The sequence below is a fragment of the Oryctolagus cuniculus genome, chromosome 19 (genome assembly GCF_964237555.1).
Source record: "Oryctolagus cuniculus chromosome 19, mOryCun1.1, whole genome shotgun sequence".
NCBI classification, from domain to species: domain Eukaryota; kingdom Metazoa; phylum Chordata; class Mammalia; order Lagomorpha; family Leporidae; genus Oryctolagus; species Oryctolagus cuniculus.
The window spans coordinates 6,787,437-6,925,153 of record NC_091450.1 but is presented as its reverse complement, the minus strand read 5'-3'; the positions used below and the strand labels follow the sequence as shown (position 1 = coordinate 6,925,153).

The 137,717-nt window shown below is 51.7% G+C and overlaps 9 protein-coding genes across 10 annotated transcripts; all 9 read right to left on the bottom strand.

Moving 5' to 3' along the window:
• Positions 1–8,764: 8,764 nt before the first annotated feature.
• Positions 8,765–10,099, bottom strand: LOC138847081 (zymogen granule membrane protein 16-like). The gene is made up of 3 exons (XM_070064765.1): positions 10,045–10,099; positions 9,770–9,902; positions 8,765–8,996 (listed from the first exon to the last, which is right to left on the bottom strand). Exons 1-3 carry the CDS (start codon positions 10,097–10,099, stop codon positions 8,765–8,767), a joined length of 420 nt encoding a protein of 139 aa, XP_069920866.1.
• A 10,309-nt stretch (positions 10,100–20,408) lies between these two features.
• LOC138847158 (zymogen granule membrane protein 16-like) lies at positions 20,409–21,905 on the bottom strand. The gene is made up of 3 exons (XM_070065020.1): positions 21,851–21,905; positions 21,579–21,711; positions 20,409–20,803 (listed from the first exon to the last, which is right to left on the bottom strand). The coding sequence occupies exons 1-3, from the start codon at positions 21,903–21,905 to the stop codon at positions 20,446–20,448; spliced, it is 546 nt and encodes a 181-aa protein (XP_069921121.1). The 3' UTR covers positions 20,409–20,445.
• Positions 21,906–36,458: 14,553 nt separating this feature from the next.
• LOC138847124 (zymogen granule membrane protein 16-like) lies at positions 36,459–37,973 on the bottom strand. The gene is made up of 3 exons (XM_070064875.1): positions 37,918–37,973; positions 37,644–37,776; positions 36,459–36,872 (listed from the first exon to the last, which is right to left on the bottom strand). Exons 1-3 carry the CDS (start codon positions 37,970–37,972, stop codon positions 36,641–36,643), a joined length of 420 nt encoding a protein of 139 aa, XP_069920976.1. The 5' UTR covers position 37,973; the 3' UTR covers positions 36,459–36,640.
• A 10,660-nt stretch (positions 37,974–48,633) lies between these two features.
• Positions 48,634–50,327, bottom strand: LOC100358738 (zymogen granule membrane protein 16-like). Its single transcript, XM_070064874.1, has 3 exons — positions 50,101–50,327; positions 49,821–49,953; positions 48,634–49,046 (listed from the first exon to the last, which is right to left on the bottom strand). Exons 1-3 carry the CDS (start codon positions 50,153–50,155, stop codon positions 48,689–48,691), a joined length of 546 nt encoding a protein of 181 aa, XP_069920975.1. The 5' UTR covers positions 50,156–50,327; the 3' UTR covers positions 48,634–48,688.
• A 9,566-nt stretch (positions 50,328–59,893) lies between these two features.
• On the bottom strand, positions 59,894–61,398 carry LOC100358997 (zymogen granule membrane protein 16-like). Its single transcript, XM_017337762.3, has 3 exons — positions 61,319–61,398; positions 61,045–61,177; positions 59,894–60,271 (listed from the first exon to the last, which is right to left on the bottom strand). The coding sequence occupies exons 1-3, from the start codon at positions 61,371–61,373 to the stop codon at positions 60,040–60,042; spliced, it is 420 nt and encodes a 139-aa protein (XP_017193251.3). The 5' UTR covers positions 61,374–61,398; the 3' UTR covers positions 59,894–60,039.
• Positions 61,399–76,227: 14,829 nt separating this feature from the next.
• LOC138847123 (zymogen granule membrane protein 16-like) lies at positions 76,228–92,561 on the bottom strand. Of its 2 annotated transcripts, none has more exons than XM_070064873.1 (3): positions 92,354–92,561; positions 77,416–77,548; positions 76,228–76,640 (listed from the first exon to the last, which is right to left on the bottom strand). In XM_070064873.1, exons 1-3 carry the CDS (start codon positions 92,406–92,408, stop codon positions 76,283–76,285), a joined length of 546 nt encoding a protein of 181 aa, XP_069920974.1. In that variant the 5' UTR covers positions 92,409–92,561; the 3' UTR covers positions 76,228–76,282. The 2 variants fall into 2 exon arrangements, with proteins under 2 accessions (XP_069920974.1, XP_069920973.1); XM_070064872.1 differs by lacking the exon at positions 92,354–92,561 and adding an exon at positions 77,690–77,906.
• A 10,098-nt stretch (positions 92,562–102,659) lies between these two features.
• Positions 102,660–104,329, bottom strand: LOC138847122 (zymogen granule membrane protein 16-like). Its single transcript, XM_070064871.1, has 3 exons — positions 104,121–104,329; positions 103,846–103,978; positions 102,660–103,072 (listed from the first exon to the last, which is right to left on the bottom strand). Exons 1-3 carry the CDS (start codon positions 104,314–104,316, stop codon positions 102,715–102,717), a joined length of 687 nt encoding a protein of 228 aa, XP_069920972.1. The 5' UTR covers positions 104,317–104,329; the 3' UTR covers positions 102,660–102,714.
• A 9,469-nt stretch (positions 104,330–113,798) lies between these two features.
• LOC138847080 (zymogen granule membrane protein 16-like) lies at positions 113,799–115,296 on the bottom strand. Its single transcript, XM_070064764.1, has 3 exons — positions 115,242–115,296; positions 114,968–115,100; positions 113,799–114,193 (listed from the first exon to the last, which is right to left on the bottom strand). Exons 1-3 carry the CDS (start codon positions 115,294–115,296, stop codon positions 113,836–113,838), a joined length of 546 nt encoding a protein of 181 aa, XP_069920865.1. The 3' UTR covers positions 113,799–113,835.
• A 9,942-nt stretch (positions 115,297–125,238) lies between these two features.
• On the bottom strand, positions 125,239–126,698 carry LOC138843153 (zymogen granule membrane protein 16-like). The gene is made up of 3 exons (XM_051839791.2): positions 126,644–126,698; positions 126,370–126,502; positions 125,239–125,596 (listed from the first exon to the last, which is right to left on the bottom strand). Exons 1-3 carry the CDS (start codon positions 126,696–126,698, stop codon positions 125,239–125,241), a joined length of 546 nt encoding a protein of 181 aa, XP_051695751.2.
• Positions 126,699–137,717: the final 11,019 nt, after the last annotated feature.

The following is a 137,717-nucleotide window of genomic DNA, read 5'->3' as shown; positions in this document are numbered from 1 at the left end:
GGCCTAAAGAGAAGCCATCTATGACCAGCATATGCTGCACCTCAAGTCATCCTGATGGTGTTTCAGGGGCAGCCCGGTATTCACATCCTGCCCTGCCTGACCCCTTCCACCTGATATCTCTCAGGTGCAGCCCAGTATCTGCATTTCAGATATCCTGCTCCAGATCCCAATCCTCTAGGGGGTCCTGCCCACCCTTCCTCCTGGCTGATAAAGTTTGTTTCAATAAAGTCCTTTGTTTCAGACCTTCAAGAGAAAACTCAGATAGAAGTTTTTCTATTTACATCCAAAAAGCCCTTTGTTCCAAGGGGAACAGAGGTGGGGAAGCAAGACCCATCTCCTTAAAAACCCCCGGCCTCAACCCGACTGCACGCTCAACCATCTGCCTCTCTGCTGAGTCGCCTGCCTGGTCTGGCCAGGCATATTCTCTGCACTCAACTATGTAACCTCGCTCCTTCTCCCCCCCCCCCCCGCCCCGAGTCCGAGCGACTGGGCACTCTCTCTCAGGTCCTGTCTGGAGAGGTGCCCATCCGTTCTTACGGATGTCCCTTCCCTAATAAACTTTGCTACTTTTACCTCCCACTACTCTGTCTCACGCCTGAATTCTTTCTTGCGCGAAGACAAGAACCCTGCAATTTCTCCGGTAACATTTTTGGCAACCAAGAAGGGATTTTGAGGACATCGGAGGTCAGTATTCCTTCCCTCAAGCGGGAACGGATCTGTGGAAGTGACCATTGAGTGTGCCGCACCCCACAGCTCTCCGAGAACGCGGAGTCCCCCCGGCCACGGCTTAGCTACGGCCGAAACTCCTGAAGGATTGTAAGAAATGGGAGGGAAATTAGGAAGGGCAGTTGGCTGAGAGCCTGGAGACCCCCTGAGCTCTCTTCAGCTTCCCGGCAGCCGGACTGTGACCCGAGGACCAGGTCTCTCTCTCGGAGGGACGCCTGGTCACGCTGCCTACTGCTACGCGAGCAGGGCTTAGCTTCGGTCGAGGCTAATATTGGCCCTCCAGGTAAACTCAGACAACTAGGTAGTGGGTAACCTTGAGCGATAGGAGATTTCGAACCCCACTCAGCCCCCAGACAGGAGGGCCTTTCCCTATGCTCTCCTCCAGCTGAGATTCACAGCAGAAGGTGAGGGCACGTCTTGTCCTCCATTGCTTTCTGCCTTCCTCCTCCCCCCGGGGCTCCCTCCCCCACTCTTTTGCTCTCCTCATCTCCATTCCTATACCACTGGCCAGGAGAAAGGGAGAGGGAAATTCCACTGGTCTCTCCACCTAAGGGAAAAGCTGTTACCTGTTAACCCTTCCCAACCTGGTAGAAAGTTTTCCATCTTTGCAGCTTATGGTAGCTCTGGTGTGTCTTAAAGTTTTTGTGAACTATTCCTGTTGCTAAGCTTTGATTGCCTGAGGACTAAATCTGGAAAAGAGCTAAAGTTTACTATCTGTTGTAATTGACTGAGTGTCTGCAGTAGTCCTAATTGATCTGGCTTTGGTTGAATTATAGGAGGTCCCCAGCACTCTTGGTGAAATGGCGCACCTACCCAACCCCACGGCTAGTCCTGCCAGGCCCCGGTGTGCGCAGTCTTCCCTGTAAATGGGGGACCACAGCCTTTCTCTGCACTTTATTCCAGTCCTCGTGGCCTGCCGCACCCAGGCAGGCACAGCCAGATATCTCTAGGGAGCGCGCCCCCAGGGCAGCTTTTTTCCTCCCCGGGAGGAAGTTCCAATTCAGTACCACTGCTGGCCTTACCTAAGGGAGCAAGACCCTTAATCCATCAACCTTTCCAACCTGATGGGTTTTTCTCTTTGCAGTTATGGACGCCTAAGCAATGGGCTCATACGCTGATGACGAGTTCTTTTCTGTGCTGCTGTCCCTGACTTATCTGAGAGCGTTCACCTGTCTTGAAGTTTTCGCGTTTTTATTGCCATTATGAGTCTTGATTGGGAAAACTGCAACGGGAAGTTGTTTACGTTAAACCGTTTGACTCTGACAGCTTAAATTCTAAACCAAAGGCTGGTGCCCTGGCTCACTAGGCTAATCCTCCGCCTTGGGCCTTGCAGCGCCGGCACACCGGGTGTCCCTGTTGCCCCTCTTCCAGGCCAGCTCTCTGCTGTGGCCCGGGAGTGCAGTGGAGGATGGCCCAAGTGCTTGGGCCCTGCACCCCATGGGAGACCAGGAGAAGCACCTGGCTCCTGCCATCGGATCAGCGCAGTGTGCTGGCCGCGGCGGCCATTGGAGGGTGAACCAACGGCAAAAGGAAGACCTTTCTCTCTGTCTCTCTCTCTCACTGTCCACTCTGCCTGTCAAAAAAAAAAAAAAAATTCTAAACCGAGTCTTCCAACTTTGGGCTTCCAGTCGGATCCCTGGAACTCTCAAAGGATGAGACTCTAAAATTTGTTAAAGTAACAGCTGCTTGAGTCAATTCAGGTTATGTGAAATGTATTAAAATGTTGTAAACGGTGTCAGACCTATGCTGTATTCATGTTTTTGCTTTCCAGCTAGAGTGGTCTTATGAAAATGAGAGTAAATTCTGTGTATACAGGCCTTTATGTTGTTAACTAAAGTAAGCCAGTACAGTTTGGTTCAGAGAATTGAGTTAATGCAAAAGCCCTTGGGTTTGCCTGGTGGCTCCCTTGCTCAGTTGTACATGTCCTTGATATGCTTTAAACTTGTTTCTTTTCAAAGTTGTAAACATGCACTAGTGTCCCTGTAGCTGCTCAGGTGTTACCCTCATGTTACTTAAAGGCATGGGAAATGGAGTTTTGACTTTAATTCAGATAATGGTGTGGTAGTCATTAATAACTCAGTGTTTTAAGTCATCTAGGCATCGGTGCTAAGTAAAACTTGGGAAAATGTATTATGTGTACTTTTAGCATCTCAAATTCGATAAGAGAGACTGAGTTTGTTAGCATGTATTCTCAAAGGTTGTCCATACATGACAATTCAAGACTATGTAAAAGTAACTACGGGTGTAAAGTTTCAGAAGGTGTGAGCAAGTCATGAAAAGTTTTCAAATGTTTACGATTTTAAAATATTGTTTACGAGTTTTCTTTAAGTTGAGTGCTAATGCCAAAATTACACTGACCTAAAGTTGAAGTCTGATCTTCTGTTATAACAATGGGGTTTTTAAAAAATGTGCACTAATGTTGGTAAATATCTGGAAATGGTCTCAATCGTAAATCTTAAATCTGTTTTTGCAAAAACTGTAATGTCTGTTTTTAACAATGTCTGCTTAATCGGTTGCTCTGCCATTTCTAAAGTTAGGTCGTGTAAGCTCTTTTTGACTCTGTTAAATAATTCTGAGTTATGTGATGACTTTGTGTGCTAACTCTTATGTTCAAGGTTTTTTTTATTTCTGGTTTATTCGACAACAAGAGACCTAGAATTCATGTTCTGCCAAAGTAATCTATTGTGTACTCTACCGTCTCTGTTAAGTTCAGATTGATGAAAAGCATTGTTACATATCATTATGATCAGGTCTGGTCTATAAGTGTTAAAATCACCCTGACTAATGAATGGCTGTCATTTCAGGAATTAAGGAATTCTATTTTGACCAGATACTCTAAGTTCTCTTGGCACCTTTAACAGACTTTCTGAAAATCAAAGTTCTAAATTCTCTGGACTTTTGGTATCTCCAGAGGGCTCCTGGAGATGTCAAAAGATAGATCTCTCATCTTGCAGAGATAATAACCAATCAGGCTGTTTAGATTAAAAGTGGTGCCAAGATGTGAAATGATGCTAAACTTCAGTTATAAATTGTGGGGAGCAACTCGGACTAGACTAAGTTACTGGAATTAAGACTTATTCTATGCATCTGCTCTCCCACAGTATGGCGCTGGGAGAGGAGTAAACAGCTTCTACACAGCTGCCTCCAGTTCGACCAATAACCTGCAGGAGCTGATCCTGCTCCTGATTGGAGGAGAGCAGCGTACTCGGCGTGTGGGTAGCAGAGTTGGGATTGGTGGAAGAGGACTATAAAGGAGGAGAGAGCCAACATGCACCAGGAACATCTGAGCAGCCCCCGAGCTGGCCTGCAGCCCCCGAGCTGGCCGGCGGTGTGCCGCTCCCCCGCGGAAGTGGGGAAAGTGGCAGGGGGGCCGCCCCTCAATGGAGGTAGAGGGACGGCAGCAAACCCGGGGAGGGCCGAGCAGACAAGAGAACAGCGCGGGGTCCTGTGTCGTTCCTCCGCAAAGAGGGGGAGTGACAATGAATGTGTTTCTTTCTAGCTGCTCCAGTCTCTGGCTCAGAAGCCAGATCCTTTAAAGAGGGACTGACATAGTCTCCGTCCAGCTAACGCTGAACAACCAGGCATTGCTAGTTCAAATGTGGATCAAACAGAGGTCTAGCCAAAAGGGAGAAAGTGTTCCAAAAGAAACTTAGAGCCAACAGGGGATGGTTATGCGGCAGATGCTAGAGCACTGGGTTCCAGGAGCCCAAGAAAACTCTAGTGTCCACAGCTACACGGTGAAAGCCCGGAAGCTCAAAACCTAAACTTATGGGTTACACGGTAAGACTAGTTAAACCCGGAAACCCAGGCCCATAGCCCACTGGCTACATGGTAAATATCCAGAAGCCAAGGGATGGCAGAGACCTCTGCCACAATTTCTCCTCTCTAAGTTAGGCTATGCAGTAAGCACTGGTCAAATGCCAGTTAAATCTGAAAGCCCAGGAAGTCAGGCTAGAGACCCGACTCGCTGCCTCACTTCTCCTCTTTTCTCTTCCAGAAGGGAAGTTACTACTGTTCTGCAGGACTCTCCACTGTGATGTACGGTTTGATCCCCAGACCTGATGTAAGAGATGACTGACCTTTTCTGTAATAATGCCTGGCCACAGTATAGGGCCCCAAACAGCATAGCCAGAAAAAGAGGTTAAACTATGAACTGATGTGACAGCTAGATCGATTTTTCGGTGTACGCGGTAAATGGGCAGGACTCCCCTTTTAAACCAAACTGAGGGATAGATAGGAAGTTGCACTGATGACCTCAAAGTATGCAAGCAGGTCAGCACAGTGGATCTTACCTAAAGGGTCATAGTTCTCCTCATGGGCGCGGTCTCAACTCGCAGGAAAATACTAAGTGTCAGAATTTGCCCATGACCACAGTTTTTTAGCTCACCCTGACATTAAAGAAATCTTCAAAAATCAGGGATGGGTTGAGCACCCCCTTGACTGACATCATAGAGGCTGCCTATTTGGTCTACTTTATTAGAGACCAGGAGAATGAGGAGCAAGCAAGCAGCAGAGGATGGGCAACAGGCCAATCCATGGCTGCTTTACACAGTGATCTGCCGTCAAGGAGACCCAGCAAGGCCAGTGCACCCCAAACAGCACCTGTTGCTGATATGAGGAGCCAGGGCATTGGACAAGCAGCTGTCATGACAGCAAATGCCTTCTGTCAGCGCTGCCAAGAGCAAGGCCACTGGACACGGAACTGCCCTGGGTGTCGAAGGACTCCTGGTTCAGAACCACAGACCCTGTGGCCCTGAGCTAAAAAGCCTTTGGCTCTGCCCAGCCTCCGCCCAGCTTCCAGCTCCAGCCATTGCTATTGGGGATGGCCTAGGGTCAGTGACAGGCAAGTTGCCTATTTCTATGAGCCTCCTATTCAGCTCTCCTCCTAGTCCAGCCATGTAATGCAAGTCAGCAGGGGGCCTCCCTTAAAGGGGATTTGCATCTCTTGCAATTCTCTTCCAGCACCCCATGGATAGGTCTGGGCCTCACACACCCAGCCAGGCCTTAAAAGTCTATCCAATAGCATTAAGCTTAGAAAGCCCTCCCTGCCAGTTCCTAAACACAGGGCTTTCAGTAACAGCTAACTCAGATAGTCCTGCACCTATTTGGACAGGTCCTCACTGAGGACTTAAAGGGCCTATCTCTTGAAGGGGGTGCACAATAGTCCATAATGTAGATGGTTAAATGTAAATGATTTGTTAGTCTGTCTCCTTTCCCAGCCTGAGACTCTAGTCTTGTACATTGGTTTAACTTCCTAGCAAAACTAGCTACTAGGTATCCAGAGGAAAACAAAGCATTGCTAGTCCATTAGAGTGTTAATTATTGAACCCTTATCCTCACCCCTGGGGAGAGAAAACCTGCCCCAGAGAGGATATGGGCCATGCAGCAAATTCCTACTCCTGCAAACTTCAGGCAGTCCCAGTGTTCTCTATCAGGTTCCCAGATACAGGAAAACAGCACAGTTCCTAAACCAGGCTCTCGACAGGCAGCCAAAGCAGAGACCCCTCCTTTGGGGGAAAGAGCAAACCACAGCCTTTGCTCAACTAAAGGATGCTATGACTAAAGCCCTGTGCTAGGACTGCCAAACCCAGAGAGACCCTCCCAGCTGCACATCACTGGGAGGCAGGGAGGCACCTTAGGAGGGTTAACTCAGGATCTGGGACCTGTTAAGCAACCTGTGGGCTACTTTTCTAAAACCTTAGACATGGTTGCACAAGGATAGCCTCACTGCCTAAAGACAATGGCAGCGGCTGCCTTGCTGACAGAGGAGGTATCTAGAATTACAGTGGGACAAGACATCGCCCTTTATACCCCACACCAAATAAATTCTCTATTAGAGCAAAAGGGCTCTCACTGGCTCACAGATCGCAGAATACTAAAATATCAGGTCCTCCTAAAAAACCCTCAGGTAAAAATAAGGCATTGCTCTACTCAAACCCAGGGGGAAAGTGGTCCCCTCCACTCCTCTGCTGAGACTATAGACTTGATCTATGCCAGCAGAAGGGACCTAAAAGACAGCCCCCTGACTAACACACATGAAGTTTGCTTCATAGATGGAAGCAGCTTTGTCAGACAGGACCTGCTTCTCCGGGTATGCAACAGTTACGGCATGGCACGTTACTGAAGCGTGCTCTGCCCCCAGGAACTTTTGCTCAGTTAGCAAACTGATTGCCTTAACCAGAGCTCTAGATCACAGAGGGGATTTGTAAGGCACCTTCACTCTGCATGGAGACCTCAGACTTCTGGTAAGGTAGAAAGAGCCAACCAGGCTCTATGGAAAACATCACAAGGATAAAAATGTGTGCTTGGTAAGTAAGGTTTAGAAGGAAAGAGTGTTCTTGGCAAGAAGGGTTAAAAAGGAAAGAGCTTTTTAAATAAGGAAAGGACATGGTTGTAAGAATCCTGATGGCTAGTTTACTCTAGACTGGAATGGAAATGATGGCATGTTTCAAGTAAGTTGAAGAGGGTGTGTGGAAGTCACAAAAGGTTATGAAAGAAAGAAATTGGACATGCTAAGTGCTGTTCTGGGGGGTGTCTGTGCCATGTTCTAGGAAGAATGTTGTCTCTGGGTCAATCAGACTGGACAGGTACAAATCCAAATTCGTACTTTTCCTGGACAAAGCCAAGCAGCTCCAGGACCAGGCCAAGCAGGGCTGGGATTTGTGGCCTGACATCTGGTCATGGAAATCCTGGCTATTTCTTCTCCTTGGCGCAATAACTTCTGTAATCTTGATGCTTCTCCTTGCACCGTGTTTTTTTTTTTTTTTTGTTTTGTTTGTTTGTTTGTTTTGTTTTGTCTTTTTTTTTTTGACAGGCAGAGTGGACAGTGAGGGAGAGAGACAGAGAGAAAGGTCTTCTTTTGCCATTGGTCACCCTCCAATTGCAGCCGAGGCCGGTGCACTGCGGTCGGCGCACCACACTGATCCGAAGGCAGGAGTCAGGTACTTCTCCTGGTCTCCCATGGGGTGCAGGGCCCAAGGTCTTGGGCCATCCTCTATTGTACTCCCTGGCCACAGCAGAGGGCTGGCCTGGAAGAGGGGCAACCGGTATAGAATCTGGCGCCCCAACCGGGACTAGAACTCGGTGTGCCGGCGCCATAAGCGGAGCATTAGCCTATGAGCCACGGCGCTGGCTCCGTTTTTATTTTCTGTTTGTTAGAGAGGTGGGAGTGGGGGCAGAAGCTGGAGGAGAACTCAACCGGCGCTCCGTGTGGGTGGCACTTGAACCATCCTGAACCGTCCCTGCTGCCTCCCAGCAGCCACGTCAGCAGGAAGGTGGAGTCAGGAATGAAACCCACTCGCTCTAATACGGGATATGGGTGTGTCTTAGCCACGGGCTTCTCATCTGCCTGAGCGCCAGTTCCGAGAGGGCTAAGCAAGAGCACCAGGTTAGGGGTAAAGACGAGGAAGAACTGGCCTGGGGAATGGGGTGGAGTCCTTAAGCACAAACTGGGGCGAAACTTCAGCAGGGAGATCGCATCTGGGACAGATGGGAGGACAGAGGTGCAGGCCACCCACCTGCAGCTGAGCTCCAGGGAGAGGGGACAGCCCTTGGTCAGAGAAGCCAGCCCCTTCTCAGGGGGGAGGGCGCCAGAGAGGCACACCTGGGGCTCGGCGGTGTGCCCCCGCTGAGCCTTCCCTTCAGAACTCCTGTTTGGACAGACATTCTCATGAGCTAACCCCGAAAAGAGTTGGTACAAACCAGCGTCTCCTCTCCTTGCGACGTACGGAAGAGCCCAGGATTCTCAACACCTGTCTCCCTCGTGCTCCCACTCTTAGCAGCAGGTAGCCAGAGCTGAGAGTCACACCGCCCTCCAAGAGTGGGTCCCGCCTGCACACACCCACATGCACACCAGCTTTAGCCATGTCCTTTTATTGAGCCATTTGTATGGGAATGGTGATCAGGGAGTTGTCACACCCCACCACGGGGCCCTGCCACGGAGGAGGCGGGCTCAGCAGTCGCTGAGGTAGTTTCTGGGGTGGTTGTCCCAGTGCAGGCCAATGGCGGTGACGAATAAGCCAGCTCGGCCAGTGATGAATCAGAGCACGGTGTTTTGGTCCAAGGGGACAGCATACAACATTATGCCTGTGTCTTTCCCAAAGGAAAGGAAGCGACCCTCGTCAGTCACAAAGTTCAGCGTCTTCAAGTAGTTGCTGTATGACCCAGACACCGGGATCACTGACTCCCCTGGGTGCAGAAAGATCTCCTCCAGGTCTCCCAGGTTGCCACCCACGTAGTCGCTCCACACCTGGCCATAGCGCACCTGGAGACTGGGACGGGTGGGAGGGCAGGAACGGGGACACTGATTAGGTCATCAGAGTTCAGGACCGTTTGGCCTGCACGTGGAGTCCTCCAAACTGGACGCTAGGATGAGCAGTCCCTGCTAGTTGCCCCAAAAGTGTAGGCCGGGTGAGCCCTGGAGGACCACACAAAGAACTTCAGCTCCTGGCCTGGCTGACAGCAGGTGCAGAGAAGGAAGGCAGCTTGCCCAGAGTCTCCCACATACCGCAAATGGCAGGCCTTGAATTTGGAGTCTAGCTTCCTACGATGCCCCACCCTATTCCCGCACTTGTGGAAGCAAAGGGATTTTCTAACAGCTGAGTGGCTCCCTTGTGGGAGAGGGAAGAGGCTTGTCCATGCTGTCCCAGGAGGCAGATCCAGGATCAGCGGACACACTTTGGCTCTGCACGTGATAGAATTTTCCAACTGGCAATGGAGTGGGGACTGCTCAAGAGAGGCGTTGAGCAAAGTTGCAGGGCACCCAGCAGGGATATTGGAAAGAAACTTTAAACCGCAGAAGGCGGGTGGGCAGGGCTGGTCGACTTCCAGGCCCCTGAGAGTTAGTGGTTATTAATGATTTGCCACCACCAGGCATATTCGGGGAGGGAGGAGTCCAAAGGGTACGGTTCTGGAAGCCGAGTCCTCTCACAGCTATCCCCATATCCTGCCACACTAGGGACCTGTTGGTTGAGGCACAGGTGGCCCAGAGTGAAAGAGCACTTCCTGAGTTCTAAGACCTTGGAGGAACACGGAAGAGCCTTACCCCACGATATTGAAGCTGTTGACCCGGACACGGATGGCTGTGATGGGCCCTTCCAGCTGGAGGCCGGAGTGGGAGAATGGCTCCCCTCCTCCACTTCCGTACTCGCCACTGTAGGAGGAGGACCTGGCCTGGACTGCAGTGGAAAGAAAGGGGGGCTTGGAGGCAAGGACCTCCCAGTTCCCACCGCTCAGGGGCGGCCCTGCAAGCCTTGGCCACCAGCCGAGCAGGGGCCCCTTCCCGCCACCCCGCCACCAGAGTCCCAGCGGCTCCCTTACTGGCACTGGCAGAGGCCGAGGCACAGAGAAGGCCCAGGAGCATGAAGGTCCACATCGTGAGGCTGCAGGGGGGAAGAATGAGGAGGGGGGAGGTTTCCCCCTTTCCCTCTGGCCTCCAGGTGGCCTGACCCTTCAGCTCCCACCTAGCCAGACCCAGGCTCAAGGTGCACAGCACTGTCCACAGCCTGCAGTGCATCCTCCAGACCTGATGTTCCAGGCGCCAACTGTCTCTGGCCCACCCTTGGTCTGGCTGTAGCCACGCCCTCCTTTTCCCCTCCAAGCAGAAGGTCAGCGCTCAGCCACGACGGGGACTTTCTGAAGAAGGACTGGAGGATAGGCCTCAGCCTGGAGACGGCTGAATTTCCTGAATCCAGCATCAGAGCCAACACCGACAAGCTGGCCGCTGGAGTACAGTAGGTGAGTCCTCCGCCCCTGGAGCCGCCATCCCATATGGGCACCGGTTCAAGTCCTGTCTGCTCCACTTCTGATCCAGCTCTCTGCTAGTGCCCTGGGAAGGCGGTGGAAGATGGCCCAAGCACTTGAGGCCCTGCACCCCCTTGGGAGACCTGGAAGAAGCTCAAGCTCCTGGCTTTGGATTGACCCATTTCTGGCCATTGTGGCCATGTGGGGGAGTGATCCAGCAGATGGGATCTTTGTCACGATTCTTTGTCCACCGACACACGCCTGGCCTTTCCCAGTCACCTGAGTGTCCCAGGTTCCTAGTCCTTCAACTGACAGCTGACACATCTCTGCACCAAGATAGATTCAACTCAGGTGCCCACTTCACTAACACTCCCTGCCACTCAATCCAGGCATCCCCTTCCCTAGACCAGATCAGATCTGAATCCCCACCGACCTCTCTTTATCTCTCTCTCTCTCTCTCTGCGTCTTCTCTGTCTTTGTAAGTCTGACCTTCAAATAAATAAATAAATCTTTATTTTTTTTATTTTTTTATTTTTTTTTATTTTTTGACAGGCAGAGTGGACAGTGAGAGAGAGACACAGAGAGAAAGGTCTTCCTTTGCCGTTGGTTCACCCTCCAACGGCGCTGATCCGATGGCAGGAGCCAGGAGCCAGGTGCTTTTCCTGGTCTCCCATGCGGGTGCAGGGCCCAAGCACCTGGGCCATCCTCCACTGCACTCCCTGGCCACAGCAGAGAGCTGGCCTGGAAGAGGGGCAACCGGGACAGAATCCGGCGCCCCGACCGGGACTAGAACCCAGTGTGCTGGCGCCGCAAGACGGAGGATTAGCCTAGTGAGCCGCAGCGCCGGACCAATAAATAAATCTTTAAAAAAGAATTTTCCCCCTCTTTCCTGATATTTTGATAGAAAAAGAAAAACAAACAAACAAAGAAAAAAAAACGAAGAACAAGCAGGCAGTAAAGTTTAAAGAATGGCATGGCAAACACCCGTACAACCATATACCACTTTATGGATTCTATCACATCATGGGGACTATCTTGTACATTAGCAAGTCTAGACAGCCAGCCAGCCTCAACCTGCCAGCCCCTTCTCAAACCATCTGTCTCTGAGATGGGTGACTTGGGCTGCAAGTTGCCCCCCTCCCAAGAGACGTCATTCCAGCGAGCATGAGGGAAGCTTAGGGGCTGAGGGGGTGCAGGTCCTCCTTGGGGCAGGGTGGGGCTGGGCCCCTGCCCCAGACTCTCAGACACCATGGCAGAAAGGTCCTGGAGCCCTCCCCCACCCTCGGGTCTGAGACTTCAGAGTGGGTGTCAGACTCGTTCTGCCCTGCAAGGGTGGATCTCTCCACCTCAAGCCCCGAGTCCTGATGTCTGGCGTCTCCAGGACTGGTTCTGTGACCCCTCTGAGTCAGCAGGTCTTCCAAGAAGACAGAAGCATGGAGGCCAGGGAGCGTCTGGAGTAAGTAGCATCACTTATCAGTGGCTCCTGACCCGTCGCTCAGGGCATCCCACTCCCTCCCCTCCAGCTGGCTCATCATCTGGGACTGGGGGCTCAGCCCAGATGGCAAAGGGAGTCCCGCCCTCCAGAGCAGGAAGTAGGGCAGCCCACTTCCGGGAGCACAGGTGCACCCAGGCCAGGAATGCCAAGGTGTCTCCTCTCTTCTCCTTGGCCTTCAGGTAACCTTTGACGGAACTTCCATCTCACCCAGCCACTCGGCTTAGCCTTGTCCCTTGTCCTCTGTCTGCCTTTCTCTGCTGATTCTCTCCCTTGATGCCTGCAGGAAACGCCCAGGACCCTTAAGACAGAGGCCCTGAAGCGGTCCAGGGCCCCGCCCGGTCCTTTCCAGGAGTCCACATTTGCCCATGTAGTGACTGAAGCACCAGCGCAGAGCGGGAAGGCGGTGGAACACCATGCTCCACCTGTCGATCTGTTCACACTAGAATTTGTAACACTATTTATTTAGGGGGCCGGTGTTGTGGCGTTGTGGGTAAAGCTGCTGGCGGCAATGCCAGCACCCCGTGTATGGGCACCAGTTTGTGTCCCGGCTGCTCCACTTCCAACCCAGCTCCCTACTAATGCGCCTGGGAAAGAGGCAGAGAATGGCCCAAGTGCCTGGACCCCAGCTCCCATGTGGGAGACCCGGATGAAGCTCCTGGATCCTGGCTTTGGCCTGGTCCAGCCCTGTCCGTTGTGGTCATCTGGGAAGTGAAGCCAGGAATGGAAGATCTTTCTCTTTCTCTCTTTTCTCTCTGCCACTCTTTCAAATAAGACATAAATATATTTTTTAATGGCCACCACATTGAGGATGGGACAGCCCAAAGCCAGGAGCCAGGCCTCTCTCTTAGGGTCTCAGACATGGTAACAGGGTCCCAAATATTTGTTCCCTTGTTGCTACCTTCCGAGGCGTGTTCGAGGGAATTAGATGGGAAGCAGGTAGCTAGGACTCGAACCAGCACTTCAACTTACAGGATGCACTGGAGAATCCAAAAGTTCTACTTTTGAAATTTATGTTTATTAAATAAAATCTTCCTCTAAAAAATAATAAAAGTAAAAATAAAATAAGTTATAGGATTCTGGTGTAGCAGGTAGGCAGTTTAACCCGCTGTGCCACAATGCCGGTCCTCTCTTTGGCAATTTTAAAACGTGTTTATCATTTTCTTCTCCTTGAAAGGTAGAGTGACTTGGAGAGAGAGAGAGATGGGGATCTTCCATCCACGGTTTCGCTCTCCACGTGCCCGCACAGCCAGGCCTAGGCCAGGCTGAAGCCACAAGCCAGGGACTCTATCTGGGGCTCCCACATGAGCAGCAGGGCCCAAGCACTTGTGCATCATATGCTGCCTCCCAGGATGCATTAGGGGAGCTGGAGTGGAAGTGGAGCAGCTGGGAGTCCAACCGGGAACTCTGATGTGGGATGCAGGCATCCCAAGCGGTGGCTTAATCCGTTGCCCCGAACCCCTGCCCCCTGTTTTCCATTTCACCCAGGGACCCGGCCTACTGCCCCTTAAAGTGTCAAGGAGTTGCCTTAAACTTCACCCAGCCCCAGTGCTACAGGCTATGGAAGTCCAAAGGTCTTTGTGTTTTCAGCTTTTTGCTTGGCAAAGCAGCTGTATGCAGGAGCCAGTGCCATGCTGGCCTGTTTCCAAGCTCCCCCAGTGAGAACTTGCCCAACCTGCATCTCCACACACCAGCTGTCTGCTGCGTCATCTATAAAATGCCCCCTGCACCCCCACACCATGGGGGAAGCAGCTTGGAACCCTCACATGCTCCTGCCTCCTTTGGGCCAATGACACAGCTCCTCTCTCAAAGGACCAGCAACACAGGTTGTGTTTTGACCAAGAGGGCAGTGGAGCTACCTAGCTCAGAGCAACCTGAACTTGTCACGTGTGACAAGGAGTTCCAGGGAGTTCTTCTCAGGACTTTGCAAAAGTGACAGCAGAACTGGGAGGCCATGGCTTCCATGTCACTGGGTCCTGCCTTATCCTCCCCTCCTGTGTGGCCTGAAAACGACAAAGCAGCCTTTGCCCTCTTTTCAAAGTCTTTGTGCATTCCAGACCCCATGGTGGGACTGAGCCTCCTTCACCTGTCAAAAGACAAAATACAACAAGTTTAATCAAAAAGATCCTAACTGGCTTTTGTCTGTGATTCTAGAATCAGGCTGAACACTTCTGTGTATAAAATAGGACAGGTGTTCCTGTGGACCCCCTCCTACGCCCCTTTCCAGGTCCTTGCCCTCGGTCTAAGTCCCCCCAGGTTAGGCAGGCACACACCACCCAGAAGCCTAACGCCGCTTCTCAGCTCCTCCTTTTACTGTCGGTTCGCCCGGCGAATTCACATAAGGACTGATCATGCCAGAATTCGGAAGCATGTCATTGTCCCTCACTCGAGAGAGGTGACGCTCCGGAGACACCGTGTGGGCATACGGCCTTGACCTAATGAATCAAGGAAGTCCCCCAGTAAGCACAGGAGAAATATAGTAAGTCTGTGAGTGATAAGAGCCTGTCACTCCAGGCTGCTGCCTCACAGGCAACAGCTGAAACTTAGGGAGAGAGAGCTCCAACAGTGAAAACGACAATGTAGCAAACAACGCAGCAATGCCTAGTCAGCCACCCCCAAATATCCATGGGATGAACTTAGACGATCTCCAAGCAGTAACCAACGCGAGGTCATCCCATCCGCACCCAGTGAGGATCCCCACGTTTGTGGCAGTCCCCAGGCACCCAGGCTCGCAGGACAGCTGCTAGACCCCATCCCACCCACATGTTTGCCGTTAATCTCGAAGTGAACACAGAATTCAGGCCCTGGATTCCAACGCCTGTAAAAAGGCTTCTGCTAACCAAGGGCCGAGGATATGCTTGTGTCTTCCCAGAGAATGCGGGACAGCCCATTTGGGTACCAGCCAGAAACATCAAGCCTACAACTCTCAGCCAACCAGAACCAGCTGAACAAGACTGAGAGTCTGCCTTGTTAGCGGATGCACCTGCCCTATCATCCTACCCTGAGAAGGTGCCCATAGCCACATCTGCTACTGCTTTATACCCCACTAGCTCTGGTCAGCCACTGAAACGGCCCACAGCCTGTGTGTCGCTCCCTTGCCCACAAAGGAACGATGTTGCTCGCAGCTTATCGGTCTTCAGTAGACTTTTATTTAAATAGGATAGAAAAAGAAACCCTTGAGCAAGGGGAGCTCCGAAAGAAAGGGGAAGCTCCCGTACCATGTCAGAAACGGCTTATATAGTGTATCATTGCAGAAGCATGTAAGCAAGCTTAGTCCATGCGGCGGTGCTCCAGTCGGGTGCCTGATCACGCACCCAACCATAAAGGTGATCACGCGCCTTCATCCAATCAAGCTCCTGGTCACTTAGCAGGCGACTCGGGTGCTAACAATAAGTTTCCACCTGGTGTTTTCTCAGCCTTGGTCAGTGGGAAAGAAGTATGGGAAGCCCCAAGGCCATAGTTGTTTGGACTCTAGCCTGGACTTATGAAACGGTCCCGATATCACAGCTCCACGGAAACCATAAGCATCCACACAACAGTAACTAATGCCAGTGGTCAGCAAGCGAAGCCTTAGCATGTGGGCCCATGGCCGGCTCATGGGTCTCCATACCTGTGTGCGGTCACGCCATTCCTGATTACCATTGTTCCTCATTCAATCCCTATCTGAGCAAGCACTCCTGTGGCCTCCCTTTTGGAGCACTGGTTAGTCAATGAAAGGGTAAGATCCCCTGGGAGACAACCTAAGACAGGAACAGCCATGTGCAGAGACCACATGGAAACGGGGTCTGGCCAAGAATCATGCCTCCTGTTGCTCAAAAATAAATGAAATGGAAGAAATGCGGTGGAAAGAGAAGGTCATGCCAAGATGGCCGCTAACAACGGAAACTGCCTAGCAACAGGCTGTGATTGGATGGCTTCAGGAACCACGTGGCAATGGAGCCTGCCTGGCAACAAGCTGTGATTGGATGGCTTTGGAAACTGCCTGGCAACAGGCTGTGATTGGTTAGGACATAGACCGCCCTTTGACCAGATTGAATGCCTTGGCTATTTAAGCTGCTCTACCAACTGAAGTAAACAAGTCTGTGGGCTGCTCACCTCTGGCTTGCTTTCACCTGACACCTGGGGTCTGTGTGGTGACTCCATGCCTCTTCCCCTACCACGCTCCTCCTCTCAGAATAAATCCACCGCAACATCACAGTCCCCAGCTATGACGACCAGCTTATTTTTGTCTTTCTGGAGACACAAACTTCTTGAAATAGCCCTCGCCTCTGGGAATCCTCACCTCCCATTCATTCCTTAGCAAATTGCAGCCTGCTTCAGCCGATTCCTGCAGGCCACTGAAGCTGTGCTTGTCAAGATAATGGATGACCTCCTCACAGCCACCATGGAAGAAACGGAGATCTTTCCTTTTCTCCATTATCGTGGCCTCAGCCACTGCTTGGAATTTCTCTCTTGCCTTCTCCTTGCCTCCCATACCACTCCATTCTCTAGTTCTTTTTTTCTTTATTTATTGATTTGAAATGCAGACAGAGAGAAGGAGAGATCTTCCGTCCATTGGTTCACTCCCCAGATGCCTACAACAGCTGGGGCTGGGCCTGCATAAAGCCAGGAGCCAGGAGCTCCATCCAAGATGGGTACCAGGAACTCAATCACTTGAGCCATTATCAGAGGCAGGGAGCTGGACCAGAAGGAGTGTAGCCAGGACTCCAACGGGCACTGCAGTATGGGATGCAGCATGGTGCCTTAACCTGCTGTGCCACAACATTAACCTCCCTTCTATAGTTCTGTAACTGCCTCCTCTTTGTACCAACCAACACTGGTGTTTCCCAGTTCGCTTCCTCCTGCCTTTCTCCTTTTCTATACCTGTTGCTTTCCTGAATGGCTTCTTCCACACCCAGCACATGAACTTCACTGTAGCACTTGAACTTCACTATTTATGTGCTGATGACCTCTGAGTCAGCTGTATTCCCAAACCCTGTCCTTTGTAACCCTAGGGGTGAACCTGAAGGGCATTATGCTAAGGGAAATCAGGCACAGAGAGACAAATACATACCACATCCCACTTACATGTAGAATCTAAGAAATACCAACTCAGAATTTGAGAGCAGGGTGGCCGTCAGCAGGGGCCAGAGTAATGACACAGTGGGCTAAGCGGCTTCCCGTATCAGAGGCTGATCTGAGTCCCAGCTGCTCCAGTTCTGATCCAGCTTCCTGCTGATGCACCTGGGGAAGCAGTGGAGGGTGGCCTAACTGCTTGGGTCCCTGCTACCCACATGGGAGGCCTAGATGAGATTCTAGGCTCCTGATTACAGCCTGGACCAGCCCCAGCAATTGCAGCTGTATGGGATGTAAATCAGTGGATGGGAGATCTCTCCCTGTCTCTGCCTCTCTCTGTCATTCTGCCTTTCAAATAAATAATCTTTACAAATAAAAGTGGTAGTCATGAGAGGCTTGGCAGAACACTGGATGGAGAGAGGTAAGATGTTGATCAGAGCATACAAAGTCATACAGGTGAAAGGAATAAGCAGCCTTTAGTGATCAATAGATCTCATGGAATGGTGACTTTGATCAGAATTGCTAAAAGTAGATCGTAAATGTTCTCACCACAAATGAGTATGTAAGGCAATGGCTTTGTTATCAGCCTGATTTAATTCTTCTTCAGGTTCACACATGAGAACATGACTCTGCTGGGCTCAAGGGAGGCTGGGGAGACAACTCATGGCCTCGGGTTTTTTGTTTTTTGTTTTGTTTTTTACTTAGGTATTCTGGAACTGGCGATGCTGGATGTACAAACCTTATAAATTTACTAAAAATCACTTGCACACTTGAAAAGGGTAAGATCTATGATATTGATAGCTCAAAAAGAATTCCAATGGCATAATATTCTGTGATGGAATTTGTGGTGGAATGAGAAGGCCATGCCAAGATGGCCGCAGGCAACAGAAACTGCCTGGCAACAGGCTGTGATTGGATGGCTTCAGGAATGACATGGCAACGGAGCCTGCCTGGCAACACGCTGTGATTGGATGGCTTTGGAAACTGCCTGGCAACAGGCTGTGATTGGTTAGAGCATAGACCACCCCTTGACCAGATTGGCTGCCTTGGCTCTATAAGCTGCTGTACCAACTGAAATAAATGAGTCTTCCAGCTGCTCGCCTCTGGCCTGCTCTCACCCACACCTGAGGTCTGTGTGGTGACTCCACGCCTCTTGACCCCACCACGATCCTCCTCTCAAAATGGATCCACAGCAACATCTGGCACCCACGGAATTGTTATGAAAACGTGCTAGTGGTGGGCTTCTTTTTATAGTGTTTGGGGTTTTTTTATTTTTATTTTTTACAAAATTACATGTCTGTAACTTCTCTTTGTCTAGTTGGGAAGAATTATGTCTTTGACATTCCCTATGACACAAAGAAATCTATGGGAAGCAATATGTTACTGCCCACCACTACCACCGAAACCAAAACTGCCAGTATTTTAGAGTCCTCGAAATTCTTCCCAAAGCCACTTCGTGTCCTCACTGACTCTATCCAGCCATCCTAATGATTCCCCTGAATTCTAACCAACCCCTTGTGCTTGGGGCAATCAAAGATGAAAATGTCTGTACTTTGGAATTTACTTTTGTAAAAACTTTATTTTCATACTCTATGAAAGGCAGGCAGAGATGTCCCATCCATTGGTTCACTCCCTAAATGCCCACGACAGGCAGGCTGGGCCAGACTGAAGCCAGGAGCCCAGAACTCAATGCAGGCCTCCCACATGGTTGGCATTAATAGGAAGCTGGAATCAAAGGTGGAGCCAGGCTGTGGAGTAGTGGGTAAAGCTGCCGCCTGCAGTGCTGGCATTCTGTATGGGCGCCGGTTCGAGTCCCAGGTGCTCCATTTGTGATCCAGCTCTCTGCTATGGCCTGGGAAAGCAGTAGAAGATGCTCCAAGTCCTTGTGTCCCTGTATCCACGTGGGAGACCCAGAAGAAGCTCCTGGCTCCTGGCTTCAGATCGGCCCAGCTCTGGCCGTTGTAGCCATCTGGGAGTGAACCAGCATTTGGAACACCTCTCTCTGTCTCTCTGTCTCTCTCTCTCTGCCTCTGCCTCTCTGTAACTCTCAAATAAATACATTTTTTAAAAAGTCTTAAAAACAAAAGTAGGGCCAGTCCTTGAACCCAGGCACTCAGATATGGGACGCAGCCCCTAGTGGCAACTTAACCACCATACTAAGTGCCTGCCCCAGAATTTCCACTTTGGCTGTGGTGTTGGCCAAGTTCACACTGTTGAAATGGTGGGTCCCTAAGGAAAGACTCTCCGTTGTTGGTGGTGGTGTTTTGTTTTTGTTGTAGTTGTTGTTGTTGTTTTGTTTTTCTGTTTTTGTTTTTGTTTTTGTTTTTTACAGTCAGAGTGGACAGTGAGAGAGAGAGACAGACAAAAAGGTCTTCCTTTGCCGTTGGTTCACCCTCCAAAGGCAGCCGAGGCCAGTGCACTGCGGCAGGCACAACACACTGATCCAAATCAGGAGCATGCTATTTCTCCGGATCTACGATGGGGTGCAGGGCCCAAGGTCTTGGGCCATCCTCCACTGCACTCCCTGGCCACAGCAGAGAGCTGGCCTGGAAGAGGGGCAACCGGGACAGAATCCGGCGCCCCAACCGGCACTAGAACTCCGTGTGCCAGCGCCGAAAGGCGGAGGATAAGCCTATTGAGCCACGGCGCCGGCTCCGTTTTTATTTTCTGTATGTTAGAGAGGTGGGAGTGGGGGCAGAAGCTGGAGGAGAACTCAACCGGCTCTCCCGTGTGGGTGGCACTTGAACCATCCTGAACTGTCCCTGCTGCCTCCCAGGAGCCACGTCAGCAGGAAGGTGGAGTCAGGAATGAAACCCACTCGCTCTAATACGGGACATGGGTGTGTCTCAGCCACGGGCTTCTCATCTGCCTGAGCGCCAGCTCCCAGAGGGCTAAGCAAGAGCACCAGGTTAGGGGTAAAGACGAGGAAGAACTGGCCTGGGGAATGGGGTGGAGTCCTTAAGCACAAACTGGGGCGAAACTTCAGCAGGGAGATCGCATCTGGGACAGATGGGAGGACAGAGGTACAGGCCACCCACCTGCAGCTGAGCTCCAGGGAGAGGGGACAGCCCTTGGTCAGAGAAGCCAGCCCCTTCTCAGGGGGGAGGGCGCCAGAGAGGCACACCTGGGGCTTGGCGGTGTGCCCCCGCTGAGCCTTCCCTTCAGAACTCCTGTTTGGACAGACATTCTCATGAGCTCACCCCGAAAAGAGTTGGTACAAACCAGCGTCACTCTCCTTGTGACGTTCGGAAGAGCCCAGGATTCTCAACACCTGTCTCCCTCGTGCTCTCACTCTTAGCAGCAGGTAGCCAGAGCTGAGAGTCACACCGCCCTCCAAGAGTGGGTCCCGCCTGCACACACCCACATGCACACCAGCTTTAGCCATGTCCTTTTATTGAGCCATTTGTATGGGAATGGTGATCAGGGAGTTGTCACACCCCACCACGGGGCCCTGCCACAGAGGAGGCGGGCTCAGCAGTTGCTGGGGCAGTTTCTGGGATGGTGTCCCAGTGCAGGCCAATGGCGGTGATGAATAAGCCAGCTCGGCCACTGATGAATCGGAGCACGGCGTCGATGTCCAAGGGTATAGCATAGAACATTATGCCTGTGTCTTTCCCAAAGGAAAGGAAGCGACCCTCGTCAGTCTGAAAGACCAGGGTCTTCAGATACTTTTTGTATGACCCAGACACCTGGATCACTGACTCCCCTGGGTGCAGAAAGATCTCCTCCAGGTCTCCCTGGTTGCCACCCACGTAGTCGCTCCACACCTGGCCATAGCGCACCTGGAGACTGGGGACGGGTGGGAGGGCAGGAACGGGGACACTGATTAGGTCATCAGAGTTCAGGACCGTTTGGCCTGCACGTGGAGTCCTCCAAACTGGACGCTAGGATGAGCAGTCTCTGCTAGTTCCCCCAAAAGTGTAGGCCGGGTGAGCCCTGGAGGACCACACAAAGAACTTCAGCTCCTGGCCTGGCTGACAGCAGGTGCAGAGAAGGAAGGCAGCTTGCCCTGAGTCGCCCACACACAGCACATGGCAGGCCTTGAATTTGGAGTCCAGCTTCCTACGATGCTCCTGCCCTATTCCCGCACTTGTGGAAGCAAAGGGATTTTCTAACAGCTGAGTGGCTCCCTTGTGGGAGAGGGAAGAGGCTTGTCCCTGCTGTCCCAGGAGGCAGATCCAGGATCAGGGGACACACTTTGGTTCTGCACATGATAGAATTTTCCGACTAGCAATGGAGTGGGGACTGCTCAAGAGAGGCGTTGAGCAAAGTTGCAGGGCACCCAGCAGGGATATTGGAAAGAAACTTTAAACCGCAGAAGGCGGGTCGGCAGGGCTGGTCGACTTCCAGGCCCCTGAGAGTTAGTGGTTATTAATGATTTGCCACCACCAGGTATATTTGGGGAGGGAGGAGTCCAAAGGGTACGGTTCTGGAAGCCGAGTCCTCTCACAGCTATCCCCATATCCTGCCTCACTAGGGACCTGTTGGTTGAGGCACAGGTGGCCCAGAGTGAAAGAGCACTTCCTGAGCTAGTAAGAGCTTGAGGAACGCGGAAGAGCCTTACCCCGCAATATAGCGGCTGTCAACCCGGACACGGATGGCTGTGATGGGCCCTTCCAGCTGGAGGCCGGAGTGGGAGAATGGCTCTCCTCCTCCCCTTCCGTACTCGCCACTGTAGGAGGAGGCCCTGGCCTGGACTGCAGTGGAAAGAAAGGGGGGCTTGGAGGCAAGGACCTCCCAGTTCCCACCGCTCAGGGGCGGCCCTGCAAGCCTTGGCCACCAGCCCAGCAGGGGCCCCTTCCCGCCACCCGCCCCCAGTCCCAGCGGCTCACTTACTGGCACTGGCAGAGGCCGAGGCACAGAGAAGGCCCAGGAGCATGAAGGTCCACATCGTGAGGCTGCAGGGGGAAGAAGAGAGCAGAGGGGGAGGTTTCCCCCTTTCCCTCTGGCCTCCGGGTGGCCTGACCCTTCAGCTCCCACCTAGCCAGACCCAGGCTCAAGGTGCACAGCACTGTCCACAGCCTGCAGTGCATCCTCCAGACCTGGTGTTCCTTGGTCTGCTCCAGCAAGGTCCAGCTCTCTGCTAGTGCCCTGGGAAGGCGGTGGAAGATGGCCCAAGCACTTGAGCCCCTGCACCCCCTTGGGAGACCTGGAAGAAGCTCCAGGCTCCTGGCTCAGATTGGCCCAGCTCTGGCCATTGCGGCCATGTGGGGGAGTGAACCAGCAGATGGGATCTTTGTCACGATTCTTTGTCCACCGACACACGCCTGGCCTTTCCCAGTCACCTGAGTGTCCCAGGTTCCTAGTCCTTCAACTGACAGCTGACACATCTGTGCACCAAGATAGCTTCAACCCAGGTGCCCACTTCACTAACACTCCCTGCCACTCAATCCAGGCATCCCCTTCCCCAGACCAGATCAGATCTGAATCCCCACCCCCTCAAAGGCAGACCCAGGAATCCCTAACACCTCTCACCTGGGAGCTTCAGGTGCAAGGTAACCCCTTAGAACCTTCCAGAACTTTTATACCAGCTCCTAGCACTCCCTCCTGCTCTTTTTTTTTTTTTTTTTTTTTTCGACAGGCAGAGTGGACAGTGAGAGAGAGACAGAGAGAAATGTTTCCTTTGCCGTTGGTTCACCCTCCAATGGCGCTGATCCCAAGGCACGAGCCAGGTGCTTCTCCTGGTCTCCCATGGGGTGCAGGGTCCAAGCACTTGGGCCTTCCTCCACTGCACTCCCTGGCCACAGCAGAGAGCTGGCCTGGAAGAGGGGCACCCGGGACAGAATCCGGCACCCTGACCAGAACTAGAATCCAGTGTGCCGGTGCCCCAAGGCGGAGGATTAGCCTAGTGAGCCGCAGTGCGGGCACTGTTTTTGTTTTTCTAACGTGAGGTGCAGAGAGAGAGAGAGAGAGAGAGAGAGAGAGAGAGAGAGAAACACTCTCATTCACTGGTTCACACACCCAAATGCTTGCAAAAGGATTTCGCCCTCTGCCCTCAGAGCGTAGTGAGTTCCCAGGGTTTGTGCTGCCGTGGCGTCCAGGCTGCTCACCCCAGGAGCAGGGGCTGGTTACCAGCCCTTCACCTGGTGGGACAGCTGGATGCAACCCACATGACTGACTCCACTGACCCCACTCCACACGGGCTGTGCACAGGGGCCGCGGTGCCCATCTGTCCTTCACAGCGTGGCCTCCAGGAACCATGCCTGCTGGAGCTAAACCCTCCAATTAGATCGCCCCACGGGAAACCTGCTTGGAGAATGCCCTGGCCCAATGACAGCTTTGGTCCTCTCTCTCTCTCTCTCTCTCTCTCTCTGCAGTCCCTCCCTGCTAACCTTCCCACTGGCCATACAAGTCATGTTACCTTCCCCCTCTGGAATCTTCAAGTATAATAATAAAAAAGCCCTTGTTTCTGTTATTTCATGCGTTTCCTTCAGCTGCCTCCTCCGTCTGACCCGACAGATGCCCCCTGGCCCCACGAACAGAAGCCTTGTCCTGCTTGAGGCTCTCCCGGGGAGTGGCTGTCTTGGCTGATGGCCACTCTCCAAAAACAGACTTCCAGACCACGATAGCGGGCGAAGCCGGTGGACATTCAAATCTGCCACCCACCCCAGGCCAGCCTGTTTCCTGTTAGTAAATACGGGACGACACCTGTGTCATGTTATTTTAGGGGATGAAATGACATACAATAATATGACTGGACAATTCTCGGAGACAATTGTGGAGGCATTCAGGGAGAAACCAGGAGACTTTTCACTGAGCTTCCTGTCCCTTGGGGACCATGTCCACTGGGCCTAGCCTCCTCTGGGCTTCTGGTTAGACAACATAGCCCAGAACCGTGACCTTGGGGGTTCCCATGCCCTCCATGAAGCTGTCCGACTAGAAAGGCCTGAGTCCACCCCCTCCCCCGTCCCCCCTCTCCCCACACCCATCAGGGAGACTTATTCTGGAAGCCTCCCCAAGAATTCCACACACAGAGAACACACGCTGAGAACAGCAGGGGCTTGGGCTGCGCGGGCTGCCGGCTCTCATTGCTGGTCTGTGAGGCTTGTTTGCTTGTCCGTCCTCCTTAAGTTAACTTCCTAAGAGCAGGCCCCATGAAGACTGCCGGTCGAGTCCTGGCGTACAGATACTCAGTAAATGTGGCTTGGAGTCATAGTTTCATTGGTAGCCAAAATGTCCTAAATTCACTTTAGCGCGGACAATGTATGTTTGTCTTGCCTTTTTTTTTTTTTTTAATTTTTAATGTGTTCTTTATTTGAGAGGCAGAAAGAAAGGGAGTGAGAGCTCCAATCTGCTGGTTTACTCCCTACCTTTGAAGAGTTAAAATTGTATATGTGCGGATGTAAAAAGTTAAGCTTAAGCTTACAGGTTTAAACCTTCCTGGTGCAGCTGTGAAAATAAGACAGAGTAAAGTAGCACCTTGACAGTAGGGACTCCATTTTGGAGCACTTGAGACTGCATTCTGGGAAAGCACCCCCCCCCACCGTGAGACTCTGGTCTGAAACTATGATCTCAAATAGTCGGACAATAGCAGTGCACTACATCACCCTTGGCAACGCACAAAAACCCCCTAGCATGATTGCTCAAGCTTAAAAGTAGAAAGGTTGCACCTGGGTTACCTGGGCTAATAATGAAGATGTGATTTGTCTATGTCTTAAAATCATAATTGCTGATTGTAAGATATTAGCAACCGCTTAGCAACTGTGTATTCTCCCTCCCTCTCCCGGTTTTGCGGTTTTTGCCTTTATAAACCCTAACCTTTGGTTATTCGGGGCTGCTCTGTTCATGATGATCAGACAGCCCCAGCATGCTGGATAATCAATAAAACTTCCCCGTGCTGTTTGCATAAGAGACGTGTCTCTTGGTGACATTTTTCGGGTGGTCGACTCTGACACCTTCTTGCAACAGCTGGGCTGGACCAGGCTGAAGCTGGGAGCCAGGAAGAGAGAAAGTTCTTCCATCCAATAGTTCCCTCCCCAAGTAACCAGAATGGCTGAAGCTGGGCTGAGCTGAAGCCAGGAGCCAGGAGCTTCTTCTGGGTCTCCCACATGGGTGCAGGTGCCCAGACACTTGGGCCATCTTCCACTGCTTTCCCAGGCCATTAGCAGGGAGCTGGATTGGAAGTGGAGCAGACGGGACTTGAACTGGTACCTATATGGGATGTCAGCACTGACTGCAGGCAGAGGCTTAACCTAGTGTGCAGGGTCTGAGTCCACCCAAACGCGGATGGACTGGGTCCCAGGAAAGGCAAGTGCGCCACTCACCCGTTCCCCAGCCTCCCGATCCCGGAGACAATCAGACGCAGTGGGAAGTCGAGTCAAGCAGGAACTCGTTTATTGCACGCGTAGTAAAACCTTTTAAAGCACAAAACTGCACGATTATTGGGTCAGAGCATAAGGACCAACCAATTGCTTAAAAGGTCATTTTATGGGGCGATTTTTACGGAACCAGCCATATGTCTGTAGACTTGTCATCAGTCGTCGTCATCTCTCCTGATGCTGCACGGCCAATTAGCTTTGGAGGTAAACAACCTCGGGTTCCACCCACCTTACTTCCTTTGGGCGCCATCTTTGGATTGCCTCGTGCGCCTAATATCGCTGCACTAGTAGGCCACAGTGCCGGCCCTGGAAGCTAGGAATTCAATCTGGGTCTCCTCCCATGGGGGGCAGGGGCTCGAGGACTTTAAATCATCATCTGCTGGGGCCAGCACACACAGATGTGGGAACACACACTTCCACACTCTGACCCCCACTGGCTTCTCTTCTTGAGAATCTCAGCTCGCCTTGAGCACGCTGAATCTGCCGGTGAGCTTGGCTTGGCTGTCGCGTCCAGAAATCTAGGCCAACCCATCCTGGGTATTGCCTGATCATTGTCCTTGAAACCCAGCCCAGAAGTGAAGTCATTCTTTGGGAATCGCTGGGTGAACACTGGGTGAAGAGACAGCATGGCTCCCCCCTGGGAGGTGTGCCTTCTGTACCCCCCCTCCTGAAACAATTCCATCTGTCCGTCTGCAGAGATCCCAGGTTTCCACGGGGATGATGCTTCAGCTGAGCCCTGTTGGAATAGTCAAAGTGAACCAGACAGAAGGTGTTCCAACGTCAAGGGCCAAGGCTGTGGATCCCAGCACCTGGTAGAGAGCCAAAGCACTGGATTCACAACATGGACTCTCCCAGCTGTTCTGCTTCCAATCCAGCCCCCTGCTAATGCACCTAGGAAGGCAGCAGAGGATGGCCCAAGTGCTCGGGCCCCTGTGGCCCACATGGGAGCCCCAGATGGAATTCCTGGCTCCTGGCTTCAGCCTGGCCCCAGGCCCAGCTGTTGCGGCCATGTAGGGGGATGAACCAGAGGATGGATGATCACTCTCTCTCTCTTCCTCCCTCTGGCCACTCTGCCTTTTAAATCAACACATCTTGCAAGAAAGTAATAAACAGACTCTCTTTGAGTACATATTTATGGGGCACTTTTTGGTGTTTCAATATATGTATGCACCGTATGTGGATCGAATGAGAGTGGTTAGCGTATCACCTCATAGATTTATTATCACTCCCTGGTGGAAGCACTCAAACCTTCTTCTAGCTGTAATATCCAACACCTTCTTGTTAACCAGGTCACCCTACCAGGCCACACCCCTCTTCTCTTAGTGTCACTTTGTAGCTGCTGGCATCCTCCCCCTCACCTCCCTCTTCCACCCCTCCCCCATCTCTCCCAACCACTGTTCTACAACTGACCACTATGATGTCAGCATTTTTGAGATTCCCCCATCTGAGTGAGGCCCTGGGTGTTTGTGCTTCTGTGTCTGGCCACACTGTCCTCCAGGTTTGTTCGTCCTGGATGTCTCGAGGGCCAGGACTTCCTTCTTTTCGTGGGTGAACGGGATCTCACTGTGTAGAAACACCATGTTTTTCTCTCTCCGTTCATCTGCCGATGGGCGTTCAGGTTGATTTAAAAGCTTGGTTATTGTGAATGACGCTGCAGCTAACACAGGGATGTAGTCACAGGACTCTGGACAGACAGATGGACGCACAGACAGGTGGCCCAGGACAGACAGACGGATGGACCAATGGACAGATGGATGGATGGGTGGATGGTCAGATGAATGGATAAATAAGTACATACATAGGTCAGTCAGGGAGCTATGGCTTTGTCTCATTGTGAGATTAGGGCACATGTAATAAAGTTAAGTCTGGAAAGTTGGGTTTTGGGGGCTGACACCATGACATGGTGGGTAAAGCTGCCATCTGAGGAGTGAACCAGCGAATGGAAGATCTCTCTGTCTACCTCTCTCTGTGACTCCTTCAAACAAACAAAATAAATCTTTGTTTTTTAAAGAATAGTTTAGCACAAGGTTGCCCATCAATGTGTATTGCATGAAGGATGAGGGGCAGTTCTCCCCTCCCCGACCCTGCAGCCCTGTCCCCTGTCTTGGCACCTGACCGGGCCCTGGTACACTGCAGGACACACCGTGTGCCACGCTCTGCCCTCCAGGATGGTGCCGGTCAAGGCTGAGCAAACCTCCCTGTGTTGCCATGCCCTTCCAACCGGGGGTACTCTGACTTACAGACATTTGGCCATGGTCCCACAGATGGCGGCTCAGCCAAGCCATCTGGCACTCCTAAAAGCTCCCGGGGGGCTCCCGATGCTGAGAACAGGGGGCCAGTGCCCTGCATTTCAGCTGAGTTGCCTGATGAGCTAAACGTTCCAACTCTGCAGGTCTTGGGGAGCCTGCGACTGCACTGCAGTGTGCTTCCAGGAGACACCAATGGGATGACCCTTGGACCGGAAGTGTTGTACAACAGATCCTTCTGGAATGGTGGCAATGTGGCTGTTAGGTAGGAAGTCAGTTATGAGCTTATGTGTGTGCGACATAAAGGCCTAAAGAGAAGACCTCTATGACCAGCATATGCTGCATCTCAAAGTCATCCTGATGGTGTTTCAGGGGCAGCCCGGTATTCACATCCTGCCCTGCCTGCCCCCTTCCACCTGATATCTCTCAGGTGCAGCCCAGTATCTGCATTTCAAACACCCTGCTCCAGATCCCAATCCTCTAGGGGGTCCTGCCCACCCTTCCTCCTGGCTGATAACATTTGCTTCCATGAAGTCCTTTGTTTCAGACCTTCAAGAGAAAACTCAGATAGAAGTTTTTCTATTTACATCCAAAAAGCCCTTTGTTCCAAGGGGAACAGAGGTGGGGAAGCAAGACCCATCTCCTTATAAACCCCTGTCCTCAACCCGACTGCACGCTCAGCCCTCTGCCTCTCTGCTGAGTCGCCTGCCTGGTCTGGCCAGGCATATTCTCTGCACTCAACTATGTAACCTCGCTCCTCCCCCCCCCCCCGCCCCGAGTCCGAGCGACTGGGCACTCTCTCTCAGGTCCTGTCTGGAGAGGTGCCCATCCGTTCTTACGGATGTCCCTTCCCTAATAAACTTTGCTACTTTTACCTCCCACTACTCTCTGTCTCACGCCTGAATTCTTTCTTGCGCGAAGACAAGAACCCTGCAATTTCTCCGGTAACATTTTTGGCAACCACGAAGGGATTTTGAGGACATCGGAGGTCAGTATTCCTTCCCTCAAGCGGGAACGGATCTGTGGAAGTGACCGTTAAGTGTCCGGCACCCCACAGCTCTCCGAGAACGCGGAGTCCCCCCGGCCACGGCTTAGCTACGGCCGAAACTCCAGAGGGATTGTAAGGAACGGGAGGGAAATTAGGAAGGGCAGTTGGCTGAGAGCCTGGAGACCCCCTGAGCTCTCTTCAGCTTCCCGGCAGCCGGACTGCGACCCGAGGACCAGGTCTCTCTCTCGGAGGGACGCCTGGTCACGCTGCCTACTGCTACGCGAGCAGGGCTTAGCTTCGGTCGAGGCTAATATTGGCCCTCCAGGTAAACTCAGACAACTAGGTAGTGGGTAACCTTGAGCGATAGGAGCTTTCGAACCCCACTCAGCCCCCAGACATGAGGGCCTTTCCCTATGCTCTCCTCCAGCTGAGATTCATAGCAGAAGGTGAGGGCACGTCTAGTCCTCCATTGCTTTCTGCCTTCCTCCTCCTCCCGGGGGCTCCCTCCCCCACTCTTTTGCTCTCCTCATCTCCATTCCTATACCACTGGCCAGGAGAAAGGGAGAGGGAAATTCCACTGGTCTCTCCACCTAAGGGAAAAGCTGTTACCTGTTAACCCTTCCCAACCTGGTAGAAAGTTTTCCATCTTTGCAGCTTATGGTAGCTCTGGTGCGTCTTAAAGTTTTTGTGAACTATTCCTGTTGCTAAGCTTTGATTGCCTGAGGACTAAATCTGGAAAAGAGCTAAAGTTTACTATCTGTTGTAATTGACTGAGTGTCTGCAGTAGTCCTAATTGATCTGGCTTTGGTTGAATTATAGGAGGTTCCCAGCACTCTTGGTGAAATGGCGCACCTACCCAACCCCACGGCTAGTCCTGCCAGGCCCCGGTGTGCGCAGTCTTCCCTGTAAATGGGGGACCACAGCCTTTCTCTGCACTTTATTCCAGTCCTCGTGGCTGCCGCACCCAGGCAGGCATAGCCAGATGTCTCTAGGGAGCGCGCCCCCAGGGCAGCTTTTTTCCTCCCCGGGAGGAAGTTCCAATTCAGTACCACTGCTGGCCTCACCTAAGGGAGCAAGACCCTTAATCCATCAACCTTTCCAACCTGATGGGTTTTTCTCTTTGCAGTTATGGACGCCTAAGCAATGGGCTCATACGCTGATGACGAGTTCTTTTCTGTGCTGCTGTCCCTGACTTATCTGAGAGCGTTCACCTGTCTTGAAGTTTTCGTGTTTTTATTGCCATTATGAGTCTTGATTGGGAAAACTGCAATGGGAAGTTGTTTACGTTGAACCGTTTGACTCTGACAGCTTAAATTCTAAACCGAAGGCTGGTGCCCTGGCTCACTAGGCTAATCCTCCGCCTTGCGCCTTGCAGCGCCGGCACACTGGGTGTCCCGGTTGCCCCTCTTCCAGGCCAGCTCTCTGCTGTGGCCCGGGAGTGCAGTGGAGGATGGCCCAAGTCCTTGGGCCCTGCACCCCATGGGAGACCAGGAGAAGTACCTGGCTCCTGCCATCGGATCAGCGCAGTGTGCCGGCCGCGGCGGCCATTGGAGGGTGAACCAACGGCAAAAGGAAGACCTTTCTCTCTGTCTCTCTCTCTCACTGTCCACTCTGCCTGTCAAAAAAAAAAAAAATTCTAAACCGAGTCTTCCAACTTTGGGCTTCCAGTCGGATCCCTGGAACTCTCAAAGGATGAGACTCTGAATTTGTTAAAGTAACAGCTGCTTGAGTCAATTCAGGTTATGTGAAATGTATTAAAATGTTGTAAACGGTGTCAGACCTATGCTGTATTCATGTTTTTGCTTTCCAGCTAGAGTGGTCTTATGAAAATGAGAGTAAATTCTGTGTATACAGGCCTTTATGTTGTTAACTAAAGTAAGCCAGTACAGTTTGGTTCAGAGAATTGAGTTAATGCACAAGCCCTTGGGTTTGCCCGGTGGCTCCCTTGCTCAGTTGTACATGTCCTTGATATGCTTTAAACTTGTTTCTTTTCAAAGTTGTAAACATGCACTAGTGTCCCTGTTGCTGCTCAGGTGTTACCCTCATGTTACTTAAAGGCATGGGGAATGGAGTTTTGACTTTAATTCAGATAATGGTGTGGTAGTCATTAATAACTCAGTGTTTTAAGTCATCTAGGCATCGGTGCTAAGTAAAACTTGGGAAAATGTATTACGTGTACTTTTAGCATCTCAAATTCGATAAGAGAGACTGAGTTTGTTAGCATGTATTCTCAAAGGTTGTCCATACATGACAATTCAAGACTATGTAAAAGTAACTACGGGTGTAAAGTTTCAGAAGGTGTGAGTGAGCAAGTCATGAAAAGTTTTCAAATGTTTACGATTTTAAAATACTGTTTACGAGTTTTCTTTAAGTTGAGTGCTAATGCCAAAATTACACTGACCTAAAGTTGAAGTCTGATCTTCTGTTATAACAATGGGGTTTTTAAAAAATGTGTACTAATGTTGGTAAATATCTGGAAATGGTCTCAATCGTAAATCTTAAATCTGTTTTTGCAAAAACTGTAACGTCTCTTTTTAACAATGTCTGCTTAATCGGTTGCTCTGCCATTTCTAAAGTTAGGTCGTGTAAGCTCTTTTTGACTCTGTTAAATAATTCTGAATTATGTGATGACTTTGTGTGCTAACTCTTATGTTCAAGGTTTTTTTTATTTCTGGTTTATTCGACAACAAGAGACCTAGAATTCATGTTCTGCCAAAGTAATCTATTGTGTACTCTACCGTCTCTGTTAAGTTCAGATTGATGAAAAGCATTGTTACATATCATTATGACAGATCTGGTCTAAAAGTGTTAAAATCACCCTGACTAATGAATGGCTGTCATTTCAGGAATTAAGGAATTCTATTTTGACCAGATATTCTAAGTTCTCTTGGCACCTTTAACAGACTTTCTGAAAATCAAAGTTCTAAATTCTCTGGACTTGTGGTATCTCCAGAGGGGCCCCTGGAGATGTCAAAAGATAGATCTCTCATCTTGCAGAGATAATAACCAATCAGGCTGTTTAGATTAAAAGTGGTGCCAAGATGTGAAATGATGCTAAACTTCAGTTATAAATTGTGGGGAGCAACTCGGACTAGACTAAGTTACTGGAATTAAGACTGATTCTATGCATCTGCTCTCCCACAATATGGCGCTGGGAGAGGAGTAAACAACTTTTACACAGCTGCCTCCAGTTCGACCAATAACCTGCAGGAGCTGATCCTGCTCCTGATTGGAGGAGAGCAGCGTACTCGGCGTGTGGGTAGCAGAGTTGGGATTGGTGGAAGAGGACTATAAAGGAGGAGAGAGCCAACATGCACCAGGAACACTTGAGGAACATCTGAGCAGCCCCTGAGCCAGCCGGCCGGCGGTGTGCCGCTCCCCCGCGGAAGTGGGGAAAGTGGCAGGGGGGCCTGCCCCTCAATGGAGGTGGGGAGGGCCGAGCAGACAAGAGAACAGCGCGGGATCCTGTGTCGTTCCTCTGCGAAAAGCGGGAGCGACAATGAATGTGTGTTTCTTTCTAGCTGCTCCAGTCTCTAGCTCAGAAGCCAAATCCTTTAAACAGGGGCTGACACAGTCTCCACCCAGCTAACGCTGAACAACCAGGCATTGCTAGTTCAAATGTGGATCAAACAGAGGTCTAGCCAAAAGGGAGAAAGTGTTCCAAAAGAGACTTAGAGCCAACAAGGGATGGTTATGCGGCAGATGCTAGAGCACTGGGTTCCAGGAGCCCAAGAAAACTCTAGTGTCCACAGCTACACGGTGAAAGCCCAGAAGCCCAAAACCTAAACTTATGGGTTACACGGTAAGACTAGTTAAACCCGGAAACCCAGGCCCATAGCCCACTGGCTACATGGTAAATATCCAGAAGCCAAGGGATGGCAGAGACCTCTGCCACAATTTCTCCTCTCTAAGTCAGGCTATGCAGTAAGCACTGGTCAAATGCCAGTTAAATCTGAAAGCCCAGGAAGTCAGGCTAGAGACCCGACTCGCTGCCTCACTTCTCCTCTTTTCTCTTCCAGAAGGGAAGTTACTACTGTTCTGCAGGACTCTCCACTGTGATGTACGGTTTGATCCCCAGACCTGATGTAAGAGATGACTGACCTTTTCTGTAATAATGCCTGGCCACAGTATAGGGCCCCCAAACAGCATAGCCAGAAAAAGAGGTTAAACTATGAACTGATGTGACAGCTAGATCGATTTTTCGGTGTACGCGGTAAATGGGCAGAACTCCCCTTTTAAACCAAACTGAGGGATAGATAGGAAGTTGCACTGATGACCTCAAAGTATGCAAGCAGGTCACCACAGTGGATCTTACCTAAAGGGTCATAGTTCTCCTCATGGGCGCGGTCTTAACTCGCAGGAAAATACTAAGTGTCAGAATTTGCCCATGACCATAGTTTTTTAGCTCACCCTGACATTAAAGAAATCTTCAAAAATCAGGGATGGGTTGAGCACCCCCTTGACTGACATCATAGAGGCTGCCTATTTGGTCTACTTTATTAGAGACCAGGAGAACGAGGAGCAAGCAAGCAGCAGAGGATGGGCAAGAGGCCAATCCATGGCTGCTTTACACAGTGATTTGCCGTCAAGGAGACCCAGCAAGGCCAGTGCACCCCAAACAGCACCTGTTGCTGATATGAGGAGCCAGGGCATTGGACAAGCAGGTGTCATGACAGCAAATGCCTTCTGTCAGCGCTGCCAAGAGCAAGGCCACTGGACACGGAACTGCCCTGGGTGTCGAAGGACTCCTGGTTCAGAACCACAGACCCTGTGGCCCTGAGCTAAAAAGCCTTTGGCTCTGCCCAGCCTCCGCCCAGCTTGCAGCTCCAGCCTCTGCTATTGAGGGGATGGCCTAGGGTCAGTGAAACACAAGTTGCCTATTTCTATGAGCCTCCTATTCAGCTCTCCTCCTAGTCCAGCCATGTAATGCAAGTCAGCAGGGGGCCTCCCTTAAAGGGGATTTGCATCTCTTGCAATCTCTTCCAGCACCCCATGGATAGGTCTGGGCCTCACACACCCAGCCAGGCCTTAAAAGTCTATCCAATAGCATTAAGCTTAGAAAGCCCTCCCTGCCAGTTCCTAAACACAGGGCTTTCAGTAACAGCTAACTCAGATAGTCCTGCACCTATTTGGACAGGTCCTCACTGAGGACTTAAAGGGCCTATCTCTTGAAGGGGGTGCACAGTAGTCCATAATGTAGATGGTTAAATGTAAATGATTTGTTAGTCTGTCTCCTTTCCCAGCCTGAGACTCTAGTCTTGTACATTGGTTTAACTTCCTAGCAAAACTGGCTACTGGGTATCCAGAGGAAAACAAAGCATTGCTAGTCCATTAGAGTGTTAATTATTTAACCCTTATCCTCACCCCTGGGGAGAGAAAACCTGCCCCAGAGAGGATATGGGACATGCAGCAATTTCCTACTCCTGCAAACTTCAGGCAGTCCCAGTTTTCTCTATCAGGTTCCCAGATACAGGAAAACAGCACAGTTCCTAAACCAGGCTCTCGACAGGCAGCCAAAGCAGAGCCCCCTCCTTTGGGGGAAAGAGCAAACCACAGCCTTTGCTCAACTAAAGGATGCTATGACTAAAGCCCTGTGCTAGGACTGCCAAATCCAGAGAGACCCTCCCAGCTGCACATCACTGGGAGGCAGGGAGGCAGCTTAGGAGGGTTAACTCAGGATCTGGGACCTGTTAAGCAACCTGTGGGCTACTTTTCTAAAACCTTAGACATGGTTGCACAAGGATAGCCTCACTGCCTAAAGACAATGGCAGCGGCTGCCTTGCTGACAGAGGAGGTATCTAGAATTACAGTGGGACAAGACATCGCCCTTTATACCCCACACCAAATAAATTCTCTATTAGAGCAAAAGGGCTCTCACTGGCTCACAGATCGCAGAATACTAAAATATCAGGTCCTCCTCCTAAAAAACCCTCAGGTAAAAATAAGGCATTGCTCTACTCTAACCCAGGGGGAAAGTGGTCCCCTCCACTCCTCTGCTGAGACTATAGACTTGATCTATGCCAGCAGAAGGGACCTAAAAGACAGCCCCCTGACTAACACACATGAAGTTTGGTTCAAGATGGAAGCAGCTTTGTCAGATGGGACCTGCTTCTCCTGGTATGCAATAGTTACGGCATGGCACGTTACTGAAGCGTGCTCTGCCCCCAGGAACTTTTGCTCAGTTAGCAAACTGATTGCCTTAACCAGAGCTCTAGATCACAGAGGGGATTTGTAAGGCACCTTCACTCTGCATGGAGACCTCAGACTTCTGGTAAGGTAGAAAGAGCCAACCAGGCTCTATGGAAAACATCACAAGGATAAAAATGTGTGCTTGGTAAGTAAGGTTTAGAAGGAAAGAGTGTTCTTGGCAAGAAGGGTTAAAAAGGAAAGAGCTTTTTAAATAAGGAAAGGACATGGTTGTAAGAATCCTGATGGCTAGTTTACTCTAGACTGGAATGGAAATGATGGTACGTTTCAAGTAAGTTGAAGAGGGTGTGTGGAAGTCACAAAAGGTTATAAAAGAAAGAAATTGGACATGCTAAGTGCTGTTCTGGGGGGTGTCTGTGCCATGTTCTAGGAAGAATGTTGTCTCTGGGTCAATCAGACTGGACAGGTACAAATCCAAATTCGTACTTTTCCTGGACAAAGCCAAGCAGCTCCAGGACCAGGCCAAGCAGGGCTGGGATTTCTGGCCTGACATCTGGTCATGGAAATCCTGGCTATTTCTTCTCCTTGGCGCAATAACTTCTGTAATCTTGATGCTTCTCCTTGCACCGTGTTTTTGGTTTTTTTTGTTTGTTTGTTTGTTTGTTTTGTTTTGGTTTGGTTTTTTTTGTCTTTTTTTTTGACAGGCAGAGTGGACAGATAGGGAGAGAGACAGAGAGAAAGGTCTTCTTTTGCCATTGGTTCACCCTCCAAAGGCAGCCGAGGCCGGTGCACTGCGGTCGGCGCACCACACTGATCCGAAGGCAGGAGTCAGGTACTTCTCCTGGTCTCCCATGGGGTGCAGGGCCCAAGGTCTTGGGCCATCCTCCACTGCACTCCCTGGCCACAGCAGAGAGCTGGCCTGGAAGAGGGGCACCCGGGACAGAATCCGGCGCCCCAACCGGGACTAGAACTCGGTGTGCCGGCGCCATAAGCGGAGCATTAGCCTATGAGCCACGGCGCCGGCTCCGTTTTTATTTTCTGTTTGTTAGAGAGGTGGGAGTGGGGGCAGAAGCTGGAGGAGAACTCAACCGGCGCTCCGTGTGGGTGGCACTTGAACCATCCTGAACCGTCCCTGCTGCCTCCCAGGAGCCACGTCAGCAGGAAGGTGGAGTCAGGAATGAAACCCACTCGCTCTAATACGGGACATGGGTGTGTCTTAGCCACGGGCTTCTCATCTGCCTGAGCGCCAGTTCCCAGAGGGCTAAGCAAGAGCACCAGGTTAGGGGTAAGACGAGGAAGAACTGGCCTGGGGAATGGGGTGGAGTCCTTAAGCACAAACTGGGGCGAAACTTCAGCAGGGAGATCGCATCTGGGACAGATGGGAGGACAGAGGTCAGACCACCCACCTGCAGCTGAGCTCCAGGGAGAGGGGACAGCCTTTGGTCAGAGAAGCCAGCCCCTTCTCAGGGGGGAGGGCGCCAGAGAGGCACACCTGGGGCTCGGCGGTGTGCCCCCGCTGAGCCTTCCCTTCAGAACTCCTGTTTGGACAGACATTCTCATGAGCTGACCCCGAAAAGAGTTGGTTCAAACCAGCGTCTCCTCTCCTTGCGACGTACGGAAGAGCCCAGGATTCTCAACACCTGTCTCCCTCGTGCTCCCACTCTTAGCAGCAGGTAGCCAGAGCTGAGAGTCACACCGCCCTCCAAGAGTGGGTCCCGCCTGCACACACCCACATGCACACCAGCTTTAGCCATGTCCTTTTATTGAGCCATTTGTATGGGAATGGTGATCAGGGAGTTGTCACACCCCACCACGGGGCCCTGCCACGGAGGAGGTGGGCTCAGCAGTCGCTGAGGTAGTTTCTGGGGTGGTTGTCCCAGTGCAGGCCAATAGCGGTGACGAATAAGCCAGCTCGGCCATTGATGAATCAGAGCACGGTGTTTCGGTCCAAGGGGACAGCATACAACATTATGCCTGTGTCTTTCCCAAAGGAAAGGAAGCGACCCTCGTCAGTCACAAAGTTCAGCGTCTTCAGGTAGTTGCTGTATGACCCAGACACTGGGATCACTGACTCCCCTGGGTGCAGAAAGATCTCCTCCAGGTCTCCCAGGTTGCCACCCACGTAGTCGCTCCACACCTGGCCATAGCGCACCTGGAGACTGGGACGGGTGGGAGGGCAGGAACGGGGACACTGATTAGGTCATCAGAGTTCAGGACCGTTTGGCCTGCACGTGGAGTCCTCCAAACTGGACACTAGCATGAGCAGTCCCTGCTAGTTGCCCCAAAAGTGTAGGCCGGGTGAGCCCTGGAGGACCACACAAAGAACTTCAGCTCCTGGCCTGGCTGACAGCAGGTGCAGAGAAGGAAGGCAGCTTGCCCAGAGTCGCCCACACACAACACATGGCAGGCCTTGAATTTGGAGTCTAGCTTCCTACGATGCCCCACCCTATTCCCGCACTTGTGGAAGCAAAGGGATTTTCTAACAGCTGAGTGGCTCCCTTGTGGGAGAGGGAAGAGGCTTGTGTGCTGTCCCAGGAGGCAGATCCAGCATTAGCGGACACACTTTGGCTCTGCACGTGATAGAATTTTCCGACTAGCAATGAAGTGGGGACTGCTCAAGAGAGGCATTGAGCAAAGTTGCAGGGCACCCAGCAGGGATATTGGAAAGAAAATTTAAACCACAGAAGGCGGGTGGGCTGGGCTGGTCGACTTCCAGGCCCCTGAGAGTTAGTGGTTATTAATGATTTGCCACCACCAGGCATATTTGGGGAGGGAGGAGTCCAAAGGGTGCGGTTCTGGAAGCCGAGTCCTCTCACAGCTATCCCCATATCCTGCCTCACTAGGGACCTGTTGGTTGAGGCACAGGTGGCCCAGAGTGAAAGAGCACTTCCTGAGTTCTAAGACCTTGGAGGAACACAGAAGAGCCTTACCCCACGATATTGAAGCTGTTGACCCGGACACGGATGGCTGTGATGGGGCCTTCCAGCTGGAGGCCGGAATGGGAGAATCGCTCTCCTCCTCCACTTCCGTACTCGCCACTGTAGGAGGAGGCCCTGGCCTGGACTGCAGTGGAAAGAAAGGGGGGCTTGGAGGCAAGGACCTCCCAGTTCCCACCGCTCAGGGGCCGCCCTGCAAGCCTTGGCCACCAGCCGAGCAGGGGCCCCTTCCCGCCACCTGCCACCAGAGTCCCAGCGGCTTACTTACTGGCACTGGCAGAGGCCGAGGCACAGAGAAGGCCCAGGAGCATGAAGGTCCACATCGTGAGGCTGCAGGGGGGAAGAAGAGAGGAGGGGGGAGGTTTCCCCCTTTCCCTCTGGCCTCCGGGTGGCCTGACCCTTCAGCTCCCACCTAGCCAGACCCAGGCTCAAGGTGCACAGCACTGTCCACAGCCTGCAGTGCATCCTCCAGACCTGATGTTCCAGGGTCCGACTGTCACTGGCCCGCCCTTGGTCTGGCTGTAGCCACGCCCTCCTTTTCCCCTCCAAGCAGAAGGTCAGCGCTCACTCTTGGTGTGCGCTGTGTCCTGACACAGCCAGGACGGGGACTTTCTGAAGTAGGATGGAGGATAGGCCTCAGCCTGGAGACGGCTGAATTTCCTGAACCCAGCATCAGAGCCAACACCGACAAGCTGGCCGCTGGAGTGCAGTAGGTGAGTCCTCCGCCCCTGGAGCCGCCATCCCATATGCGCACCGGTTCAAGTCCCGTCTGCTCCACTTCCGATCCAGCTCTCTGCTAGTGCCCTGGGAAGGCGGTGGAAGATGGCCCAAGCACTTGGGACTCTACACCCCCTTGGGAGACCTGGAAGAAGCTCCAGGCTCCTGGCTCAGATTGGCCCAGCTCTGGCCATTGCGGCCATGTGGGAGAGTGAACCAGCAGATGGGATCTTTGTCACGATTCTTTGTCCACCGACACACGCCTGGCCTTTCCCAGTCACCTGAGTGTCCCAGGTTCCTAGTCCTTCAACTGACAGCTGACACATCTCTGCACCAAGATAGCTTCAACCCAGGTGCTCACTTCACTAACACTCCCTGCCACTCAATCCAGGCATCCCCTTCCCCAGACCAGATCAGATCTGAATCCCCACCGACCTCTCTTTATCTCTCTCTCTCTCTGCGTCTTCTCTGTCTGTGTAACTCTGACCTTCAAATAAATAAATAAATCTTTATTTTTTTATTTTTTTATTATTTTTTTATTTTTTGACAGGCAGAGTGGACAGTGAGAGAGAGACACAGAGAGAAAGGTCTTCCTTTGCCTTTGGTTCACCCTCCAATGGCCGCTGTGGCCGGCGCGCTGCGGCCGGCGCACCGCGCTGATCTGATGGCAGGAGCCAGGAGCCAGGTGCTTTTCCTGGTCTCCCATGCGGGTGCAGGTCCCAAGCACCTGGGCCATCCTCCACTGCACTCCCTGGCCACAGCAGAGAGCTGGCTTGAAAGAGGGGCAACCGGGACAGAATCCGGCGCCCCGACCGGGACTAGAACCCAGTGTGCTGGCGCTGCAAGGTGGAGGATTAGCCTAGTGAGCCGCAGCGCCGGCCCAATAAATAAATCTTTAAAAAAAGAATTTTCCCCCTCTTTCCTGATATTTTGATACAAAAAGGAAAAAAAAAAAAAACAAAGAAAAAAAAAAAACGAAGAACAAGCAGGCAGTAAAGTTTAAAGAATGGCATGGCAAACACCTGTACAACCATATACCACTTTATGGATTCTATCACATCATGGGGACTATCTTGTACATTAGCAAGTCTAGCCAGCCAGCCAGCCTCAACCTGCCAGCCCCTTCTCAAACCATCTCTGTCTCTGAGAAGGGTAATTTGGGCTGCAAGTTGCCCCCCTCCCAAGAGACGTCATTCCAGGGAGCATGAGGGAAGCTGAGGCACTGAGGGGTGCAGGTCCTCCTTGCAGCAGGGTGGGGCTGGGCCCCTGTCCCAGACTCTCAGACACCATGGCAGAAAGGTCCTGGAGCCCTCCCCCACCCTCGGGTCTGAGACTTCAGAGTGGGTGTCAGACTCCTTCGGCCCCGCGAGGGTGGATCTCTCCACCTCAAGCCCCGAGTCCTGATGTCTGGCGTCTCCAGGACTGGTTCTGTGACCCCTCTGAGTCAGCAGGTCTTCCAAGAAGACAGAAGCATGGAGGCCATGGAGGGTCTGGAGTAACTAGCATCACTTATCAGTGGCTCCTGACCCGTCGCTCAGGGCATCCCACTCCCTCCCCTCCAGCTGACTCATCATCTGGGACTGGGGGCTCAGCCCAAATGGCAAAGGGAGTCCCGCCCTCCAGAACCGGAAGTAGGGTGGCGCACTTCCGGGAGCACAGGTGCACCCAGGCCAGGAATGCCAAGGTGTCTCCTCTCTTCTCCTTGGCCTTCAGGTACCCTTTGACGGAACTGTCACCTCACCCAGCCACTCGGCTTGACCTTGTCCCTTGTCCTCTGTCTGCCTTTCTCTGCTGATTCTCTCCCTTGATGCCTGCAGGAAACGCCCAGGACCCTTAAGACAGAGGCCCTGAAGGGGTCCCAGGGCCCGCGCGTCCTTTCCAAGAGTCCACATTTGCCCTAGGTAGTGACTGAAGCACCAGCGCAGAGCGGGAAGGCGGTGGAACACCAAGCTCCCACCTGTCCATCTGTTCACACTAGAATTTGTAACACTATTTATTTAGGGGGCCGGCGTTGTGGCGTTGTGGGTAAAGCTGCTGGCGGCAATGCCAGCACCCCGTGTATGGGCACCAGTTCGTGTCCCGGCTGCTCCATTTCCAACCCAGCTCCCTACTAATGCGCCTGGGAAAGAGGCAGAGGATGGCCCAAGTGCTTGGACCCCAGCTCCCATGTGGGAGACCTGGATGAAGCTCCTGGATCCTGGCTTTGGCCTGGTCCAGGCCTGTCCGTTGTGGTCATCCGGAAAGTGAGGCCAGGAATGGAAGATCTTTCTCTCTTTCTCTCTTTTCTCTCTTGTGGGGAGCCATTGCACTGCGCCCTAAAGATGGCACCGGCTCCTTTCTCCCGGAAGGACTGGCGAGAAACAAACAACTCCTAATAAGGAGATGGCTGAGCTCCCTTCTGGCTTCCGCATTGCTGTACCAATCAATCCTTGCCACTTGGCTGCTTTTGATTGGTGTGCTGATGGCTATAAGAGGGATGGGAGAGGGAAGGAGGCGGAAGAAGAAGCTTGTTCAAGGTTCCTGAATAAACTGCTTGAAGAAGAGTTCGGGTTGTGTCTTCCTTGCTGGTCGAGGGACGCGACACTCTCTGCCACTCTTTCAAATAAGACATAAATATATTTTTAATGGCCACCACATTGAGGATGGGACAGCCCAAAGCCAGGAGCCAGGCTTCTCTCTTAGGGTCTCGGACATGGGTGACAGGGTCCCAAATATTTGTTCCCTTGTCTGCCTCCTTCCGAGGCGTGTTCGAGGGAATTAGATGGGAAGCAGGTAGCTAGGACTCGAACCAGCACTTCAACTAACAGGATGCACTGCTAGAATCCAAAAGTTCTACTTTTGAAATTTATATTTATTAAATAAAATCTTCCTCTAAAAATAATAAAAGTAAAAAATTAAATAAAAAAATTTATAGGATGCTGGTGTAGCAGGTAGGCAGTTTAACCCGCTGTGCCACAATGCCGGTCCTCTCTTTGGCAATTTAAAAACGTGTTTATTTTCTTCTCCTTGAAAGGTAGAGTGACAGGGAGAGAGAGAGAGAGATGGGGATCTTCCATCCACGGTTTCGCTCTCCACGTGCCCGCACAGCCAGGCCTAGGCCAGGCTGAAGCCACAAGCCAGGGACTCTCTCTGGGCTCCCACATGAGCAGCAGGGCCCAAGCACTTGTGCATCATCTGTTCTCTCCCAGGATGCATTAGGGGAGCTGGAGTGGAAGTGGAGCAGCTGGGAGTCCAACCGGGAACTCTGATGTGGGATGCAGGCATCCCAAGCGGTGGCTTAATCCGTTGCCCCAAACCCCTGCCCCCTGTTTTCCATTTAACCCAGGGGCCCGGCCTACTGCCCCTGAAAATGTCAAGGACGTTGCCTTAAACTTCACCCAGCCCCAGTGCTACAGGCTATGAAAGTCCAAAGGTCTCTGTGTTTTCAGTGTTTTGCTTGGCAAAGCAGCTGTATGCAGGAGCCAGTGCCATGCTAGCCTGTTTCCAAGCTCCTCCAATGAGAACTTGCCCAACCTGCATCTCCACACACCAGCTGTCTGCTGCGTCATCTATAAAATGCCCCCTGCACCCCCACACCATGGGGGAAGCAGCTTGGAACCCTCACATGCTCCTGCCTCCTTTGAGCCAATGACACAGCTCCTCTCTCAAAGGACCAGCAACACAGGTTGTGTTTCGACCAAGAGGGCAGTGGAGCTACCTAGCTCAGTGCAACCTGAACTTGTCACGTGTGACAAGGAGTTCCAGGGAGTTCTTCTTAGGACTTTGCAAAAGTGACAGCAGAACTGGGAGGCCATGGCTTCCATGTCACTGGGTCCCTGCCTTATCCTCCCCTCCTGTGTGGCCCCGAAAACAACAAAGCAGCCTTTGCCCTCTTTTCGAGTCTTGGTGCAATCCAGACCCCATGGTGGGACTGAGCCTCCTTCACCTGTCAAAAGACAAAATACAACAAGTTTAATCGAAAAGATCCTAACTGGCTTTTGTCTGTGATTCTAGAATCAGGCTGAACACTTCTGTGTATAAAATAGGACAGGTGTTCCTGTGGACCCCCTCCTACGCCCCTTTCCTGGTCCTTGCCCTCGGTCTAAGTCCCCCCAGGTTAGGCAGGCACACACCACCCAGAAGCCTAATGCCGCTTCTCAGCTCCTCCTTTTACTGTCGGTTCGCCCGGCGAATTCACATAAGGACTGATCATGCCAGAATTCGGAAGCATGTCATTGTCCCTCACTCGAGAGAGGTGACGCTCCGGAGACACCATGTGGGCATACGGCCTTGACCTAATGAATCAAGGATGTCCCCCAGTAAGCACAGGAGAAATATAGTGAGTCTGTGAGTGATAAGAGCCTGTCACTTCAGGCTGCTGCCTCACAGGCAACAGTTGAAACTTAGGGAGAGAGAGCTCCAACAGTGAAAACGACAATGTAGCAAACAACGCAGCAATGCCTAGTCAGCCACCCCCAAATATCCATGGGATGAACTTAGACGATCTCCAGGCAGTAACCAATGCGAGGTCATCCCATCTGCACCCAGTGAGGATCCCCACGTTTTGGCAGTCCCCAGGCACCCAGGCTCTCAGGACAGCAGCTAGACCTCATCCCACCCGCTTGTCTGCCGTTAATCTCGAAGTGAACACAGAATTCAGTTCCTGGATTCCAACGCCTGTAAAAAGGCTTCTGCTAACCTAGGGCCGAGGATATGCTTGTGTCTTTCCAGAGAATGCGGGACAGCCCATTTGGGTACCAGCCAGAAACATCAAGCCTACAACTCTCAGCCAACCAGAACCAGCTGAACAAGACTGAGAGTCTGCCTTGTTAGCGGATGCACCTGCCCTATCATCCTACCCTGAGAAGGTGCCCATAGCCACATCTGCTACTGCTTTATAGCCCACTAGCTCTGGTCAGCCACTGAAACGGCCCACAGCCTGTGTTCGCTCCCTTGCCCACAAAGGAACGATGTTGCTCGCAGCTTATCGGTCTTCAGTAGACTTTTATTTAAACAGGATAGAAAAAGAAACCCTTGAGCAAGGGGAGCTCCGAAAGAAAGGGGAAGCTCCCGTACCATGTCAGAAATGGCTTATATAGTGTATCATTGCAGAAGCATGATTTGCAAGCTTAGTCCATGCGGCGGTGCTCCAATCGGGTGCCTGATCACGCACAGTCCATGCGCTCCTGGTCCAACCATAAAGGTGATCACGCGCCTTCATCCAATCAAGCTCCTGGTCACGTAGCAGGCAACTCGGGTGCTAACAACAAGCTTCCACCTGGTGTTTTCTCAGCCTTGTTCAGTGGGAAAAGAAGTACGGGAAGCCCCAAGGCCATAGTTGTTTTGACTCTAGCCTGGACTTATGAAACGGTCCCGATATCACAGCTCCACAGAAACCATAAGCATCCACACAGCAGTAACTAATGCCAATGGTCAGCAAGCGAAGCCTTAGCATGTGGGCCCATGGCCGGCTCATGGGTCTCCATACCTGTGTGCGGTCACGCCATTCCTGATTACCACTGTTCCTCATTCAATCCCTATCTGAGCAAGCACTCCTGTGGCCTCCCTTTTGGAGCACTGGTTAGTCAATGATGGGTAAGATCCGCTGGGAGACAACCTAAGACAGGAACAGCCATGTGCAGAGACCACATGGAAACGGGGTCTGGCCAAGAGTCATGCCTCCTGTTGCTCAAAAATAAATGAAATGGAAGAAATGTGGTGGAAAGAGAAGGTCATGCCAAGATGGCCGCTAACAACGGAAACTGCCTAGCAACAGGCTGTGATTGGATGGCTTCGGGAACCACATGGCAATGGAGCCTGCCTGGCAACAAGCTGTGATTGGATGGCTTTGGAAACTGCCTGGCAACAGGCTGTGATTGGTTAGGACATAGACCGCCCTTTGACCAGATTGAATGCCTTGGCTATTTAAGCTGCTCTACCAACTGAAGTAAACGAGTCTGTGGGCTGCTCACCTCTGGCTTGCTTTCACCTGACACCTGGGGTCTGTGTGGTGACTCCATGCCTCTTCCCCTACCACGCTCCTCCTCTCAGAATAAATCCACCGCAACATCACAGTCCCCAGCTATGACTACCAGCTTATTTTTGTCTTTCTGGAGACACACTTCTTGAAATAGCCCTCGCCTCTGGGAATCCTCACCTCCCATTCATTCCTTAGCAAATTGCAGTCTGCTTCAGCCGATTCCTGCAGGCCACTGAAGCTGTGCTTGTCAAGATAATGGATGACCTCCTCATGGCCACCATGGAAGAAACGGAGATCTTTCCTTTTCTCCATTATCGTGGCCTCAGCCACTGCTTGGAAATTCTCTCTTGCCTTCTCCTTGCCTCCCATACCACTCCATTCTCTAGTTCTTTTTTTCTTTATTTATTGATTTGAAATGCAGACAGAGAGAAGGAGAAATCTTCCGTCCATTGGTTCACTCCCCAGATGCCTACAACAGCTGGGGCTGGGCCAGCATAAAGCCACGAGCCAGGAGCTCCATCCAAGATGGGTAGCAGGAACTCAATCACTTGAGCCATTATCAGAGGCAGGGAGCTGGACCAGAAGGAGTGTAGCCAGGACTCCAACGGGCACTGCAGTATGGGATGCAGCATGGTGCCTTAACCTGCTGTGCCGCAACATTAACCTCCCTTCTATAGTTCTGTAACTGCCTCCTCTTTGTACCAACCACCACTGGTGTTTCCCAGTTCGCTTCCTCCTGCCTTTCTCCTTTTCTATACCTGTTGCTTTCCTGAATGGCTTCTTCCACACCCAGCACATGAACTTCACTGTAGCACTTGAACTTCACTATTTATGTGCTGATGACCTCTGAGTCAGCTGTATTCCCAAACCCTGTCCTTTGTAACCCTAGGGGTGAACCTGAAGGGCATTATGCTAAGGGAAATCAGGCACAGAGAGACAAATACATACCACATCCCACTTACGTGTAGAATCTAAGAAATACCAACTCAGAATTTGAGAGCAGGGTGGCCGTCAGCAGGGGCCAGAGTAATGACACAGTGGGCTAAGCGGCTTCCCGTATCAGAGGCTGATCTGAGTCCCAGCTGCTCCAGTTCTGATCCAGCTTCCTGCTGATGCACCTGGGGAAGCAGTGGAGGGTGGCCTAACTGCTTGGGTCCCTGCTACCCACGTGGGAGGCCTAGATGAGATTCTAGGCTCCTGATTACAGCCTGGACCAGCCCCAGCAATTGCAGCTGTATGGGATGTAAATCAGTGGATGGAAGATCTCTCCCTGTCTCTGCCTCTCTCTGTCATTCTGCCTTTCAAATAAATAATCTTAAAAAAAAAAAAAAAAAGCGGTAGTCATGAGAGGTTTGGTGGAACAATGGATGGAGAGAGGTAAGATGTTGATCAGAGCATACAAAGTCATACAGGTGAAAGGAAGAAGCAGCCTTTAGTGATCAATAGATCTCATGGAATGGTGACTTTGATCAGAATTGCTAAAAGTAGATCGTAAATGTTCTCACCACAAATGAGTATGTAAGGCAATGGCTTTGTTATCAGCCTGATTTAATTCTTCTTCAGGTTCACACATGAGAACATGACTCTGCTGGGCTCAAGGGAGGCTGGGGAGACAACTCATGGCCTCGGGTTTTTTGTTTTTTGTTTTGTTTTTTACTTAGGTATTCTGGAACTGGCGATGCTGGATGTACAAACCTTATAAATTTACTAAAAATCACTTGCACACTTGAAAAGGGTAAGATCTATGATATTTATAGCTCAAAAAGAATTCCAATGGCATAATATTCTGTGATGGAATTTGTGGTGGAATGAGAAGGCCATGCCAAGATGGCCGCAGGCAACGGAAACTGCCTGGCAACAGGCTGTGATTGGATGGCTTCAGGAACGACATGGCAACGGAGCCTGCCTGGCAACACGCTGTGATTGGATGGCTTTGGAAACTGCCTGGCAACAGGCTGTGATTGGTTAGAGCATAGACCACCCCTTGACCAGATTGGCTGCCTTGGCTCTATAAGCTGCTGTACCAACTGAAATAAATGAGTCTTCCAGCTGCTCGCCTCTGGCCTGCTCTCACCCACACCTGAGGTCTGTGTGGTGACTCCACGCCTCTTGCCCCCACCATGATCCTCCTCTCAGAATGGATCCACAGCAACATCTGGCACCCACGGAATTGTTATAAAAACATGCTAGTGGTGGGCTTCTTTTTATAGTGTTTGGGGTTTTTTTATTTTTATTTTTTACAAAATTACATGTCTGTAACTTCTCTTTGTCTAGTTGGGAAGAATTATGTCTTTGACATTCCCTATGACACAAAGAAATCTATGGGAAGCAATATGTTACTGCCCACCACTACCACCGAAACCAAAACTGCCAGTATTTTAGAGTCCTCGAAATTCTTCCCAAAGCCACTTCGTGTCCTCACTGACTCTATCCAGCCATCCTAATGATTCCCCTGAATTCTAACCATCCCCTTGCACTTGGGGCAATCAAAGATGAAAATGTCTCTACTTTGGAATTTACTTTTGTAAAAGCTTTATTTTCATGCTCTATGAAAGGCAGGCAGAGATGTCCCATCCATTGGTTCACTCCCTAAATGCCCACGACAGGCAGGCTGGGCCAGACTGAAGCCAGGAGCCCAGAACTCAATGCAGGCCTCCCACATGGTTGGCATTAATAGGAAGCTGGAATCAAATGTGGAGCCAGGCTGTGGAGTAGTGGGTAAAGCTGCCGCCTGCAGTGCTGGCATTCTGTATGGGCGCCGGTTCAAGTCCCAGCTGCTCCACTTGTGATCCAGCTCTCTGCTATGGCCTGGGAAAGCAGTAGAAGATGCTCCAAGTCCTTGTGTCCCTGTATCCATGTGGGAGACCCAGAAGAAGCTCCTGGCTCCTGGCTTCAGATCGGCCCAGCTCTGGCCGTTGTAGCCATCTGGGAATGAACCAGCATTTGGAACACCTCTCTCTGTCTCTCTGTCTCTCTCTCTCTGCCTCTGCCTCTCTGTAACTCTCAGATAAATACATTTTTTAAAAAGTCTTAAAAACAAAAGTAGGGCCAGTCCTTAAACCCAGGCAGTCAAATATGGGACTCAGCCCCTAGTGGCAACTTAACCTGCCTGCCCCAGAATTTCCACTTTGGCTGTGGTGTTGGCCAAGTTCACACTGTTGAAATGGTGGGTCCCTAAGGAACGACTCTCCGTTGTTGTTGGTGGTGTTTTGTTTTTGTTGTTGTTGTTGTTGTTTTTTTGTTTTTGTTTTTGTTTTTGTTTTTTACAGTCAGAGTGGACAGTGAGAGAGAGAGACAGACAAAAAGGTCTTCCTTTGCCGTTGGTTCACCCTCCAAAGGCAGCCGAGGCCAGTGCACTGCGGCCGGAACAACACACTGATCCAAATCAGGAGCATGCTGTTTCTCCGGATCTACGATGGGGTGCAGGGCCCAAGGTCTTGGGCCATCCTCCACTGCACTCCCTGGCCACAGCAGAGAGCTGGCCTGGAAGAGGGGAACCGGGACAGAATCCGGCGCCCCGACCGGGACTAGAACTCGGTGTGCCGGCGCCATAAGCGGAGCATTAGCCTATGAGCCACGGCGCTGGCTCCGTTTTTATTTTCTGTTTGTTAGAGAGGTGGGAGTGGGGGCAGAAGCTGGAGGAGAACTCAACCGGCTCTCCCGTGTGGGTGGCACTTGAACCATCCTGAACCGTCCCTGCTGCCTCCCAGGAGCCACGTCAGCAGGAAGGTGGAGTCAGGAATGAAACCCACTCGCTCTAATACGGGACATGGGTGTGTCTCAGCCACGGGCTTCTCATCTGCCTGAGCGCCAGTTCCCAGAGGGCTAAGCAAGAGCACCAGGTTAGGGGTAAGACGAGGAAGAACTGGCCTGGGGAATGGGGTGGAGTCCTTAAGCACAAACTGGGGCGAAACTTCAGCAGGGAGATCGCATCTGGGACAGATGGGAGGACAGAGGTCAGGACACCCACCTGCAGCTGAGCTCCAGGGAGAGGGGACAGCCCTTGGTCAGAGAAGCCAGCCCCTTCTCAGGGGGGAGGGCGCCAGAGAGGCACACCTGGGGCTCGGCGGTGTGCCCCCGCTGAGCCTTCCCTTCAGAACTCCTGTTTGGACAGACATTCTCAAGAGCTAACCCCGAAAAGAGTTGGTACAAACCAGCGTCACTCTCCTTGCGACGTACGGAAGAGCCCAGGATTCTCAACACCTGTCTCCCTCGTGCTCCCACTCTTAGCAGCAGGTAGCCAGAGCTGAGAGTCACACCGCCCTCCAAGAGTGGGTCCCGCCTGCACACACCCACATGCACACCAGCTTTAGCCATGTCCTTTTATTGAGCCATTTGTATGGAAATAGTGATCAGGGAGTTGTCACACCCCACCACGGGGCCCTGCCACGGAGGAGGCGGGCTCAGCAGTCGCTGGGGCAGTTTCTGGGATGGTGTCCCAGTGCAGGCCAATGGCGTTGACGAATAAGCCAGCTCGGCCACTGATGAATCGGAGCACGACATCCAGCTCCAAGGGGACAGCATAGAAGATTACGCCTGTGTCTCTCCCAAAGGAAAGGATGCGACCGTAGTTGGTGAAAAAGTCCAGGGTCTTCAGATAGTTACCGTATGACCCAGACACCTGGATCACCGACTCCCCTGGGTGCAGAAAGATCTCCTCCAGGTCTCCCAGGTTGCCACCCACGTAGTCGCTCCACACCTGGCCATAGCGCACCTGGAGACTGGGACGGGTGGGAGGGCAGGAACGGGGACACTGATTAGGTCATCAGAGTTCAGGACCGTTTGGCCTGCACGTGGAGTCCTCCAAACTGGACACTAGCATGAGCAGTCCCTGCTAGTTGCCCCAAAAGTGTAGGCCGGGTGAGCCCTGGAGGACCACACAAAGAACTTCAGCTCCTGGCCTGGCTGACAGCAGGTGCAGAGAAGGAAGGCAGCTTGCCCAGAGTCGCCCACACACAGTACATGGCAGGCCTTGAATTTGGAGTCCAGCCTCCTACGATGCCCCTCCCCCATTCTCGCACTTGTGGAAGCAAAGGGATTTTCTAACAGCTGAGTGGCTCCCTTGTGGGAGAGGGAAGAGGCTTGTCCCTGCTGTCCCAGGAGGCAGATCCAGGATAAGGGGACACACTTTGGCTCTGCACGTGATAGAATTTTCCGACTAGCAATGGAGTGGGGACTGCTCAAGAGAGGCGTTGAGCAAAGTTGCAGGGCACCCAGCAGGGATATTGGAAAGAAACTTTAAACCGCAGAAGGCGGGTGGGCTGGGCTGGTCGACTTCCAGGCCCCTGAGAGTTAGTGGTTATTAATGATTTGCCACCACCAGGCATATTCTGGGAGGGAGGAGTCCAAAGGGTACGGTTCTGGAAGCCGAGTCCTCTCACAGCTATCCCCATATCCCGCCTCACTAGGGACCTGTTGGTTGTGGCACAGGTGGCCCAGAGTGAAAGAGCACTTCCTGAGCTAGTAAGAGCTTGAGGAACGCGGAAGAGCCTTACCCCACAATATAGCGGCTGTCAACCCGGACACGGATGGCTGTGATGGGCCCTTCCAGCTGGAGGCCGGAGTGGGAGAATGGCTCCCCTCCTCCACTTCCGTACTCGCCACTGTAGGAGGAGGACCTGGCCTGGACTGCAGTGGAAAGAAAGGGGGGCTTGGAGGCAAGGACCTCCCAGTTCCCACCGCTCAGTGGCGGCCCTGCAAGCCTTGGCCACCAGCCGAGCAGGGGCCCCTTCCCGCCACCCGCCACCCGCCACCAGAGTCCAGCGGCTCACTTACTGGCACTGGCAGAGGCCGAGGCACAGAGAAGGCCCAGGAGCATGAAGGTCCACATCGTGAGGCTGCGGGGGGAAGAAGAGAGCAGAGGGGGAGGTTTCCCCCTTTCCCTCTGGCCTCCAGGTGGCCTTACCCTTCAGCTCCCACCTAGCCAGACCCAGGCTCAAGGTGCACAGCACTGTCCACAGCCTGCAGTGCATCCTCCAGACCTGATGTTCCAGGGTCCAACTGTCTCTGGCCCGCCCTTGGTCTGGCTGTAGCCACGCCCTCCTTTTCCCCTCCAAGCAGAAGGTCAGCACTCACTCTTGGCGAGCGCTGTCTCCTGACACAGCCAGGACGGGGACTTTCTGAATTAGGATGCAGGATAGGCCTCAGCCTGGAGATGGCTGAATTTCCTGAACCCAGCATCAGAGCCAACACCGACAAGCTGGCCACTGGAGTGCAGTAGGTGAGTCCTCCGCCCCTGGAGCCGCCATCCCATATGGGCACCGGTTCTAGTCCTGTCTGCTCCACTTCCGATCCAGCTCTCTGCTAGTGCCCTGGGAAGGCGGTGGAAGATGGCCCAAGCACTTGAGGCCCTGCACCCCCTTGGGAGACCTGGAAGAAGCTCAAGCTCCTGGCTTAGATTGACCCATTTCTGGCCATTGTGGCCATGTCGGGGAGTGATCCAGCAGATGGGATCTTTGTCACGATTCTTTGTCCACCGACACACGCCTGGCCTTTCCCAGTCACCTGAGTGTCCCAGGTTCCTAGTCCTTCAACTGACAGCTGACACATCTCTGCACCAAGATAGCTTCAACCCAGGTGCCCACTTCACTAACACTCCCTGCCACTCAATCCAGGCATCCCCTTCCCCAGACCAGATCAGATCTGAATCCCCACCGACCTCTCTTTATCTCTCTCTCTCTGCGTCTTCTCTGTATGTGTAACTCTGACCTCCAAATAAATAAATAAATCTTTATTTTTTTATTTTTTTATTTTTATTTTTATTTTTTGACAGGCAGAGTGGACAGTGAGAGAGAGAGACAGAGAGAAAGGTCTTCCTTTGCCGTTGGTTCACCCTCCAATGGCCGCCGCGACCGGCGCGCTGCGGCCGGCGCACCGCGCTGATCCGATGGCAGGAGCCAGGAGCCAGGTGCTTTTCCTGGTCTCCCATGCGGGTGCAGGGCCCAAGCACCTGGGCCATCCTCCACTGCACTCCCTGGCTACAGCAGAGAGCTGGCCTGGAAGAGGGGCAACCGGGACAGAATCCGCCGCCCCGACCGGGACTAGAACCCGGTGTGCCGGCGCCGCTAGGCGGAGGATTACCCTAGTGAGGCGCGGCGCCGGACCAATAAATAAATCTTTAAAAAAAGAATTTTCCCCCTCTTTCCTGATATTTTGATACAAAAAGAAAAACAAACAAACAAACAAAAAAAAAGGAAGAACAAGCAGGCAGTAAAGTTTAAAGAATGGCATGGCAAACACCCGTACAACCATATACCACTTTATGGATTCTATCACATCATGGGGACTATCTTGTACATTAGCAAGTCTAGCCAGCCAGCCAGCCTCAACCTGCCAGCCCCTTCTCAAACCATCTCTGTCTCTGAGAAGGGTGACTTGGGCTGCAAGTTGCCCCCCTCCCAAGAGATGTCCTTCCAGGGAGCATGAGGGAAGCTGAGGCGCTGAGGGGGTGCAGGTCCTCCTTGGGGCAGGGTGGGGCTGGGCCCCTACCCCAGACTCTCAGACACCATGGCAGAAAGGTCCTGGAGCCCTCCCCCACCCTCGGGTCTGAGACTTCAGAGTGGGTGTCAGACTCCTTCGGCCCCGCGAGGGTGGATCTCTCCACCTCAAGCCCCGAGTCCTGATGTCTGGCGACTCCAGGACTGGCCCCTGTGACCCCTCTGAGTCAGCAGGACTTCCAAGAAGACAGAAGCATGGAGGCCAGGGAGGGGCTGGAGTAAGTAGCATCGCTTATCAGTGGCTCTTGACCTGTTGCTCAGGGCATCCCACTCCCTCCCCTCCAGCTGGCTCATCATCTGGCACTGGGGGCTCAGCCCAAATGGCAAAGGGAGTCCCGCCCTCCAGAGCCGGAAGTAGGGCGGCGCACTTCCGGGAGCTCAGGTGCACCCAGGCCAGGAACGCCAAGGTGTCTCCTCTCTTCTCCTCGGCCTTCAGGTAACCTTTGACGGAACTGTCTCCTCACCCAGCCAATGGGCTTGGCCTTGTCCCTTGTCCTCTGTCTGCCTTTCTCTGCTGATTCTCTCCCTTGATGCCTGCAGGAAACTCCCAGGACCCTTAAGACAGAGGCCCTGAAGGGGTCCCAGGGCCCCGCCCGGTCCTTTCCAGGAGTCCACATTTGCCCTAGGTAGTGACTGAAGCACCAGCGCAGAGCGGGAAGGCGGTGGAACACCAAGCTCCCACCTGTCCATCTGTTCACACTAGAATTTGTAACACTATTTATTTAGGGGGCCGGTGTTGTGGCGTTGTGGGTAAAGCTGCTGGCGGCAATGCCAGCACCCCGTGTATGGGCACCAGTTCGTGTCCCGGCTGCTCCATTTCCAACCCAGCTCCCTACTAATGCGCCTGGGAAAGAGGCAGAGGATGGCCCAAGTGCCTGGACCCAGCTCCCATGTGGGAGACCCGGATGAAGCTCCTGGATCCTGGCTTTGGCCTGGTCCAGCCCTGTCCGTTGTGGTCGTCTGGGAAGTGAAGCCAGGAATGGAAGATCTTTCTCTCTTTTCTCTCTGCCACTCTTTCAAATAAGACATAAATATATTTTTAATGGCTACCACATTGAGGATGGGACAGCCCAAAGCCAGGAGCCAGGCTTCTCTCTTAGGGTCTCAGACATGGTGAAAGGGTCCCAAATATTTGTTCCCTTGTCTGCTACCTTCCGAGGCGTGTTCGAGGGAATTAGATGGGAAGCAGGTAGCTAGGACTCGAACCAGCACTTCAACTTACAGGATGCACTGCTAGAATCCAAAAGTTCTACTTTTGAAATTTATATTTATTAAATAAAAGCTTTCTCTAAAAAGTAATAAAAGTAAAAATAAAATAAATTATAGGATGCTGGTATAGCAGGTAGGCAGTTTAACCCGCTGTGCCACAATGCCAGTCCTCTCTTTGGCAATTTAAAAACGTGTTTATCATTTTCTTCTCCTTGAAAGGTAGAGAGAGAGATGGGGATCTTCCATCCACGGTTTCGCTCTCCACGTGCCCGCACAGCCAGGCCTAAGCCAGGCTGAAGCCACAAGCCAGGAACTCTCTCTGGACTCCCACATGAGCAGCAGGGCCCAAGCACTTGTGCATCATATGCTGCCTCCCAGGATGCATTAGGGGAGCTGGAGTGGAAGTGGAGCAGCTGGGAGTCCAACCGGGAACTCTGATGTGGGATGCAGGCATCCCAAGCGGTGGCTTAATCCGTTGCCCCGAACCCCTGCCCCCTGCTTTCCTTTTAACCCAGGGGCCCGGCCTACTGCCCCTGAAAATGTCAAGGACGTTGCCTTAAACTTCACCCAGCCCCAGTGCTACAGGCTATGAAAGTCCAAAGGTCTTTGTGTTTTCAGCGTTTTGCTTGGCAAAGCAGCTGTATGCAGGAGCCAGTGCCATGCTGGCTGTTTCCAAGCTCCTCCAATCAGAACTTGCCCAACCTGCATCTCCACACACCAGCTGTCTGCTGCGTCATCTATAAAATGCCCCCTGCACCCCCACACCATGGGGGAAGCAGCTTGGAACCGTCACATGCTCCTGCCTCCTTTGAACCAATGACACAGCTCCTCTCTCAAAGGACCAGCAACACAGGTTGTGTTTTGACCAAGAGGGCAGCGAGGCTACCTAGCTCAGAGCAACCTGATCTTGTCACGTGTGACAAGGAGTTCCAGGGAGTTCTTCTCAGGACTTTGCAAAAGTGACAGCAGAACTGGGAGGCCATGGCTAGCCATGTCACTGGGTCCTTGCTCTCTCCTCCCCTCCTGTGTGGCCTGCAAGCGACAAAGCAGCCTTTGCCCTCTTTTCGAGTCTTTGTGCAATCCAGACCCCATGGTGGGACTGAGCCTCCTTCACCTGTCAGACAAAATACAACAAGTTTAATCGAAAAGATCCTAACTGGCTTTTGTCTGTGATTCTAGAATCAGGCTGAACACTTGCGTGTATAAAATAGGACAGGTGTTCCTGTGGACCCGCTCCTACGCCCCTTTCCTGGTCCTTGCCCTCGGTCTAAGTCCCCCCAGGTTAGGCAGGCACACACCACCCAGAAGCCTAACGCCGCTTCTCGGCTCCTCCTTATACTGTCGGTTCTCCGGCGAATTCACATAAGGACTGATCATGCCAGAATTCGGAAGCATGTCATTGTCCCTCACTCGAGAGAGGTGACGCTGCGCAGACACCATGTGGGCATACGGCCTTGACCTAATGAATCAAGGATGTCCCCCACTAAGCACAGGAGAAATATAGTGAGTCTGTGAGTGATAAGAGCCTGTCACTCCAGGCTGCTGCCTCACAGGCAACAATTGGTGACTTAGGGAGAGAGAGCTCCAACAGTGAAAATGACAATGTAGCAAACAACCCAGCAATGCCTAGACAACCACCCCCAAATATCCATGGGATGAACTTAGACGATCTCCAAGCAATAACCCATGCGATGTCATCCCATCTGCACCCAGTGAGGATCCCCACGTTTTGGCAGTCCCCAGGCACCCAGGCTCTCAGGACAGCTTCTAGACCCCATCCCACCCACATGTTTGCCATTAATCTCGAAGTGAACACAGAATTCAGGCCCTGGATTCCAACGCCTGTAAAAAGGCTTCTGCTAACCAAGAGCCAAGGATATGCTTGTGTATTTCCAGAGAATGCGGGACAGCCCATTTGGGTACCAGCCAGAAACATCAAGCCTACAACTGTCAGCCAACCAGAACCAGCTGAACACGACTGAGAGTCTGCCTTGTTAGCGGATGCACCTGCCCTATCATCCTACCCTGAGAAGGTGCCCATAGCCACATCTGCTACTGCTTTATACCCCACTAGCTCTCGTCAGCCACTCAAACGGCCCACAGCCTGTGTGCAGTCATGCCATTCCTGATTTCCGTTGTTCCTCATTCCTTTCCCTATCTGAGTAAGCACTCCTGTGCCTCCCTTTGTGAGCACTGGTTAGTCAACGATGGATAAGATCCCCTGGGAGACATCCTAAAAGAAGCACAGCCACGTGCAGAGACCACATGGAAACGGGGTCAACAATGGTCTGGCCAAGAATCATGCCTCCTGTTGCTCAAAAATAAACGAAAAGGAAGAAATGTGGTGGAAAGAGAAGGTCATGCCAGGATGCCATCTGACAATGGAAACTGCCTGGCAACAGCCTGTGATTGGATGGCTTCGGAAACAACATGACAATGGAGCCAGACAGACAACAGGCTTTGATTGGATGGCTTGGTTTTAGAAACTGCCTGGCAGCAGGCTGTGATTGGTTAGAGCATAGACCACCCCTTGAGCAGATTGGCTGCCTTGGCTCTATAAGCTGCTGTGCCAACTGAAATAAATGAGTCTTCTAGCTGCTCACCTTTGGCCTGCTTTCACCCACACCTAGGGTCTGTGTGGTGACTCCATGCCTCTTGCCCCCACCACCATCCTCCTCTCAGAATGGATCCACAGCAACATCACAGTCCCCAGAGCTATGACTACCAGCTTATTTTTGTCTCTCTAGAGACAAACTTCTTGAAATAGCCCTCGCCTCTGTGAATCCTCACCTCCCATTCATTCCTTAGCAAATTGCAGCCTGCTTCAGCTGATTCCTGCAGGCCACTGAAGCTGTGCTTGTCAAGATAATGAATGACCTCCTCACGGCCACCATGGAGGAAACGGAGATCTTTCCTTTTCTCCAGTATCATGCCCTTAGCCACTTCTTGGAATTTCTCTCTTGCCTTCTCCTTGCCTCCCATACCACTCCATTCTCTAGTTCTTTTTTCCCTATTTATTGATTTGAGTGCAGAGAGAAGGAGAGAGATCTTTCGTCCATTGGTTCACTCCCCAGATGCCTACAACAGCTGGGGCTGGGCCAGCATAAAGCCAGGAGCCAGGAGCTCCATCCAAGATGGGTAGCAGGAACTCAATCACTTGAGCCATTATCAGAGGCAGGGAGCTGGACCAGAAGGAGTGTAGCCAGGACTCCAACGGACACTCCAGTATGGGATGCAGTGTGGTGCCTTAACCTGCTGTGCCACAACATTAACCCCCCTTCTATAGTTCTGTAACTGCCTCCTCTTTGTACCAACCAACACTGGTGTTTCCCAGTTCGCTTAGTCCTGCCTTTCTCCTTTTCTATACCTGTTGCTTTCCTGAATGGCTTCTTCCACACCCAGCACATGAACTTCACTGTAGCACTTGAACTTCACTATTTATGTGCTGATGACCTCTGAGTCAGCTGTATTCCCAAACCCTGTCCTTTGTAATACTAGGGGTGAACCTGAAGGGCACTATGCTAAGGGAAATCAGGCACAGAGAGACAAATACATACCACATCCCACTTACGTGTAGAATCGAAGAAATACCAACTCAGAATTTGAGAGCAGGGTGGCCGTCAGCAGGGGCCAGAGTAATGACACAGTGGGCTAAGCGGCTTCCTGTATCAGAGGCTGATCTGAGTCCCAGCTGCTCCAGTTCTGATCCAGCTTCCTGCTGATGCACCTGGGGAAGCAGTGGAGGGTGGCCTAACTGCTTGGGTCCCTGCTACCCACATGGGAGGCCTAGATGAGATTCTAGGCTCCTGATTACAGCCTGGACCAGCCCCAGCAATTGCAGCTGTATGGGATGTAAATCAGTGGATGGAAGATCTCTCCCTGTCTCTCTCTCTGTCATTCTGCCTTTCAAATAAATAATCTTTACAAAAAAAAAGTGTTAGTCATGAGAGGTTTGGTGGAACACTGGATGGAGAGAGGCAAGATGTTGATCAGAGCATACAAAGTTTCAGGTGAAAGGAAGAAGCAGCCTTTAGTGATCACTAGATCTCATGGAATGGTGACTTTCGTCAGAATTGCTAAAAGTAGATCGTAAATGTTTTCACCACAAATGAGTATGTAAGGCAATGGCTTTGTTATCAGCCTGACTTAATTCTTCCTCAGGTTCACACATGAGAACATGACTCTGCTGGGCTAAAGGGAGGCTGGGGAGACAACTCATGGCCTCGTGTTTTTTTTTGTTTGTTTTTTTTTTTTTTACTTAGATATTCTGGAATTGGCGATGAAGGCTTTACAAACCTTACAAATATACTAAAAATCACTTGCACATTTGAAAAGGGTAAGATCTATGATGTTTATAGCTCAAAAAGAATTCCAATGGCATAATATTCTGTGATGGAATTTGTGGTGGAATGAGAAGGCCATGCAAGGTGGCCACAGGCAACAGAAACTGCCTGGCAACACGCTGTGATTGGATGGCTTTGGAAACTGCCTGGCAACAGGCTTTGATTGGTTAGGGCATAGACCACCAATTGACCAGATTGGCTGCCTTGGCTCTATAAGCTGCTGTACCAACTGAAATAAATGAGTCTTCCAGCTGCTCGCCTCTGGCCTGCTTTCACCCACACCTGGGGTCTGTGTGGTGACTCCACACCTCTTGCCCCCACCACCATCCTCCTCTCAGAATGGATCCACAGCAACAACATCTGGCACCCACGGAATTGTTATAAAAACGTGCTAGTGGTGGGCTTCTTTTTATAGTGCTTGGGGTTTTTTAAAATTTTTTCTAACAAAATTACGTGTCTATAGATTCTCTTTGTCTAATAGGGAAGAAATATGTCTTTGACATTCCCTATGACACAAAGAAATCTATGGGAAGCAATATGTTACTGCCCACCACTACCACCGAAACCTAAAACTGCCAATATTTTAGAGTCCTCAAAATTCTTCCCAAAGCCACTTTGTGTCCTCACTGACTCTATCCAGCCATCCTAATGCTTCCCCTGAATTCTAACCAACCCCTTGTACTTGGGGCAATCAAAGATGAAAATGTCTCTACTTTGGAATTTACTTTTGTAAAAATTTATTTTCATGCTCTATGAAAGGCAGGCAGAGATGTCCCATCCATTGGTTCACTCCCTAAATGCCCACGACAGGCAGGCTGGGCCAGACTGAAGCCAGGAGCCCAGAACTCAATGCAGGCCTCCCACATGGTTGGCATTAATAGGAAGCTGGAATCAAAAGTGGAGCCCGGCTGTGGAGTAGTGGGTAAAGCTGCCGCCTGCAGTGCTGGCATTCTGTATGGGCGCTGGTTGGAGTCCCGGCTACTCCACTAGTGATCCAGTTCTCTGCTATGGCCTGGGAAAGCAGTAGAAGATGCTCCAAGTCCTTGGGTTCCTGTATCCACGTGGGAGACCCAGAAGAAGCTCCTGGATCCTGGATCCTGGCTTCAGATCGGCCCAGCTCTGGCCGTTGTAGCCATCTGGGAGTGAACCAGCAGATGGAAGACATCTTTCTTTCTCTCTCTGCCACTGGCTCTGCCTCTGCCTCTCTGTAACTCTCAAATAAATACATTTTTGAAAAAGTCTTAAAAAACGAAAGTGGAGCCAGGCCTTGAACCCAGGCACTCAGATATGGGACGCAGCCCCTAGTGGCAACTTAACCACCATACTAAGTGCCTGCCCCAGAATTTCCACTTTGGCTGTGGTGTTGGCCAAGTTCACACTGTTGAAATGGTGGGTCCCTAAGGAAAGACTCTCCGATTTTTTTTTTAATTCTATTTTTTATTTTTGACAGGCAGAGTGGACAGTGAGGGAGAGAGACAGAGAGAAAGGTCTTCCTTTGCCATTGGTTCACCCTCCAATGGCAGCCGAGGCCCCTGCACTGTGGCCAGCGCACCCCACTGATCCGAAGGCAGGAGTCAGGTGCTTCTCCTGGTCTCCCATGGGGTGCAGGGCCCAAGGACTTGGGCCATCCTCCACTGCACTCCCCGGCCACAGCAGAGAGCTGGCCTGGAAGAGGGGCAACCGGGACAGAATCCGGCGCCCCAACCGGGACTAGAACTCGGTGTGCCAGCGCCGCAAGGCGGAGGATTAGCCTAGTGAACCGCGGCGCAGGCTCTGTTTTTATTTTCTGTTTGTTAGAGAGGTGGGAGTGGGGGCAGAAGCTGGAGGAGAACTCAACCGGCTCTCCCGTGTGGGTGGCACTTGAACCATCCTGAACCGTCCCTGCTGCCTCCCAGGAGCCACGTCAGCAGGAAGGTGGAGTCAGGAATGAAACCCACTCGCTCTAATACGGGACATGGGTGTGTCTCAGCCACGGGCTTCTCATCTGCCTGAGCGCCAGTTCCCAGAGGGCTAAGCAAGAGCACCAGGTTAGGGGTAAAGACGAGGAAGAACTGGCCTGGGGAATGGGGTGGAGTCCTTAAGCACAAACTGGGGCGAAACTTCAGCAGGGAGATCGCATCTGGGACAGATGGGAGGACAGAGGTGCAGGCCACCCACCTGCAGCTGAGCTCCAGGGAGAGGGGACAGCCTTTGGTCAGAGAAGCCAGCCCCTTCTCAGGGGGGAGGGCGCCAGAGAGGCACACCTGGGGCTCGGCGGTGTGCCCCCGCTGAGCCTTCCCTTCAGAACTCCTGTTTGGACAGACATTCTCATGAGCTAACCCCGAAAAGAGTTGGTTCAAACCAGCGTCTCCTCTCCTTGCGACGTACGGAAGAGCCCAGGATTCTCAACACCTGTCTCCCTCGTGCTCCCACTCTTAGCAGCAGGTAGCCAGAGCTGAGATTCACACCGCCCTCCAAGAGTGGGTCCCGCCTGCACACACCCACATGCACACCAGCTTTAGCCATGTCCTTTTATTGAGCCATTTGTATGGGAATGGTGATCAGGGAGTTGTCACACCCCACCACGGGGCCCTGCCACGGAGGAGGTGGGCTCAGCAGTTTCTGGGGTAGTTGTCCCAGTGCAGGCCAATGGCGGTGACGAATAAGCCAGCTCGGCCATTGATGAATCAGAGCACGGTGTTTGGGTCCAAGGGGACAGCATACAACATTATGCCTGTGTCTTTCCCAAAGGAAAGGAAGCGACCCTTGTCAGTCACAAAGTTCAGCGTCTTCAGATAGTTACCGTATGACCCAGACACCCGGATCACTGACTCCCCTGGGTGCAGAAAGATCTCCTCCAGGTCTCCCAGCTTGCCACCCACGTAGTCGCTCCACACCTGGCCATAGCGTACCTGGAGACTGGGACGGGTGGGAGGGCAGGAACGGGGACACTGATTAGGTCATCAGAGTTCAGGACCTTTTGACCTGCACGTGGAGTCCTCCAAACTGGACGCTAGGATGAGCAGTCCCTGCTAGTTCCCCCAAAAGTGTAGGCCGGGTGAGCCCTGGAGGACCACACAAAGAACTTCAGCTCCTGGCCTGGCTGACAGCAGGTGCAGAGGAGGAAGGCAGCTTGCCCAGAGTCTCCCACATACCGCAAATGGCAGGCCTTGAATTTGGAGTCCAGCTTCCTACGATGCCCCAACCTATTCCAGCACTTGTGGAAGCAAAGGGATTTTCTAACAGCTGAGTGGCTCCCTTGTGGGAGAGGGAAGAGGCTTGTCCCTGCTGTCCCAGGAGGCAGATCCAGGATCAGCGGACACACTTTGGCTCTGCACGTGATAGAATTTTCCGACTAGCAATGGAGTGGGGACTGCTCAAGAGAGGCGTTGAGCAAAGTTGCAGGGCACCCAGCAGGGATATTGGAAAGAAACTTTAAACCGCAGAAGGCGGGTGGGCTGGGCTGGTCGACTTCCAGGCCCCTGAGAGTTAGTGGTTATTAATGATTTGCCACCACCAGGCATATTCTGGGAGGGAGGAGTCCAAAGGGTACGGTTCTGGAAGCCGAGTCCTTTCACAGCTATCCCCATATCCTGCCTCACTAGGGACCTGTTGGTTGAGGCACAGGTGGCCCAGAGTGAAAGAGCACTTCCTGAGTTCTAAGACCTTGGAGGAACACGGAAGAGCCTTACCCCACGATATTGAAGCTGTTGACCCGGACACGGATGGCTGTGATGGGGCCTTCCAGCTGGAGGCCGGAGTGGGAGAATGGCTCCCCTCTTCCACATCCGTACTCGCCACTGTAGGAGGAGGACCTGGCCTGGACTGCAGTGGAAAGAAAGGGGGGCTTGGAGGCAAGGACCTCCCAGTTCCCACCACTCAGGGGCGGCCCTGCAAGCCTTGGCCACCAGCTGAGCAGGGGCCCCTTCCCGCCACCCGCCACCAGAGTCCCAGCGGCTCACTTACTGGCACTGGCAGAGGCCGAGGCACAGAGAAGGCCCAGGAGCATGAAGGTCCACATCGCCAGGCTGCAGGGGGGAAGAAGAGAGGAGGGGGGAGGTTCCCCCTTTCCCACTGGTTTCCGGGTGGCCTGACCCTTCAGCTCCCACCTAGCCAGACCCAGGCTCAAGGTGCACAGCACTGTCCACAGCCTGCAGTGCCATCCTCCAGACCTGATGTTCCAGGGTCCAACTGTCTCTGGCCCGCCCTTGGTCTGGCTGTAGCCATGCCCTCCTTTTCCCCTCCAAGCAGAAGGTCAGCGCTCACTCTTGGCGAGCGCTGTGTCCTGACACAGCCAGGACGGGGACTTTCTGAATTAGGACTGGAGGATAGGCCTCAGCCTGGAGACGGCTGAATTTCCTGAACCCAGCATCAGAGCCAACACTGACAAGCTGGCCGCTGGAGTGCAGTAGGTGAGTCCTCCGCCCCTGGAGCCGCCATCCCATATGGGCACCGGTTCAAGTTCCGTCTGCTCCACTTCCGATCCAGCTCTCTGCTAGTGCCCTGGGAAGGCAGTGGAAGATGGCCCAAGCAGTTGAGGCCCTGCACCCCCTTGGGAGACCTGGAAGAAGCTCCAGGCTCCTGGCTTTGGATTGACCCATTTTTGGCCATTGTGACCATGTGGGGGAGTGAACCAGCAGATGGGATCTTTGTCACGATTCTTTGTCCACCGACACACGCCTGGCCTTTCCCAGTCACCTGAGTGTCCCAGGTTCCTAGTCCTTCAACTGACAGCTGACACATCTCTGCACCAAGATAGCTTCAACCCAGGTGCTCACTTCACTAACACTCCCTGCCACTCAATCCAGGCATCCCCTTCCCCAGACCAGATCAGATCTGAATCCCCACCAACCTCTCTTTATCTCTCTCTCTCTCTCTCTCTCTCTCTCTCTGCGTCTTCTCTGTCTGTGTAACTCTGACCTTCAAATAAATAAATAAATCTTTATTTTTTTATTTTTTTTTTATTTTTTGACAGGCAGAGTGGACAGTGAGAGAGAGACACAGAGAGAAAGGTCTTCCTTTGCCGTTGGTTCACCCTCCAATGGCCGCCGTGGCCGGCGCGCTGCGGCCGGCGTACCGCGCTGATCCGATGGCAGGAGCCAGGAGCCAGGTGCTTTTCCTGGTCTCCCATGCGGGTGCAGGGCCCAAGCACCTGGGCCATCCTCCACTGCACTCCCTGGCCACAGCAGAGAGCTGGCCTGGAAGAGGGGCAACCGGGACAGAATCCGGCGCCCCGACCGGGACTAGAACCCAGTGTGCTGGCGCTGCAAGACGGATGATTAGCCTAGTGAGCCGCAGCGCCGGCCCAATAAATAAATCTTTAAAAAAAGAATTTTCCCCCTCTTTCCTGATATTTTGATACAAAAAGGAAAAAAAAAAAAAACAAAGAAAAAAAAAAACGAAGAACAAGCAGGCAGTAAAGTTTAAAGAATGGCATGGCAAACGCCTGTACAACCATATACCACTTTATGGATTCTATCACATCATGGGGACTATCTTGTACATTAGCAAGTCTAGCCAGCCAGTCAGCCTCAACCTGCCAGCCCCTTCTCAAACCATCTCTGTCTCTGAGAAGGGTGACTTGGGCTGCAAGTTGCCCCCCTCCCAAGAGACATCATTCTAGCGAGCATGAGGGAAGCTGAGGCGCTGAGGGGGTGCAGGTGCTCCTTGGGGCAGGGTGGGGCTGGGCCCTGCCCCAGACTCTCAGACACCATGGCAGAAAGGTCCTGGAGCCCTCCCCCACCCTCGGGTCTGAGACTTCAGAGTGGGTGTCAGACTCCTTCGGCCCCGCGAGGGTGGATCTCTCCACCTCAAGCCCCGAGTCCTGATGTCTGGCGTCTCCAGGACTGGTTCTGTGTCCCCTCTGAGTCAGCAGGTCTTCCAAGAAGACAGAAGCATGGAGGCCAGGGAGGGTCTGGAGTAACTAGCATCGCTTATCAGTGGCTCCTGACCCGTCGCTCAGGGCATCCCACTCCCTCCTCTCCAGCTGGCTCATCATCTGGGACTGGGGGCTCAGCCCAAATGGCAAAGGGAGTCCCGCCCTCCAGAGCCGGAAGTAGGGCGGCGCACTTCCGGGAGCTCAGGTGCACCCAGGCCAGGAACGCCAAGGTGTCTCCTCTCTTCTCCTTGGCCTTCAGGTAACCTTTGACGGAACTGTCTCCTCACCCAGCCACTCGGCTTAGCCTTGTCCCTTGTCCTCTGTCTGCCTTTCTCTGCTGATTCTCTCCCTTGATGCCTGCAGGAAACGCCCAGGACCCTTAAGACAGAGGCCCTGAAGGGGTCCCAGGGCCCGCCCGTCCTTTCCAGGAGTCCACATTTGCCCATGTAGTGACTGAAGCACCAGCGCAGAGCGGGAAGGCGGTGGAACACCAAGCTCCCACCTGTCCATCTGTTCACACTAGAATTTGTAACACTATTTATTTAGGGGGCCGGCATTGTGGCGTTGTGGGTAAAGCTGCTGGCGGCAATGCCAGCACCCCGTGTATGGACACCAGTTCGTGTCCCGGCTGCTCCATTTCCAACCTAGCTCCCTACTAATGCGCCTGGGAAAGAGGCAGAGGATGGCCCAAGTGCTTGGACCCCAGCTCCCATGTGGGAGACCCGGATGAAGCTCCTGGATCCTGGCTTTGGCCTGGTCCAGGCCTGTCTGTTGTGGTCATCTGGAAAGTGAGGCCAGGAATGGAAGATCTTTCTCTCTTTCTCTCTTTTCTCTCTTGTGGGGAGCCATTGCACCGCGCCCTAAAGATGGCACCGGCTCCTTTCTCCCGGAAGGACTGGCGAGAAACAAAAAACTCCTAATAAGGAGATGGCTGAGCTCCCTTCTGGCTTCCGCATTGCTGTACCAATCAATCCTTGCCACTTGGCTGCTTTTGATTGGTGTGCTGATGGCTATAAGAGGGATGGGAGAGGGAAGGAGGCGGAAGAAGAAGCTTGTTCAAGGTTCCTGAATAAACTGCTTGAAGAAGAGTTCGGGTTGTGTCTTCCTTGCTGGTCGAGGGACGCGACAACTGGTGGCCCGTACGGGGAACCATCTCAAACGTGAACTCAGAACTTCCTGCAGTCAGGGCAGCTCTGGTAAGTCCCCCAGGAAAATAAGGTGGGGGTCCGCGATAAGAGTGGGCAGTCCTGCGACAATAGCGGGAGGATAGTTCTGTGACTAAAGCAGAGGAAGTTCTGCGACAAAAGCAGAAGGAGCTCTGACCCGTGGCCAGGGAAAGAGTACAATTTTTGACGATGGGTAATTCACAGTCCCATCCAATTTTTCTGGCGCTGAATGCGCTGCTTTGAGAAAACGGTTTGAAACTTAAGCCTAGTACATTGCATAGGTTTTTACGTAACTGCGATACCATTGCACCCTGGTATGGGGTTTCGGGAAGCCTTACTATCCCTTCATGGGACAAACTAGGCAGGGATTTGGATTTTGCATTCGAACAGGGTAATCTTGAAGGGGGAGTGAGACCAATATGGAAGTTAGTGCGAGCATGCCTCGAGGATGAGCGGTATAGTGAAACTATTCTGAGCGGTCAAGCAGCCTTGGAGGAGCTTCAGGAAGAGTGCTCCAAGAAAGCTGCCAGTGAAAAAGGGAAAACTTTGAAGGAGAGTCAGAAAAGAACTAGGAAAAAACTGTACCCCAATCTTTCCGAGTTGCGCAGCCCCTCCTTAGTAAGTAGTACTAGTGCAGAAAGTAGCTCAGAAAGCAGCAGTGAGTCTGAAGAGTGTGGCGATAACAAAGAGTCTGGTATAAAGCAAGTACGGGAATTGAATCGGCAAATGAGGATTTCCAAAAATTACAGCCGCTGAGCCATTACCAGGTGCTCCAAATATATTTACGGATGGGTCAAAAACAGGCTGTGGGGTTTATATGGTAGAGGGTAATGACCCGGTATTTCATCAGTTTCAGCCAGGCCCACCTCAAGTTGTGGAATTAAAAATAGTTATTGAAGTCCTCAAGCAGTGCTCTTTTGCCTTTAACTTGTTGTCAGATTCCTTATATGTGGTGAACGTATTAAAGATATTGGAAACCGCAGGACCGATTAAACCTTCTAGCCCAATTGCATCCCTAACGTCAGGTGATTGCTCATTGTCTGGATGCATGGGCCGCCTGGGGGAGACCCCAGGTGCTAAAAACTGATATACATCTCAAACCTTTACCACCTTTTGCCAAAAAATGGAGGTTCAACTTGTCCATGGATTGCCGTACAATCCTCAGGGTCAGGGCATAATTGAGTGAGCACACCGCACACTGAAAGAATATCTTTTAAAACAAAAAGGGGGATGCGACAGGCCAGGAGAAAGAGAGAGGAAAAATTCCACAGGTATCTTGACCTAGAGAAAAGTCTTAATTAGATAACCCTTTCCAACTTGATGGGTTTTTCTCTTTACAGTTAATAAAAACTTAAGCAATGGGCTCATACGCTGATAATCAATTCTTTTCTGTGCTGCTGTAGCTAACTTATCTAATGAGAGTTTTCATGTGTCTTGAAGGTTTCGCATTTTTCTATTGCCAGTATGAGTCTTGATTGGAAAAACTGCACCATGAAGCTGTTCACGTTATATCTCTAATGTTTGAGTGATTACCTAACTTTGATCATATCTAGTCCACAGCCTTGGTTAAACGTACTAATTTTTGACTAAAATGGTTTGACTCTCTGATAGTTTAAATTCTAAACCGAGTCTTTCAACTTTGGGGCTTCCAGTCGGATCCCTGGAACTCTCAAAGGATGGGACTCTAAATTTGTTAAAGTAACAGCTGTTTGAGTCAATTCAAATTATACAAAGTGTATGAAAATGTAGTAAATGATGTCAAATCTATGTTGTATTCATGTTTTTGCTTTTCAGCTAAAGTAGTCTTATAAAAATGAGAGTAAATTCTGTGTATACAAGCCTTTATGTTGTTAACTCAAGTAAGCCAATACAGATTGCTTCAGAAAATTGGGTTAATGCAAACGCCCTTTGGTTCACTTGCTCAGTTTTACATTTACATGTCTTTGATATGCTTTAAACTTGTTTCTCTTAAGGATGAAGATCTTTTCAAAGTTGTAAATATGCACTAGTGACTGTTGCTGCCCAAGTGGTGTTATCCTTATGTTACTTAAAAGCATGGAAATGTAATTTTGACTTTTAATTCAGATAATGGTGTGGTATTCATTAATAGCTCAGTGTTTTAAGTTATCCAGGCATCGGTGCTAAGTAAAATACGGAAAATGTATTATGTGTACTTTTAACATATTAAATTTGATAAGAGAGACTTTTAAGTTTGCCAGCATGTATTCTCATAGGTTGTCCATACATGATAATTCAAGACTGTAAAAGTAACTACAGGTATAAAGTTTCAGAAGGTGTGAGCAAGTCATGAAAAGTTGTAAAAAGTTTATGATTTTAAAACATTGTTTACAGAATTTTCTATAAGTTAAATGTTAATGCCAAAATTACACTAACCTAAAGTTGAAGTCTGATCTTCTGTTATAACAATGGGATTTTTTAAAATGTGTACTAATGTTAGTAATTATCCGGAAATGGTCTCAATTGTAAATCTTAAAATCTGTTGTTGCAAAAACTGTAACGTCTCTTTTTAACACTACTGTCTGTTAAGTTATGATTGATAAAAAGTATTAAGTCTTAAAAAGTTATGTTAAATATTATGATCAGATCTGGTCTAAAAGTGTTAAAATCGCCCTGACTAAATGTTAAGGAATTCTATTTTGACCAGATACTCTAAGTTCTCTTGGCACCTTTAACAGACTTTCTGAAAATCAAAGTTCTAAATTCTCTGGACTTTTGGTATCTCCAGAGGGCCCCTGGAGATGTCAAAAGATATGTCTCTCATCTTGCAGAGATAATAACCAATCAGGCTGTTTAGATTAAAAGTGGTGCCAAGATGTGAAATGATGCTAAACTTCAGTTATAAACGTGTTTCTTTCTAGCTGTTCCAGTCTCTGGCTCAGAAGCCAGATCCTTTAAAGAAAGACTGACAAAGTCTAAGAAGCATCCCATGGTCATGATTTGCATCACCTCAATGTCCAAACCTTAAGCTTTGGCAGATGGATGTTACCCATTTTTCTGAATTTGGTAAACTAAAATACATGCATGTCTCTTTAGATACATGTTCAGGTTTTGTTTTTGCCACCCCGCAATGCGGCGAGGCTGCCAAACATCTCTCATTGCCTTCAGGCCTTTGCTGTTCTAGGAACCCCTATACAGATAAAAACTAATAATGGCCCAGCGTATACTTCCAACTCTTTTAAGCACTTCTGTACTAACTTCCACATCTCTCATCACCGGGATTCCTTATAATCCCCAGGGACAAGGTATTGTGGAACGAGCACATGCCACATTAAAAAATTATTTACAAAAAATAAAAAAGGGGGAATACGGGACCATGGCATATTCCCCACAAAAATGGCTATCCCATGCTCTTTTCATTTTAAATTTCCTAATACTGGATAATCAAGGGAAAACTGCAGCTGATCGTCACTGGCATCCTGAAACCAAAAGACAACAAGTCTATGAAGTGGAAAGACCCTCTAACTGCTCAATGGTATGGACCTGACCCTGTTTTAATATGGGGACGTGGACATGTTTCTATATTCTCGATGGTTACCTGAGCGACTGGTGCGGCAAACAGACAATGTCACAAAGCAGCCCCTCGATCTTCATTATGATAACATTGCTGATTGGGATCGTTACTGCAGCCATTATAACTGCCATTTCCATTGCAGCTGTGGGCGCTACAACAGTTGCTATAGCGCTCACAGGGACAGTTCAAACTGCTAATACCCTGAATAATTTAACGGCCTCCGTGGCTGCTGCTTTGGATACTCAGACATCCTTAAATGCACAAATAAAGGGAGGCTTGATGATTGTTAATCAGCGTGTGGATTTGGTACAGGAGCAGGTGGATACTCTCTGGCAGCTTGCTCAGCTAGGATATGAGTGGAAATTTTCAGGGTTGTGTGTGACCTCTGCTCAGTACGATAACATGACTCAGGCAGCAAATTACTCTAAACAGTTGTCTCAGATGCTCTTGCAGAATTGGTCCGCAGAATTTGACTACACCTTGAAGCAACTGTGCCTTGCCATGGTCACCATCAACTCCACATGTGTGGATGTCTCCTTCGCATCTGGATTGTCATCCTGGATCTGCACAGCTGTCTCCAACCTGAAGGAGTGGGCGGGACTTGGAGTTTTGACGGGGTTGCTGTTACTTGTTGTGTTATTTTGCCTGTGGTGTTTGTGCAGGATGAGGACAGCTCATCGGCGGGAATTGGCCATGATAGCTCAAGCCTTTTATGCCCTTGAGGCTGGACAATCGCCGCAAGCATGGCTGGCCTTCCTTGAATGCTAGGCATGGGTGCAGGGTGCGAGGCAAAGCACTGCAGAGGGAACGAGCCATTACGTTCTCTGGAAGGCAAGTCTGTCTGCATGTGGGTTGGCATCCCAGATCCCACCCCCGCGAAAAGGATGCTGTTCCAGGTGGATGCCTGGCAGTGGGGGACAGACCCCTACCTTCTCCTGTAATCCTTAGATGCCTGGTTCTAAAACAAAAAGGGGGAACTGTGGGGAGCCATTGCACCATGCCCTGAAGATGGCGCCGGCTCCTTTCTCCCGGAAGGACTGGCGAGAAACAAACAACTCCTAATAAGGAGATGGCTGAGCTCCCTTCTGGCTTCCGCATTGCTGTACCAATCAATCCTTGCCACTTGGCTGCTTTTGATTGGTGTGCTGATGGCTATAAGAGGGATGGGAGAGACAAGGAGGCGGAAGAAGAAGCTTGTTCAAGGTTCCTGAATAAACTGCTTGAAGAAGAGTTCGGGTTGTGTCTTCCTTGCTGGTCGAGGGACGCGACACTCTCTGCCACTCTTTCAAATAATACATAAATATATTTTTAATGGCCACCACATTGAGGATGGGACAGCCCAAAGCCAGGAGCCAGGCTTCTCTCTTAGGGTCTCGGACATGGGTGACAGGGTCCCAAATATTTGTTCCCTTGTCTGCCTCCTTCCGAGGCGTGTTCGAGGGAATTAGATGGGAAGCAGGTAGCTAGGACTCGAACCAGCACTTCAACTTACAGGATGCACTGCTAGAATCCAAAAGTTCTACTTTTGAAATTTATATTTATTAAATAAAATCTTCCTCTAAAAATAATAAAAGTAAAAAATTAAATAAAAAAATTTATAGGATGCTGGTGTAGCAGGTAGGCAGTTTAACCCGCTGTGCCACAATGCCAGTCCTCTCTTTGGCAATTTTAAAACGTGTTTATTTTCTTCTCCTTGAAAGGTAGAGTGACAGGGAGAGAGAGAGAGAGATGGGGATCTTCCATCCACGGTTTCGCTCTCCACGTGCCCGCACAGCCAGGCCTAGGCCAGGCTGAAGCCACAAGCCAGGGACTCTATCTGGGCTCCCACATGAGCAGCAGGGCCCAAGCACTTGTGCCATCATATGCTGCCTCCCAGGATGCATTAGGGGAGCTGGAGTGGAAGTGGAGCAGCTGGGAGTCCAACCGGGAACTCTGATGTGGGATGCAGGCATCCCAAGCGGTGGCTTAATCCGTTGCCCCAAACCCCTGCCCCCTGTTTTCCATTTAACCCAAGGGCCCGGCCTACTGCCCCTGAAAATGTCAAGGACGTTGCCTTAAACTTCACCCAGCCCCAGTGCTACAGGCTATGGAAGCCCAAAGGTCTTTGTGTTTTCAGTGTTTTGCTTGGCAAAGCAGCTGTATGCAGGAGCCAGTGCCATGCTGGCTGTTTCCAAGCTCCTCCAATCAGAACTTGCCCAACCTGCATCTCCACACACCAGCTGTCTGCTGCATCATCTATAAAATGCCCCCTGCACCCCCACACCATGGGGGAAGCAGCTTGGAACCCTCACATGCTCCTGCCTCCTTTGAGCCAATGACACAGCTCCTCTCTCAAAGGACCAGCAACACAGGTTGTGTTTCAACAAAGACAGCAGCGGAGCTACCTAGCTCAGAGCAACCTGAACTTGTCACGTGTGACAAGGAGTTCCAGGGAGTTCTTCTCAGGACTTTGCAAAAGTGACAGCAGAACTGGGAGGCCATGGCTGGCCATGTCACTGGGTCCTTGCTCTCTCCTCCCCTCCTGTGTGGCCTGCAAGCGACAAAGCAGCCTTTGCCCTCTTTTCGAGTCTTGGTGCAATCCAGACCCCATGGTGGGACTGAGCCTCCTTCACCTGTCAAAGACTAAATACAACAAGTTTAATCGAAAAGATGCTAACTGGCTTTTGTCTGTGATTCTAGAATCAGGCTGAACACTTGCGTGTATAAAATAGGACAGGTGTTCCTGTGGACCCGCTCCTACGCCCCTTTCCTGGTCCTTGTCCTCGGTCTAAGTCACCCCAGGTTAGGCAGGCACACACCACCCAGAAGCCTAACGCCGCTTCTCAGCTCCTCCTTTTACTGTCGGTTCGCTCGGTGAATTCACATAAGGACTGATCATGCCAGAATTCGGACGCATGTCATTGTCCCTCACTCGAGAGAGGTGACGCTGCGCAGACACCGTGTGGGCATACGGCCTTGACCTAATGAATCAAGGATGTCCCCCAGTAAGCACAGGAGAAATATAGTGAGTCTGTGAGTGATAAGAGCCTGTCACTCCAGGCTGCTGCCTCACAGGCAACAGTTGAAACTTAGGGAGAGAGAGCTCCAACAGTGAAAATGACAATGTAGCAAACAACCCAGCAATGCCTCCTCGACCACCCCCAAATATCCATGGGATGAACTTAGACGATCTCCAAGCAATAACCCATGCGAGGTCATCCCATCCGCACCCAGTGAGGATCCCCACGTTTGTGGCAGTCCCCAGGCACCCAGGCTCTCAGGACAGCTGCTAGACCCCATCCCACCCACATGTTTGCCATTAATCTCGAAGTGAACACAGAATTCAGTTCCTGGATTCCAACGCCTGTAAAAGGCTTCTGCTAACCTAACGCCGAGGATATGCTTGTGTCTTTCCAGAGCATGCGGGACAGCCCATTTGGGTACCAGCCAGAAACATCAAGCCTGCAACTCTCAGCCAAAAAGAACCAGCTGAACACGACTGAGAGTCTGCCTTGTTAGCGGATGCACCTGCCCTATCATCCTACCCTGAGAAAGTGCCCATAGCCACATCTGCTACTGCTTTATACCCCACTAGCTCTGGTCAGCCACTCAAAGGCCCACAGCCTGTGCGAGGTCACTCCATTCCTGATTACCATTGTTCCTCATTCCTATCCCTATCTGAGCAAGCACTCCTGTGCCTCCCGTTTTGAGCACTGGTTAGTCAACGATGGATAAGATCCCCTGGAAGACAACCTAAGAGAAGCACAGCCACGTGCAGAGACCACATGGAAACGGGGTCAACAATGGTCTGGCCAAGAATCATGCCTCCTGTTGCTCAAAAATAAACGAAAAGGAAGAAATGTGGTGGAAAGAGAAGGTCATGCCAAGATGGCCGCAGGCAACGGAAACTGCCTGACAACAGGCTGTGATTTGGATGGCTTCGGAAACAACATGACAATGGAGCCTGACAGACAACAGGCTATGATTGGATGGCTTGGTTTTAGAAACTGCCTGGCAGCAGGCTGTGATTGGTTAGGGCATAGACCACCCCTTGACCAGATTGGCTGCCTTGGCTCTATAAGCTGCAGTACCAACTGATAAATGAGTCTTCTAGCTGCTCACCTTTGGCCTGCTTTCACCCACACCTGGGGTCTGTGTGGTGACTCCATGCCTCTTGCCCCCACCACCATCCTCCTCTCAGAATGGATCCACAGCAACATCACAGTCCCCAGAGCTATGATGACCAGCTTATTTTTGTCTCTCTAGACACAAACTTCTTGAAATAGCCCTCGCCTCTGTGAATCCTCACCTCCCATTCATTCCTTAGCAAATTGCAGCCTGATTCAGCTGATTCCTGCAGGCCACTGAAGCTGTGCTTGTCAAGATAATGAATGACCTCCTCACGGCCACCATGGAAGAAACGGAGATCTTTCTTTTTCTTATTATCATGGCATTAGCCACTGCTTGGAATTTCTCTCTTGCCTTCTCCTTGCCTCCCATACCACTCCATTCCCTAGTTCTTTTTTCCCTATTTATTGATTTGAAATGTAGACAGAGAAGGAGAGAGATCTTCCATCCATTGGTTCACTCCCCAGATGCCTACAACAGCTGGGGCTGGGCCAGCATAAAGCCAGGAGCCAGGAGCTCCATCCAAGATGGGTAGCAGGAACTCAATCACTTGAGCCATTATCAGAGGCAGGGAGCTGGACCAGAAGGAGTGTAGCCAGGACTCCAACGGACACTCCAGTATGGGATGCAGTGTGGTGCCTTAACCTGCTGTGCCGCAACATTAACCTCCCTTCTATAGTTCTGTAACTGCCTCCTCTTTGTACCAACCACCACTGGTGTTTCCCAGTTCGCTTCCTCCTGCCTTGCTCCTTTTCTATACCTGTTGCTTTCCTGAATGGCTTCTTCCACACCCAGCACATGAACTTCACTGTAGCACTTGAACTTCACTATTTATGTGCTGATGACCTCTGAGTCAGCTGTATTCCCAAACTCTGTCCTTTGTAACCCTAGGGGTGAACCTGAAGGGCATTATGCTAAGGGAAATCAGGCATAGAGAGACAAATACATACCACATCCCACTTAGGTGTAGAATCTAAGAAATACCAACTCAGAATTTGAGAGCAGGGTGGCCGTCAGCAGGGGCCAGAGTAATGACACAGTGGGCTAAGCGGCTTCCCGTATCAGAGGCTGATCTGAGTCCCAGCTGCTCCAGTTCTGATCCAGCTTCCTGCTGATGCACCTGGGGAAGCAGTAGAGGGTGGCCTAACTGCTTGGGTCCCTGCTACCTTCGTGGGAGGCCTAGATGAGATTCTAGGCTCCTGATTACAGCCTGGACCAGCCCCAGCAATTGTAGCTGTATGGGATGTAAATCAGTGGATGGAAGATCTCTCCCTGTCTCTCCCTCTCTCTGTCATTCTGCCTTTCAAATAAATAATCTTTACAAATAAAAGTGGTAGTCATGAGAGGTTTGGCAGAACACTGGATGGAGAGAGGCAAGATGTTGATCAGAGCATACAAAGTTTCAGGTGAAAGGAAGAAGCAGCCTTTAGTGATCAATAGATCTCATGGAATGGTGACTTTCGTCAGAATTGCTAAAAGTAGATCGTAAATGTTCTCACCACAAATGAGTATGTAAGGCAATGGCTTTGTTATCAGCCTGACTTAATTCTTCCTCAGGTTCACACATGAGAACATGACTCTGCTGGGCTAAAGGGAGGCTGGGGAGACAACTCACGTTTTTTGTTTTTTTGTTGTTGCTGTTGTTGTTTTCTTCAGTATTCTGGAACTGGCGATGCTGGATGTACAAACCTTATAAATTTACTAAAAATCACTTGCACACTTGAAAAGGGTAAGATCTATGATATTTATAGCTCAAAAAGAATTCCAATGGCATAATATTCTGTGATGGAATTTGTGGTGGAATGAGAAGGCCATGCCTAGATGGCCACAGGCAACGGAAACTGCCTGGCAACACGCTGTGATTGGTTAGAGCATAGACCACCCCTTGACCAGATTGGCTGCCTTGGCTCTATAAGCTGATGTACCAACTGAAATAAATGAGTCTTCCAGCTGCTCGCATCTGGCCTGCTTTCACCCACACCTGGGGTCTGTGTAGTGACTCCACGCCTCTTGCCCCCACCATGATCCTCCTCTCAGAATGGATCCACAGCAACATCTGGCACCCAAGGAATTGTTATAAAAACATGCTAGTGGTGGGCTTCTTTTTATAGTGCTTGGGGTTTTTTTTTTTTAAATTTTTTCTAACAAAATTACGTGTCTATAGCTTCTCTTTGTCTAATTGGGAAGAAATATGTCTTTGACATTCCCTATGACACAAAGAAATCTATGGGAAGCAATATGTTACTGCCCACCACTACCACCAAAACCAAAAACTGCCAGTATTTCAGAGTCCTCGAAATTCTTCCCAAAGCCACTTTACATCCAAATTGACTCTATCCAGCCATCCTAATGATTCCCCTGAATTCTATCCAACAACTTGTACTTGGGGCAATCAAAGATGAAAATGTCTCTACTTTGGAATTTACTTTTGTAAAAAATTTATTTTCATGCTCTATGAAAGGCAGACAGAGATGTCCCATCCATTGGTTCACTCCCTAAATGCCCACGACAGGCAGGCTGGGCCAGACTGAAGCCAGGAGTCCAGAACTCAATGCAGGCCTCCCACATGGTTGGCATTAACAGGAAGCTGGACTCAAAAGTGGAGCCAGGCTGTGGAGTAGTGGGTAAAGCTGCCGCCTGCAGTGCTGGCATTCTGTATGGGCGCTGGTTGGAGTCCCGGCTACTCCACTTATGATCCAGCTCTCTGCTATGCCCTGGGAAAGCAGTAGAAGATGCTCCAAGTCCTTGGGTTCCTGTATCCACGTGGGAGACCCAGAAGAAGCTCCTGGATCCTGGATCCTGGCTTCAGATCAGCCCAGCTCTGGCCGTTGTAGCCATCTGGGAGTGAACCAGCAGATGGAAGACATCTTTCTTTCTCTCTCTGCCACTGGCTCTGCCTCTGCCTCTCTGTAACTCTCAAATAAATACATTTTTGAAAAGTCTTAAAAAACGAAAGTGGAGCCAGGCCTTGAACCCAGGCACTCAGATATGGGACGCAGCCCCTAGTGGCAACTTATCCACCATACTAAGTGCCTGCCACAGAATTTCCACTTTGGCTGTGGTGTTGGCCAAGTTCACACTGTTGAAATGGTGGGTCCATAAGGAGAGACTCTCCGATTTTTTTTTTATTTCTATTTTTTATTTTTGACAGGCAGAGTGGACAGTGAGGGAGAGAGACAGAGAGAAAGGTCTTCCTTTGCCATTGGTTCACCCTCCAATGGCAGCCGAGGCCCCTGCACTGCGGCCAGCGCACCCCACTGATCCGAAGGCAGGAGTCAGGTGCTTCTCCTGGTCTCCCATGGAAAGCAGGGCCCAAGGACTGGGGCCATCCTCCACTGCACTCCTTGGCCACAGCAGAGAGCTGGCCTGGAAGAGGGGCAACCGGGACAGAATCCGCCGCCTGACCGAGACTAGAACTCGGTGTGCCAGTGCCGTAAGCCGAGCATTAGCCTATTGAGCCAAAGCGCCGGCTCTGTTTTTATTCTCTGTTTGTTAGAGAGGTGGGAGTGGGGGCAGAAGCTGGAGGAGAACTCATCCGGCTCTCCCGTGTGGGTGGCACTTGAACCATCCTGAACCGTCCCTGCTGTCTCCCAGCAGCCACGTCAGCAGGAAGGTGGAGTCAGGAATGAAACCCACTCGCTCTAATACGGGACATGGGTGTGTCTTAGCCACGGGCTTCTCATCTGCCTGAGCGCCAGTTCCCAGAGGGCTAAGCAAGAGCACCAGGTTAGGGGTAAGACGAGGAAGAACTGGCCTGGGGAATGGGGTGGAGTCCTTAAGCACAAACTGGGGCGAAACTTCAGCAGGGAGATCGCATCTGGGACAGATGGGAGGACAGAGGTGCAGACCACCCACCTGCAGCTGAGCTCCAGGGAGGGGGGACAGCCTTTGGTCAGAGAAGCCAGCCCCTTCTCAGGGGGGAGGGCGCCAGAGAGGCTCACCTGGGGCTCGGCGGTGTGCCCCCGCTGAGCCTTCCCTTCAGAACTCCTGTTTGGACAGACATTCTCATGAGCTGACCCCGAAAAGAGTTGGTACAAACCAGCGTCACTCTCCTTGGACGTACGGAAGAGCCCAGGATTCTCAACACCTGTCTCCCTCGTGCTCCCACTCTTAGCAGCAGGTAGCCAGAGCTGAGAGTCACACCGCCCTCCAAGAGTGGGTCCCGCCTGCACACACCCACATGCACACCAGCTTTAGCCATGTCCTTTTATTGAGCCATTTGTATGGGAATGGTGATCAGGGAGTTGTCACACCCCACCACGGGGCCCTGCCACGGAGGAGGCGGGCTCAGCAGTTGCTGGGGTAGTTTCTGGGATGGTGTCCCAGTGCAGGCCAATGGCGCTGACGAATAAGCCAGCTCGGCCACTGATGAATCGGAGCACGGCGTCCAGGTCCAAGGGGACAGCGTTGAAGCTCACGCCTATGCCTTTCCCAAAGGACAGGATGCGACCGTAGTTGGTGAAAAAGTCCAGGGTCTTCAGATAGTTACCGTATGACCCAAAAACCTCGATCACTGACTCCCCTGGGTGCAGAAAGATCTCCTCCAGGTCTCCCAGGTTGCCACCCACGTAGTCGCTCCACACCTGGCCATAGCGCACCTGGAGACTGGGACGGGTGGGAGGGCAGGAACGGGGACACTGATTAGGTCATCAGAGTTCAGGACCGTTTGGCCTGCACGTGGAGTCCTCCAAACTGGACACTAGCATGAGCAGTCCCTGCTAGTTGCCCCAAAAGTGTAGGCCGGGTGAGCCCTGGAGGACCACACAAAGAACTTCAGCTCCTGGCCTGGCTGACAGCAGGTGCAGAGAAGGAAGGCAGCTTGCCCAGAGTCGCCCACACACAACACATGGCAGGCCTTGAATTTGGAGTCCAGCCTCCTACGATGCCCCTCCCCCATTCCCGCACTTGTGGAAGCAAAGGGATTTTCTAACAGCTGAGTGGCTCCCTTGTGGGAGAGGGAAGAGGCTTGTCCCTGCTGTCCCAGGAGGCAGATCCAGGATCAGCGGACACACTTTGGCTCTGCACGTGATAGAATTTTCCGACTAGCAATGGAGTGGGGACTGCTCAAGAGAGGCGTTGGGCAAAGTTGCAGGGCACCCAGCAGGGATATTGGAAAGAAACTTTAAACCGCAGAAGGCGGGTGGGCAGGGCTGGTCGACTTCCAGGCCCCTGAGAGTTAGTGGTTATTAATGATTTGCCACCATCAGGCATATTCGGGGAGGGAGGAGTCCAAAGGGCACAGATCTAGAAAACGAGTCCTCTCACAGCTATCCCCATATCCTGCCACACTAGGGACCTGTTGGTTGAGGCACAGGTGGCCCAGAGTGAAAGAGCACTTCCTGAGTTAGTAAGACCTTGGAGGAACACGGAAGAGCCTTACCCCACGATATTGAAGCTGTCAGCCCGGACACGGATGGCTGTGATGGGCCCTTCCAGCTGGAGGTCGGAGTGGGAGAATGGCTCCCCTCTTCCACTTCCGTACTCGCCACTGTAGGAGGAGGACCTGGCCTGGACTGCAGTGGAAAGAAAGGGGGGCTTGGAGGCAAGGACCTCCCAGTTCCCACCGCTCAGGGTCAGCCCTGCAAGACTTGGCCACCAGCCAAGCAGGGGCCCCTTCCCGCTACCCGCCACCAGAGTCCCAGCGGCTCACTTACTGGCACTGGCAGAGGCCGAGGCACAGAGAAGGCCCAGGAGCATGAAGGTCCACATCGTGAGGCTGCAGGGGGGAAGAAGAGAGCAGAGGGGGAGGTTTCGCCCTTTCCCTCTGGCCTCCGGGTGGCCTGACCCTTCAGCTCCCACCTAGCCAGACCCAGGCTCAAGGTGCACAGCACTGTCCACAGCCTGCAGTGCATCCTCCAGACCTGATGTTCCAGGGTCCAACTGTCACTGGCCCGCCCTTGGTCTGGCTGTAGCCACGCCCTCCTTTTCCCCTCCAAGCAGAAGGTCAGCACTTACTCTTGGCGAGCGCTGTCTCCTGACACAGCCAGGACGGGGACTTTCTGAATTAGGACTGGAGGATAGGCCTCAGCCTGGAGACGGCTGAATTTCCTGAACCCAGCATCAGAGCCAACACTGACAAGCTGGCCGCTGGAGTGCAGTAGGTGAGTCCTCCGCCCCTGGAGCCGCCATCCCATATGGGCACCGGTTCAAGTCCCGTCTGCTCCACTTCCGATCCAGCTCTCTGCTAGTGCCCTGGGAAGGCGGTGGAAGATGGCCCAAGCACTTGAGCCCCTGCACCCCCTTGGGAGACCTGGAAGAAGCTCCAGGCTCCTGGCTCAGATTGGCCCAGCTCTGGCCATTGCGGCCATGTGGGGGAGTGAACCAGCAGATGGGATCTTTGTCACGATTCTTTGTCCACCGACACACGCCTGGCCTTTCCCAGTCACCTGAGTGTCCCAGGTTCCTAGTCCTTCAACTGACAGCTGACACATCTCTGCACCTAAGATAGCTTCAACCCAGGTGCCCACTTCACTAACACTCCCTGCCACTCAATCCAGGCATCCCCTTCCCCAGACCAGATCAGATCTGAATCCCCACCCCCGTCAAAGGCAGACCCAGGAATCCCTAACACCTCTCACCTGGGAGCTTCAGGTGCAAGGTAACCCCTTAGAACCTTCCAGAACTTTTATACCAGCTCCTAGCACTCCCTCCTGCTCTTTTTTTTTTTTTTTTTTTCGACAGGCAGAGTGGACAGTGAGAGAGAGACAGAGAGAAATGTTTCCTTTGCCGTTGGTTCACCCTCCAATGGCGCTGATCCGATGGCAGGAGCCAGGTGCTTCTCCTGGTCTCCCATGGGGTGCAGGGCCCAAGCACTTGGGCCTTCCTCCATTGCACTCCCTGGGCACAGCAGAGAGCTGGCCTGGAAGAGGGCAACCGGGACAGAATCCGGCACCCCGACCAGAACTAGAATCCAGTGTGCCGGTGCCCCAAGGCGGAGGATTAGCCTAGTGAGCCGCGGTGCCGGCACTGTTTTTGTTTTTCTAACGTGAGGTGCAGAGAGAGAGAGAGAGAGAGAGAGAGAGAGAGAGAGAGAGAAACACTCTCATTCACTGGTTCACACACCCAAATGCTTGTAAAAGGATTTCGCACTCTGCCCTCAGAGCGTAGTGAGTTCCCAGGGTTTGTGCTGCCGTGGCGTCCAGGCTGCTCACCCCAGGAGCAGGGGCCCGGTTACCAGCCCTTCACCTGGTGGGACAGCTGGATGCAACCCACATGACTGACTCCACTGACCCCACTCCACACGGGCTGTGCACAGGGGCCGCGGTGCCCATCTGTCCTTCACAGCGTGGCCTCCAGGAACCATGCCTGCTGGAGCTAAACCCTCCAATTAGATCGCCCCATGGGAAACCTGCTTGGAGAATGCCCTGGCCCAATGACAGCTTTGGTCCTCTCTCTCTCTCTCTCTCTCTCTCTAGTTCTGCAGTCCCTCCCTGCTAACCTTCCCACTGGCCATACAAGTCACGTTACCTTCCCCCTCTGGAATCTTCAAGTATAATAATAAAAAAGCCCTTGTTTCTGTTATTTCATGCGTTTTCTTCAGCTGCCTCCTCCGTCTGACCCGACAGATGCCCCCTGGCCCCACGAACAGAAGCCTTGTCCTGCTTGAGGCTCTCCCGGGGAGTGGCTGTCTTGGCTGATGGCCACTCTCCAAAAACAGACTTCCAGACTACAATAGCGGGCGAAGCTGGTGGACATTCAAATCTGCCACCCACCCCAGGCCAGCCTGTTTCCTGTTAGTAAATACGTGACAACACCTGTGTCGCGTTATTTTAGGGGATGAAATGACATACAATAATATGACTGGGCAATTCTCGGAGACAATTGTGGAGGCATTCAGGGAGAAACCAGGAGATTTTTCACTGAGCTTCCTGTCCCTTGGGGACCATGTCCACTGGGCCTAGCCTCCTCTGGGCCTCTGGTTAGACAACATAGCCCAGAACCGTGACCTTGGGGGTTCCCATGCCCTCCATGAAGCTGTCCGACTAGAAAGGCCTGAGTCCACCCCCTCCCCCGTCTCCCCTCTCCCCACACCCATCAGGGAGACTTATTCTGGAAGCCTCCCCAAGAATTCCACACACAGAGAACACACGCTGAGAACAGCAGGGGCTTGGGCTGCGCGGGCTGCCGGCTCTCATTGCTGGTCTGTGAGGCTTGTTTGCTTGTCCGTCCTCCTTAAGTTAACTTCCTAAGAGCAGGCCCCATGAAGACTGCCGGTCGAGTCCTGGCGTACAGATACTCAGTAAATGTGGCTTGGAGTTATAGTTTCATTGGTAGCCAAAATGTCCTAAATTCACTTTAGCGCAGACAATGTATGTTTGTCTTGACTTTTTTTTTTTTTAATTTTTAATGTGTTCTTTATTTGAGAGGCAGAAAGAAAGGGAGTGAGAGCTCCAATCTGCTGGTTTACTCCCTACCTTTGAAGAGTTAAAATTGTATATGTGCGGATGTAAAAAGTTAAGCTTAAGCTTACAGGTTTAAACCTTCCTGGTGCAGCTGTGAAAATAAGACAGAGTAAAGTAGCACCTTGACAGTAGGGACTCCATTTTGGAGCACTTGAGACTGCATTCTGGGAAAGCAACCCCCCCACCGTGAGACTCTGGTCTGAAACTATGATCTCAACTAGTCGGACAATAGCAGTGCACTACATCACCCTTGGCAACGCACAAAAACCCCCTAGCATGATTGCTCAAGCTTAAAAGTAGAAAGGTTGCACCTGGGTTACCTGGGCTAATAATGAAGATGTGATTTGTCTATGTCTTCAAATCATAATTGCTGATTGTAAGATATTAGCAACCGCTTAGCAACTGTGTATTCTCCCCCCCTCTCCTGGTTTTGCGGTTTTTGCCTTTATAAACCCTAACCTTTGGTTATTCGGGGCTGCTCTGTTCATGATGATCAGACAGCCCCAGCATGCTGGATAATCAATAAAACTTCCCCGTGCTGTTTGCATAAGAGACGTGTCTCTTGGTGACGTTTTTCGGGTGGTCGACTCTGACACCTTCTTGCAACAGCTGGGCTGGACCAGGCTGAAGCTGGGAGCCAGGAAGAGAGAAAGTTCTTCCATCCAATAGTTCCCTCCCCAAGTAACCAGAATGGCTGAAGCTGGGCTGAGCTGAAGCCAGGAGCCAGGAGCTTCTTCTGGGTCTCCCACATGGGTGCAGGTGCCCAGACACTTGGGCCATCTTCCACTGCTTTCCCAGGCCATTAGCAGGGAGCTGGATTGGAAGTGGAGCAGACGGGACTTGAACTGGTACCTATATGGGATGTCAGCACTGACTGCAGGCAGAGGCTTAACCTAGTGTGCAGGGTCTGAGTCCACCCAAACGCGGATGGACTGGGTCCCAGGAAAGGCAAGTGCGCCACTCACCCGTTCCCCAGCCTCCCGATCCCGGAGACAATCAGACGCAGCGGGAAGTCGAGTCAAGCAGGAACTCGTTTATTGCACGCGTAGTAAAACCTTTTAAAGCACAAAACTGCACGATTATTGGGTCAGAGCATAAGGACCAACCAATTGCTTAAAAGGTCATTTTATGGGGCGATTTTTTACGGAACCAGCCATATGTCTGTAGACTTGTCATCAGTCGTCGTCATCTCTCCTGATGCTGCACGGCCAATCAGCTTTGGTGGTAAACAACCTCGGGTTCCACCCACCTTACTTCCTTTGGGCGCCATCTTTGGATTGCCTCGTGCGCCTAATATCGCTGCACTAGTAGGCCACAGTGCCGGCCCTGGAAGCTAGTGAAGGGTTAAAAAGTTAAAAGCTGCTCCCCCCCAACCTCCTCTGGTGAACTTTCCTGACTTGTTAGACTTGCTCTGCATAGCCATTAGTCAGTAAATTACCCCAATGTGAGCGTAACCTCAGTTTCACCTAAGTGAGATAGAAGAAGTCACCATATATCTCTGCCTCCTGGACCCCTGACTCCACCAGGTGTCCCTTATCGCCATTCGGCTGCATTCCTAGGTATCATCAAGGCAGTTCCTGCAATCTTGTGTGGCCCTCCCTTTTGGCAATAGGAGGCTTTTTGATACTCCCTGTGTTCATAAATCAACTGATTGTAAAATCACTTAACTTGTGTCAATTGTTTACTCTATACCACGGTCTGCCCTACGCAATGATTGATTTTCTTTGTTTAAACGTGTATAAAAACCCCAACCCAAGACTATTCGAGGCCGCTCGCCTGTACTGGGACGGGGGCCCCGACATGTCGGAACATCAATAAACTTTACCCTTTGTTAATTACATGAGAGAAGGTCTCTTGGAGCGTTTTTGGGGTGGCAAGAGCAATTCAACTCTAATTCAACTGTAACATATGGAGGTTCCACCGAGATGGCTCTGCTGCCCACGGACGTCTCCAACGGACATCTCTCGGGGTAAGTAAAGGCGCCTAAAGGATAGGGACTCTGTGCACGTGCATTTCTGTTTCTGTATCTGGTTCAGGCCTGAAGCGGTTTCGGGCTGGCACGGTAGACGTTGGGCTGGCAGACGTGCCCGGAAGCCACAACGCTACAGCCTCGAGGGACGCCTCGGGAGGACCGGGAGACTGAGGACGCTCAGCGAAACTCCCATCTGGAATTCCCGCGGTCGGGAATTTGGTGCCAGCATCAGTATTCATCCTTTTCTTTCAGGTTTTACTTCTATTGCATAAACTGTTTTCAGACTCACATTTTGTATTGCCGGCATTGTCACAGGGCTCTGATGCGGTTCCAGAGTCTGTGTTTGTAGGTCTTTGTGTGTGGCATTGTCGCGAGACTCTGAAGTGGTCCCAGAGTCTGCATTTGTAGGTTCTGAAGTGGTTCCGGAACTTGCATTCGTATCTGTGTCTGTGTGTCAGTGTGGTTCTCGGACCCCATCTGGGACTCTGTAGGGGGGCAGGCTCCCCACCTCTGTAGGAACGAAGCGGGTCGCTCCGCAGGCGTGAGGCCGATGTTCCATTTTTGTCTTTTTTGTTTTGTTCAGTGCCTTTTTGTGAGTCTCTTTGGTGTTTGTTTTTGGCTATTTGTATTTGCCTTTCTGAAATTCAGACAATGGGACGGATTTAGACAACTCTTAGAAAGGGAGACTAACCACCCTTTGTTCTGCAGATTGGCCTACCTTTGAAGTAGGGTGGGCGCCTGAGGGCACCCTTGACATCCTGGTCTGGCAAGATCTGGTAAAAACTCCCTTTCCTGGTTAAAGCCTCTTTTACTCCCTCAGAAACAACCTTCAAAAAAAGATTTTAGTCGTCCAGGACCGTCCCAGCAAAGCAGATAAAACAAAGTAAGACTTCAGCCTCGGCGCCGCTCTATTCTGTTTTACAGGGCGACTCTGAAGATTTGATTTTCCCTCCTCCCTACCAGCCGCCCGGCCCTGGCTGTGGGGCCGGCAGCGGGGGCCACAGGAGAGGGTACGAGAAGCAGCTCCCCAGGGGCCAGCAGATCCCTCCACTCCCCCTTCACAGGCAGCAGGGAAACCCCTGCTGTGCCATTAGCAAGTGCTGAAACCCCCTGTGTGTTCAAACAAAGCTGGCCCTTTGAGCCTCAACCTGCAGGACTCAGCTGGGGCCCAGGAATGGCAGGCGGAGGATGGGAAGGCGGGCCTCCTGACTTATTCCTCAGGACCCTAACTCCCCGAGCCATACCCGTCCCCCCAGACTGACTTCCCATGGCCGACCAAATGGGGCAAATGGATGGATCTCCTGGACTTCAGGACCCGGTAAGTCACCCTGGGGCACTCAGTACTCAGGCCCGCCTTTGTGCGGAAGGGGGGCTTCTGTTGCCCCTCTACCAGGGACCTGCCTGGTGTCTGCAATGGAAAAGAGCGTGTGTGTGGTGTAAAAGTGTTTGTGGCTCCACGGCCCTGCAGCTACAGAGTCTAAATGGGCCGTAACCTGCAGCTCCATGTTCACCAGGCGGGCGAAGCAATCTCACTCCGGATCAGTGCCTGTTCCGGAGGTCTTTATCTCTTGTTTTGTACAACCAAGGGGGACACATTATGGGAAAATTCCATTCAGAACCAACTGTTCTAAACTATATAATAAAAACTTTAAAAATGTTGTCTTAATTTAAAAATTGTTAACAGGTTATTCCAAAATGTAAATGGGTTTTTATCAGCTCTTTTCTGTGCTGCTGTCCCTGACTTATCTGATGAGAGTGTTCACCTGTCTTGAAGGTTTCATGTTTTATTATTTGTAGTACTGAGACTACGTTGTTTATCTGTTTTTAATGTTTGAGTAATTACCCAACTGATCAAAAATGTACTAATTTTGGCTAAATGGTTTGACTCTGACAGCTTAAATTCTAAACCGAAGGCTGGCGCCCTTGCTCACTAGGCTAATCCTCTGCCTTGCACCTTGCAGCGCCAGCACACCGGGTGTCCCAGTTGCCCCTCTTCCAGGCCAGCTCTCTGCTGTGGCCAGGGAGTGCAGTGGAGGATGGCCCAAGTGCTTGGGCCCTGCACCCCATGGGAGACCAGGAGAAGCACCTGGCTCCTGCCATCGGATCAGCGCAGTGTGCCGGCCGCGGCGGCCATTGGAGGGTGAACCAACGGCAAAAGGAAGACCTTTCTCTCTGTCTCTCTCTCTCACTGTCCACTCTGCCTGTCAAAAAAAAAAAAAAAAAATTCTAAACCGAGTCTTCCAACTTTGGGCTTCCAGTCGGATCCCTGGAACTCTCAAAGGATGAGACTCTAATTTGTTAAAGTAACAGCTGCTTGAGTCAATTCAGGTTATGTGAAATGTATTAAAATGTTGTAAACGGTGTCAGACCTATGCTGTATTCATGTTTTTGCTTTCCAGCTAGAGTGGTCTTATGAAAATGAGAGTAAATTCTGTGTATACAGGCCTTTATGTTGTTAACTAAAGTAAGCCAGTACAGTTTGGTTCAGAGAATTGAGTTAATGCAAAAGCCCTTGGGTTTGCCCGGTGGCTCCCTTGCTCAGTTGTACATGTCCTTGATATGCTTTAAACTTGTTTCTTTTCAAAGTTGTAAACATGCACTAGTGTCCCTGTTGCTGCTCAGGTGTTACCCTCATGTTACTTAAAGGCATGGGAAATGGAGTTTTGACTTTAATTCAGATAATGGTGTGGTAGTCATTAATAACTCAGTGTTTTAAGTCATCTAGGCATCGGTGCTAAGTAAAACTTGGGAAAATGTATTACGTGTACTTTTAGCATCTCAAATTCGATAAGAGAGACTGAGTTTGTTAGCATGTATTCTCAAAGGTTGTCCATACATGACAATTCAAGACTATGTAAAAGTAACTACGGGTGTAAAGTTTCAGAAGGTGTGAGCAAGTCATGAAAAGTTTTCAAATGTTTACGATTTTAAAATATTGTTTACGAGTTTTCTTTAAGTTGAGTGCTAATGCCAAAATTACACTGACCTAAAGTTGAAGTCTGATCTTCTGTTATAACAATGGGGTTTTTAAAAAATGTGCACTAATGTTGGTAAATATCTGGAAATGGTCTCAATCGTAAATCTTAAATCTGTTTTTGCAAAAACTGTAACGTCTCTTTTTAACAATGTCTGCTTAATCGGTTGCTCTGCCATTTCTAAAGTTAGGTCGTGTAAGCTCTTTTTGACTCTGTTAAATAATTCTGAGTTATGTGATGACTTTGTGTGCTAACTCTTATGTTCAAGGTTTTTTTTATTTCTGGTTTATTCGACAACAAGAGACCTAGAATTCATGTTCTGCCAAAGTAATCTATTGTGTACTCTACTGTCTCTGTTAAGTTCAGACTGATGAAAAGCATTGTTACATATCATTATGATCAGGTCTGGTCTAAAAGTGTTAAAATCACCCTGACTAATGAATGGCTGTCATTTCAGGAATTAAGGAATTCTATTTTGACCAGATACTCTAAGTTCTCTTGGCACCTTTAACAGACTTTCTGAAAATCAAAGTTCTAAATTCTCTGGACTTTTGGTATCTCCAGAGGGCTCCTAGAGATGTCAAAAGATAGATCTCTCATCTTGCAGAGATAATAACCAATCAGGCTGTTTAGATTAAAAGTGGTACCAAGATGTGAAATGATGCTAAACTTCAGTTATAAATTGTGGGGAGCAACTTGGACTAGACTAAGTTACTGGAATTAAGACTTATTCTATGCATCTGCTCTCCCACAATATGGCGCTGGGAGAGGAGTAAACAACTTTTACACAGCTGCCTCCAGTTCGACCAATAACCTGCAGGAGCTGATCCTGCTCCTGATTGGAGGAGAGCGGCGTACTCGGCGTGTGGGTAGCAGAGTTGGGATTGGTGGAAGAGGACTATAAAGGAGGAGAGAGCCAACATGCACCAGGAATACTTGAGGAACATCTGAGCAGCCCCTGAGCCAGCCGGCCGGCGGTGTGCCGCTCCCCCGCGGAAGTGGGGAAAATGGCAGGGGGGCCCGCCCCTCAATGGAGGTGGAGGGACGGCAGCAAACCCGGGGAGGGCCAAGCAGACAAGAGAACAGAGCGGGGTCCTGTGTAGTTCCTCTGCGAAAAGCGGGAGCGACAATGAATGTCTTTCTTTCTAGCTGCTCCAGTCTCTGGCTCAGCAGCCAAATCCTTTAAACAGGGGCTGACACAGTCTCCGTCCAGCTAACGCTGAACAACCAGGCATTGCTAGTTCAAATGTGGATCAAACAGAGGTCTAGCCAAAAGGGAGAAAGTGTTCCAAAAGAGACTTAGAGCCAACAGGGGATGGTTATGCGGCAGATGCTAGAGCACTGGGTTCCAGGAGCCCAAGAAAACTCTAGTGTCCACAGCTACACGGTGAAAGCCCGGAAGCCCAAAACCTAAACTTATGGGTTACACGGTAAGACTAGTTAAACCCGGAAACCCAGACCCATAGCCCACTGGCTACATGGTAAATATCCAGAAGCCAAGGGATGGCAGAGACCTCTGCCACAATTTCTCCTCTCTAAGTCAGGCTATGCAGTAAGCACTGGTCAAATGCCAGTTAAATCTGAAAGCCCAGGAAGTCAGGCTAGAGACCCGACTCGCTGCCTCACTTCTCCTCTTTTCTCTTCCAGAAGGGAAGTTACTACTGTTCTGCAGGACTCTCCACTGTGATGTACGGTTTGATCCCCAGACCTGATGTAAGAGATGACTGACCTTTTCTGTAATAATGCCTGGCCACAGTATAGGGCCCCCAAACAGCATAGCCAGAAAAAGAGGTTAAACTATGAACTGATGTGACAGCTAGATCGATTTTTCGGTGTACGCGGTAAATGGGCAGAACTCCCCTTTTAAACCAAACTGAGGGATAGATAGGAAGTTGCACTGATGACCTCAAAGTATGCAAGCAGGTCACCACAGTTGATCTTACCTAAAGGGTCATAGTTCTCCTCATGGGCGCGGTCTTAACTCGCAGGAAAATACTAAGTGTCAGAATTTGCCCATGACCATAGTTTTTTAGCTCACCCTGATATTAAAGAAATCTCCAAAAATCAGGGTTGGGTTGAGCACCCCCTTGACTGACATCATAGAGGCTGCCTATTTGGTCTACTTTATTAGAGACCAGGAGAACGAGGAGCAAGCAAGCAGCAGAGGATGGGCAACAGGCCAATCCATGGCTGCTTTACACAGTGATCTGCCGTCAAGGAGACCCAGCAAGGCCAGTGCACCCCAAACAGCACCTGTTGCTGATATGAGGAGCCAGGGCATTGGGCAAGCAGGTGTCATGACAGCAAATGCCTTCTGTCAGCGCTGCCAAGAGCAAGGCCACTGGACACGGAACTGCCCTGGGTGTCGAAGGACTCCTGGTTCAGAACCACAGACCCTGTGGCCCTGAGCTAAAAAGCCTTTGGCTCTGCCCAGCCTCCGCCCAGCTTCCAGCTCCAGCCACTGCTATTGAGGGGATGGCCTAGGGTCAGTGAAACACAAGTTGCCTATTTCTATGAGCCTCCTATTCAGCTCTCCTCCTAGTCCAGCCATGTAATGCAAGTCAACAGGGGGCCTCCCTTAAAGGGGATTTGCATCTCTTGCAATTCTCTTCCAGCACCCCATGGATAGGTCTGGGCCTCACACACCCAGCCAGGCCTTAAAAGTCTATCCAATAGCATTAAGCTTAGAAAGCCCTCCCTGCCAGTTCCTAAACACAGGGCTTTCAGTAACAGCTAACTCAGATAGTCCTGCACCTATTTGGACAGGTCCTCACTGAGGACTTAAAGGGCCTATCTCTTAAGGGGGGTGCACAATAATCCATAATGTAGATGGTTAAATGTAAATGATTTGTTAGTCTGTCTCCTTTCCCAGCCTGAGACTCTAGTCTTGTACATTGGTTTAACTTCCTAGCAAAACTAGCTACTAGGTATCCAGAGGAAAACAAAGCATTGCTAGTCCATTAGAGTGTTAATTATTGAACCCTTATCCTCACCCCTGGGGAGAGAAAACCTGCCCCAGAGAGGATATGGGCCATGCAGCAAATTCCTACTCCTGCAAACTTCAGGCAGTCCCAGTTTTCTCTATCAGGTTCCCAGATACAGGAAAACAGCACAGTTCCTAAACCAGGCTCTCGATAGGCAGCCAAAGCAGAGCCCCCTCCTTTGGGGGAAAGAGCAAACCACAGCCTTTGCTCAACTAAAGGATGCTATGACTAAAGCCCTGTGCTAGGACTGCCAAACCCAGAGAGACCCTCCCAGCTGCACATCACTGGGAGGAAGGGAGGCACCTTAGGAGGGTTAACTCAGGATCTGGGACCTGTTAAGCAACCTGTGGGCTACTTTTCTAAAACCTTAGACATGGTTGCACAAGGATAGCCTCACTGCCTAAAGACAATGGCAGCGGCTGCCTTGCTGACAGAGGAGGTATCTAGAATTACAGTGGGACAAGACATCGCCCTTTATACCCCACACCAAATAAATTCTCTATTAGAGTAAAAGGGCTCTCACTGGCTCACAGATCGCAGAATACTAAAATATCAGGTTCTCCTTCTAAAAAACCCTCAGGTAAAAATAAGGCATTGCTCTACTCAAACCCAGGGGGAAAGTGGTCCCCTCCACTCCTCTGCTGAGACTATAGACTTGATCTATGCCAGCAGAAGGGACCTAAAAGACAGCCCCCTGACTAACACACATGAAGTTTGGTTCAAGATGGAAGCAGCTTTGTCAGACGGGACCTGCTTCTCTGGGTATGCAACAGTTACGGCATGGCACGTTATTGAAGCGTGCTCTGCCCCCAGGAACTTTTGCTCAGTTAGCAAACTGATTGCCTTAACCAGAGCTCTAGATCACACAGGGGATTTGTAAGGCACCTTCACTCTGCATGGAGACCTCAGACTTCTGGTAAGGTAGAAAGAGCCAACCAGGCTCTATGGAAAACATCACAAGGATAAAAATGTGTGCTTGGTAAGTAAGGTTTAGAAGGAAAGAGTGTTCTTGGCAAGAAGGGTTAAAAAGGAAAGAGCTTTTTAAATAAGGAAAGGACATGGTTGTAAGAATCCTGATGGCTAGTTTACTCTAGACTGGAATGGAAATGATGGCATGTTTCAAGTAAGTTGAAGAGGGTATGTGGAAGTCACAAAAGGTTATGAAAGAAAGAAATTGGACATGCTAAGTGCTGTTCTGGGGGGGTGTCTGTGCCATGTTCTAGGAAGAATGTTGTCTCTGGGTCAATCAGACTGGACAGGTACAAATCCAAATTCGTACTTTTCCTGGACAAAGCCAAGCAGCTCCAGGACCAGGCCAAGCAGGGCTGGGATTTGTGGCCTGACATCTGGTCATGGAAATCCTGGCTATTTCTTCTCCTTGGCGCAATAACTTCTGTAATCTTGATGCTTCTCCTTGCACCGTGTTTTTGGGTTTTTTTTGTTTTTGTTTGTTTGTTTGTTTTGTTTTGTCTTTTTTTTGACAGGGAGAGTGGACAGTGAGGGAGAGAGACAGAGAGAAAGGTCTTCTTTTGCCATTGGTTCACCCTCCAATTGCAGCCGAGGTCGGTGCACTGCGGTCGGCGCACCACACTGATCCGAAGGCAGGAGTCAGGTACTTCTCCTGGTCTCCCATGGGGTGCAGGGCCCAAGGTTTGGGCCATCCTCCACTGCACTCCCTGGCCACAGCAGTGAGCTGGCCTGGAAGAGGGGCAACCGGGACAGAATCCTGCGCCCCGACCGGGACTAGAACTCAGTGTGCCGGCGCCATAAGCGGAGCATTAGCCTATGAGCCACGGCGCCGGCTCCGTTTTTATTTTCTGTATGTTAGAGAGGTGGGAGTGGGGGCAGAAGCTGGAGGAGAACTCAACCGGCACTCCGTGTGGGTGGCACTTGAACCATCCTGAACCGTCCCTGCTGCCTCCCAGGAGCCACGTCAGCAGGAAGGTGGAGTCAGGAATGAAACCCACTCGCTCTAATACAGGACATGGGTGTGTCTCAGCCACGGGCTTCTCATCTGCCTGAGCGCCAGTTCCCAGAGGGCTAAGCAAGAGCACCAGGTTAGGGGTAAAGACGAGGAAGAACTGGCCTGGGGAATGGGGTGGAGTCCTTAAGCACAAACTGGGGCGAAACTTCAGCAGGGAGATCGCATCTGGGACAGATGGGAGGACAGAGGTGCAGGCCACCCACCTGCAGCTGAGCTCCAGGGAGAGGGGACAGCCTTTGGTCAGAGAAGCCAGCCCCTTCTCAGGGGGGAGGGCGCCAGAGAGGCTCACCTGGGGCTCGGCGGTGTGCCCCCGCTGAGCCTTCCCTTCAGAACTCCTGTTTGGACAGACATTCTCATGAGCTGACCCCGAAAAGAGTTGGTACAAACCAGCGTCACTCTCCTTGGACGTACGGAAGAGCCCAGGATTCTCAACACCTGTCTCCCTCGTGCTCCCACTCTTAGCAGCAGGTAGCCAGAGCTGAGAGTCACACCGCCCTCCAAGAGTGGGTCCCGCCTGCACACACCCACATGCACACCAGCTTTTGCCATGTCCTTTTATTGAGCCATTTGTATGGGAATGGTGATCAGGGAGTTCTCACACCCCACCACGGGGCCCTGCCACGGAGGAGGCGGGCTCAGCAGTCGCTGGGGCAGTTTCTGGGGTAGTTGTCCCAGTGTAGGCCACTGGCGGTGATGAATAAGCCAGCTGGGCCATTGATGAATCAGAGCACGGTGTTTGGGTCCAAGGGAACAGCATACAACATTATGCCTGTGTCTTTCCCAAAGGAAAGGAAGCGACCCTTGTCAGTCACAAAGTTCAGCGTCTTCAGATAGTTACCGTATGACCCAGACACCCGGATCACTGACTCCCCTGCGTGCAGAAAGATCTCCTCCAGGTCTCCCAGCTTGCCACCCACGTAGTCGCGCCACACCTGGCCATAGCGCACCTGGAGACTGGGGTGGGTGGGAGGGCAGGAACAAGGACACTGATTAGGTCATCAGAGTTCAGGACCTTTTGACCTGCACGTGGAGTCCTCCAAACTGGACGCTAGCATGAGCAGTCCCTGCTAGTTGCCCCAAAAGTGTAGGCCGGGTGAGCCCTGGAGGACCACACAAAGAACTTCAGCTCCTGGCCTGGCTGACAGCAGGTGCAGAGAAGGAAGGCAGCTTGCCCAGAGTTGCCCACATACCGCAAATGGCAGGCCTTGAATTTGGAGTCCAGCTTCCTACAATGCCCCACCCTATTCCCGCACTTGTGGAAGCAAAGGGATTTTCTAACAGCTGAGTGGCTCCCTTGTGGGAGAGGGAAGAGGCTTGTCCCTGCTGTCCCAGGAGGCAGATCCAGGATCAGGGGACACACTTTGGCTCTGCACGTGATAGAATTTTCCGACTAGCAATGGAGTGGGGACTGCTCAAGAGAGGCGTTGAGCAAAGTTGCAGGGCACCCAGCAGGGATATTGGAAAGAAACTTTAAACCGCAGAAGGCGGGTGGGCTGGGCTGGTCGACTTCCAGGCCCCTGAGAGTTAGTGGTTATTAATGATTTGCCACCACCAGGCATATTCGGGGAAGGAGGAGTCCAAAGGGTACGGTTCTGGAAGCCGAGTCCTTTCACAGCTATCCCCATATCCTGCCTCACTAGGGACCTGTTGGTTGAGTCACAGGTGGCCCAGAGTGAAAGAGCACTTCCTGAGTTCTAAGACCTTGGAGGAACACGGAAGAGCCTTACCCCACGATATTGAAGCTGTTGACCCGGACACGGATGGCTGTGATGGGCCCTTCCAGCTGGAGGCCGGAGTGGGAGAATGGCTCCCCTCCTCCACTTCCATACTCGCCACTGTAGGAGGAGGACCTGGCCTGGACTGCAGTGGAAAGAAAGGGGGGCTTGGAGGCAAGGACCTCCCAGATCCCACCGCTCAGGGGCCGCCCTGCAAGCCTTGGCCACCAGCTGAGCAGGGGCCCCTTCCCGCCACCCACCCCCAGAGTCCCAGCGGCTCACTTACTGGCACTGGAAGAGGCCGAGGCACAGAGAAGGCCCAGGAGCATGAAGGTCCACATCGCCAGGCTGCAGGGGGGAAGAAGAGACGAGGGGGGAGGTTCCTCCTTTCCCTCTGGCCTCCGGGTGGCCTGACCCTTCAGCTCCCACCTAGCCAGACCCAGGCTCAAGGTGCACAGCACTGTCCACAGCCTGCAGCCATCCTCCAGACCTGGTGTTCCAGGGTCCAACTGTCTCTGGCCCGCCCTTGGTCTGGCTGTAGCCACGCCCTCCTTTTCCCCTCCAAGCAGAAGGTCAGCGCTCACTCTGTGTCTCCTGACACAGCCAGGACGGGGACTTTCTGAATTAGGATGGAGGATAGGCCTCAGCCTGGAGACGGCTGAATTTCCTGAACCCAGCATCAGAGCCAACACCGACAAGCTGGCCGCTGGAGTGCAGTAGGTGAGTCCTCCGCCCCTGGAGCGGCCATCCCATATGGGCACTGGTTCAAGTCCCATCTGCTCCACTTCCGATCCAGCTCTCTGCTAGTGCCCTGGGAAGGCGGTGGAAGATGGCCCAAGCACTTGAGGCCCTGCACCCCCTTGGGAGACCTGGAAGAAGCTCCAGGCTCCTGGCTCAGATTGGCCCAGCTCTGGCCATTGCGGCCATGTGGGGGAGTGAACCAGCAGATGGGATCTTTGTCACGATTCTTTGTCCACCGACACACGCCTGGCCTTTCCCAGTCACCTGAGTGTCCCAGGTTCCTAGTCCTTCAACTGACAGCTGACACATCTCTGCACCAAGATAGCTTCAACCCAGGTGCCCACTTCACTAACACTCCCTGCCACTCAATCCAGGCATCCCCTTCCCCAGACCAGATCAGATCTGAATCCCCACCGACCTCTCTTTATCTCTCTCTCTCTCTCTGCGTATTCTCTGTCTGTGTAACTCTGACCTTCAAATAAATAAATAAATCTTTATTTATTTATTTATTTATTTTTTATTTTTTGACAGGCAGAGTGGACAGTGAGAGAGAGACACAGAGAGAAAGGTCTTCCTTTGCCGTTGGTTCAGCCTCCAATGGCCGCCGTGGCCGGCGCGCTGTGGCTGGCGCACCGCGCTGATCCGATGGCAGGAGCCAGGAGCCAGGTGCTTTTCCTGGTCTCCCATGCGGGTGCAGGGCCCAAGCACCTGTGCCTTCCTCCACTGCACTCCCTGGCCACAGCAGAGAGCTGGCTTGAAAGAGGGGCAACCGGGACAGAATCCGGCGCCCCGACCGGGACTAGAACCCAGTGTGCTGGCGCCACAAGGCGGAGGATTACCCTAGTGAGCCGCAGCGCCGGCCCAATAAATAAATCTTTAAAAAAAGAATTTTGCCCCTCTTTCCTGATATTTTGATACAAAAAGAAAAAAAAAAAAAACGAAGAACAAGCAGGCAGTAAAGTTTAAAGAATGGCATGGCAAACACCTGTACAACCATATACCACTTTATGGATTCTATCACATCATGGGGACTATCTTGTACATTAGCAAGTCTAGCCAGCCAGCCAGCCTCAACCTGCCAGCCGCTTCTCAAACCATCTCTGTCTCTGAGAAGGGTGATTTGGGCTGCAAGTTGCCCCCCTCCCAAGAGACGTCATTCCAGGGAGCATGAGGGAAGCTGAGGCACTGAGGGGGTGCAGGTCCTCCTTGGGGCAGGGTGGGGCTGGGCCCTGCCCCAGACTCTCAGCCACCATGGCAGAAAGGTCCTGGAGCCCTCCCCCACCCTCTGGTCTGAGACTTCAGAGTGGGTGTCAGACTCCTTCGGCCCCGCGAGGGTGGATCTCTCCACCTCAAGCCCCGAGTCCTGATGTCTGGCGTCTCCAGGACTGGTTCTGTGACCCCTCTGAGTCAGCAGGTCTTCCAAGAAGACAGAAGCATGGAGGCCAGGGAGGGTCTGGAGTAACTAGCATCGCTTATCAGTGGCTCCTGACCCGTCGCTCAGGGCATCCCACTCCCTCCCCTCCAGCTGGCTCATCATCTGGGACTGGGGGCTCAGCCCAAATGGCAAAGGGAGTCCTGCCCTCCAGAACCGGAAGTAGGGCGGCGCACTTCCGGGAGTGCAGGTGCACCCAGGCCAGGAATGCCAAGGTGTCTCCTCTCTTCTCCTTGGCCTTCAGGTAACCTTTGACGGAACTGTCACCTCACCCAGCCACTGGGCTTGACCTTGTCCCTTGTCCTCTGTCTGCCTTTCACTGCTGATTCTCTCCCTTGATGCCTGCAGGAAATGCCCAGGACCCTTAAGACAGAGGCCCTGAAGGGGTCCCAGGGCCCGCCCGTCCTTTAAAGAGTCCACATTTGCCCATGTAGTGACTGAAGCACCAGCGCAGAGCGGGAAGGCGGTGGAACACCAAGCTCCCACCTGTCCATCTGTTCACACTAGAATTTGTAACACTATTTATTTAGGGGGCCGGTGTTGTGGCGTTGTGGGTAAAGCTGCTGGCGGCAATGCCAGCACCCCGTGTATGGGCACCAGTTCGTGTCCCGGCTGCTCCATTTCCAACCCAGCTCCCTACTAATGCGCCTGGGAAAGAGGCAGAGGATGGCCCAAGTGCTTGGACCCCAGCTCCCATGTGGGAGACCCGGATGAAGCTCCTGGTTCCTGGCTTTGGCCTGGTCCAGGCCTGTCCGTTGTGGTCATCTGGGAAGTGAAGCCAGGAATGGAAGATCTTTCTCTCTTTCTCTCTTTTCTCTCTACCACTCTTTCAAATAAGACATAAATATATTTTTTAATGGCCACCACATTGAGGATGGGACAGCCCAAAGCCAGGAGCCAGGCTTCTCTCTTAGGGTCTCAGACATGGGTGACAGGGTCCCAAATATTTGTTCCCTTGTCTGCTACCTTCCGAGGCATGTTCAAGGGAATTAGATGGGAAGCAGGTAGCTAGGACTCGAACCAGCACTTCAACTTACAGGATGCACTGCTAGAATCCAAAAGTTCTGCTTTTGAAATTTATATTTATTAAATAAAATCTTCCTCTAAAAAATAATAAAAGTAAAAAATTAAATAAATTTATGGGATGCTGGTGTAGCAGGTAGGCAGTTTAACCCGCTGTGCCACAATGCCGGTCCTCTCTTTGGCAATTTTAAAACATGTTTATTTTCTTCTCCTTGAAAGGTAGAGTGACAGGGAGAGAGAGAGAGATGGGGATCTTCCATCCACGGTTTCGCTCTCCACGTGCCCGCACAGCCAGGCCTAGGCCAGGCTGAAGCCACAAGCCAGGGACTCTCTCTGGGCTCCCACATGAGCAGCAGGGCCCAAGCACTTGTGCATCATATGCTGCCTCCCAGGATGCATTAGGGGAGCTGGAGTGGAAGTGGAGCAGCTGGGAGTCCAACCGGGAACTCTGATGTGGGATGCAGGCATCCCAAGCGGTGGCTTAATCTGTTGCCCCGAACCCCTGCCCCCTGTTTTCCATTTAACCCAGGGGCCCGGCCTACTGCCCCTGAAAATGTCAAGGACGTTGCCTTAAACTTCACCCAGCCCCAGTGCTACAGGCTATGGAAGCCCAAAGGTCTTTGTGTTTTCAGCGTTTTGCTTGGCAAAGCAGCTGTATGCAGGAGCCAGTGCCATGCTGGCTGTTTCCAAGCTCCTCCAATGAGAACTTTCCCAACCTGCATCTCCACACACCAGCTGTCTGCTGTGTCATCTATAAAATGCCCCCTGCACCCCCACACCATGGGGGAAGCAGCTTGGAACCGTCACATGCTCCTGCCTCCTTTGAGCCAATGACACAGCTCCTCTCTCAAAGGACCAGCAACACAGGTTGTGTTTTGACCAAGAGGGCAGCGGAGCTACCTAGCTCAGAGCAACCTGATCTTGTCACGTGTGACAAGGAGTTCCAGGGAGTTCTTCTCAGGACTTCGCAAAAGTGACAGCAGAAAAGGGAGGCCATGGCTTCCATGTCACTGGGTCCCTGCCTTATCCTCCCCTCCTGTGTGGCCCCGAAAACAACAAAGCAGCCTTTGCCCTCTTTTCGAGTCTTGGTGCAATCCAGACCCCATGGTGGGACTGAGCCTCCTTCACCTGTCAAAAGACAAAATACAACAAGTTTAATCAAAAAGATCCTAACTGGCTTTTGTCTGTGATTCTAGAATCAGGCTGAACACTTCTGTGTATAAAATAGGACAGGTGTTCCTGTGGACCCCCTCCTACGCCCCTTTCCTGGTCCTTGTCCTCGGTCTAAGTCCCCCCAGGTTAGGCAGGCACACACCACCCAGAAGCCTAATGCCGCTTCTCAGCTCCTCCTTTTACTGCCGGTTCGCCCGGCGAATTCACATAAGGACTGATCATGCCAGAATTCGGAAGCATGTCATTGTCCCTCACTCGAGAGAGGTGACGCTGCGCAGACACCGTGTGGGCATACGGCCTTGACCTAATGAATCAAGTAAGTCCCCCAGTAAGCACAGGACAAATATAGTGAGTCTGTGAGTGATAAGAGCCTGTCACTTCAGGCTGCTGCCTCACAGGCAACAGTTGAAACTTAGGGAGAGAGAGCTCCAACAGTGAAAACGACAATGTAGCAAACAACGCAGCAATGCCTAGACAACCACCCCCAAATATCCATGGGATGAACTTAGACGATCTCCAGGCAGTAACCAATGCGAGGTCATCCCATCCGCACCCAGTGAGGATCCCCACGTTTGTGGCAGTCCCCAGGCACCCAGGCTCTCAGGACAGCAGCTAGACCTCATCCCACCCGCTTGTTTGCCGTTAATCTCGAAGTGAACACAGAATTCAGGCCCTGGATTCCAACGCCTGTAAAAGGCTTCTGCTAACCTAGCGGCGAGGATATGCTTGTGTCTTTCCAGAGAATGCGGGACAGCCCATTTGGGTACCAGCCAGAAACATCAAGCCTACAACTGTCAGCCAACCAGAACCAGCTGAACAAGACTGAGAGTCTGCCTTGTTAGCGGATGCACCTGCCCTATCATCCAACCCTGAGAAGGTGCCCATAGCCACATCTGCTACTGCTTTATACCCCACTAGCTCTGGTCAGCCACTGAAACGGCCCACAGCCTGTGTGTCGCTCCCTTGCCCACAAAGGAACGATGTTGCTCGCAGCTTATCGGTCTTCAGTAGACTTTTATTTAAACAGGATAGAAAAAGAAACCCTTGAGCAAGGGGAGCTCCGAAAGAAAGGGGAAGCTCCCGTACCAAGTCAGAAACGGCTTATATAGTGTATCATTGCAGAAGCATGTAAGCAAGCTTAGTCCATGCGGCGGTGCTCCAGTCGGGTGCCTGATCACGCACAGTCCATGCGCTCCTGGTCCAACCATAAAGGTGATCACGCGCCTTCATCCAATCAAGCTCCTGGTCACTTAGCAGGCAACTCGGGTGCTAACAGCAAGTTTCCACCTGGTGTTTTCTCAGCCTTGGTCAGTGGGAAAAGAAGTATGGGAAGCCCCAAGGCCACAGTTGTTTTGACTCTAGCCTGGACTTATGAAACGGTCCCGATATCACAGCTCCACGGAAACCATAAGCATCCACACGACAGTAACTAATGCCAATGGTCAGCAAGCGAAGCCTTAGCATGTGCGCCCATGGCCGGCTCGTGGGTCTCCATACCTGTGTGCGGTCACGCCATTCCTGATTACCATTGTTCCTCATTCAATCCCTATCTGAGCAAGCACTCCTGTGGCCTCCCTTTTGGAGCACTGGTTAGTCAATGATGGGTAAGATCCCCTGGGAGACAACCTAAGACAGGAACAGCCATGTGCAGAGACCACATGGAAACGGGGTCTGGCCAAGAATCATGCCTCCTGTTGCTCAAAAATAAATGAAATGGAAGAAATGCGGTGGAAAGAGAAGGTCATGCCAAGATGGCCGCTAACAACGGAAACTGCCTAGCAACAGGCTGTGATTGGATGGCTTCAGGAACCACATGGCAATGGAGCCTGCCTTGGCAACAAGCTGTGATTGGATGGCTTTGGAAACTGCCTGGCAACAGGCTGTGATTGGTTAGGACATAGACCGCCCTTTGACCAGATTGACTGCCTTGGCTATTTAAGCTGCTCTACCAAATAAGTAAACGAGTCTGTGGGCTGCTCACCTCTGGCTTGCTTTCACCTGACACCTGGGGTCTGTGTGGTGACTCCATGCCTCTTTCCCTTTCACGCTCCTACTCTCAGAATGAATCCACCGCAACATCACAGTCCCCAGAGCTATGACTACCAGCTTATTTTTGTCTTCCTAGAGACACACTTCTTGAAATAGCCCTCGCCTCTGGGAATCCTCACCTCCCATTCATTCCTTAGTAAATTGCAGCCTGCTTCAGCCGATTCCTGCAGGCCACTGAAGCTGTGCTTGTCAAGATAATGGATGACCTCCTCACGGCCACCATGGAAGAAACGGAGATCTTTCTTTTTCTCCATTTCTCCTGGCCTTAGCCACTTCTTGGAATTTCTCTCTTGCCTTCTCCTTGCCTCCCATGACACTCCATTCTCTAGTTCTTTTTTCCCTATTTATTGATTTGAAATGCAGACAGAGAGAAGGAGAGAGATCTTTCGTCCATTGGTTCACTCCCCAGATGCCTACAACAGCTGGGGCTGGGCCAGCATAAAGCCAGGAGCCAGGAGCTCCATCCAAGATGGGTAGCAGGAACTCAATCACTTGAGCCATTATCAGAGGCAGGGAGCTGGACCAGAAGGAGTGTAGCCAGGACTCCAACGGGCACTGCAGTATGGGATGCAGTGTGGTGTCTTAACCTGCTGTGCCACATTAACCCCCCTTCTATAGTTCTGTAACTGCCTCCTCTTTGTACCAACCACCACTGGTGTTTCCCAGTTTGCTTCCTCCTGCCTTTCTCCTTTTCTATACCTGTTGCTTTCCTGAATGGCTTCTTCCACACCCAGCACATGAACTTCACTGTAGCACTTGAACTTCACTATTTATGTGCTGATGACCTCTGAGTCAGCTGTATTCCCAAACCTTGTTCTTTGTAACCCCAGGGGTGAACCTGAAGGGCATTATGCTAAGGGAAATCAGGCACAGAGAGACAAATACATACCACATCCCACTTACGTGTAGAATCGAAGAAATACCAACTCAGAATTTGAGAGCAGGGTGGCCGTCAGCAGGGGCCAGAGTAATGACACAGTGGGCTAAGCGGCTTCCCGTATCAGAGGCTGATCTGAGTCCCAGCTGCTCCAGTTCTGATCCAGCTTCCTGCTGATGCACCTGGGGAAGCAGTGGAGGGTGGCCTAACTGCTTGGGTCCCTGCTACCCACGTGGGAGGCCTAGATGAGATTCTAGGCTCCTGATTACAGCCTGGACCAGCCCCAGCAATTGCAGCTGTATGGGATGTAAATCAGTGGATGGAAGATCTCTCCCTGTCTCTCCCTCTCTGTCATTCCGCCTTTCAAATAAATAATCTTTACCAAAAAAAAAAAGTGTTAGTCATGAGAGGCTTGGTGGAACGCTGGATGGAGAGAGGCAAGATGTTGATCAGAGCATACAAAGTTTCAGGTGAAAGGAAGAAGCAGCCTTTAGTGATCACTAGATCTCATGGAATGGTGACTTTCGTCAGAATTGCTAAAAGTAGATCGTAAATGTTCTCACCACAAATGAGTATGTAAGGCAATGGCTTTGTTATCAGCCTGACTTAATTCTTCCTCAGGTTCACACATGAGAACATGACTCTGCTGGGCTCAAGGGAGGCTGGGGAGACAACTCACGGCCTCGGATTTTTTTTTTTTTTTTTTTTTTTTTTACTTAGGTATTCTGGAATTGGCGATGAAGGCTTTACAAACCTTACAAATATACTAAAAATCACTTGCACACTTGAAAAGGGTAAGATCTATGATATTTATAGCTCAAAAACGATTACAATGGCATAATATTCTGTGATGGAATTTGTGGTGGAATGAGAAGGCCATGCAAGGTGGCCACAGGCAACGGAGCCTGCCTGGCAACATGCTGTGATTGGATGGCTTTGGAAACTGCCTGGCAACAGGCTGTGATTGGTTAGAGCATAGACCACCAATTGACCAGATTGGCTGCCTTGGCTCTATAAGATGCTGTACCAACTGAAATAAATGAGTCTTCCAGCTGCTCGCATCTGGCCTGCTTTCACCCACACCTGGGGTCTGTGTAGTGACTCCACGCCTCTTGCCCCCACCATGCTCCTCCTCTCAGAATGGATCCACAGCAACATCTGGTGCCCACGGAATTGTTTTAAAAACATGCTAGTGGTGGGCTTATTTTTATAGTGCTTGGGGTTTTTTATTTTTATTTTTATTTTTACAAAATTACATGTCTATAACTTCTCTTTGTCTAATTGGGAAGTAATATGACTTGACATTCCCTATGACACAAAGAAATCTATGGGAAGCAATATGTTACTGCCCACCACTACCACCAAAACCAAAACTGCCAGTATTTTAGAGTCCTCGAAATTCTTCCCAAAGCCACTTTGTGTCCTCACTGACTCTATCCAGCCATCCTAATGCTTCCCCTGAATTCTAACTAACCCCTTGTACTTGGGGCAATCAAAGATGAAAATGTCTCTACTTTGGAATTTACTTCTGTAAAAACTTTATTTTCATGCTCTATGAAAGGCAGACAGAGATGTCCCATCCATTGGTTCACTCCCTAAATGTCCACGACAGGCAGGCTGGGCCAGACTGAAGCCAGGAGCCCAGAACTCAATGCAGGCCTCCCACAAGGTTGGCATTAATAGGACGCTGGACTCAAAAGTGGAGCCAGGCTGTGGAGTAGTGGGTAAAGCTGCAACCTGCAGTGCTGGCATTCTGTATGGGCGCTGGTTGGAGTCCCGGCTACTCCACTTGTGATCCAGCACTCTGCTGTGGCCTGGGAAAGCAGTAGAAGATGCTCCAAGTCCTTGGGTCCTGTATCCACGTGGGAGACCCAGAAGAAGCTCCTGGCTTTAGATCAGCCCAGCTCCGGCCGTTGTAGCCATCTGGGAGTGAACCAGCAGATGTCAAGACCTCTCTCTCTCTCTGCCTCTACCTCTCTGTAACTCTCAAATAAATATATTTTTTGAAAAAGTCTTAAAAAACAAAAGTAGAGCCAGGCCTTGAACTCAGGCACTCAGATATGGGACTCAGCCCCTAGTGGCAACTTAACCACCATACTAAGTACCTGCCCCAGAATTTCCACTTTGGCTGTGGTGTTGGCCAAGTTCACACTGTTGAAATGGTGGGTCCCTAAGGAACGACTCTCCGTTGTTGGTGGTGGTGTTTTGTTGTTGTTGTTTTGTTTTTTTTTTGTTTTTGTTTTTGTTTTTTACAGTCAGAGTGGACAGTGAGAGAGAGAGACAGACAAAAAGGTCTTCCTTTGCCGTTGGTTCACCCTCCAAAGGCAGTCGAGGCCAGTGCACTGCGGCCGGCACAACACACTAATCCAAATCAGGAGCATGCTGTTTCTCCTGATCTACGATGGGGTGCAGGGCCCAAGGTCTTGGGCCATCCTCCACTGCACTCCCTGGCCACAGCAGTGAGCTGGCCTGGAAGAGGGGCAACCGGGACAGAATCCGGCGCCCCAACCGGGACTAGAACTCAGGGTGCCAGCGCCGCAAGGCGGAGGATTAGCCTATTGAGCCACGGCGCAGGCTCCATTTTTATTTTCTGTTTGTTAGAGAGGTGGGAGTGGGGGCAGAAGCTGGAGGAGAACTCAACCGGCGCTCCGTGTGGGTGGCACTTGAACCATCCTGAACCGTCCCTGCTGCCTCCCAGGAGCCACGTCAGCAGGAAGGTGGAGTCAGGAATGAAACCCACTCGCTCTAATACGGGACATGGGTGTGTCTTAGCCACGGGCTTCTCATCTGCCTGAGCGCCAGTTCCCAGAGGGCTAAGCAAGAGCACCAGGTTAGGGGTAAAGACGAGGAAGAACTGGCCTGGGGAATGGGGTGGAGTCCTTAAGCACAAACTGGGGCGAAACTTCAGCAGGGAGATCGCATCTGGGACAGATGGGAGGACAGAGGTGCAGGCCACCCACCTGCAGCTGAGCTCCAGGGAGAGGGGACAGCCTTTGGTCAGAGAAGCCAGCCCCTTCTCAGGGGGGAGGGCCCCAGAGGCACACCTGGGGCTCGGCGGTGTGCCCCCGCTGAGCCTTCCCTTCAGAACTCCTGTTTGGACAGACATTCTCAAGAGCTAACCCCGAAAAGAGTTGGTTCAAACCAGCGTCTCCTCTCCTTGCGACGTACGGAAGAGCCCAGGATTCTCAACACCTGTCTCCCTCGTGCTCCCACTCTTAGCAGCAGGTAGCCAGAGCTGAGAGTCACACCGCCCTCCAAGAGTGGGTCCCGCCTGCACACACCCACATGCACACCAGCTTTAGCCATGTCCTTTTATTGAGCCATTTGTATGGGAATGGTGATCAGGGAGTTCTCACACCCCACCACGGGGCCCTGCCACGGAGGAGGCGGGCTCAGCAGTCGCTGGGGCAGTTTCTGGGATGGTGTCCCAGTGCAGGCCAATGGCGTTGACGAATAAGCCAGCTCGGCCACTGATGAATCGGAGCACGGCGTCCAGGTGCAAAGGGACAGCATGGAAGATTACGCCTCTGCCATTCCCAAAGGACAGGATGCGACCGTAGTTGGTGAAAAAGGTCAGGGTCTTCAGATTGTCACCGTATGACCCAGACACCGCGATCACTGACTCCCCTGGGTGCAGAAAGATCTCCTCCAGGTCTCCCAGGTTGCCACCCACGTAGTCGCTCCACACCTGGCCATAGCGCACCTGGAGACTGGGACGGGTGGGAGGGCAGGAACGGGGACACTGATTAGGTCATCAGAGTTCAGGACCGTTTGGCCTGCACGTGGAGTCCTCCAAACTGGACACTAGCATGAGCAGTCCCTGCTAGTTGCCCCAAAAGTGTAGGCCGGGTGAGCCCTGGAGGACCACACAAAGAACTTCAGCTCCTGGCCTGGCTGACAGCAGGTGCAGAGAAGGAAGGCAGCTTGCCCAGAGTCGCCCACACACAGCACATGGCAGGCCTTGAATTTGGAGTCCAGCCTCCTACGATGCCCCTCCCCCATTCCCGCACTTGTGGAAGCAAAGGGATTTTCTAACAGCTGAGTGGCTCCCTTGTGGGAGAGGGAAGAGGCTTGTCCCTGCTGTCCCAGGAGGCAGATCCAGGATCAGGGGACACAGTTTGGCTCTGCACGTGATAGAATTTTCCGACTAGCAATGGAGTGGGGACTGCTCAAGAGAGGCATTGAGCAAAGTTGCAGGGCACCCAGCAGGGATATTGGAAAGAAACTTAAAACCGCAGAAGGCGGGTGGACTTGGCTGGTCGATTCCAGGCCCCTGAGAGTTAGTGGTTATTAATGATTTGCCACCACCAGGCATATTCGGGGAGGGAGGAGTCCAAAGGGTACGGTTCTGGAAGCCGAGTCCTCTCACAGCTATCCCCATATCCTGCCTCACTAGGGACCTGTTGGTTGAGGCACAGGTGGCCCAGAGTGAAAGAGCACTTCCTGAGTTAGTAAGAGCTTGAGGAATGCGGAGGAGCCTTACCCCTCGATATTGAAGCTGTCAACCCGGACACGGATGGCTGTGATGGGCCCTTCCAGCTGGAGGCTGGAGTGGGAGAATGGCTCCCCTCTTCCACATCCGTACTCGCCACTGTAGGAGGAGGACCTGGCCTGGACTGCAGTGGAAAGAAAGGGGGGCTTGGAGGCAAGGACCTCCCAGTTCCCACCGCTCAGGGGCAGCCCTGCAAGCCTTGGCCACCAGCCGAGCAGGGGCCCCTTCCTGCCACCCCGCCCCCAGAGTCCCAGCGGCTCACTTACTGGCACTGGCAGAGGCCGAGGCACAGAGAAGGCCCAGGAGCATGAAGGTCCACATCGTGAGGCTGCAGGGGGGAAGAAGAGAGGAGGTGGGAGGTTCCTCCTTTCCCTCTGGCCTCCGGGTGGCCTGACCCTTCAGCTCCCACCTAGCCAGACCCAGGCTCAAGGTGCACAGCACTGTCCACAGCCTGCAGTGCATCCTCCAGACCTGGTGTTCCTTGGTCTGCTCCAGCAAGGTCCAGCTCTCTGCTAGTGCCCTGGGAAGGCGGTGGAAGATGGCCCAAGCACTTGAGCCCCTGCACCCCCTTGGGAGACCTGGAAGAAGCTCCAGGCTCCTGGCTCAGATTGGCCCAGCTCTGGCCATTGCGGCCATGTGGGGGAGTGAACCAGCAGATGGGATCTTTGTCACGATTCTTTGTCCACCGACACACGCCTGGCCTTTCCCAGTCACCTGAGTGTCCCAGGTTCCTAGTCCTTCAACTGACAGCTGACACATCTCTGCACCCAAGATAGCTTCAACCCAGGTGCCCACTTCACTAACACTCCCTGCCACTCAATCCAGGCATCCCCTTCCCCAGACCAGATCAGATCTGAATCCCCACCCCCTCAAAGGCAGACCCAGGAATCCCTAACACCTCTCACCTGGGAGCTTCAGGTGCAAGGTAACCCCTTAGAACCTTCCAGAACTTTTATACCAGCTCCTAGCCCTCCCTCCTGCTCTTTATCAAGGGAAGCTCACCTCCTGAGCAAACAAGGTCAACCTCTTGGCATCAGGTGTTGGGCAGGGTCTGTCCCTCTCGTAAAGCTTAGGGATGACAAGGTGGGGTCCACTCGGCTGAGTGCCAGAGCCCAGGAGGGGCAGGACAAGCTTGAGACATGGTCACCACAGCTTTCGATTAACTCATTTTATTTATTAAGTGTGGGAAGGGAGAGAGAGAGAGAGAGCAAGGTCTTCATCCACTGGTCACTCCCCACATGGTTGCAATGGCCAGAACTGAGCCGATCCGATGGATCGCTATGGAAGTTCCCCCATCTGGGGAGAGAACCATCACATGGAAGACCTCTCTCTTTATCTCTCTCTCTCTTTCGCTCTCTGCGTCTTCTTCTCTGTCTGTGTAACACTGACTTTCAAATACATAAATAAATTTTTTAAAAAAAGAATTTTTCCCCCTCTTTCCTGATATTTTGATACAAAATTAAAAAAAAAAACGAAGAAAAAAAAAAAAACGAAAAACAAGCAGGCAGTAAAGGTTAACAATGGCATGGCAAACACCCGTACAACCATATACCACTTTATGAGTTCTATCACATCATGGGGACTATCTTATAAATTAGCAAGTCTAGCCAGCCAGCCAGCCTCAACCTGCCAGCGCCTTCTCAAACCATCTCTGTCTCTGAGAAGGCTGACTTGGGCTGCAAGTTGCCCCCCTCCCAAGAGATGTCATTCCAGGGAGCATGAGGGAAGCTGAGGCACTGAGGGGGTGCAGGTGCTCCTTGGGGCAGGGTGGGGCTGGGCCCCTGCCCCAGACTCTCAGCCACCATGGCAGAAAGGTCCTGGAGCCCTCCCCCACCCTCGGGTCTGAGACTTCAGATTGGGTGTCAGACTCCTTCGGCCCCGCGAGGGTTGATCTTTCGGCCACCTCAAGCCCCGAGTCCTGTTGTCCGGCGTCTCCAGGACTGGTCCCTGTGACCCCTCTGAGTCAGCAGGTCTTCCAAGAAGACAGAAGCATGGAGGCCAGGGAGGGTCTGGAGTAACTAGCATCGCTTATCAGTGGCTCCTGACCCGTCGCTCAGGGCATCCCACTCCCTCCCCTCCAGCTGGCTCACCATCTGGGACTGGGGGCTCAGCCCAGATGGCAAAGGGAGTCCTGCCCTCCAGAGCCGGAAGTAGGGCGGCACACTTCCGGGAGCACAGGTGCACCCAGGCCAGGAATGCCAAGGTGTCTCCTCTCTTCTCCTTGGCCTTCAGGTAACCTTTGACGGAACTGTCTCCTCACCCAGCCAATGGGCTTGGCCTTGTCCCTTGTCCTCTGTCTGCCTTTCTCTGCTGATTCTCTCCCTTGATGCCTGCAGGAAACTCCCAGGACCCTTAAGACAGAGGCCCTGAAGGGGTCCCAGGGCCCCGCCCGGTCCTTTCCAGGAGTCCACATTTGCCCATGTAGTGACTGAAGCACCAGCGCAGAGCGGGAAGGCGGTGGAACACCATGCTCCACCTGTCGATCTGTTCACACTAGAATTTGTAACACTATTTATTTAGGGGGCCGGTGTTGTGGCGTTGTGGGTAAAGCTGCTGGCGGCAATGCCAGCACCCCGTGTATGGGCACCAGTTCGTGTCCCGGCTGCTCCATTTCCAACCCAGCTCCCTACTAATGCGCCTGGGAAAGAGGCAGAGGATGGCCCAAGTGCTTGGACCCCAGCTCCCATGTGGGAGACCTGGATGAAGCTCCTGGATCCTGGCTTTGGCCTGGTCCAGGCCTGTCCGTTGTGGTCATCTGGGAAGTGAAGCCAGGAATGGAAGATCTTTCTCTCTTTCTCTCTTTTCTCTCTGCCACTCTTTCAAATAAGACATAAATATATTTTTAATGGCCACCACATTGAGGATGGGACAGCCCAAAGCCAGGAGCCAGGCTTCTCTCTTAGGGTCTCAGACATGGTAACAGGGTCCCAAATATTTGTTCCCTTGTCTGCTACCTTCCGAGGCGTGTTCGAGGGAATTAGATGGGAAGCAGGTAGCTAGGACTCGAACCAGCACTTCAACTTACAGGATGCACTGCTAGAATCCAAAAGTTCTACTTTTGAAATTTATGTTTATTAAAAAAGCTTTCTATAAAAAATAATAAAAAGTAAAAATAAAATAAGTTATAGGATTCTGGTGTAGCAGGTAGGCAGTTTAACCCGCTGTGCCACAATGCCGGTCCTCTCTTTGGCAATTTAAAAACGTGTTTATTCTCTCTTTGGCAATTTTAAAACGTGTTTATTTTCTTCTCCTTGAAAGGTAGAGTGACAGGGAGAGAGAGAGAGATGGGGATCTTCCATCCACGGTTTCGCTCTCCACGTGCCCGCACAGCCAGTCCTAGGCCAGGCTGAAGCCACTAGCCAGGGACTCTATCTGGGGCTCCCACATGAGCAGCAGGGCCCAAGCACTTGTGCATCATGTGCTGCCTCCCAGGATGCATTAGGGGAGCTGGAGTGGAAATGGAGCAGCTGGGAGTCCAACCGGGAACTCTGATGTGGGATGCAGGCATCCCAAGTGGTGGCTTAATCCGTTGCCCTGAACCCCTGCCCCCTGTTTTCCATTTAACCCAGGGGCCCGGCCTACTGCCCCTGAAAATGTCAAGGACGTTGCCTTAAACTTCACCCAGCCCCAGTGCTACAGGCTATGAAAGTCCAAAGGTCTTTGTGTTTTCAGTGTTTTGCTTGGCAAAGCAGCTGTATGCAGGAGCCAGTGCCATGCTGGCCTGTTTCCAAGCTCCTCCAATCAGAACTTTCCCAACCTGCATCTCCACACACCAGCTGTCTGCTACGTCATCTATAAAATGCCCCCTGCACCCCCACACCATGGGGGAAGCAGCTTGAACCCTCACATGCTCCTGCCTCCTTTGAGCCAATGACACAGCTCCTCTCTCAAAGGATCAGCAACACAGGTTGTGTTTCAACCAAGAGGGCAGCGGAGCTACCTAGCTCAGAGCAACCTCATCTTGTCATGTGTGACAAGGAGTTCCAGGGAGTTCTTCTCAGGACTTTGCAAAAGTGATAGCAGAAAAGGGAGGCCATGGCTTCCATGTCACTGGGTCCCTGCCTTATCCTCCCCTCCTGTGTGGCCTGCAAGCGACAAAGCAGCCTTTGCCCTCTTTTCGAGTCTTGGTGCAATCCAGACCCCATGGTGGGACTGAGCCTCCTTCACCTGTCAAAAGACAAAATACAACAAGTTTAATCGAAAAGATCCTAACTGGCTTTTGTCTGTGATTCTAGAATCAGGCTGAACACTTGCGTGTATAAAATAGGACAGGTGTTCCTGTGGACCCCCTCCTACGCCCCTTTCCTGGTCCTTGCCCTCGGTCTAAGTCCCCCCAGGTTAGGCAGGCACACACCACCCAGAAGCCTAACGCCGCTTCTCAGCTCCTCCTTTTACTGTCGGTTCGCCCGGCGAATTCACATAAGGACTGATCATGCCAGAATTCAGAAGCATGTCATTGTCCCTCACTCGAGAGAGGTGACGCTCCGGAGACACCGTGTGGGCATACGGCCTTGACCTAATGAATCAAGGAAGTCCCCCACTAAGCACAGGAGAAATATAGTGAGTCTGTGAGTGATAAGAGCCTGTCACTTCAGGCTGCTGCCTCACAGGCAACAGTTGAAACTTAGGGAGAGAGCTCCAACAGTGAAAATGACAACGTAGCAAACAACGCAGCAATGCCTAGTCAGCCACCCCCAAATATCCATGGTATGAACTTAGAAGATCTCCAGGCAGTAACCAATGAGAGGTCATCCCATCCGCACCCAGTGAGGATCCCCACATTTGTGGCAGTCCCCAGGCACCCAGGCTGGCAGGACAGCTGCTAGACCCCATCCCATCCACATGTTTGCCATTAATCTTGAAGTGAACACAGAATTCAGGCCCTGGATTCCAACGCCTGTAAAAAGGTTTCTGCTAACCTAGCGGCGAGGATATGCTTGTGTCTTTCCAGAGGATGCGGGACAGCCCATTTGGGTACCAGCCAGAAACATCAAGCCTGCAACTCTCAGCCAACCAGAACCAGCTGAACATGACTGAGAGTCTGCCTTGTTAGCGGATGCACCTGCCCTATCATCCTACCCTGAGAAACTGCTCATAGCCACATCCTTTACTGTTTTATACCCCACTAGCTCTGGTCAGCCACTCAAACGGCCCACAGCCTGTGTGCAGATACGCCATTCCTGATTACCATTGTTCCTCATTCCTATCCCTATCTGAGCAAGCACTCCTGTGCCTCCCGTTTTGAGCACTGGTTAGTCAACGATGGGTAAGATCCCCTGGGAGACAACCTAAGAGAAGCACAGCCACGTGCAGAGACCACATGGAAACAGGGTCAACAATGGTCTGGCCAAGAATCATGCCTCCTGTTGCTCAAAAATAAACGAAAAGGAAGAAATGTGGTGGAAAGAGAAGGTCATGCCAAGATGGCCGCAGGCAACGGAAACTGCCTGGCAACAGGCTGTGATTGGATGGCTTCAGAAACAACATGACAATGGAGCCTGACAGACAACAGGCTATGATTGGATGGCTTGGTTTTAGAAACTGCCTGGCAGCAGGCTGTGATTGGTTAGGGCATAGACCACCCCTTGACCAGATTGGCTGCCTTGGCTCTATAAGCTGCTGTTCCAACTGAAATAAATGAGTGTTATATCTGATCGCCTTTGGCCTGCTTTCACGTGACACCTGGGGTCTGTGTGGTGACTCCATGCCTCTTGCTCCTACCACGCTCCTACTCTCAGAATGAATCCACCGCAACATCACAGTCCCCAGAGCTATGACTACCAGCTTATTTTTGTCTTCCTAGAGACACACTTCTTGAAATAGCCCTCGCCTCTGGGAATCCTCACCTCCCATTCATTCCTTAGCAAATTGCAGCCTGCTTCAGCCGATTCCTGCAGGCCACTGAAGCTGTACTTGTCAAGATAATGAATGACCTCCTCACGGCCACCATGGAAGAAACGGAGATCTTTCCTTTTCTCCATTATCGTGGCCTTAGCCACTGCTTGGAATTTCTCTCTTGCCTTCTCCTTGCCTCCCAAACCACTCCATTCTCTAGTTCTTTTTTCCCTATTTGTTGATTTGAAATGCAGACAGAGAGAAGGAGAGAGATCTTTCGTCCATTGGTTCACTCCCCAGATGCCTACAACAGCTGGGGCTGGGCCAGCATAAAGCCAGGAGCCAGGAGCTCCATCCAAGATGGGTAGCAGGAACTCAATCACTTGAGCCATTATCAGAGGCAGGGAGCTGGACCAGAAGGAGTGTAGACAGGACTCCAACGGGCACTGCAGTATGGGATGTAGCTTGGTGCCTTAACCTGCTGTGCCACATTAACCTCCCTTCTATAGTTCTGTAACTGCCTCCTCCTTGTACCAACCAACACTGGTGTTTCCCAGTTCGCTTACTCCTGCCTTTCTCCTTTTCTATACCTGTTGCTTTCCTGAATGGCTCTTCCACACCCAGCACATGAACTTCACTGTAGCACTTGAACTTCACTATTTATGTGCTGATGACCTCTGAGTCAGCTGTATTCCCAAACCCTGTCCTTTGTAATCCTAGGGGTGAACCTGAAGGCACTATGCTAAGGGAAATCAGGCACAGAGAGACAAATACATACCACATCCCACTTAGGTGTAGAATCTAAGAAATACCAACTCAGAATTTGAGAGCAGGGTGGCCGTCAGCAGGGGCCAGAGTAATGACACAGTGGGCTAAGCGGCTTCCCGTATCAGAGGCTGATCTGAGTCCCAGCTGCTCCAGTTCTGATCCAGCTTCCTGCTGATGCACCTGGGGAAGCAGTGGAGGGTGGCCTAACTGCTTGGGTCCCTGCTACCCACGTGGGAGGCCTAGATGAGATTCTAGGCTCCTGATTACAGCCTGGACCAGCCCCAGCAATTGTAGCTGTATGGGATGTAAATCAGTGGATGGAAGATCTCTCCCTGTCTCTCCCTCTCTGTCATTCCGCCTTTCAAATAATCTTTACCAAAAAAAAAAAGTGTTAGTCATGAGAGGCTTGGTGGAACACTGGATGGAGAGAGGCAAGATGTTGATCAGAGCATACAAAGTTTCAGGTGAAAGGAAGAAGCAGCCTTTAGTGATCACTAGATCTCATGGAATGGTGACTTTCGTCAGAATTGCTAAAAGTAGATCGTAAATGTTTTCACCACAAATGAGTATGTAAGGCAATGGCTTTGTTATCAGCCTGACTTAATTCTTCCTCAGGTTCACACATGAGAACATGACTCTGCTGGGCTCAAGGGAGGCTGGGGAGACAACTCACGGCCTCGGGTTGTTTTTTTTTTTTTTTTTTTTACATAGATATTCTGGAATTGGCGATGAAGGCTTTACAAACCTTACAAATATACTAAAAATCACTTGCACACTTAAAAAGGGTAAGATCTATGATATTGATAGCTCAAAAAGAATTACAATGGCATAATATTCTGTGATGGAAATTGTGGTTGAATGAGAAGGCCATGCAAGATGGCCACAGGCAACAGAAACTGCCTGGCAACAGGCTGTGATTGGATGGCTTCAGGAATGACATAGCAATGGAGCCAGCCTGGCAACATGCTGTGATTGGATGGCTTTGGAAACTGCCTGGCAACAGGCTGTGATTGGTTAGGGCATAGACCACCCCTTGACCAGATTGGCTGCTTTGGCTCTATAAGCTGCTGTACCAACTGAAATAAATGAGTCTTCCAGCTGCTCGCATCTGGACTGCTTTCACCCACACCTGGGGTCTGTGTGGTGACTCCACACCTCTTGCCCCCACCACCATCCTCCTCTCAGAATGGATCCACAGGAACATCTGGTGCCCAAGGAATTGTTATAAAAACATGCTAGTGGTGGGCTTCTTTTTATAGTGCTTGGGTTTTTTAAAATTTTTTCTAACAAAATTACATGTCTATAGCTTCTCTTTGTCTAATTGGGAAGAAATATGTCTTTGACATTCCCTATGACACAAAGAAATCTATGGGAAGCAATATGTTACTGCCCACCACTACCACCAAAACCAAAAACTGCCAGTATTTCAGAGTCCTCGAAATTCTTCCCAAAGCCACTTTACATCCAAATTGACTCTATCCAGCCATCCTAATGATTCCCCTGAATTCTATCCAACAACTTGTACTTGGGGCAATCAAAGATGAAAATGTCTCTACTTTGGAATTTACTTTTGTAAAAAATTTATTTTCATGCTCTATGAAAGGCAGACAGAGATGTCCCATCCATTGGTTCACTCCCTAAATGCCCACGACAGGCAGGCTGGGCCAGACTGAAGCCAGGAGCCCAGAACTCAATGCAGGCCTCCCACATGGTTGGCATTAATAGGAAGCTGGAATCAAATGTGGAGCCAGCTTTGGAGTAGTGGGTAAAGCTGCCGCCTGCAGTGCTGGCATTCTGTATGGGCGCTGGTTGGAGTCCCGGCTACTCCACTTGTGATCCAGCTCTCTGCTATGGCCTGGGAAAGCAGTAGAAGATGCTCCAAGTCCTTGGGTTCCTGTATCCATGTGGGAGACCCAGAAGAAGCTCCTGGCTCCTGGCTTCAGATCGGCCCAGCTCTGGCCGTTGTAGCCATCTGGGAGTGAACCAGCAGATGGAAGACATCTTTCTTTCTCTCTCTGCCACTGGCTCTGCCTCTGCCTCTCTGTAACTCTCAAATAAATACATTTTTGAAAAGTCTTAAAAAACGACAGTGGAGCCAGGCCTTGAACCCAGGCACTCAGATATGGGACTCAGCCACTAGTGGCAACTTAACCACCATACTAAGTACCTGCCCCAGAATTTCCACTTTGGCTGTGGTGTTGGCCAAGTTCACACTGTTGAAATGGTGGGTCCCTAAGGAAAGACTCTCCGATTTTTTTTTTAATTCTATTTTTTATTTTTGACAGGCAGAGTGGACAGTGAGGGAGAGAGACAGAGAGAAAGGTCTTCCTTTGCCATTGGTTCACCCTCCAATGGCAGCCGAGGCCGGTGCACTGCGGCCGGCGCACCACACGGATGCAAATCAGGAGCCTGGTGTTTCTCCTGATCTACCCTGGGGTGCAGGGCCCAAGCACTTGTGACATCCCCCACTGCAGTCCCTGGCCACAGCAGAGAGCTGGCCTGGAGGAAGGGCAACCGGTACAGAATCCGGTGCACCGACTGGGACTAGAACCTGGTGTGCCGGCGCCGCAAGGTGGAGGATTAGCCTAGTGAGCCACGGCGCCAGCCCCGTTTTTATTTTCTGTTTGTTACAGAGGTGGGAGTGGGGGCAGAAGCTGGAGGAGAACTCAACCGGCGCTCCGTGTGGGTGGCACTTAAACTGTCTTGAACTGTCCCTGCTGCCTCCCAGGAGCCACGTCAGCAGGAAGGTGGAGTCAGGAATGAAACCCACTCGCTCTAATACGGGACCTGGATGTGTCTTAGCCACGGGCTTCTCATCTGCCTGAGCGCCAGTTCCGAGAGGGCTAAGCAAGAGCACCAGGTTAGGGGTAAAGACGAGGAAGAACTGGCCTGGGGAATGGGGTGGAGTCCTTAAGCACAAACTGGGGCGAAACTTCAGCAGGGAGATCGCATCTGGGACAGATGGGAGGACAGAGGTGCAGGCCACCCACCTGCAGCTGAGCTCCAGGGAGAGGGGACAGCCTTTGGTCAGAGAAGCCCCTTCTCAGGGGGGAGGGCCCCAGAGGCACACCTGGGGCTCGGCGGTGTGCCCCCGCTGAGCCTTCCCTTCAGAACTCCTGTTTGGACAGACATTCTCAAGAGCTAACCCCGAAAAGAGTTGGTTCAAACCAGCGTCTCCTCTCCTTGCGACGTACGGAAGAGCCCAGGATTCTCAACACCTGTCTCCCTCGTGCTCCCACTCTTAGCAGCAGGTAGCCAGAGCTGAGAGTCACACCGCCCTCCAAGAGTGGGTCCCGCCTGCACACACCCACATGCACACCAGCTTTAGCCATGTCCTTTTATTGAGCCATTTGTATGGGAATGGTGATCAGGGAGTTCTCACACCCCACCACGGGGCCCTGCCACGGAGGAGGCGGGCTCAGCAGTCGCTGGGGCAGTTTCTGGGATGGTGTCCCAGTGCAGGCCAATGGCGTTGACGAATAAGCCAGCTCGGCCACTGATGAATCGGAGCACGGCGTCCAGGTGCAAAGGGACAGCATGGAAGATTACGCCTCTGCCATTCCCAAAGGACAGGATGCGACCGTAGTTGGTGAAAAAGTTCAGGGACTTCAGATAGTTTCTGTATGTCCCAGACACCTCGATCACCGACTCCCCTGGATGCAGAAAGATCTCCTCCAGGTCTCCCAGGTTGCTGCCCACGTAGTCGCTCCACACCTGGCCATAGCGCACCTGGAGACTGGGACGGGTGGGAGGGCAGGAACGGGGACACTGATTAGGTCATCAGAGTTCAGGACCTTTTGGCCTGCACGTGGAGTCCTCCAAACTGGACACTAGCATGAGCAGTCCCTGCTAGTTGCCCCAAAAGTGTAGGCCGGGTGAGCCCTGGAGGACCACACAAAGAACTTCAGCTCCTGGCCTGGCTGACAGCAAGTGCAGAGAAGGAAGGCAGCTTGCCCAGAGTCGCCCACACACAGCACATGGCAGGCCTTGAATTTGGAGTCCAGCCTCCTACGATGCCCCTCCCCCATTCCCGCACTTGTGGAAGCAAAGGGATTTTCTAACAGCTGAGTGGCTCCCTTGTGGGAGAGGGAAGAGGCTTGTCCCTGCTGTCCCAGGAGGCAGATCCAGGATCAGGGGACACACTTTGGCTCTGCACATGATAGAATTTTCCAACTGGCAATGGAGTGGGGACTGCTCAAGAGAGGCGTTGAGCAAAGTTGCAGGGCACCCAGCAGGGATATTGGAAAGAAACTTTGAACTGCAGAAAGCGGGTGGGCTGGGCTGGTCGACTTCCAGGCCCCTGAGAGTTAGTGGTTATTAATGATTTGCCACCATCAGGCATATTCGGGGAGGGAGGAGTCCAAAGGGTATGGTTCTGGAAGCCGAGTCCTCTCACAGCTATCCCCATATCCCGCCTCACTAGGGACCTGTTGGTTGAGCCACAGGTGGCCCAGAGTGAAAGAGCACTTCCTGAGTTCTAAGACCTTGGAGGAACACGGAAGAGCCTTACCCCACAATATAGCGGCTGTCAACCCGGACACGGATGGCTGTGATGGGCCCTTCCAGCTGGAGGCCGGAGTGGGAGAATGGCTCTCCTCCTGGACTTCCGTACTCGCCACTGTAGGAGGAGGACCTGGCCTGGACTGCAGTGGAAAGAAAGGGGGGCTTGGAGGCAAGGACCTCCCAGTTCCCACCGCTCAGGGTCAGCCCTGCAAGCCTTGGCCACCAGCCGAGCAGGGGCCCCTTCCCGCCACCCGCCCCCAGAGTCCCAGCGGCTCACTTACTGGCACTGGCAGAGGCCGAGGCACAGAGAAGGCCCAGGAGCATGAAGGTCCACATCGTGAGGCTGCAGGGGGAAGAAGAGAGCAGAGGGGGAGGTTTCCCCCTTTCCCTCTGGCCTCCGGGTGGCCTGACCCTTCAGCTCCCACCTAGCCAGACCCAGGCTCAAGGTGCACAGCACTGTCCACAGGCTGCAATGCATCCTCCAGACCTGATGTTCCAGGGTCCAACTGTCACTGGCCCGCCCTTGGTCTGGCTGTAGCCACGCCCTCCTTTTCCCCTCCAAGCAGAAGGTCAGCGCTCACTCTTGGTGTGCGCTGTGTCCTGACACAGCCAGGACGGGGACTTTCTGAATTAGGACTGGAGGATAGGCCTCAGCCTGGAGACGGCTGAATTTCTTGAACCCAGCATCAGAGCCAACACCGACAAGCTGGCCGCTGGAGTGCAGTAGGTGAGTCCTCCGCCCCTGGAGCCGCCATCCCATATGGGCACCAGTTCAAGTCCCGTCTGCTCCACTTCCGATCCAGCTCTCTGCTAGTGCCCTGGGAAGTCGGTGGAAGATGGCCCAAGCACTTGGGACTCTACACCCCCTTGGGAGACCTGGAAGAAGCTCAAGGCTCCTGGCTTAGATTGGCCCAGCTCTGGCCATTGCGGCCATGTGGGGGAGTGAACCAGCAGATGGGATCTTTGTCACGATTCTTTGTCCACCGACACACGCCTGGCCTTTCCCAGTCACCTGAGTGTCCCAGGTTCCTAGTCCTTCAACTGACAGCTGACACATCTCTGCACCAAGATAGCTTCAACCCAGGTGCCCACTTCACTAACACTCCCTGCCACTCAATCCAGGCATCCCCTTCCCCAGACCAGATCAGATCTGAATCCCCACCCCCTCAAAGGCAGACCCAGGAATCCCTAACACCTCTCACCTGGGAGCTTCAGGTGCAAGGTAACCCCTTAGAACCTTCCAGAACTTTTCTACCAGCTCCAAGCCCTCCCTCCTGCTCTTTATCAAGGGAACCTCACCTCCTGAGCAAACAAGCTCAACCTCTTGGGATCAGGTGTTGGGCAGGGTCTGTCCCTCCCGGAAAGCTTAGGGATGACAAGGTGGGGTCCACTCGGCTGAGTGCCAGAGCCCAGGAGGGGCAGGACAAGCTTGAGACATGGTCACCACAGCTTTCGATTAACTTATTTTATTTATTAAGTGTGGGAAGGGAGAGAGAGAGAGAGAGCGAGGTCTTCATCCACTGCTTCACTCCCCACATGGTTGCAATGGCCAGAACTGAGCCGATCCGATGGATCGCTATGGAAGTTCCCTCATCTGGGGAGAGAACCATCACATGGAAGACCTCTGTCTTCATCTCTCTCTCTCTCTCTCTGTGTCTTCTTCTCTGTCTGTGTAACACTGACTTTCAAATAAATAAATAAATGTTTTAAAAAAGAATTTTTCCCCCTCTTTTCTGATATTTTGATACAAAATAAAAAAAAAAAGAAACGAAGGAAAAAAAAAAAAGCGAAAAACAAGCAGGCAGTAAAGTTTAAAGAATGGCATGGCAAACACCCGTACAACCATATACCACTTTATGAGTTCTATCACATCATGGGGACTATCTTGTACATTAGCAAGTCTAGCCAGCCATCCAGCCTCAACCTGCCAGCGCCTTCTCAAACCATCTGTCTCTGAGAAGGGTGACTTGGGCTGCAAGTTGCCCTCCTCCCAAGAGATGTCATTCCAGGGAGCATGAGGGAAGCTGAGGCGCTGAGGGGGTGCAGGTGCTCCTTGGGGCAGGGTGGGGCTGGGCCCCTGCCCCAGACTCTCAGACACCATGGCAGAAAGGTCCTGGAGCCCTCCCCCACCCTCGGGTCTGAGACTTCAGAGTGGGTGTCAGACTCCTTCGGCCCCGCGAGGGTGGATCTCTCCACCTCAAGCCCCGAGTCCTGTTGTCTGGCGACTCCAGGACTGGTTCTGTGACCCCTCTGAGTCAGCAGGTCTTCCAAGAAGACAGAAGCATGGAGGCCATGGAGGGTCTGGAGTAAGTAGCATCGCTTATCAGTGGCTCCTGACCCGTCGCTCAGGGCATCCCACTCCCTCCCCTCCAGCTGGCTCATCATCTGGGACTGGGGGCTCATCCCAGATGGCAAAGGGAGTCCCGCCCTCCAGAACCGGAAGTAGGGCGGCGCACTTCCGGGAGCGCAGGTGCACCCAGGCCAGGAATGCCAAGGTGTCTCCTCTCTTCTCCTTGGCCTTCAGGTAACCTTTGACGGAACTGTCACCTCACCCAGCCACTCGGCTTGACCTTGTCCCTTGTCCTCTGTCTGCCTTTCACTGCTGATTCTCTCCCTTGATGCCTGCAGGAAACTCCCAGGACCCTTAAGACAGAGGCCCTGAAGGGGTCCCAGGGCCCCGCCCATCCTTTCCAGGAGTCCACATTTGCCCATGTAGTGACTGAAGCACCAGCGCAGAGCGGGAAGGCGGTGGAACACCAAGCTCCCACCTGTCCATCTGTTCACACTAGAATTTGTAACACTATTTATTTAGGGGGCCGGTGTTGTGGCGTTGTGGGTAAAGCTGCTGGCGGCAATGCCAGCACCCCGTGTATGGGCACCAGTTCGTGTCCCGGCTGCTCCATTTCCAACCCAGCTCCCTACTAATGCGCCTGGGAAAGAGGCAGAGGATGGCCCAAGTGCTTGGACCCCAGCTCCCATGTGGGAGACCCGGATGAAGCTCCTGGTTCCTGGCTTTGGCCTGGTCCAGGCCTGTCCGTTGTGGTCATCTGGGAAGTGAAGCCAGGAATGGAAGATCTTTCTCTCTTTTCTCTCTGCCACTCTTTCAAATAAGACATAAATATATTTTTTAATGGCTACCACATTGAGGATGGGACAGCCCAAAGCCAGGAGCCAGGCTTCTCTCTTAGGGTCTCAGACATGGTGACAGGGTCCCAAATATTTGTTCCCTTGTCTGCTACCTTCCGAGGCATGTTCAAGGGAATTAGATGGGAAGCAGGTAGCTAGGACTCGAACCAGCACTTCAACTTACAGGATGCACTGCTAGAATCCAAAAGTTCTACTTTTGAAATTTATATTTATTAAATAAAATCTTCCTCTAAAAAATAATAAAAGTAAAAAATTAAATAAAAAAATTTATAGGATGCTGGTGTAGCAGGTAGGCAGTTTAACCCGCTGTGCCACAATGCTGGTCCTCTCTTTGGCAATTTAAAAACGTGTTTATTTTCTTCTCCTTGAAAGGTAGAGTGACAGGGAGAGAGAGAGAGATGGGGATCTTCCATCCACGGTTTCGCTCTCCACGTGCCCGCACAGCCAGGCCTAGGCCAGGCTGAAGCCACAAGCCAGGGACTCTATCTGGGCTCCCACATGAGCAGCAGGGCCAGGGCACTTGTGCATCATATGCTGCCTCCCAGGATGCATTAGGGGAGCTGGAGTGGAAGTGGAGCAGCTGGGAGTCCAACCGGGAACTCTGATGTGGGATGCAGGCATCCCAAGCGGTGGCTTAATCTGTTGCCCCGAACCCCTGCCCCCTGTTTTCCATTTAACCCAGGGGCCCGGCCTACTGCCCCTGAAAATGTCAAGGACGTTGCCTTAAACTTCACCAGCCCCAGTGCTACAGGCTATGGAAGTCCAAAGGTCTTCTGCCTTTTCAGCTTTTTGCTTGGCAAAGCAGCTGTATGCAGGAGCCAGTGCCATGCTGGCCTGTTTCCAAGCTCCTCCAATCAGAACTTGCCCAACCTGCATCTCCACACACCAGCTGTCTGCTACATCGTCTATAAAATGCCCCCTGCACCCCCACACCATGGGGGAAGCAGCTTGGAACTGTCACATGCTCCTGCCTCCTTTGAGCCAATGACACAGCTCCTCTCTCAAAGGACCAGCAACACAGGTTGTGTTTCGACCAAGAGGGCAGCGGAGCTACCTAGCTCAGAGCAACCTGAACTTGTCACGTGTGACAAGGAGTTCCAGGGAGTTCTTCTCAGGATTTTGCAAAAGTGACAGCAGAAAAGGGAGGCCATGGCTTCCATGTCACTGGGTCCTGCCTTATCCTCCCCTCCTGTGTGGCCCCGAAAACAACAAAGCAGCCTTTGCCCTCTTTTCGAGTCTTGGTGCAATCCAGACCCCATGGTGGGACTGAGCCTCCTTCACCTGTCAAAAGACAAAATACAACAAGTTTAATCGAAAAGATCCTAACTGGCTTTTGTCTGTGATTCTAGAATCAGGCTGAACACTTTCGTGTATAAAATAGGACAGGTGTTCCTGTGGACCCGCTCCTATGCCCCTTTCCTGGTCCTTGTCCTCGGTCTAAGTCACCCCAGGTTAGGCAGGCACACACCACCCAGAAGCCTAATGCCGCTTCTCAGCTCCTCCTTTTACTGTCGGTTCGCCCGGCGAATTCACATAAGGACTGATCATGCCAGAATTCGGAAGCATGTCATTGTCCCTCACTCGAGAGAGGTGACGCTGCGCAGACACCGTGTGGGCATGCGGCCTTGACCTAATGAATCAAGGATGTCCCCCAGTAAGCACAGGAGAAATATAGTGAGTCTGTGAGTGATAAGAGCCTGTCACTTCAGGCTGCTGCCTCACAGGCAACAGTTGAAACTTAGGGAGAGAGAGCTCCAACAGTGAAAACGACAATGTAGCAAACAACGCAGCAATGCCTAGTCAGCCACCCCCAAATATCCATGGGATGAACTTAGACGATCTCCAGGCAGTAACCAATGCGAGGTCATCCCATCCGCACCCAGTGAGGATCCCCACGTTTTGGCAGTCCCCAGGCACCCAGGCTCTCAGGACAGCAGCTAGACCTCATCCCACCCGCTTGTTTGCCGTTAATCTCGAAGTGAACACAGAATTCAGTTCCTGGATTCCAACGCCTGTAAAAAGGCTTCTGCTAACCAAGGGCCGAGGATATGCTTGTGTCTTTCCAGAGCATGCGGGACAGCCCATTTGGGTACCAGCCAGAAACATCAAGCCTACAACTGTCAGCCAACCAGAACCAGCTGAACACGACTGAGAGTCTGCCTTGTTAGCGGATGCATCTGCCCTATCATCCTACCCTGAGAAGGTGCCCATAGCCACATCTGCTACTGCTTTATACCCCACTAGCTCTGGTCAGCCACTCAAATGGCCCACAGCCTGTGCGCGGTCACTCCATTCCTGATTACCATTGTTCCTCATTCCTATCTCTATCTGAGCAAGCACTCCTGTGCCTCCCGTTTTGAGCACTGGTTAGTCAACGATGGGTAAGATCTTCTGGGAGACAACCCAAGAGAAGCACAGCCACATGCAGAGACCACATGGAAACGGGGTCAACAATGGTCTGGCCAAGAATCATGCCTCCTGTTGCTCAAAAATAAACGAAAAGTAAGAAATGTGGTGGAAAGAGAAGGTCATGCCAAGATGGCCGCAGGCAACGGAAACTGCCTGGCAACAGGCTGTGATTGGATGGCTTCGGAAACAACATGACAATGGAGCCTGACTGACAACAGGCTATGATTGGATGGCTTGGTTTTAGAAACTGCCTGGCAGCAGGCTGTGATTGGTTAGGGCATAGACCACCCCTTGACCAGATTGGCTGCCTTGGCTCTATAAGCTGCTGTGCCAACTGAAATAAATGAGTGTTCCATCTGCTCGCCTCTGGCTTGCTTTCACCTGACACCTGTGGTCTGTGTGGTGACTCCATGCCTCTTGCTCCTACCATGCTCCTACTCTCAGTATGAATCCACCGCAACATCACAGTCCCCAGAGCTATGACGACCAGCTTATTTTTGTCTTCCTAGAGACACACTTCTTGAAATAGCCCTCCCCTCTGGGAATCCTCACCTCCCATTCATTCCTTAGCAAATTGCAGCCTGCTTCAGCTGATTCCTGCAGGCCACTGAAGCTGTGCTTGTCAAGATAATGGATGACCTCCTCACAGCCACCATGGAAGAAACGGAGATCTTTCCTTTTCTCCATTATCATGGCCTCAGCCACTTCCTGGAATTTCTCTCTTGCCTTCTCCTTGCCTCCCATACCACTCCATTCTCTAGTTCTTTTTTCCCTATTTATTGATTTGAAATGCAGACAGAGAGATGCAGAGAGATCTTTCGTCCATTGGTTCACTCCCCAGATGCCTACAACAGCTGGGGCTGGGCCAGCATAAAGCCAGGAGCCAGGAGCTCCAGCCAGGTGGGTAGCAGGAACTCAATCACTTGAGCCATTATCAGAGGCACGGAGCTGGACCAGAAGGAGTGTAGCCAGGTCTCCAACGGGCACTGCAGTATGGGATGCAGTGTAGTGCCTTAACCTGCTGTGCCACAACATTAACCTCCCTTCTATAGTTCTGTAACTGCCTCCTCTTTGTACCAACCAACACTGGTGTTTCCTAGTTCGCTTAGTCCTGCCTTTCTCCTTTTCTATACCTGTTGCTTTCCTGAATGGCTTCTTCCACACCCAGCACATGAACTTTCCTGTAGCACTTGAACTTCACTATTTATGTGCTGATGACCTTTGAGTAAGCTGTCCTTTGTAATCCTAGGGGTGAACCTGAAGGGCACTATGCTAAGGGAAATCAGGCACAGAGAGACAAATACATACCACATCCCACTTATGTGTAGAATCGAAGAAATACCAACTCAGAATTTGAGAGCAGGGTGGCCGTCAGCAGGGGCCAGAGTAATGACACAGTGGGCTAAGCGGCTTCCCGTATCAGAGGCTGATCTGAGTCCCAGCTGCTCCAGTTCTGATCCAGCTTCCTGCTGATGCACCTGGGGAAGCAGTGGAGGGTGGCCTAACTGCTTGGGTCCCTGCTACCCACGTGGGAGGCCTAGATGAGATTCTAGGCTCCTGATTACAGCCTGGACCAGCCCCAGCAATTGTAGCTGTATGGGATGTAAATCAGTGGATGGAAGATCTCTCCCTGTCTCTCCCTCTCTCTGTCATTCTGCCTTTCAAATAAATAATCTTTACAAAAAAAAAGTGGTAGTCATGAGAGGCTTGGCAGAACAATGGATGGAGAGAGGCAAGATGTTGATCAGAGCATACAAAGTTTCAGGTGAAAGGAAGAAGCAGCCTTTAGTGATCAATAGATCTCATGGAAGGGTGACTTTCGTCAGAATTGCTAAAAGTAGATTGTAAATGTTCTCACCACAAATGAGTATGTAAGGCAATGGCTTTGTTATCAGCCTGATTTAATTCTTCCTCAGGTTCACACATGAGAACATGACTCTGCTGGGCTAAAGGGAGGCTGGGGAGACAAGTCATGGCCTCAGGTTTTGTTTTTTTGTTTGTTTTTGCCTTAGGTATTCTGGAATTGGCGATGCTGGATGTACAAACCTTACAAATATACTAAAAAGCACTTGCACACTTCAAAAGGGTAAGATCTATGATATTTATACCTCAAAAAGAATTACAATGGCATAATATTCTGTGATGGAATTTGTGGTGGAATGAGAAGGCCATGCCAAGATGGCCGCAGGCAATGGAAACTGCCTGGCAACACGCTGTGATTGGATGGCTTCAGGAACGACATGGCAACGGAGCCTGCCTGGCAACATGCTGTGATTGGATGGTTTTGGAAACTGCATGGAAAGAGGCTGTGATTGGTTAGAGCATAGACCACCCCTTGACCAGATTGGCTGCCTTGGGTCTATAAGATGCTGTACCAACTGAAATAAATGAGTCTTCCAGCTGCTCGCATCTGGCCTGCTTTCACCCACACCTGAGGTCTGTGTGGTGACTCCACACCTCTTGCCCCCACCATGCTCCTTGTCTCAGAATGGATCCACAGCAACAACATCTGGCACCCACGGAATTGTTATGAAAACATGCTAGTGGTGGGCTTCTTTTTATAGTGTTTGGGGTTTTTATTTTTATTTTTATTTTTACAAAATTACATGTCTGTAACTTCTCTTTGTCTAATTGGGAAGTAATATGACTTTGACATTCCCTATGACACAAAGAAATCTATGGGAAGCAATATGTTACTGCCCACCTCTACCACCAAAACCAAAACTGCCAGTATTTTAGAGTCCTCGAAATTCTTCCCAAAGCCACTTTGTGTCCTCACTGACTCTATCCAGCCATCCTAATGATTCCCCTGAATTCGATCCCAACCCTTGTACTTGGGGCAATCAAAGATGAAAATGTCTCTACTTTGGAATTTACTTTTGTAAAAACTTTATTTTCATACTCTATGAAAGGCAGACAGAGATGTCCCATCCATTGGTTCACTCCCTAAATGCCCACGACAGGCAGGCTGGGCCAGACTGAAGCCAGGAGCCCAGAACTCAATGCAGGCCTCCCACATGGTTGGCATTAACAGGAAGCTGGACTCAAAAGTGGAGCCAGGCTGTGGAGTAGTGGGTAAAGCTGCCGCCTGCAGTGCTGGCATTCTGTATGGGCGCTGGTTGGAGTCCCGGCTACTCCACTTGTGATCCAGCTCTCTGCGATGGCCTGGGAAAGCAGTAGAAGATGCTCCAAGTCCTTGTGTCCCTGTATCCACGTGGGAGACCCAGAAGAGGCTCCTGGCTTCAGATTGGCCCAGCTCCGGCCATTGTAGCCATCTGGGAGTGAACTGGCATTTGCAAGACCTCTCTCTGTCTGTCTGTCTGTCTGTCTCTCTCTCTCTCTCTCTCTCTCTCTGCCTCTGCCTCTCTGTAACTCTCAGATAAATACATTTTTTGAAAAAGTCTTAAAAAACGAAAGTAGAGCCAGGCCTTGAACCCAGGCACTCAGATATGGGACGCAGCCCCTAATGGCAACTTAACCACCATACTAAGTGCCTGCCCCAGAATTTCCACTTTGGCTGTGGTGTTGGCCAAGTTCACACTGTTGAAATGGTGGGTCCCTAAGGAAAGACTTTCCGTTGTTCGTGGTGGTGTTTTGTTTTGTTTTGTTTTGTTTTGTTTTCAGGCAGAGTGGACAGTGAGAGAGAGAGACAGAGAGAAAGGTCTTCCTTTGCCATTGGTTCACCCTCCAATGGCAGCCGAGGCCGGTGCACTGTGGCCGGACACCACACGGATCCAAATCAGGAGCCTGGTGTTTCTCCTGATCTACCCTGGGGTGCAGGGCCCAAGCACTTGTGACATCCCCCACTGCAGTCCCTAGCCACAGCAGAGAGCTGGCCTGGAGGAAGGGCAACCGGTACAGAATCCGGCGCACCGACTGGGACTAGAACCTGGTGTGCCGGCGCCACAAGGTGGAGGATTAGGCTAGTGAGCCACGGCGCCGGCCCCGTTTTTATTTTCTGTTTGTTACAGAGGTGGGAGTGGGGGCAGAAGCTGGAGGAGAACTCATCCGGCTCTCCCGTGTGGGTGGCACTTGAACCATCCTGAACCGTCCCTGCTGCCTCCCAGGAGCCACGTCAGCAGGAAGGTGGAGTCAGGAATGAAACCCACTCGCTCTAACACGGGACATGGGTGTGTCTTAGCCACGGGCTTCTCATCTGCCTGAGCGCCAGTTCCCAGAGGGCTAAGCAAGAGCACCAGGTTAGGGGTAAGACGAGGAAGAACTGGCCTGGGGAATGGGGTGGAGTCCTTAAGCACAAACTGGGGCGAAACTTCAGCAGGGAGATCGCATCTGGGACAGATGGGAGGACAGAGGTGCAGGCCACCCACCTGCAGCTGAGCTCCAGGGAGAGGGGACAGCCTTTGGTCAGAGAAGCCAGCCCCTTCTCAGGGGGGAGGGCGCCAGAGAGGCTCACCTGGGGCTCGGCGGTGTGCCCCCGCTGAGCCTTCCCTTCAGAACTCCTGTTTGGACAGACATTCTCAAGAGCTGACCCCAAAAAGAGTTGGTTCAAACCAGCGTCTCCTCTCCTTGCGACGTACGGAAGAGCCCAGGATTCTCAACACCTGTCTCCCTCGTGCTCCCACTCTTAGCAGCAGGTAGCCAGAGCTGAGAGTCACACCGCCCTCCAAGAGTGGGTCCCGCCTGCACACACCCACATGCACACCAGCTTTAGCCATGTCCTTTTATTGAGCCATTTGTATGGGAATGGTGATCAGGGAGTTCTCACACCCCACCACGGGGCCCTGCCACGGAGGAGGCGGGCTCAGCAGTTGCTGGGGTAGTTTCTGGGATGGTGTCCCAGTGCAGGCCAATGGCGGTGATGAATAAGCCAGCTTGGCCACTGATGAATCGGAGCACGGCGTCGATGTCCAAGGGGACAGCATAGAAGATTACGCCTGAGTCTTTCCCAAAGGACAGGTAGCGACCGTTGTTGGTGAAAAAGTTCAGGGACTTCAGATAGTTTCTGTATGTCCCAGACACCTCGATCACCGACTCCCCTGGATGCAGAAAGATCTCCTCCAGGTCTCCCAGGTTGCTGCCCACGTAGTCGCTCCACACCTGGCCATAGCGCACCTGGAGACTGGGACGGGTGGGAGGGCAGGAACGGGGACACTGATTAGGTCATCAGAGTTCAGGACCTTTTGGCCTGCACGTGGAGTCCTCCAAACTGGACACTAGCATGAGCAGTCCCTGCTAGTTGCCCCAAAAGTGTAGGCCGGGTGAGCCCTGGAGGACCACACAAAGAACTTCAGCTCCTGGCCTGGCTGACAGCAGGTGCAGAGAAGGAAGGCAGCTTGCCCAGAGTCGCCCACACACAGCACATGGCAGGCCTTGAATTTGGAGTCCAGCCTCCTACGATGCCCCTCCCCCATTCCCGCACTTGTGGAAGCAAAGGGATTTTCTAACAGCTGAGTGGCTCCCTTGTGGGAGAGGGAAGAGGCTTGTCCCTGCTGTCCCAGGAGGCAGATCCAGGATCAGCGGACACACTTTGGCTCTGCACGTGATAGAATTTTCCGACTAGCATGGAGTGGGGACTGCTCAAGAGAGGCGTTGAGCAAAGTTGCAGGGCACCCAGCAGGGATATTGGAAAGAAACTTTAAACCGCAGAAGGCGGGTGGGCTGGGCTGACAACTTCCAGGGCCCCTGAGAGTTAGTGGTTATTAATGATTTGCCACCATCAGGCATATTCTGGGAGGGAGGAGTCCAAAGGGTACGGTTCTGGAAGCCGAGTCCTCTCACAGCTATCCCCATATCCTGCCTCACTAGGGACCTGTTGGTTGAGGCACAGGTGGCCCAGAGTGAAAGAGCACTTCCTGAGCTAGTAAGAACTTGAGGAACGTGGAAGAGCCTTACCCCGCGATATTGAAGCTGTAGACCCGGACACGGATGGCTGTGATGGGCCCTTCCAGCTGGAGGCCGGAGTGGGAGAATCGCTCTCCTCCTCCACTTCCGTACTCGCGACTGTAGGAGGAGGACCTGGCCTGGACTGCAGTGGAAAGAAAGGGGGGCTTGGAGGCAAGGACCTCCCAGTTCCCACCGCTCAGGGTCAGCCCTGCAAGCCTTGGCCACCAGCCGAGCAGGGGCCCCTTCCCGCCACCCGCCCCCAGAGTCCCAGCGGCTCACTTACTGGCACTGGCAGAGGCCGAGGCACAGAGAAGGCCCAGGAGCATGAAGGTCCACATCGTGAGGCTGCAGGGGGAAAGAAGAGAGGAGGGGGGAGGTTCCTCCTTTCCCTCTGGCCTCCGGGTGGCCTGACCCTTCAGCTCCCACCTAGCCAGACCCAGGCTCAAGGTGCACAGCACTGTCCACAGCCTGCAGTGCATCCTCCAGACCTGGTGTTCCTTGGTCTGCTCCAGCAAGGTCCAGCTCTCTGCTAGTGCCCTGGGAAGGCGGTGGAAGATGGCCCAAGCACTTGGGACTCTACACCCCCTTGGGAGACCTGGAGGAAGCTCCAGGCTCCTGGCTCAGATTGGCCCAGCTCTGGCCATTGCGGCCATGTGGGGGAGTGAACCAGCAGATGGGATCTTTGTCACGATTCTTTGTCCACCGACACACGCCTGGCCTTTCCCAGTCACCTGAGTGTCCCAGGTTCCTAGTCCTTCAACTGACAGCTGACACATCTCTGCACCAAGATAGCTTCAACCCAGGTGCCCACTTCACTAACACTCCCTGCCACTCAATCCAGGCATCCCCTTCCCCAGACCAGATCAGATCTGAATCCCCACCCCCTCAAAGGCAGACCCAGGAATCCCTAACACCTCTCACCTGGGAGCTTCAGGTGCAAGGTAACCCCTTAGAACCTTCCAGAACTTTTATACCAGCTCCTAGCACTCCCTCCTGCTCTCTCTCTCTCTCTTTTTTTTTTTTTTTTCCCGACAGGCAGAGTGGACAGTGAGAGAGAGACAGAGAGAAATGTTTCCTTTGCCGTTGGTTCACCCTCCAATGGCGCTGATCCCAAGGCAGGAGCCAGGTACTTCTCCTGGTCTCCCATGGGGTGCAGGGCCCAAGCACCTGGGCTATCCTCCACTGCACTCCCTGGCCACAGCAGAGAGCTGGCCTGGAAGAGGGCAACCGGGACAGAATCCGGCACCCCGACCAGAACTAGAATCCAGTGTGCCAGTTGCCCAAGGCGGAGGATTAGCCTAGTGAGCCGCGGTGCAGGCACTGTTTTTGTTTTTCTAACGGGAGGTGCAGAGAGAGAGAGAGAGAGAGAGAGAGAGAGAGAGAGAGAGAGAGAAACACTCTCATTCACTGGTTCACACACCCAAATGCTTGTAAAAGGATTTCGCACTCTGCCCTCAGAGCGTAGTGAGTTCCCAGGGTTTGTGCTGCCGTGGCGTCCAGGCTGCTCACCCCAGGAGCAGGGGCCCGGTTACCAGCCCTTCACCTGGTGGGACAGCTGGATGCAACCCACATGACTGACTCCACTGACCCCACTCCACACGGGCTGTGCACAGGGGCCGCGGTGCCCATCTGTCCTTCACAGCGTGGCCTCCAGGAACCATGCCTGCTGGAGCTAAACCCTCCAATTAGATCGCCCCACGGGAAACCTACTTGGAGAATGCCCTGGCCCAATGACAGCTTTGGTCCTCTCTCTCTCTCTCTCTCTCTCTCTCTGCAGTCCCTCCCTGCTAACCTTCCCACTGGCCATACAAGTCATGTTACCTTCCCCCTCTGGAATCTTCAAGTATAATAATAAAAAAGCCCTTGTTTCTGTTATTTCATGCGTTTCCTTCAGCTGCCTCCTCCGTCTGACCCGACAGATGCCCCCTGGCCCCACGAACAGAAGCCTTGTCCTGCTTGAGGCTCTCCCGGGGAGTGGCTGTCTTGGCTGATGGCCACTCTCCAAAAACAGACTTCCAGACCACGATAGCGGGCGAAGCTGGTGGACATTCAAATCTGCCACCCACCCCAGGCCAGCCTGTTTCCTGTTAGTAAATACGGGACGACACCTGTGTCGCGTTATTTTAGGGGATGAAATGATATACAATAATATGACTGGGCAATTCTCGGAGACAATTGTGGAGGCATTCAGGGAGAAACCAGGAGACTTTTCACTGAGCTTCCTGTCCCTTGGGGACCATGTCCACTGGGCCTAGCCTCCTCTGGGCCTCTGGTTAGACAACATAGCCCAGAACCGTGACCTTGGGGGTTCCCATGCCCTCCATGAAGCTGTCCGACTAGAAAGGCCTGAGTCCACCCCCTCCCCCGTCTCCCCTCTCCCCACACCCATCAGGGAGACTTATTCTGGAAGCCTCCCCAAGAATTCCACACACAGAGAACACACGCTGAGAACAGCAGGGGCTTGGGCTGCGCGGGCTGCCCGGCTCTCATTGCTGGTCTGTGAGGCTTGTTTGCTTGTCCGTCCTCCTTAAGTTAACTTCCTAAGAGCAGGCCCCATGAAGACTGCCGGTCGAGTCCTGGCATACAGATACTCAGTAAATGTGGCTTGGAGTTATTTCATTGGTAGCCAAAATGTCCTAAATTCACTTTAGCGCGGACAATGTATGTTTGTCTTGCCTTTTTTTTTTTTTTAATTTTTAATGTGTTCTTTATTTGAGAGGCAGAAAGAAAGGGAGTGAGAGCTCCAATCTGCTGGTTTACTCCCTACCTTTGAAGAGTTAAAATTGTATATGTGCGGATGTAAAAAGTTAAGCTTAAGCTTACAGGTTTAAACCTTCCTGGTGCAGCTGTGAAAATAAGACAAAGTAAAATAGCACCTTGACAGTAGGGACTCCATTTTGGAGCACTTGAGACTCCATTCTGGGAAAGCAACCCCCCCACCGTGAGACTCTGGTCTGAAACTATGATCTCAAATAGTCGGACAATAGCAGTGCACTACATCACCCTTGGCAACGCACAAAAACCCCCTAGCATGATTGCTCAAGCTTAAAAGTAGAAAGGTTGCACCTGGGTTACCTGGGCTAATAATGAAGATGTGATTTGTCTATGTCTTAAAATCATAATTGCTGATTGTAAGATATTAGCAACCGCTTAGCAACTGTGTATTCTCCCTCCCTCTCCCGGTTTTGCGGTTTTTGCCTTTATAAACCCTAACCTTTGGTTATTCAGGGCTGCTCTGTTCATGATGATCAGACAGCCCCAGCATGCTGGATAATCAATAAAACTTCCCCGTGCTGTTTGCATAAGAGACGTGTCTCTTGGTGACGTTTTTCGGGTGGTCGACTCTGACACCTTCTTGCAACAGCTGGGCTGGACCAGGCTGAAGCTGGGAGCCAGGAAGAGAGAAAGTTCTTCCATCCAATAGTTCCCTCCCCAAGTAACCAGACTGGCTGAAGCTGGGCTGAGCTGAAGCCAGGAGCCAGGAGCTTCTTCTGGGTCTCCCACATGGGTGCAGGTGCCCAGACACTTGGGCCATCTTCCACTGCTTTCCCAGGCCATTAGCAGGGAGCTGGATTGGAAGGGGAGCAGACGGGACTTGAACTGGTACCTATATGGGATGTCAGCACTGACTGCAGGCAGAGGCTTAACCTAGTGTGCAGGGTCTGAGTCCACCCAAACGCGGATGGACTGGGTCCCAGGAAAGGCAAGTGCGCCACTCACCCGTTCCCCAGCCTCCCGATCCCGGAGACAATCAGACGCAGCGGGAAGTCGAGTCAAGCAGGAACTCATTTATTGCACGCGTAGTAAAACCTTTTAAAGCACCAAACTGCACGATTATTGGGTCAGAGCATAAGGACCAACCAATTGCTTAAAAGGTCATTTTATGGGGCGATTTTTTACGGAACCAGCCATATGTCTGTAGACTTGTCATCAGTCATCGTCATCTCTCCTGATGCTGCACGGCCAATTAGCTTTGGTGGTAAACAACCTCAGGTTCCACCCACCTTACTTCCTTTGGGCGCCATCTTTGGATTGCCTCGTGCGCCTAATATCGCTGCACTAGTAGGCCACAGTGCCGGCCCTGGAAGCTAGGAATTCAATCTGGGTCTCCCCCCACGGGGGGCAGGGGCTCGAGGACTTTTAATCATCATCTGCTGGGGCCAGCACACACAGATGTGGGAACACACACTTCCACACTCTGACCCCCACTGGCTTCTCTTCTTGAGAATTTCAGCTCGCCTTGAGCACGCTGAATCTGCCGGTGAGCTTGGCTTGGCTGTCGCGTCCAGAAATCTAGGCCAACCCATCCTGGGTATTGCCTGATCATTGTCCTTGAAACCCAGCCCAGAAGTGAAGTCATTCTTTGGGAATCGCTGGGTGAACACTGGGTGAAGAGACAGCATGGCTCCCCCCTGGGAGGTGTGCCTTCTGTACCCCCCCTCCTGAAACAATTCCATCTGTCCGTCTGCAGAGATCCCAGGTTTCCACGGGGATGATGCTTCAGCTGAGCCCTGTTGGAATAGTCAAAGTGAACCAGACAGAAGGTGTTCCAACGTCAAGGGCCAAGGCTGTGGATCCCAGCACCTGGTAGAGAGCCAAAGCACTGGATTCACAACATGGACTCTCCCAGCTGTTCTGCTTCCAATCCAGCCCCCTGCTAATGCACCTAGGAAGGCAGCAGAGGATGGCCCAAGTGCTCGGGCCCCTGTGGCCCACATGGGAGCCCCAGATGGAATTCCTGGCTCCTGGCTTCAGCCTGGCCCCAGGCCCAGCTGTTGCGGCCATGTAGGGGGATGAACCAGAGGATGGATGATCACTCTCTCTCTTCCTCCCTCTGGCCACTCTGCCTTTTAAATCAACACATCTTGCAAGAAAGTAATAAACAGACTCTCTTTGAGTACATATTTATGGGGCACTTTTTGGTGTTTCAATATATGTATGCACCGTATGTGGATCGAATGAGAGTGGTTAGCGTATCACCTCATAGATTTATTATCACTCCCTGGTGGAAGCACTCAAACCTTCTTCTAGCTGTAATATCCAACACCTTCTTGTTAACCAGGTCACCCTACCAGGCCACACCCCTCTTCTCTTAGTGTCCCTTTGTAGCTGCTGGCATCCTCCCCCTCACCTCCCTCTTCCACCCCTCCCCCATCTCTCCCAACCACTGTTCTACAACTGACCACTATGATGTCAGCATTTTTGAGATTCCCCCATCTGAGTGAGGCCCTGGGTGTTTGTGCTTCTGTGTCTGGCCACACTGTCCTCCAGGTTTGTTCGTCCTGGATGTCTCGAGGGCCAGGACTTCCTTCTTTTCGTGGGTGAACGGGATCTCACTGTGTAGAAACACCATGTTTTTCTCTCTCCGTTCATCTGCCGATGGGCGTTCAGGTTGATTTAAAAGCTTGGTTATTGTGAATGACGCTGCAGCTAACACAGGGATGTAGTCACAGGACTCTGGACAGACAGATGGACGCACAGACAGGTGGCCCAGGACAGACATACGGATGGACCAATGGACAGATGGATGGATGGGTGGATGGTCAGATGAATGGATAAATAAGTACATACATAGGTCAGTCAGGGAGCTATGGCTTTGTCTCATTGTGAGATTAGGGCACATGTAATAAAGTTAAGTCTGGAAAGTTGGGTTTTGGGGGCTGACACCATGACATGGTGGGTAAAGCTGCCATCTGAGGAGTGAACCAGCGAATGGAAGATCTCTCTGTCTACCTCTCTCTGTGACTCCTTCAAACAAACAAAATAAATCTTTGTCTTTTAAAGAATAGTTTAGCACAAGGTTGCCCATCAATGTGTATTGCATGAAGGATGAGGGGCAGCTCTCCCCTCCCCGACCCTGCAGCCCTGTCCCCTGTCTTGGCACCTGACCGGGCCCTGGTACACTGCAGGACACACCGTGTGCCACGCTCTGCCCTCCAGGATGGTGCCGGTCAAGGCTGAGCAAACCTCCCTGTGTTGCCATGCCCTTCCAACCGGGGGTACTCTGACTTACAGACGTTTGGCCATGGTCCCACAGATGGCGGCTCAGCCAAGCCATCTGGCACTCCTAAAAGCTCCCGGGGGGCTCCCGATGCTGAGAACAGGGGGCCAGTGCCCTGCATTTCAGCTGAGTTGCCTGATGAGCTAAACGTTCCAACTCTGCAGTCTTGGGGAGCCTGCGACTGCACTGCAGTGTGCTTCCAGGAGACACCAATGGGGTGACCCTTGGACCGGAAGTGTTGTACAACAGATCCTTCTGGAATGGTGGCAATGTGGCTGTTAGGTAGGAAGTCAGTTATGAGCTTATGTGTGTGTGACTTAAAGGCCTAAAGAGAAGACATCTATGACCAGCATATGCTGCACCTCAAAGTCATCCTGATGGTGTTTCAGGGGCAGCCCGGTATTCACATCCTGCCCTGCCTGCCCCCTTCCACCTGATATCTCTCAGGTGCAGCCCAGTATCTGCATTTCAAACACCCTGCTCCAGATCCCAATCCTCTAGGGGGTCCTGCCCACCCTTCCTCCTGGCTGATAACATTTGCTTCCATAAAGTCCTTTGTTTCAGACCTTCAAGTGAAAACTCAGATAGAAGTTTTTCTATTTACATCCCAAAAGCCCTTTGGTCCAAGGGGAACAGAGGTGGGGAAGCAAGACCCATCTCCTTAAAAACCCCTGGCCTCAACCCGACTGCACGCTCAGCCCTCTGCCTCTCTGCTGAGTCGCTGCCTGGTCTGACCAGGCGTAATCTCTGCACTCACCTATGTAACCTCGCTCCTCCCCCCCCCCCCCCCCGCCCCGAGTCCGAGCGACTGGGCACTCTCTCTCAGGTCCTGTCTGGAGAGGTGCCCATCCGTTCTTACGGATGTCCCTTCCCTAATAAACTTTGCTACTTTTACCTCCCACTACTCTCTGTCTCACGCCTGAATTCTTTCTTGCGCGAAGACAAGAACCCTGCAATTTCTCCGGTAACATTTTTGGCAACCACGAAGGGATTTTGAGGACATCGGAGGTCAGTATTCCTTCCCTCAAGCGGGAACGGATCTGTGGAAGTGACCATTGAGTGTGCCGCACCCCACAGCTCTCCGAGAACGCGGAGTCCCCCCGGCCACGGCTTAGCTACGGCCGAAACTCCAGAGGGATTGTAAGGAACGGGAGGGAAATTAGGAAGGGCAGTTGGCTGAGAGCCTGGAGACCCCCTGAGCTCTCTTCAGCTTCCCGGCAGCCGGACTTCGACCCGAGGACCAGGTCTCTCTCTTGGAGGGACGCCTGGTCACGCTGCCTACTGCTATGCGAGCAGGGCTTAGCTTCGGTCGAGGCTAATATTGGCCCTCCAGGTAAACTCAGACAACTAGGCAGTGGGTAACCTTCAGTGATAAGAGATTTCGAACCCCACTCAGACCCCAGACAGGAGGGCCTTTCCCTATACTCTCCTCCAGCTGAGATTCATAGCGGAAGGTGAGGGCACGTCTTGTCCTCCATTGCTTTCTGCCTTCCTCCTCCTCCCCCCGGGGCTCCCTCCCCTACTCTTTTGCTCTCCTCATCTCCATTCCTATACCACTGGCCAGGAGAAAGGGAGAGGGAAATTCCACAGGTCTCTCCACCTAAGGGAAAAGCTGTTACCTGTTAACCCTTTCCAACCTGGTAGAAAGTTTTCCATCTTTGCAGCTTATGGTAGCTCTGGTGCGTCTTAAAGGTTTTGTGAACTATTCCTGTTGCTAAGCTTTGATTGCCTGAGGACTAAATCTGGAAAAGAGCTAAAGTTTACTATCTGTTGTAATTGACTGAGTGTCTGCAGTAGTCCTAATTGATCTGGCTTCGGTTGAATTATAGGAGGTCCCCAGCACTCTTGGTGAAATGGCGCACCTACCCAACCCCACGGCTAGTCCTGCCAGGCCCCGGTGTGCGCAGTCTTCCCTGTAAATGGGGGACCACAGCCTTTCTCTACACTTTATTCCAGTCCTCGTGGCCTGCCGCACCCAGGCAGGCATAGCCAGATGTCTCTAGGGAGCGCGCCCCCAGGGCAGCTTTTTTCCTCCCCGGGAGGAAGTTCCAATTCAGTACCACTGCTGGCCTCACCTAAGGGAGCGAGACCCTTAATCATCAACCTTTCCAACCTGATGGGTTTTTCTCTTTGCAGTTATGGACGCCTAAGCAATGGGCTCATACGCTGATGACGAGTTCTTTTCTGTGCTGCTGTCCCTGACTTATCTGAGAGCGTTCACCTGTCTTGAAGTTTTCGCGTTTTTATTGCCATTATGAGTCTTGATTGGGAAAACTGCAACGGGAAGTTGTTTAGGTTAAACCGTTTGACTCTGACAGCTTAAATTCTAAACCGAAGGCTGGCGCCCTGGCTCACTAGGCTAATCCTCTGCCTTGTGCCTTGCAGCGCCGGCACACCGGGTGTCCCGGTTGCCCCTCTTCCAGGCCAGCTCTCTGCTGTGGTCAGGGAGTGCAGTGGAGGATGGCCCAAGTGCTTGGGCCCTGCACCCCATGGGAGACCAGGAGAAGCACCTGGCTCCTGCCATCGGATCAGCGCAGTGTGCCGGCCGCGGCGGCCATTGGAGGGTGAACCAATGGCAAAAGGAAGACCTTTCTCTCTGTCTCTCTCTCTCACTGTCCACTCTGCCTGTCAAAAAAAAAAAAAAAAAAATTCTAAACCGAGTCTTCCAACTTTGGGCTTCCAGTCGGATCCCTGGAACTCTCAAAGGATGAGACTCTAAAATTTGTTAAAGTAACAGCTGCTTGAGTCAATTCAGGTTATGTGAAATGTATTAAAATGTTGTAAACGGCGTCAGACCTATGCTGTATTCATGTTTTTGCTTTCCAGCTAGAGTGGTCTTATGAAAATGAGAGTAAATTCTGTGTATACAGGCCTTTATGTTGTTAACTAAAGTAAGCCAGTACAGTTTGGTTCAGAGAATTGAGTTAATGCAAAAGCCCTTGGGTTTGCCCGGTGGCTCCCTTGCTCAGTTTTACATGTCCTTGATATGCTTTAAACTTGTTTCTTTTCAAAGTTGTAAACATGCACTAGTGTCCCTGTTGCTGCTCAGGTGTTACCCTCATGTTACTTAAAGGCATGGGAAATGGAGTTTTGACTTTAATTCAGATAATGGTGTGGTAGTCATTAATAACTCAGTGTTTTAAGTCATCTAGGCATCGGTGCTAAGTAAAACTTGGGAAAATGTATTACGTGTACTTTTAGCATCTCCAATTCGATAAGAGAGACTGAGTTTGTTAGCATGTATTCTCAAAGGTTGTCCATACATGACAATTCAAGACTATGTAAAAGTAACTACGGGTGTAAAGTTTCAGAAGGTGTGAGCAAGTCATGAAAAGTTTTCAAATGTTTACGATTTTAAAATATTGTTTACGAGTTTTCTTCAAGTTGAGTGCTAATGCCAAAATTACACTGACCTAAAGTTGAAGTCTGATCTTCTGTTATAACAATGGGGTTTTTAAAAAATGTGCACTAATGTTGGTAAATATCTGGAAATGGTCTCAATCGTAAATCTTAAATCTGTTTTTGCAAAAACTGTAACGTCTCTTTTTAACAATGTCTGCTTAATCGGTTGCTCTGCCATTTCTAAAGTTAGGTCGTGTAAGCTCTTTTTGACTCTGTTAAAAAATTCTGAGTTATGTGATGATTTTGTGTGCTAACTCTTATGTTCAAGGTTTTTTTTTTTTTTATTTCTGGTTTAGTCAACAACAAGAGACCTAGAATTCATGTTCTGCCAAAGTAATCTATTGTGTACTCTACCGTCTCTGTTAAGTTCAGATTGATGAAAAGCATTGTTACATATCATTATGACAGATCTGGTCTAAAAGTGTTAAAATCACCCTGACTAATGAATGGCTGCCATTTCAGGATGTTAAGGAATTCTGTTTTGACCAGATATTCTAAGTTCTCTTGACACCTTTAACAGACTTTCTGAAAATCAAAGTTCTAAATCCTCTGGACTTTTGGTATCTCCAGAGGGGCCCCTGGAGATGTCAAAAGATAGATCTCTCATCTTGCAGAGATAATAACCAATCAGGCTGTTTAGATTAAAAGTGGTGCCAAGATGTGAAATGATGCTAAACTTCAGTTATACGCGTGTTTCTTTCTAGCTGCTCCAGTCTCTGGCTCAGAAGCCAGATCCTTTACACAGGGGCTGACACAGTCTCCGTCCAGCTAACGCTGAACAACCAGGCATTGCTTGTTCAAATGTGGATCAAACAGAGGTCTAGCCAAAAGGGAGAAAGTGTTCCAAAAGAGACTTAGAGCCAACAGGGGATGGTTATGCGGCAGATGCTAGAGCACTGGGTTCCAGGAGCCCAAGAAAACTCTAGTGTCCACAGCTACACGGTGAAAGCCCGGAAGCCCAAAACCTAAACTTATGGGTTACACGGTAAGACTAGTTAAACCCAGAAACCCAGGCCCATAGCCCACTGGCTACATGGTAAATATCCAGAAGCCAAGGGATGGCAGAGACCTCTGCCACAATTTCTCCTCTCTAAGTCAGGCTATGCAGTAAGCACTGGTCAAATGCCAGTTAAATCTGAAAGCCCAGGAAGTCAGGCTAGAGACCCGACTCGCTGCCTCACTTCTCCTCTTTTCTCTTCCGGAAGGGAAGTTAGTACTGTTCTGCAGGACTCTCCACTGTGATGTACGGTTTGATCCCCAGACCTGATGTAAGAGATGACTGACCTTTTCTGTAATAATGCCTGGCCACAGTATAGGGCCCCCAAACAGCATAGCCAGAAAAAGAGGTTAAACTATGAACTGATGTGACAGCTAGATCGATTTTTCAGTGTACGCGGTAAATGGGCAGAACTCCCCTTTTAAACCAAACTGAGGGATAGATAGGAAGTTGCACTGATGACCTCAAAGTATGCAAGCAGGTCACCACAGTGGATCTTACCTAAAGGGTCATAGTTCTCCTCATGGGCGCGGTCTCAACTCGCAGGAAAATACTAAGTGTCAGAATTTGCCCATGACCACAGTTTTTTAGCTCACCCTGACATTAAAGAAATCTTCAAAAATCAGGGATGGGTTGAGCACCCCCTTGACTGACATCATAGAGGCTGCCTATTTGGTCTACTTTATTAGAGACCAGGAGAACGAGGAGCAAGCAAGCAGCAGAGGATGGGCAACAGGCCAATCCATGGCTGCTTTACACAGTGATCTGCCGTCAAGGAGACCCAGCAAGGCCAGTGCACCCCAAACAGCACCTGTTGCTGATATGAGGAGCCAGGGCATTGGACAAGCAGCTGTCATGACAGCAAATGCCTTCTGTCAGCGCTGCGAAGAGCACGGTCACTGGACACGGAACTGCCCTGGGTGTCGAAGGACTCCTGGTTCAGAACCACAGACCCTG

Bases quoted from the DNA above. Each gene is read 5' to 3' on its own strand.
- LOC138847081 (XM_070064765.1), bottom strand. From the start codon at position 10,099: ATGTGGACCTTCATGCTCCTGGGCCTTCTCTGTGCCTCGGCCTCTGCC. The intron at 9,903-10,044 runs GTAAGGGAGCCG...TTTCCACTGCAG, and splicing joins CTCGGCCTCTGCCAGTGCCA to TCCAGGCCAGGTCCTCCTCC. The intron at 8,997-9,769 runs GTAAGGCTCTTC...CACCCGTCCCAG, and splicing joins AACAGCTTCAATATCGTGGG to TCTCCAGGTGCGCTATGGCC.
- LOC138847158 (XM_070065020.1), bottom strand. From the start codon at position 21,905: ATGTGGACCTTCATGCTCCTGGGCCTTCTCTGTGCCTCGGCCTCTGCC. The intron at 21,712-21,850 runs GTAAGTGAGCCG...TTTCCACTGCAG, and splicing joins CTCGGCCTCTGCCAGTGCCA to TCCAGGCCAGGGCCTCCTCC. The intron at 20,804-21,578 runs GTAAGGCTCTTC...ACCCGTCCCCAG, and splicing joins GACAGCCGCTATATTGCGGG to TCTCCAGGTGCGCTATGGCC.
- LOC138847124 (XM_070064875.1), bottom strand. From the start codon at position 37,972: ATGTGGACCTTCATGCTCCTGGGCCTTCTCTGTGCCTCGGCCTCTGCC. The intron at 37,777-37,917 runs GTAAGTAAGCCG...TTTCCACTGCAG, and splicing joins CTCGGCCTCTGCCAGTGCCA to TCCAGGCCAGGGCCTCCTCC. The intron at 36,873-37,643 runs GTAAGGCTCTTC...CACCCGTCCCAG, and splicing joins AACAGCTTCAATATCGTGGG to TCTCCAGGTGCGCTATGGCC.
- LOC100358738 (XM_070064874.1), bottom strand. From the start codon at position 50,155: ATGTGGACCTTCATGCTCCTGGGCCTTCTCTGTGCCTCGGCCTCTGCC. The intron at 49,954-50,100 runs GTAAGTGAGCCG...TTTCCACTGCAG, and splicing joins CTCGGCCTCTGCCAGTGCCA to TCCAGGCCAGGTCCTCCTCC. The intron at 49,047-49,820 runs GTAAGGCTCTTC...CACCCGTCCCAG, and splicing joins GACAGCCGCTATATTGTGGG to TCTCCAGGTGCGCTATGGCC.
- LOC100358997 (XM_017337762.3), bottom strand. From the start codon at position 61,373: ATGTGGACCTTCATGCTCCTGGGCCTTCTCTGTGCCTCGGCCTCTGCC. The intron at 61,178-61,318 runs GTAAGTGAGCCG...TTTCCACTGCAG, and splicing joins CTCGGCCTCTGCCAGTGCCA to TCCAGGCCAGGTCCTCCTCC. The intron at 60,272-61,044 runs GTAAGGCTCTTC...CACCCGTCCCAG, and splicing joins AACAGCTTCAATATCGTGGG to TCTCCAGGTACGCTATGGCC.
- LOC138847123 (XM_070064873.1), bottom strand. From the start codon at position 92,408: ATGTGGACCTTCATGCTCCTGGGCCTTCTCTGTGCCTCGGCCTCTTCC. The intron at 77,549-92,353 runs GTAAGTGAGCCG...TTTCCACTGCAG, and splicing joins CTCGGCCTCTTCCAGTGCCA to TCCAGGCCAGGTCCTCCTCC. The intron at 76,641-77,415 runs GTAAGGCTCTTC...CACCCGTCCCAG, and splicing joins GACAGCTTCAATATCGTGGG to TCTCCAGGTGCGCTATGGCC.
- LOC138847122 (XM_070064871.1), bottom strand. From the start codon at position 104,316: ATGCACTGCAGGCTGTGGACAGTGCTGTGCACCTTGAGCCTGGGTCTG. The intron at 103,979-104,120 runs GTAAGTGAGCCG...TTTCCACTGCAG, and splicing joins CTCGGCCTCTGCCAGTGCCA to TCCAGGCCAGGTCCTCCTCC. The intron at 103,073-103,845 runs GTAAGGCTCCTC...CACCCGTCCCAG, and splicing joins GACAGCTTCAATATCGAGGG to TCTCCAGGTGCGCTATGGCC.
- LOC138847080 (XM_070064764.1), bottom strand. From the start codon at position 115,296: ATGTGGACCTTCATGCTCCTGGGCCTTCTCTGTGCCTCGGCCTCTGCC. The intron at 115,101-115,241 runs GTAAGTGAGCCG...TTTCCACTGCAG, and splicing joins CTCGGCCTCTGCCAGTGCCA to TCCAGGCCAGGTCCTCCTCC. The intron at 114,194-114,967 runs GTAAGGCTCTTC...CACCCGTCCCAG, and splicing joins GACAGCCGCTATATTGTGGG to TCTCCAGGTGCGCTATGGCC.
- LOC138843153 (XM_051839791.2), bottom strand. From the start codon at position 126,698: ATGTGGACCTTCATGCTCCTGGGCCTTCTCTGTGCCTCGGCCTCTGCC. The intron at 126,503-126,643 runs GTAAGTGAGCCG...TTTCCACTGCAG, and splicing joins CTCGGCCTCTGCCAGTGCCA to TCCAGGCCAGGTCCTCCTCC. The intron at 125,597-126,369 runs GTAAGGCTCTTC...CACCCGTCCCAG, and splicing joins TACAGCTTCAATATCGCGGG to TCTCCAGGTGCGCTATGGCC.